This window comes from Amblyraja radiata, chromosome 11, assembly GCF_010909765.2.
Source record: "Amblyraja radiata isolate CabotCenter1 chromosome 11, sAmbRad1.1.pri, whole genome shotgun sequence".
In the NCBI taxonomy this organism is placed as follows: Eukaryota; Metazoa; Chordata; class Chondrichthyes; order Rajiformes; family Rajidae; genus Amblyraja; species Amblyraja radiata.
In genome coordinates, this window is record NC_045966.1 from 16310745 (window position 1) to 16454923 (window position 144179).

Sequence of the window (144179 nt, forward strand, 5' to 3'; positions counted from 1 at the left end):
TGGCGGAGGAGGGGAACAATGGCCAGGAGATCCCAACTGCCTCCCCTTTTGGCGGCAGCACTTGGCGGTGGACAGGGACGGCCACGGCAGCGGGGTGATGATGCCGGTGATGTCCAAGGAACGGTGACCTTCCTTCCTCCCCACCTCCCCCCTCTCTCTCTTGTACGCCCTCCTCCACCCCCCTTATCCTGGGACCCCTCCACCATCCCACACTATCCCCATTCCCGCCTCTATTCAGTCCTCAGACATCCCCTGTGCCCCCTCCCCATCAAAACCCCCCCCCCCATCTATTCATCCTGCACTAATCTCCCTATCCACCTCGCATTGATTCTCCTGCCACCGTCCCATCCATCCTGCACTGCTCCTCCCATTTATCCTGTACTGAACCACCCATTCATCCCGTACTGACCCCCCCTCCATTTATCCTGCACCGATCCCCCCATCCATCCTGTAGTGATCTCCCCATTCATCTTTTACTGATCCCCCCATTCATCCTGTTATGATCCCCATTCATCCTACACTGATCCCCCGATCCATCCTGTACTGACCCCCCCCCCCATTTATTCTACACCGATCCCCTCCATCCATCCTGCAGTGATGTACCCATTCATCTTTTACTAATCCCCCCCATTCACCCTGCACTGATCCTCCCATCCATCTTGCACTGATCCTCCATCCATCCTGTAGTAAACCACCCTTTCATCCTGCACAGACCCCCCGATCCACACTGTACTAACCCCCCAGTCATCCTGCGCTGATCCACCCCATCCATCCTGTACTGATCCCCCCATCAAGAAGAATGTGGGATCAGTCTGAAGTCTCAACCCAAAACGTTTCCTTCGCTCCATAGATGCTGCCTCACCCGCTGAGTTTCTCCAGCATTTTTGTCTACCCCCATTGATCCTGTACTGATCCACCCATTCATCCTGCACTGATCCCCCCCATCCATCCTGTACTGATCCCCCCCATCCATCCCATACTGATTCCCCCATTCAACCCCCACTGACATCCCCTGCGCTCTCCCCTCACAATTTTACCTACTCCAACCTGCACTAATTCCCCTGCCTCAATCCATCCATTCTGCACCGATTGCCTTCTAAACACCCCCCACCTCCCGCCATCTCTCCATCCCGCACTGATTCACACACCCCCCCACCCCCTCACCCCCCATTGACCCTACTGTGTTGGAAATGTCTTCAGAGCGAACATTGACTATGTTTGATAACGGGATGCAATCAAATGTGCTTTAATTCCCAATGTTATTTGTTTTAATCCATAAAGATGAACTAATTAAATTGTGAACGTATGAAACATTAAAACCGCAGTGTTCGATTGTCACTACTACCGTTGACACGTTATTACAGAATTTATTTTAACGGCAAATCAATGCTCTTAATATTGAGTATCAGTACTGCATTATTTAATGAGCACCATTCACAACTATACCAGTCTGAAGAAGGGTTTCGGCCCGAAACTTTGCTTTTTTCCTTCGCTCCATAGATGCTGCTGCACCCGCTGAGTTTCTCCAGCATTTTTGTCCACATTTACAACTATACGTTGGATTTATCCAGGCTTTACTTCTAGTCAGTCATATACATCACAAATTTGGTCAGGAGATATTTCAGTTGAATTTTTAACGTTAATTCTGAAGTGGGAAACAGCGTTTATCAATATATTTTTTTAAATCTGGTGCGTACAAACTGAGTATCTTCATTGCTGTTCACAACACATACATGTAATCTGAATGTCCGGTAATGTGGCATTTTGACACCTTTAAACATATTGCCAAAAGAACATTTGCTGCAGTTGTGTCCTTTGGCCATCTCTTGTCAGTTAGTGTAATGTTTAACTTGTCAGATGGGTATAGTCGGTTTTAACAGCTACTAGACTAAGTGGGACCCATTGGGTCTCAGCATCACACAGGAGGGCTGGTCATCCAACGCAATATTCCACCTCTCCACCAATTCTAATATTGGTGGCCAGTTGGGGGGGGGGGGGGGGGGCTTTCTGGAGCGCTAGTATGGGTGTTGTGGGCTGAAGAGACTGGTTTCCAGAGGGCTAGTATGCAAATTGTGCGCCAAATGGATTCTTGGGCTGGCGTCTCAGTCAATCAAGCCTGTTGTGCTGGCAACTCACTCACTCACGGCTGGTGGGCTGGTAGTTGACTCACGGCTAATCCTTGAAATTCTATTTCAAGCAGGGTATAAGGCCACCAAATTCAAGACCAGTTTCTTACCACTTCTAGCAGGGTGCAAGGCCACCAAATTCAAGTGCAGTTTCATACCATTTGAAGTAGGGTGCAAAGCCACTAAAGACAGCGAGTCATGACCTCTCCCTCCTCCATCTTGCAGAGACTGAGCCACATCCAAATTTCCGGGTTTTATAACCCCTCCCCCCCCCCCACCGGAAAAGGTGTGGCTTTCATGGAGTGATTGACAGGAGAGAGATTCTCAACATTTAAAAAAAAATAATAACACTTTTATTTTTCATTGATGGGAAGAATTCTCTGCATCTGCTCAGCGGAGGGGGACTGAGTAAGATGGCCACAAATCACAGCCATAAGTGGTAGCGTTTTATCTAAAATCAATATACAGTGCAAACAGGAAGTAAGTGCATTTACAGTAGTGCCTTTTAACTTCAAGCCAAAGCACCCAAGCCACCATTTGCAGTAAGTAGTGCCTTTCAACTTCAAGCCAATGCACCCACGCCACCATTTGCAGTAAGTGGTGGCTTTCAACTTCAAACCACACCCAAGCCACCATTAGCAGTAAGAGGTGCCTTTCAATTTCAAGCCACACCCAAGTCACACCCGCCACCATTTGCAGTAAGTAGTGCCTTTCAACTCCAAGCCAAAGCAACCAAGCCACCATTTGCAGTAAGTAGTGCCTTTCAACTTCAAGCCAAAGCAACCAAGCCACCATTTGCAGTAATAGTGCCTTTCAACTTCAAGCCAAAGCTCCCAAGCTACCATTTGCAGTAAGTAGTGCCTTTCAACTTCAAGCCAAAGCAACCAATCCACTATTTGCAGTAAGTAGTGCCTTTCAACTTCATGCCACCATTTGCAGTAAGTGGTGTCTTTCAACTTCAACCCACACCCAAGCCACCATTTGCAGTAAGTAGTGCCTTTCAACTTCAAGCCAAAGCAACCAAGCCACCATTTGCAGTAAGAAGTGCCTTTCAACTTCAAGCCAAAGCAAGCTTTAGAACCAATAGACACTTTTTGCAAGCTTTAGAACCAATAGACATTGTTTTTGCAAGCTTTAGAACCAATAGAGACATCTTTTGCAAGCTTTAGAACCAATAGACATTTTTTTGCAAGCTTGAGAACCAATAGACAATTTTTTGCAAGCTTTAGAACCAATAGACACTTTTTTTGCAAGATTTAGAACCAATAGACACATTCTGCAAGCATTTTAAAACCACTAAGGGCACTTACATTTGAGTATACATGTGTTCAGTGTTATTCACAGCTCAGAGAAACGTGACCCTCTGCCTTCCTCCATCTTGAAGAGACTGTGTGGCACACCACTTCCTGGTTTTATAGTCCCTCCCCCCTGCCGCCAGCGGGGGCAGCAGAGAGAATGGGGAATTTTTGTAAAAACATTAATATCTCTGTCATTTTCATTCGACGGGAAAAATCCTCGGCACACATGCGGCGGAGGGGGGCTCTGAGCAAGGTGGCCAAAAATGACGGCCGTAGGTGGTGGCGTTCTCTCGGAAATCGCAGCACAGATGGCCAAAACCGGTCAAGAACAGACTTTTAGTAATATATATATAGATATATATATAGATAGATTATCATAAAATGCCTTTAGAAATTTCCTTGCAACCTGTATATTTTGTTATGGATAAATTATGTGGGAAGCGAGAGTGTATCTGTACCAATAGCAATAATGACACATGCTATGGCCATGTCATGATAATTTTCGGACCTTCACAGAAAACATGCTTGCATCAATCTGTAGTGTGCATGGTTAAACATATATGTTACCATGGTCCAGGATTTATTGACACAGGTTGATCATACGATGAATAATCCAACCACATTTTTGTTGGGAAGTGGTAAGAAATAATAGAAATTGCATTAATTGCATTGTGTAAAAAGAGTTGAGATACTGTATTATAATTTTGCTGCATGTCATTGTGGTATATATCATGTCTTGATTGGTGAATATGTTTAGTTTGTGACTTTATTTGAAGCAGAAATAATATGTGAATGCTTCATTGAGCATAATTCCGACTGGTAACTACGCACTTCGTCCGAGCACATTATCGCACGCGTCATGCAAGCCGTCTTAAACGACCACCTAAACTGTCATTTGGCAACCTAAAAAGCTGCCTAGGTTGCCCGGCTGGCAACAGGGAAAAAAGTTAAGTGAGAGCCCTGTTATCATTAAATCTAATTTGTTAAAGAAACACAAAGTTGTAGTGATGAAACATACAACAGTGGATAAGAGTTCCAGTCAATAGCTAATTTTTTTGGTATTTAAATTGAGGGCATGAATCCCTAGTTTGATCTTCCATCTCCAACAAGTGCTCCATTTCTCATGGCACTTTCCCATGCTACTGTGGGAGATGCAGTATCTACTTTTACAGTTTAAGGAGCTGCACTTCACAATGCTCATAATGTGGACTTTCCTACATCGGAGAAACCATTTGCGGAATGCATTATTGCTTTGCAGAACATCTCTGTTCAGTCTTTAATTTAGTTCCATTGGATTTAAATATTTTCATCTAGTCATTATCTCTTCCCTCATGCCTCTTTGTCCATTTCCTCTCCCCTCCCATTCAGCAATGTGGCAAATTACTGACCACCTCCCTCTTCCCTTTCCTCCAAGTGCCCATCTCCCATCCCTTGCTTCCCTACCTCTTGGCCACTGCCTATTATGCTTTTTGGCACCTTCCCCCTCTTTGTAGTATAATTTGCAGTTTCATGCCTCATCCTACTTGCTCTGCTAGCCTGTCTTTGAGGGCAAAAGGTCTGGTCAGCTCTAACATGAACCTATGTCTTAGTTGTGGCTTTTTCCAATCAGTTAAAAATCTTAGATTTATGTTCCAATTATTTTACTGTTATCAATAGCACGATCTTTTACCTTTAATGCAGTAAATCATCTCAAGATGTTTTACGGTTTGGGCGTTTGAAAGCGAATGAAGTAATATAAGTAGCGACACAGGGGGAGAGAATGGCTGAATGGAAGCAGTTCCAGATTATCAGGCTGAGTTGATATCAGCAAAGTTGAAGCATAAAGTACTGATTGCAGGACTGAAGGATGGAGTAAAGGATACAACATTTCAAGAGATTGCAGATTGTTTTGGAGGATACAACACCTGACACATCTTAGCTATTTTACCCAATGTCATTTCTTATCAGGTTTCGTGATTACAATCCAGAACGACAAGAGATATGGAGGCTCTGGTCGAGAAAAGTAAGGAGCCATATGTTAGGTATTGGTAGATGGTGTCAAGGTGTCAAGGTATTACACCGAGGCGGTCGTGACCCTCTTTTGTTTGCAGACAGACTACTTGTCCCTTGGCTAGTGGTGGAAGTGGTCTGCTCATTTTGTCATATCAACTTTTTTGAATGTCGCGTTTTTGTTGTTGCTTGGACTGGATTTTAGATGGTGTGCGAACATATGGCTCTAATGTCTGTTTTGCCACGGGTAGTGTGGCTCGGGTCTGTCTTGACACCAGGCGCTGGGCGGGTGAACCCAGTACAGGATCACGGGAGATCCTGAATCCTGAATCCTTTATTTATTTGTCATTCAGACCTTTCGGTCTGAACGAAATGCTGTTGCCTGCAGCCATACATGTAATAATAACAAAACACAATAAACACAAATTAACATCCACCACAGTGAGTTCACCAAACACCTCCTCACTGTGATGGAGGCAAAAGTCTTAGAGTTACTGTCTCTTCCCTCCTCTTCTCCCTCTGCGCCGAGGCGATACCCCACCGGGCGATGGCATCAGTCCCGCGGTTCAAACTCCGCGGCCCGGGGGTGGTCGAAGCTGCCCGCAGCTGTTGCAACGGGTGCTCCGGAAAACAGGCACCAGCCTGTGACCTGCGAGCTCCCGACATTGTCCTCCACTGGCCCGCGGCCGAGCCCCGGATCCAGGTCGCCGCCGCCAGAATGCCGCCTCAGCCGCTGTAGCACCGTCTCCGCCCCGCACCGGGCCGCCCACAAGGCAGCGTCTCAGCCCCGCACCGGGCTGCCCCCACGGGAGCGCCTTCCAGCCGTAGCCGTGCCGCTCACACAGGAGTGTCTCAGCCCCGCGCCGTCCGCCCTCACCGGAGCGCCGAGTCGTGCCGCTGCCCGGACGTCGCCGCAGCTCGAAGTCGGCCAGCCTCGCGTTGGTGAGTCCTGGCTGGCTCTACCTCCGGACCCTCGAGGTCGGTCGCAGGTTGGAGGCCGCCAGCTCCGCCATTAGGCCTCAGCGCAGACGGGGGAAGAGAAGGGGGATACGACAAAAAGTCGCATTCCCCCGAAGGGAGAGACAGAAAGCTCTGTTACACCCTCCCCCCACACACATAACACCACCTAATACCCAAAAAAATTACTAAACTAGACAAAAAAAACAACACAAAAAGTAAAAACAGACAGACTGCAGGCGAGCCGCAGCTGTATCACAGCGCCGCCACTTCCGGTTGTTCGATGTTGCGCAGGTTGAGCAAGTCTAGGAAAATGTCAGATCCTACTCTGTGGGATTGTTCCATTACTTGTTTGGCACTCCTGACAGCACATTCAGCCAGCCCGTTTGTTTGTGGGTATTCGGGGTTACTGGTGATATGATGAAAGTCCCAGCGTGTAGCAAAATCTTTGAAGTACTGGCTGGTAAATTGACTGCCGTTGTCGGAAAGTAGTTGATAGGGAGCCCCGTGGACAGAGAAGAGGTGTGCCAGCTTCTGGACTACCAATGCGGAGGTGGGGCTATGGAATAGATCAATTTCAATCCATCCGGAGTACAAGTCGACTAAGACCAGGTATTGTTTGCCATGCCAATCAAAAATGTCAGTTCCCATAGTGGACCGTGGGAGGTCAGGAACCGGGTGTGAGAGAAGTGGCTGCTTTGGTTGGTGTGGTGCCAAGCTGTTGCACACTGCACAGGACTCTACCTTCTTACGTATATAATCAGTCATTCCAGGCCAGAAAAACATGCTTTTCACTCTTGCCTATACAAATTCAAGTTCAAGTGTTCAAGTGAGTTTATTGTCATGTGTCCATGTATAGGACAATGAAATTCTTGCTTTGCTTAAGCACACAGAAAATAGTAGGCATTTACTACAAAACAGATAAATGTGTCCATATACCATGATATAAATATATACACACATGAATAAATAAACTGATAAAGTGCAAATAACAGAAAGTGGTTGGTAATAATCAGAGTTTTGTCCGAGCCAGGTTTAATAGCCTGATGGCTGAGGGGAAGTAACTATTCCTGAACCTGGTTGTTGCAGTCTTCAGGCTCCTGTACCTTCTACCTGAAGGTAGCAGGGAGATGAGTGTGTGGCCAGGATGGTGTGGGTCTTTGATGATCCTGCCAGCCTTTTTGAGGCAGCGACTGCGATAAATCCCCTCGATGGAAGGAAGGTCAGAGCCGATGATGGACTGGGCAGTGTTTACTACTTTTTGTAGTCTTTTCCTTTCCAGGGCGCTCAAATTGCCGAACCAAGCCACGATGCAACCGGTCAGCATGCTCTCGACTGTGCACCTGTAGAAGTTAGAGAGAGTCTTCCTTGACAATCCGACTCTCCGTAATCTTCTCAGGAAGTAGAGGCGCTGATGTGCTTTTTTGATGATTGCATTAGTGTTCTCGGACCAGGAAAGATCTTCAGAGATGTGCACGCCCAGGAATTTGAAGCTCTTGACCCTTTCAACCATCGACCCGTTGATATAAATGGGGCTGTGGGTCCCCCTCCTACTCCTTCCAAAGTCCACAATCAGTTCCTTGGTTTTGCTGGTGTTGAGGGCCAGGTTATTGCGCTGGCACCATATGGACAGTTGCTCGATCTCTCTTCTGTACTCTGACTCATCCCCATCAGTGATACGCCCCACAATAGTGGTGTCGTCAGCGAACTTGATGATGGAGTTCGCACTGTGGTTCGCTACGCAGTCATGGGTATAGAGTGAGTACAGCAGGGGGCTGAGCACGCAGCCTTGAGGTGCTCCCGTGCTGATTGTTATTGAGGCTGACACATTTCCACCAATACGAACAGACTGTGGTCTGTGGACGAGGAAGTCAAGGATCCAGTTGCAGAGGGATGCGCAGAGACCCAGTTCTGCGAGTTTGGTAACCAGTTTGGAGGGGATGATTGTGTTAAATGCCGAGCTGTAATCAATGAATAACAGCCTGACATATGAGTTTTTGTTGTCCAAGTGGTCCAGTGCGGAGTGGAGGGCCAGCGAGATCGCATCCACCGTTGATCTGTTGTGGCGGTACGCGAACTGCAGTGGGTCCAGGTTTTTGTCGATGTAGGAGTTGATTTGCTCCATGATCAACCTCTCAAAGCACTTCATCACCACCGGATGATACAGTGGCCTACATGAAGACCAGATACGACCTTGGTAAGGCCATCAAAAAGGCCAAAAGGGACTTCTGCTCCAAACTGGAGGACGAGACAGATGTTCGGCATGCCTGGGTTTGAATCCCACTTCTGATACCATGTTGTGTAATGAGACCCATACACAGGAGTAACAACTCATAGCCTTTATTGTAACACAAGCGGAGGAAGCATTACATGCTATTGTCTCCGTAGTCAACATCAAGTCTGACTGTGAGATGGTGAAGTGCTGTTATCAATAGTCTGGGGTAGGGATGAAGATCCGGACTGGACTACATATGGTATGTGCAGCATGCATATTATGTATGGTGATAGATATAGTAAAGGCAGACTAATATGGTTAATCTACACCCCCACCACCGTATTTCACAGATGAAGTGGTATGCTTTGGATCTTGGGCAGTTCCTTCTCTCCTCTATACTTTGCTCTTGCCATCACTCTGATATGTTAATCTTCGACTCTTCTGTCCACAAGACCTTTTTCCAGAACTGTGGTTGCTCTTTTAAGTACTTCTTGGCAAACTGTAACCTGGCCATCCTATTTTTGCGGCTAACCAGTGGTTTGCATCTTGCAGTATAGCCCCTTATTTCTGTTCATGAAGTCTTCTGTGGATAGTAGTCATTGACAAATCCACACTTGACTCCAGAAGAGTGTTTCTGATTTGATGGACAGGTGTTTGGGGATTTTTCTTTATTATACAAAGAATTATTCTGTCATCACCTGTGGAGGTCTTCCTTGGCCTGCCAGTCCTTTTGCGATTAGTAAGCTCACTTTCCTCTTCCCGCCCCCCGCCCCCACATCAGTCTGAAGAAGGGTCTCAACCCAAAACATCACCTATTCCTTCGCTCCATAGATGCTGCCTCACCCGCTGAGTTTCTCCAACATCTTTGTCTACCTTCGATTTTTCCAGCATCTGCAGTTCTTTCTTAAACAGTCAGCTCTCTTTCTTAATTATGTTCCGAACAGTTTGATTTTCAGCCTACTTAACCTTTCCTCATATGTCAATCCCCTCATTGCAGGAATTAATCTTGTAAACCTTCGCTGCACTGCCTCCAGGGCTAGTACATCCTTTCTTAAGTATGGACCCCAGAACTGTACACAGTATTCCAAATGTGGTCTCACTAATACTGTGTACAGCTGCAGCAAGACCTCCGTGTTTTTATACTCAATCCCTCTAGCAATAAAGGCCAAAACTCCATTGGCCTTCCTGATTGCTTGCTGCACCTGCATACTAACTTTTAGTGATTCATGTACTAATACCCCTAGATCCCTTTGCGTTGCATTACAACGCAGCTCCTCCTCATTTAGAAAATAACTTGCCCTATCATTTTTTTTCCCAAAGTGAATGACTTCACATTTATTAGTATTAAATTTCATCTGCCAAGTTGTTGCCCACTCACCTAGCTTATCTATATCCTTTTGCAGACTCTTCCTATCCTCCTCATCCCCTACTTTTCCTCCCATTTTTGTATCGTCCGCAAATTTTGATATATTACACTTGGTTCCCTCCTCCAAATCATTTATATAAATTGTGAACAACTGGGGTCCCAGCACCGACCCTTGCGGAACCCCGCTAGTTACCGGTTGCCATCCCGAGTAGGAACCATTTATCCCCACTCTCTGCTTCCTATTTGTTAGCCAATCCTCTACCCATGCTAATATATTACTCTTCAGATTTACCGAAGTGAGGGCGAGGGATAGAGCGTCAGGCGTTCTTAATGGTGGTGTAGCAGGGGTCGAGGGTATTTGGCCCTCTGATGCAGCAGGAGACATGTTGGTGGAAGTTTGGGAGCGATTTCTTCAGGTTGGCTTTATTGAAGACCCCAGCTATGGTGGTGAACGCCTCGGGGTGAGATGTCTGGTGCTTGTTGACCACGGCGTGCAGCTCCTCCAGTGCCAGACGGACGTCTGCCTGGGGTGGGATGTAGACCGCGGTCAGGATGATGGAGGCGAATTCCCTTGGTAGGTAGAAGGGGTGGCACTTCACCGCCAGATGTTCTAGGTGTGGAGTGCAGGAGTTGGACAGGACTGCCACGTCTGAGCACCACGCAGAGATGACCATGTGGCAGACGCCCCCTCCTCTCCCTTTTCCACATGCCAGTGTATGGTCCATACGGTGGATGGACAACCCCTCAGGCTGGACCACTGAGTCTGGGAGATGGGGGTGAGCCATGTCTCTGTGAAACAGAACACAGAGCATTCCCTCAGCTCCCTTTGATAATGCAGCCTTGCCCTTAAGTCTTCCACTTTATTTTCAAGGGACTGTACATTGGCCAGTAGAATAGTAGGGAGAGGGAGCCGAAGTCCCCAGCGCTTCAGTTTGACCTGATGTCCTGCCCGTCGGCCACGTTTCCGGACACAATGGAGGCTTCCCCTTTGTTTCCAGGTACTGTGTTTACTGTACTTGCTGTTTCTGCAAACCTGCACTGGAACGGGATTCCTTCGTAGTCGGCAGCTCCAGCTCCGTAATGAACGGGGATACCCTCAAAGTCGGCAGCTCCAGCTCCGTTGTTCCTGGAAGATCCAGCTCGTCGGCTCTGGAGGTCATCCCGAAGTTTCCAGGTATAGTACCTGCGTTCCTCCATCGGGTCGGGTGTTTTCCCGCGTGCGTGGGAAAGTTTAAAGTCCAGGGCTCCGCAGCTGCGGGAGATCGCGAAATTGCAAGAGCCTTCAGGTCACTGAAAGTAAGCATGCAGGTGAAGCAGGCAGTGAAGAAAGCTAATGGCATGTTGGCCTTCATTGCGAGAGGATTTGAGTTTAGGAGCAAGGAGGTTCTGCTGCAGTTGTATAGGGCCCTGTTGAGACCACACCTGGAGTATTGTGTGCAGTTTTGATCTCCTAATTTGAGGAAGGACGTTATTGGTATTGAGGGAGTGCTGCGTAGGTTCACCAGGTTAATTCCCGGGATGGCGGAACTGACATATGATGAAAGAATGGGTCGACATGGCTTGTATTCACTGGAATTTAGAAGGATGAGAGGGCATCTCATAGAAACGTATACAATTCTTAAAGGATTGGGCAGGCTAGTTGCAGTAAAAATGTTCCCGATGTTCGGGGTGTCCAGAACCAGGGGTCACAGTTAGGCCATTTAGGACTGAGATGAAGGAAAACTTCTTCACCCAGAGAGTTGTGAATCTGTGGAATTCTCTGCCACAGAAGGCAGAGGAGGCCAATTCATTGGATGTTTTGTTAAGAGAGAGTAAGATTTAGCTCTTTGGGCTCAAGGGATATGGGGAAAAAGCAGGAACGGGGTACTGATTTTGGATGATCAGCCATGATCATATTGAATGGTGTTGCTGGCTCAATGGGCCGAATGGCCTACTCCTGCACCTATTTTCTATGTTTCTATGAGACATTGGACATGTCAGGACTTGATTCCTTGTAGAGGTGTGTAAAATCATGATTGGGAGGGAGGGAAGGAGGCACACCACTAGTCACAGCCCCAGTCCACAAAACAACCGACCACCACCACCCTCATGAATGGAATTGTTAGAGATGTATAAAATCTTGAGGGAAATTGAAAGGGTGAATGAACATGTTTAAGAAAGAACTGCAGATGCTAGAAAAATCGAAGGTAGACAAAAATAATGGAGAAACTCAGCGGGTGAGGCAGCATCTATGGAGAAAAGGAATAGGCAACGTTTCGGGTCGAGACCCTTTTACCCAGGGGAGGGGAATTAAGAACTAGAGGACATAGTTTTAAAGTAAGAGGTGGAAGATTTAATAGGAACCTGAGGGGCAACTTATTCACTCAGAGGTAGGTGGATATATGGAATGAACTACAGGAGGAGACAGTTGAGGCAGGTACAATAACACCATTTAAAAGACACCTGGACAGGTACATGGATAGAAAAGGTTTTGAGGGATGTTGATCAAATGCAGGCAAATGGAACTAGCTAAAATGAGGCATTTTGATCAGAATGGACAAGTTGGGCCGAAGTGCCTATGCTTGCTGTATGGCTTTATGAATATTCAAAACTTGGTACAATTTGCCCGGCAGTGCAAAAATATTTGACAAATATCATCAATATCTCCTTCCCATCCTCTCACCCCCTCCCCCATCAAGTCTTCCCTCCCCTATCACTCCTTCCCCCCGCTGTCTCTCCCATCACATCGTCTCTCCCGTCACTCCACTCCTCCCTCCCGTCATTCCTCTCCTCCCTTCCAGTAACTCTGTTCCCTCCCCAACATTCCTCTCCTCCCGTCACTTATCTTCTCCCTCCCTCCCTCCCTCAGCACTTTCCTTCCCCACCTCTCCTGTCACTCCTACCCTCCCTCCCCTACTTCCTCCACTCACTACTTGCCTCCCTCTCCTGTCACTCCTTCCTTCGCTCCCCACTCCACTCCTCCCGTCACTCCCTCTCCTCACCTTCTCTCCCTCCCACCCTCCGCCATCACTCTGTCCTTCCTCCCTCATTACTCCCTTCCTCCCTCATCACTGTCCTTCCTTCCCTCATCACTCCTCTCCTCCCTCCCATCATTCCATTCCTCCCCCCATTCCCTCCTCATCATCATTCCACTCCTCCCTCCGTCACTTATCTTCTCCCTCCTCTCATCACTCATTACCTCCCTCTGCACTCCTTCCTTCTTGTCCTCTCCTGTCACTCCCACCCTCCCTACCGTCACGACTTGCCCCCCTCTCTGTCACCCCTTCCCTTGCTCCCCACTCCACTCCTCCCTTGTCACTCCCTCTCCTCATCTTCCCGTCACTCCCTTCTCTCCCTCCTTCATCATTCCCATCCACCATCGTCATTTGGTCCTTTCGTCCCTCCCTCGTCACTGTGTCCTTCCTTCCCTCGTCACTCCTCGCCCTTCCTCGCTTATCACTCCCTCCCTCCCTCATAACTCCCTTCCTTCCCCATCACTGCTTCCCTTCCTTCATCACTCGGTCCTCCCTTCCTTCATCACTCGGTCCTTCCTTCATCACTCGGTCCTTCCTTCCCTCCGTCTCTCTCGTCATTCTGTCCTTCCCTCCCTCCCTGTCGGTCGGTTACTTGAGCCGGACCACGCGCCGCCAACAGCCACGCCTCCCGCCGCCGCGCGCTCGCGCTCGCGCTCGCCCTCCCTCCGTTTGTTGTTGTTCTCCGCGCGAGGCCCAATGGTACGGTCCGCGCGCGCGGCCAATCAGCGCGCCTCGAGGTGGGGGAAAGTCTCCGGGAAATAATGGAAAGCGGGCGCCATGATGATTGTTTGCTTTTAGATCGGGCTCGCTGGCTTTATAGGCGAAAGCAAGAAAGCTCTAGAACTTTTGTTATGTGTTCGCAGGTACAAAAAATAATGTTTTCTCACTTCCAGCCTATTGGGTTAAGGTCTCATTAATTCCCCGCTTTGCTTAATCAGACGGTATTTATTGTAAGACGTGTAAACAAATGAGCTCTGGACCGAGCGGGGTTTATATATTTAAATTCAGAACTTCCAACTCAAGTTTTTTTTAAAAGATAACTTAGCTCTCTTTTTCAAGCTCGTCGTCATCATTCGTTTTTTGAGAGTGTTATGTTTCTTTAAAAGTCTACGTGGTCTGGGTTGAATGGAAAAACTAAGTCGCTTCTTTTATGTAGTAAACGTGAGGCCTACACGTTGTTGGTACTGGGGGGGGGGGGGGCTTTTATTTGAACGACAGAGTGACCTAGCTTTATGGCGGAAGTGTGTGGTTCGTTTGATTGACAGGCGGGCTTGCCATTCAAAGGCAGCGGCGGGGATTTTCCGACCAATGGGCGCTGCGTTGAGGCGGGACATCCGCAATGAAGGTAGGTTGATTTAGAACGTAGTTTTTTGTTGCGTCCCAGTTTAATAATGGTAGTACTAGGGATGCGAGATTTGGAGGCAATCAGCCAGCTAGCAAATTACACTATCTTTTTGTCTATTGTATTGCATTTGATATCCTCGGTTGGTAAGTGAATGCAATTAGACTGTTAGAAACGAAAGGGAAATGAAAATGATTGTATCTGGTTGGAAAAATAATAGTTTTCCTGTGCAATTCTCCAGCCTTTGACTTTGGCACCACGTTTTCATTATATTGCATTTATTTTAACTTGATCTGATATTACAGTTAAGTTTTCAAGACTACGTGTCCGCTCCATTGATGCGGGCTTCGAATTAGATAAACAACAGAAAGAAGAACTCTAGCATCTTGCAGTCATACATTTTAATTGTAATTCACAATAGTCCCAAGGAACATATACCTCCCCCAATGTTTATTTACCACGTGTAGTTGCTCAATATTCTTTTGAGCCACACTCACAATGTGAATTACAGGTGGAAACAATGCTTTAAACATTAAGAATTCTACTGTGCAGGAACCCGATGAGGTGTAAATATAAAGTTACATATTTTTAAGTTGTTATGTCTGAAGAAGAGTCTCGACCCGAAACGTCACCCATTCCTTCTCTCCAGAGATGCTGCCTGCCCCACTGAGTTACCCTATCATTTTCAGGGATTTGCTTTATAGACTGAACATTTTAGTGAAATGTTTTCTACTTCCCCATATGTGTTTATATAAGTTAAAGCTTGTAGTCTGAAGTGTAGGATTTTTCACCAATCATTATGACATTTGAGTTGTGCCTTCTCGCATTTAAGGCATTTTATCTCCAAGGCCCAAGAAATTTACTATGACACTTGTGGTTGGAGGGGAGGAGGAATTTTTCTTCATGTATTGTTTTATATATATATATTTTAGCATTATTGTTCTAGTTTGCAAAGAGGCTATTTTCTTTCATTTCCAGTGCATCACTTTGCAACTATGTAAATTTATCTGTGCATTTTTTGCTATCTTTATTTTATTGGGAAATATTCCTTATTTATGAAACAGCAAATTTTGTAATATGGCTGATAGAATAAATGTCAATGTTATGCTTCCATGGTCTCAATAACATGTTTGTTGGAAAGCAGAAAACTACAGATACAGGACAGCTAGATTCACAACCAAATAGGAAATTCTAGAGGGACAAGACCAGGAGAGAATTATAAAATCATATTTAGTTTATCCAGTATTCTGCCAGTATAGGGATGATGGGGCTTGGTGTGATTTAGGAAACAAGTAGTAGTGTATTTGACAAATTTCTGTTTACCGATGGTGAAATGAGAGTCGGTGAATCAAATGAGTTCTATCCACAGCTTAATAGAGTTGATTGGAAAAGTGGTAGAGTTGGTTAAAGATCAGAATTTATGACCGATGTAGAAGGTGAGATCTATAATCACAATATATAATGAGTTTATCCAGTGCTTGATTTTTGGAGAAATGTTCCAGCAATTTTGGGGTATTGCAAATGGTAGAGCTAAGTGTCGTTGGTGTACATATGGAAATGGAAATTGTATTTTTTTTTGGATAACTGCTCATGGATGAGAAATTGGGAGCAAGGATAAATCAGGGGAGAGGGATTATTGGATGTAACAAGTGTGAGAAGAGAACCCATTGGCTGTACCTGGCGACTTGTATACTGTCTCAATGTTCTACTATACACTTGTACTGTATCTCAGATGCTTATCTATGATGTATCTAAGTGATTATGTATTTTTGTGCTTGTACTGAGCTATCCAAAAAAGTGAATTTCACTGTACCTCTACATGTGACTATAAATAATCATTTATTACACAAATAATATATTGGCTTTTTTTGCATAAATAAGAGTGGATCCAGATGAAGTGTTTCACCCAATAAGATGATAGCAGTGAGGTGATGCAGGATGTCGGTGTGATCAAACAAATCATAAGTTACAGACAAATCATGATTGAGAATTTGTAACCTTTTCTACACTTGAAATAGGATCAAATTAGTAATTCTAAACACGATTTCAAAAGCAAAATGTGTTTGGATGCTGAAACTATGAAATAAACTTTTAGCAATTTCTTCTTTTAAGAGCTTCGTTAGTATTATGAACACAGGACTAAAAATAAGTGATTATTCAGAAATAGACACAAAATGCTGGAGTAACTCAATAACAGGCAGCATCTCTGGAAAGAAGCAATGGGTGGCGATTTGGGTTGAGACTGTTCTTTAGACTCTTATTAAGGTTATTCCTCACCTCTTAGAGGTTATACCTGATCTGCTTCGACACTACTTTCCTGCATTTAACCATTTCTTGATTCCTTTAAAACTAATTGGTGGCCAAATAAATTTGAGGCTGGAATATGATGATTGGTTGTTTGCAAGTATGGAGGTATATTTGGGGTTGTGATGGTAAAAAGAGTTAATGCTGTCTGTTAAGGTGTAAACATGGAAGGGCAGTTGTGGTTAACATGTTGGTGCATAAAGGGCCAAAATCTCGGCAACCAGATGAGATGTGTGAGTGTTTCAAAGAAAACAGTAAGAACTTGTGCCAATGTTGGGATGAAGGGGTTGTAAAGGCCTTCTGATATCATGAGCTCCTTGGACTACTTGATGTTGGGTTTGTTATTATCCTGTATTGAGATATAGTGAAAAGCTTTAATTTGCATGCTTTCTGGGCATATACCATACATTACATTAAGTTCTGCTAAAGAGAAGATAAACAGAATATGGTCTATAAGTGTTATAGCTGCCGAGAAAGTGCAGATTGTGTTTTTAAAAGTGCAAGGGCTACAACAAGGTTGATTGTAAAATCGGAAATTCATCCTAGCATATAAGAGGTCCATTCAAGAATGTGGTAACACAGGGAAGAAACTGTTCTTGAATCTGGTGGTACGTGCTTTGAAGCTTTTGTATCTGTCACTGATTGAAATGGGGAGAAGAGAGAATGACTGGGATGTGAGGTGTCCTTGGCTATATTAGTTGATTTCCCAAGGCAGCGCCAGGTTTAGATGGAGTGGCGGGGGAGACTTTTTGTTTGAAGGCATGGGTTATGTTCACAGCTCTGCAATCTTGCAATCTTGGACAGTGGAGTTGCTGGATATATCTGAATATACTTTCAGTGGTGCAACAGTAGAAATTTGTAAGAGGCATTGGACTGCTGCTGAATTTCTTTAGCCTTCTGAAGAAGTCGAGGCATTGGTGTGCTTTTTGTTAGCCATATCATCAAAGGGTTGGACTGTCAAATTGTTGGTGATAATTAAATTTTGAAACTCCTGACAATCTCCCTTTCCCTGTTTGCTTTAGTGCAGTTATATTTTGAAATTTTGGTTGTGAATGCAGCAATTTTATTTTCTCTCACTTTTTTTTCCTTTCTCATTCCTTTTCCTTTCATCTCGCCCCCCCAACTGTATGTTGTCTCCAACCGGCTTCCTTTGTGTTTCTTGAAGATGCTGCAAATTAGTCTTTATGAGAAAATCTTCTGTAAAGCTGCATATTCACTTCAACATAGTTCTGACGTGAAATTTCAGCGATTTAATTGACTGAACCTCAAGGCAGGTCTGCCTTTCGATTCTGGAGAATCGGCATTCCAGGTGTGGTTTTCACAAAGCCCTGTACAAATACAGAAATGCTATCTTGCTCAGATCACTTGAAATAAAGCCTAAGGTATTATTTAGCATCCTACTAGTTTGCCATTCTCATGCTAATTAAACTGAACACCATTTTGTTTCTTGCTATTTAAAAATACTTTTTCCTATCCTTTCTAATAAAGTAAATAGTGTCACATTTTCCTATTATGCTCCAACCGCCATCACTTGTCATGGTTTGGACTGTCTGCTACTATTTATGCCTCTCACAATTTTATGTTATTGGGTCACCCTCGACCTCCATGTTCCAAGAAACTATACTTGTGCTTTATTAATTTCCTCTCAAATTATATATCATGAATAGATGATTCTTGTCACCTTTTAGTTGACTTGCATTTCTTTGGGGGTCTCAGTAGCTCCCATTCTGCATCTTTGCTTTGAGCCACTGCATAACTCTTGCCGCTGACTTGACTACATTCATCAGATTATTTTGGATAACCCATCCTTGTTGCACGGCTTTTCTTTATCCTACTGTGGCCTGGCTCAATGAAGCAGAATCAATATCTTTTTAACTCTTGGAACTTGCCATGTTTTCTAATTTCTCAAATTTGATCATTTGAATCACTTGTCTTAGATTTCATCCGTCCACCTTCATATTTAATAATTTTTGAACTTTTTGATTGTTGATGTTGCTTCCAAGGTGTTTGGTGATCTTCTCCCCTTGTGCCAAAAACTTAGTTTTCTTCAGACTCAACTTGATAAAGAACAGTTTTTAATCCAACATTTGATTAATAATGACTGCTGCAAAGTTTCTTCCAAAATCTAATTTATATTTCTGGCCAGTAAATTATGCATAATTCAAATAATGTGTTAACTTTATAATGTTAGGCCTTGATTCATCATTTTCATTACTTTGTCCTGTGTTCTGTATCAGTTGTATTATCAGAAGATTTAAGGCAGTTAAGGACATGGTATGTGTGAAGACCTTTATCTTTCTTGCAAACCTTAATATTTTTGGAATGTTATTTGCATATCTTTGGACATAGAAAAAGCATGTATCCAATTTACTACCATTTTGTTGTTTACATATATTGTTTACATATATGTTGTACTGCTGCAAGTGAGATTTTCATTGTTTTGATTTCTGACATGAACATAAAACTCTTGACTCTATTTGATGGCCTTCCAGGCTACAGCACCACAATTTCAAAATTACCATTCTTGTCCTCATATCCCTCTGCTTTGTTGGCCTCTGTCGCTGTAACTTCCTTCAGTCTTTTGAACATTGGTGTTTCCCATTACCAGTGCTGTCAAGACCAGATTCTACCTGTTTCTCAACTTCTCTCTTGTGCATCTTCCCTGTTTCTCTAGCTGAGCCATCAGCTCCATTGGCTCTGGAATTTCTCACTCTTCAACTCATTCCTCTTTTTAAGATACTCCATAAAACTTATTTTTCTCACTGTATTTGTGGTCATTTGTCCTAATGTTGCTACATTTTGTTGCCTGAGAACTTCTGAGTCACTAGTCTTTACTCTTTATCTCTGATCAATTTGACTCTCCTGGTATTACCATCCTAATATCTGCTATGTGCTCAACTTTCTTTCTAACTTTTTTCTTTTCCTAGACCATCCAGATGCTCTCATTTTGAATCATCATTCCTTACTCCCTTGTGAGAATGTATCTAGGCTGTATGTGAATCTTCTCCTTAAAAGGCCTCCCATTTTCAATGAGTTTTATCTGCCAATTGTTATCTCTATTTTACCTGTCCAGATCCGTCATCCAGTTAGTTTTTTAACCATAGCTGTTGAAACGCTGTGTTGATTTCAGTGTGGCGATTAAAGGATATCCTGGGTTCAGTGATTCCACCCGAGACCATTGGCATGTCAGAAAACTATCAAGAATCCATGATTTTGCTGGAAATGAATTCTAAAACTTGACTGTAAAATAGCTGAGTGTAAAGCATTTCTCCCCATGGAAATTATCAATTTACTCTGATGACACTTGTCAATTCTTTTTCACAGTTGAAGAGAAAACATAATGTTCCTATGGTTGACTTCTCACCTGGAAGTATTTTATCTGCTGATGACCAATGACAACTTTCTCTTGGCATGGGTGCCAAAATGTCATCATTTTAACTTGGCTTTTCTATTAGATTATTTTCCCAGCAAACTATTTTATGTGTACAAGGCTTTACTTTGTACATGCATTCTTACAAATATTGATGGATAATTTGTAAATTGGACGAACAGAATTGGCGATAATCTGTCTCAAACTGTGGGGTTGTGAAAGCAGTGGAATCAGGGAAAATTAGAGTACATGAGATTGGAGATATTGTACTGGCATTGTTTGAGGTTTTACTGGCATTATTTCCATCCATTGCTTCATGGATGGAAAAGAATAAGAATGAACACGTTTTCTGATTAGTGGGTGCCACGTGGATCAGTCCATGTGATCAGCTTAAATGATTTGGACAAAGAGACCAAGTATGACATATCCAAGTTTGGCTATGGTACAACGATGAGTGGCAGTGTGGATTAGGAGGAGAATGCACAGAGGCTTTAAGGAATCTACAGCTATGTGAATGGGCAAGGACATGGCAGACTGAATGTAGTGTGGAATGTGGTAAAGTGAAGGAATTATATTTGTGCCTCTCCCCCAAAATACTAACTTTCTACATTTTTCCAATTTAATGTATAATCTTTATAATTATACAGATTATACACCGAGTTAGAAAAAAATAGTAGAAAGTCAGTATTTTGGGGTAGTGGCACCAACATAATACAGTACATGTCTAGGCGGTTATAGATTTGATAATGTTGATGGTTGAAAAAATAATGGAATCCTTCTTAAAGAGAAATTAAAGAATACCAAGAAAGGAATAATATTGTAGGCAATGTAGGCAAAACCTTGCTTGACCAATTTTGGACTTTTGAAGAGGGAACAGAAAGAGCAGACAGCATGGATGTCGTTTAAATATGCAGGGAGGAACTGCAGATGCTGATTTAAACCAAAGACAGATACAAAAGGATGGTAGACAAAAAATGCTGGAGAAACTCAGTGGGTGAGGCAGCATCTATGGAGAGAACGAATAGGCGACGTTTCGGGTCGAGACCCTTCTTCAGACTGATGGGGGGGGGGGGGGAATAAAGAAAGGGGGAGACAATAGGCTTTGTGGGAGAACTGGAAGGAGGGAGAAAGCAAGGGCTATCTAAAATTAGAGAAATCAATGTTCATACCGCTGGGGTCTTCTTCTTATCGAGTCCACGCACAAGATTAGAAGTTGTTCAGCCAGAGCTGAACACACTTCTCGGCATCTGCATACAATGGTGCCTGTCTTGTCGCTTCTTGTGCGTGGTGGTGGAAAGATTGGTGGAAACAGGGCTGTGGCGTGAACGCTCTTTCCTTGACCCCACCGCTGGGGTGTAAGCTACCTAAGTGAAATATGATGTGCTGCTCCTCCAATTTGCACTTCGCCTCACTCTGGCAATGGAGGAGGCCCAGGACAGAAAGGTCAGATTGGGAATGGGAGGGGGAATTGAAATGCTGAGCAACCAGGAGATCAGGCTGGTTAGTACGAACTGAGCGGAGGTGTTGGGCGAAGCGATTGCCGAGCCTGCTCTTGGTCTTGCCGACGTAGAGAAGTTGACACCTGGAACAATGGATGCAGTCGATGAGGTTGGAGGAGGTGCAGGTGAACCTCCGCCTCACCTGGAAAGACTGATTGGGTCCTTGGATGGAGTCGAGGGGGGAGGTAAAGCAAGTGTAGCATTTCCTGAGAGTGCAAGGGAAAGTACTCGGGGAGGGGGCGTTTTGGGTTTGGAAGGGACAAATTGACCAGGAAATTACGGAGGGAACGGTCTCTGCGGAAAGCAGAAAGGTGAGGAGATGGGAAGATGTGGCCAGTGATAGGATCCCGTTGGAGGTGGCGCAGATGTCAGAGGATTATATGTTTTAAACGACGGCTGATGGGGTGGAAGGCGAGGACAAGGGACTTTGTCCTTGTTACGAATAGGGGGGGGGAAGTAAGTGCGGAGCTGCAGGATATAGAGGTGAGAGCCTCATTTATAATATGAGGGGAACCCCCTTTCCCTAAAGAATGAGGACATCGCCAATGCCCTGGTATGGAACACCTCATCCCGGGTGCAGATACGGCGGAGACGGAGGAATTGGGAGCAGGGGATTCCTTACAGGAAGCAGGGTGGGAAGAAGTGTAGTCAAGAGCCTGGAGTAACTTAGCAGGTCAGGCAGCATCTCTAGAAACATAGAAATTAGGTGCAGGAGTAGGCCATTCGGCCCTTCGAGCCTGCACCGCCATTCAATATGATCATGGCTGATCATCCAACTCAGTATCCCGTACCTGCCTTCTCTCCATACCCTCTGATCCCCTTAGCCACAAGGGCCACATCTAACTCCCTCTTATATATAGCCAATGAACTGGCCTTGACTACCCTCTGTGGCAGAGAGTTCCAGAGATTCACCACTCTCTGTGTGAAAAAAGTTCTTCTCATCTCGGTTTTAAAGGATTTCCCCCTTATCCTTAAGCTGTGACCCCTTGTCCTGGACTTCCCCAACATCGGGAGCAATCTTCCTGCATCTAGCCTGTCCAACCCCTTAAGAATTTTATAAGTTTCTATAAGATCCCCTCTCAATCTCCTAAATTCTAGAGAGTATAAACCAAGTCTATCCAGTCTTTCTTCATAAGACAGTCCTGACATCCCAGGAATCAGTCTGGTGAACCTTCTCTGCACTCCCTCTATGGCAATAATGTCCTTCCTCAGATTTGGAGACCAAAACTGTACGCAATACTCCAGGTGCGGTCTCACCAAGACCCTGTACAACTGCAGTAGAACCTCCCTGCTCCTATACTCAAATCCTTTTGCTATGAAAGCTAACATACCATTCGCTTTCTTCACTGCCTGCTGCACCTGCATGCCTACTTTCAATGACTGGTGTAACATGACACCCAGGTCTCGCTGCATCTCCCCTTTGCTTAGTCGGCCACCATTTAGATAATAGTCTGCTTTCCTGTTTTTGCCACCAAAATGGATAACCTCACATTTATCCACATTATACTGCCCACTCACCCAGCCTATCCAAGTCACCTTGCAGTCTCCTAGCATCCTCCTCACAGCTAACACTGCCCTCCAGCTTAGTGTCATCCGCAAACTTGGAGATATTGCCTTCAATTCCCTCATCCAGATCATTAATATATATTGTAAATAGCTGGGGTCCCAGCACTGAGCCTTGCGGTACCCCACTAGTCACTGCCTGCCATTGTGAAAAGGATCCGTTTACTCCTACTCTTTGCTTCCTGTTTGCCAGCCAGTTCTCTATCCACATCAATACTGAACCCCCAATGCCGTGTGCTTTAAGTTTGTATACTAATCTCTTATGTGGGACCTTGTCGAAAGCCTTCTGGAAGTCCAGATACACCACATCCACTGGTTCTCCCCTATCCACGCTACTAGTTACATCCTCGAAAAATTCTATAAGATTCGTCAGACATGATTTACCTTTCGTAAATCCATGCTGACTTTGTCCAATGATTTCACCACTTTCCAAATGTGCTGCTATCCCATCTTTAATAACTGACTCTAGCAGTTTCCCCACTACCGATGTTAGACTAACTGGTCTGTAATTCCCCGTTTTCTCTCTCACTCCCTTCTTAAAAAGTGGGGTTACGTTTGCTACCTGCCAATCCTCAGGAACTACTCCAGAATCTAAAGAGTTTTGAAAGATTATTACTAATGCATCCAGTATTTCTGGAGCTACTTCCTTAAGTACTCTGGGATGCAGCCTATCTGGCCCTGGGGATTTATCGGCCTTTAATCCATTCAAGTTACCCAACACCACTTCCCGGCTACCCTGGATTTCACTCAATTCCTCCAACTCCTTTGTCCCGCGGTCCCCTGCTATTTCCGGCAGATTATTTATGTCTTCCTTAGTGAAGACGGAACCAAAGTAGTTATTCAATTGATCCGCCATATCCTTGTTCCCCATGATCAACTCACCTGTTTCTGACTGCAAGGGACCTGCATTTGTTTTAACTAATCTCTTTCTTTTCACATATCTATAAACACGTTTGCAGTCAGTTTTTATGTTCCCTGCCAGTTTTCTTTCATAATCTATTTTTCCTTTCCTAATTAAGCCCTTTGTCCTCCTCTGCTGGTCTCTGAATTTCTCCCAGTCCTCCGGTATGCTGCTTTTTCTGGCTAATTTGTACGCATCATCCTTCGCTTTGATACTATCCCTGATTTCCCTTGTTATCCACGGATGCACTACCTTCCCTGATTTATTCTTTTGCCAAACTGGGATGAACAATTTTTGTAGTTCATCCATGCAGTCTTTAAATGTCTTCCATTGCATATCCACCGTCAACCCTTTTAGAATTAATTGCCAGTCAATCTTGGCCAATTCACGTCTCATACCCTCAAAGTTACCTTTCTTTAAGTTCAGAACCATTGTTTCTGAATTAACAATGTCACTCTCCATCCTAATGAAGAACTCAACCATATTATGGTCACTCTTGCCCAAGGGGGCACGTACAACAAGACTGCTAACTAACCCTTCCTCATTACTCAATACCCAGTCTAAAATAGCCTGCTCTCTCGTTGGTTCCTCTACATGTTGATTTAGATAACTATCCCGCATACATTCCAAGAAATCCTCTTCCTCAGCACCCCTGCCAATTTGATTCACCCAATCTATATGTTGATTGAAGTCACCCATTATAACAGTTTTGCCTTTGTCGCACGCATTTCTAATTTCCTGTTTGATACCATCTCCAACTTCACTACTACTGTTAGGTGGCCTGTACACAACACCCACCAGCGTTTTCTGCCCCTTAGTGTTTCGCAGCTCTACCCATACCGATTCCACATCCTCCAAACTAATTTCCTTCCTTTCCATTGCGTTAATCTCCTCTCTAATCAGCAACGCTACCCCACCTCCTTTTCCTTTCTGTCTATCCCTCCTGAATATTGAATATCCCTGGATGTTCAGCTCCCAGTCTTGGTCACCCTGGAGCCATGTCTCCGTGATCCCAACTATATCATAGTCATTAATAGCTATCTGCACATTCAACTCATCCACCTTATTACGAATGCTCCTTGCATTGAGACACAAAGCCTTCAGGCTTGTTTTTACAACACTCTTACCCCATATACTATTATGCTGAAAAGTGGCCCTTTTTGATTTTTGCCCTGGTTTTGTCTGCCTGCCACTTTTACTTTTCACCTTGTTACCTATTGCTTCTACCCTCATTTTACACCCCTCTGTCTCTACGCTCACACATTTAAGAAACCCTTTCCCTTTAACTCCATCCTCCACTATCCCATTCGACACCCCACCCCCCTTATTCAGTTTAAAACCACCCGTGTAGCAGTGGCAAACCTGCCTGCCAGAATGCTGGTCCCACACCTGTTAAGATGCAATCCATCCCTTTTGTACAGTTCCCCCTTACCCCAAAACAGATCCCAGTGATCTAAGAATCTAAATCCGTGCACCAGTTCCTCAGCCACACGTTCAGGTCCCGTATCTCCCTGTTCCTGCTCTCGCCAGCACGAGGAACTGGAAGCAAACCGGAGATAACCGGAAGCAAACCTGGAGGTCCTGCTTTTCAGCATTTTTCCGAGCTCTCTAAAGTCACGCAGCAGAATATTCATCCCCTTCTTTCCGACATCGTTTGTGCTGACATGCACTACCACTTCCGGATGTTCACCTTCGCCCTTGAGGATTTTCTGCACTCTGTCCGTGACATCCTGGATCCTGGCACCAGGAAGGCAGCACACCATCCTCGCATCCCGTCTGTTGCCGCAGAAACACCTGTCCGTACCTCTCACAGTGGAGTCTCCCACTACAATGGCGTTGCCTGCCTTAGGCCTTTTTGGTTTTGGCTCAACAGCCCTATTCGCATCACAAGCCAGTCCGCCGCCCAGTGTAAACACCTCTTCTGTCCCGACAGCTTCTAAGTGGGTGAACCTGTTCACAAGAGGTACAACACCCGGGGACGTTGGCATTCCATGCTTCCCTCCCGTTCTCACTGTCTCCCACCTTCTCTCTTCCAGTACCTTAGGTGTAACAATCGTACTGTAAGACTTGTCGAGGAACGACTCCGTTTCTCGGACGAACCGGAGGTCATCCACTTGCTTCTCCAGTTCCCCAACACAGCCCTTCAGGAGCTCTACCTGGATGCACTTCTCGCATTTGTAGCAGCCAGAGGCACCAGCGGTGTCCTTGACCTCCCACATACTGCAAGCATCGCACTGAATCAGATTGCCTGACATCTCCTTCTTTCGTCTATACCTCTCAAGCGTATTGCGTGGTCTCCTCGCCGAAGACTCTCGAGCCAATGACTCACACTTTTCTCACAAGGCCGCTCACTCACTGCCGCTCGCTAAGAGCCGTCTTGCTTAAATTGACTGATAAATTGCCTGATTTACCAATTTACAAACCAAATTCCTCAGTTTTCAACTGTTTTCCCGGCACTGACTCACTTCTCTCCTCCCACTTGGGCTAGAGCCAATCAGTCGTATCTCTTGCTAAGCTCTTGCTGCTGTTGCTCCCAAATCTACAGCAGTTCTGAGTAAAGTCTGCCTGTCCTTGGCCTCTACTTTAACTGTTTTCACTTCTCTCCTCCCACTTGGGCTAGAGCCAATCAGCCGTATCTCTTGCTAAACTCCTGCTGCTGTTGCTCCCAAAACTACAGCAGTTCTGAGTAAAGTCTGCCTGTCCTTGGCCTCTACTTTAACTGTTTTCACTTCTCTCCTCCCACTTGGGCTAGAGCCAATCAGTCGTATCTCTTGCTAGCCTCCTGCTGCTGTTGCTCCCAAAACTACAGCAGTTCTGAGAAATGGAATAGGTGAACCAAGTTTTCATAAATGACACAATGACAAACTAATTAATTAGCCGGGGAATGTAAAGTAAGGGACAAGTAGCAGAAGGGATTTCTGATGACCAGGGCAGAGGGAAGAGTATGAGAAGAAAACATAGTTATTTCTAGTGGAAGAAATTGAGTATTGGTTACAACCGTCGATTGTAATGGCGATTGTGAGAGTGGAAGACACACACTCACACACTGCGAAAGCATTAAGAGGCAACCCACTAGGACCTCCTGGTGACCCACCTACGGCACGAGATTGGTCCTGGAGGCGCTGCGATCGGCTGCTCTGCCAGTAGCGTGTTCGTTATTTCGACTTTTTTGTTTTTTTTCGTATGTCTAAATGTTAGTTTAGTTGTCTCTTGATGTGTCTAGTGTGGGAGGTGGTTGGGGGGGGAAAGGGGGAAACTACTTTCGGTTGCCTCCTCGACAGAGGCGGCTTTTTCTATGTCGCCTCCCTCGCGGCCTAACAACATGGATTGGAGCGGCCTTTTACCGGACGCAGAGCTTCAGCAGCGTGGACTTTTCCATCGGGGTGCGGGGTCGAACCCTTGCCAGGGGACGCCAGAGAGAAGAGCTCCGATCGCTGGCCTGGTGACGTTGGCATTATGGGACTGTGGTCTGCGGAGCTTCTAGCTGTGGGCGAGGCGTGAACTTACCATCTGGGATCCCTTGCCGGGGATCGCTGGAGAAGAGCTCCGACCGCCGGCCTGTGGCCTATAACATCCTGAAGCCGCAGTCTCCGGTAGGAAAGTGCTGATTCGGACGCTCCAAGCCGCGGAGTGTGTTTGACCGACCCGACGTCAGAGTTTTGATCATTGTGACGAGAGGGCCTGTGCATCGGGCTGTCTGTAGTGGCGACCACGGAGGGTTCATGGCCCCGACCACAGATGAACAAAGGAGGAGGACTGACTGAACTTTGTTGCCTTCCACCACAGTGAAGAATGCTGTGGCGGATGTTTGTTAAATTCTCTTGTGTATTGTGTGTTCTTTTTTTAAAGTGTATCGCTGCTGGCAAATTCATTTCACTGCACCTTCGGGTGCATGTGATGAATAAATTTGCATTTGACTTCTCGCTACTCCAGGGCTCTCACTTAGAATTCTAGCTACTCCAGGGCTCTCACTTAACTTTTTTTCGCTGTTGCCAGCCGGGCAACCTAGGTAGCTTTTTAGGTTGCCGAATGACAGTTTAGGTGGTCATTTAAGACGGCTTGCATGACGCGTGTGATAATGTGCTCCGACAAAGTGCGTAGTTACATGTCGGAATTATGCTCAATGAAGCATTCACATATTATTTCTGCTTCAAAAAAGTCACAAACTAAACATATTCACCAATCAAGACATGATATATACCACAATGACATGCAGCAAAATTACAATACAGTATCTCATCTCCTTTTACACGTTGCAATGAATGCAATTTCTATTATTTCTTTCCACTTCCAAACAAAATTCTGGTTGGAATAATCAGCGTATGATCAACCTCAGTGAGACCAAGTGCAGGCTTGGCGATCGCTTTGCACAGCACCTACGCTCAGTTCGCAATAACCAAACTGATCTCCCGGTGGCTCAGCACTTCAACTCCCCCTCCCATTCCGAATCCGACCTTTCTGTCCTGGGCGTCCTCCATGGTCAGAGTGAGGCCCACTGCAAATTGGAGGAACAGGACCTCATATTTGCTTGGGTAGTTTAAAGCCCAGCGGTATGAACATTGGCTTCTCCAAATTCAGGTAGTCCTTGCTTTCTCCCCCTTCCCTCCCATTCCCAGCTCTCCCACAGCCTACTGTCTCCGCCTCTTCCTTTCTTCTTCCCCGACCCCCCCCCCCCCCCGACATCAGTCTGAAGAAGGGTCTCGATCCGAATTCGATCGGAAACGTCGCCTATTCCTTCACTCCATAGATGCTGCCTCACCCGCTGATTTTCGCCAGCTTTGTCTACCAACGGGATCCCACCACTGGCCACATCTTCCCATCTCCTCCCCTGTCTGCTTTCCGCAGAGACCGCTCCTTCCGTAACTCCCTGTTCATTTCGTCCCTTTCCACCCAAACCATCCCCTCTCCTGGCACTTTCCCTTGCAACCGCAAGAAATGCTACACTTGTCGCTTTACCTCCCCCCTTGACTCCATTCAAGGACCCAAGCCGTCTTTCCAGGTGCGGCAGAGATTCACGTGCACCTCCTCCAACCTCGTCTATTGCATCCGCTGCTCTAGTTGTCAGCTACTCTACATCGGTGAGACCAAGCATTGGCTTGGTGATCGCTTTGCCCAATACCTCCGCTCGGTTCGCAATAACCAACCTGATCTCCCGGTGGCTCAGCACTTCAACTCCCCCTCCCATTCCGAATCTGCCCTTTCTGTCCTGAGCCTCCTCCATGGCCAGAGTGAGGCCCACCATAAATTGGAGGAGCAGCACGTCATATTTTGCTTGGGCAGTTTACACCCCAGCGGTATGAAAATTGACCTCCAATTTCAGGTCGTCCCTGCTATCTCCTCCGCTTCCCAGCTCTCCCTCAGCCCACTGTCTCCGACTCATCCTTTCTTCCTACCCCCTGCACCCTCGCATCAGTTTGAAGAACGTCAAAACGTCGCCTATTTCCTTCACTCCATAGATGCTGCCTCACCCGCTGAGTTTCTCCAGCATTTTTGTCTTCCCATTCACACAAGTTCGGTTATCCCACTTTCCAAACCCACTCCCTACACAATAGAGGCAATTTTACAGAGACAAGTTAACCTACAAAGCCAATGCATCTTTGGGATGTGGGAGGAAACCTACATGCTTGCAGGGAGAATGTGCAAATTCAACACAGACAGTGCCTGAGGACAGGATCGATCACAGACCCCTGGCGTGTGAGGCAGCAAGTCCACCAGCTTTGCCACTATATTTTATTTTCCAACACACAAAAAATTATACGCTGATAACTTTGGTTACTAAAAAAAAAAAAGAAACTATCCATTTTCAGTCTTAAATCTCTAAGTGATGCTATGTCCCCCTTTACAGCTACTGTCTGTTTTAATTCGGTTCAAGACTATGGGGCAGTACATTGGCCATAAAGTTGCTGCCTAAAATTGCCAGAGACCCAGAATTGATCCTGAATATGGGTGCTCTGTATGGAGTTTGCTCCTTTTCCCTTTGATCGCATGGGTTTTCTCCATGTGCTCTTGTTTCCTTCCACATTCCAAAGGTGTGCAGGAACCTTTTTCAGACCCAACCCAAAACGTAATATTTTCCTTTTGTCCAGAGATTCTGTCTGACCTGTTGAGTTACTCCAGCTTTTTGTGTCTATCTTCAGATTAAACCAGCATCTGCAGCTCTTTCCTACACACACGATACCATACGATAGAACTTTATTAATCCCAGGAGGGAAATTGTGTGTGTGTGTGTATAGTTATATATTCATATATAAATATACACATATACACTGTTTTGTTTTCTCGTTTGTAACATTGTTCATCAGCGCCTCTACTTCCTGAGAAGATTACGGAGAGTCGGTTTGTCAAGGAAGACTCTCTCTAACTTCTACAGGTGCACAGTAGAGAGCAAGCTGACCGGTTGCATCGTGGCTTGGTTCGGCAATTTGAGCGCCCTGGAGAGGAAAAGACTATAAAAAGTAGTAAACACTGCCCAGTCCATCATCGGCTCTGACCTTCCTTCCATCGAGGGGATTTATCGCAGTCGCTGCCTCAAAAAGGCTGGCAGTATCATCAAAGACCCATACCATCCTGGCCACACACTCATCTCCCTGCTACCTTCAGGTAGAAGGTACAGGAGCCTGAAGACTGCAACAACCAGGTTCAGGAATAGCTACTTCCCCACAGCCATCAGGCTATTAAACCTGGCTCGGACAAAACTCTGATTATTAATAACCACTTTCTGCTATTTGCACTTTATCAGTTTATTTATTCATGTGTGTATATATTTATATCATGGTATATGGACACATTTATCTGTTTTGTAGTAAATGCCTACTATTTTCTGTGTGCTTAAGCAAAGCAAGAATTTCATTGTCCTATACAGGGACACATGACAATAAACTCACTTGAACTTAGAGTACTATGTTTACATATTCTGTTGTGCTGCTGCAAGTGAGGATTTCAATGGGACATGAGAGAATAAAACACTCTTGACTCTTGACTTGCATCTCTAATGTGTGGGATAGAACTAGTGTACGGGTGATCGGTGGTCGGTGTGTACCCGGTGGGCCGAAGGGCCTGTTTCCACGCTGTATCTTTAAATTAAACTAAAATACTAAAACCAGAGAAAAGAAAGGTCTCTACACGAAATGTCATCCAATTTCTCCTATCCAGAGATGTTGACTGCTCCATGGAGTTCCGCCGCACAATTAAAGCATGGAATAGTCTTCACCCTACTATAGGTACCCAACCAGAAGCAATTAAATTTAAGGGAGCTCTTTTTTCCCCCCAAGAAACCTTTTTTGTATAAATCCGAGTCAAGAGAGTTTTATTGTCATGTGTCCCAGATAGGACAATGAAATTCATGCTTGCTGCAGCACAACAGAATATGTAAACATAATACAGAACAGGAGTAAAAGTTCACTGTGTCTGTATACCATAGAATATATATATATATATATATATATATTATATATATATATAATAAATAAACAGATAAAATGCAACAGGCTGTTATTTTTCAGAGTTTGGTGGTGGTGTTTAAATTCTGTTTAAATTCCATTTCGAATATTTTTGGAGGACCAGGAAACCAAGAAGCAAGAGTTACTCTAGGAAGTTGCTCCAGCGAGTGATTCTGCGTTGGTTTTCAGCGGTCGCGGCCAGATCTCCCACCATGCAAAGGGAGGGAGAAAGTGGCCGACGCCGACCAGTTGCAGTGGCAGTGCCCATGTGCAGGGTGATACATGCGCACAACCACAGCCGATGATGTGCTGGCCAAAGATCCTCGCTATAGGATTTTTGGTGCTGACCGTGGTTGTGCGCATGTGAAAGGCGGCCAGCCTTACACAGAGCGGGCCGAGACACGGACACGGATAGCGGATGGAGACGGAGAGAGAGAAAGATAGAGAGTGGGCCCGCTCAGGTGTCCCGAGTGCTTACCAAGCTGGGCAAAATGGCATGGCTTTTAGGTTGCCTGGTGGGACTGTGGGTTGCCATTGGCAATCGCTAATTTCGAGCACTGCAAGCCGGGCAAAATGACTCGCCGTTTAGGTTGCCCGGCGGCACTTTGGGTGGTCAGTGGCACCCGGGCAACCGCTAATTTCAAGCCCTGGCCTGTCCCACTTGGACTACATTTTCGGTGACACCCTGAAAAGAGGTTGTCACGTCGTGGTCGGGTCGTGACGCGTGGGTGACGCGCGGTGTCTCCCTGTCGACCTAGGATTTGGGAATGTTCAAAATCCAGGGGCGACATTTGGGTGTCACATCATGTCGTGTGCCTTGTCACACGCTGACGTATGCTGTCCTGTGGGTGACGCCCGGTTAGGGTTGGGGTTTGGGACCACAGATGGGCTGTAAAATATTCTTCCTTCAATGCATGGATTTTAAACATTAATATATTAAAATTAATACAATAAAATCAATTGTGAAAATGAAAAGATGTCTGAATCGTTCAATTTTATTTTGTATTGGTCCGCTTTCAGATCCAAATCACCGTCTCTAACTTTTCTCAGGGATGGATTCAATGAGTCTTCTCCCTCCCGCCCCATCCCTCCTTCTCCATTCCCCCCAACCTTTCTCCCTTCCCCTCTCCACCCCTTATTCCCTTTCCCCCTCTTCCTTCTCCCAGCTCCACTCTTCTCCCCCTTCTCCATGCCACCCCCCCTCCCCTCGCATCCCCTTCTCCCATTTTCCAACCCCCCCCTCCCATTTTCCCTGACACCCCCCATTTGTGGATATATGTGAGGTTATCCACTTTGGTATCAAAAACAGGAAGGCAGATTATTATCTAAATGGGGTCAAGTTGGGAAAAGGGGAAGTACAACGGGATCTGGGGGTCCTTGTTATCAGTCTATGAAAGTAAGCATGCAGGTACAGCAGGCAGTGAAGAATGTGAATGGCATGATGGCCTTTAAAGGGCCTGTCCCACCTGCATGCGATTCCAATCGCGGAGGCGTAAGGAGTTGTGCGGGGCTGGTCCCGACATCATACTCACCAATCAACTGGGCAGGAGGCAGGCTGACTGAATTTGGATGTCGCAAGGCGTCACGCGGTGACGGCACCACGCAACGGCACGCGCTAGGCGTACGCCGTACAGACGCTGCGTACGACATCAAGAAGCTGCGTACGCCCGTCGAGGCGCTGCATACGGCCTCAATGCGGCTGCGGGCCGACAGGCTGTTGTCGCGCGGGATTTTCGGACAGTGCAAGATTTTTGGAGCCCCGCGCGATGTTGGGACCAGCCCCGCACAACTCCATACGCCTCCACCGATCGAAGTGGGACTGGCCCCGCGAGGCCGTACGCCTCAAGCGACCACGTTTGGTCGTGCTATCGCATGCTGGTGGGACAGGCCCTTAAGAGCCCTATCTAGCTCTCTCTTGAAAGTATCCAGAGAATCGGCCTCCACCGCCCTCTGAGGCAGAGAATTCCACAGACTCATAACCTGCGTACAGTTTTGGTCTCCTAATCTGAGGAAAGACATTCTTACCATAGAGGGAGTACAAAGAAGGTTCACCAGACTGATTCCTGGGATGGCAGGACTTTCATATGAAGAAAGACTGGATAGACTCGGGCTTGTACTCGCTGGAATTTAGAAGATTGAGGGGGGATCTTATAGAAACTTACAAAATTCTTAAGGGATTGGACAGGCTAGATGCAGGAAGATTGTTCCCGATGTTGGGGAAGTCCAGAACAAGGGGTCACAGTTTAAGGATAAGGGGGAAGTCTTTTAGGACCGAGATGAGAATTTTTTTAAATTCCACACAGAGTGGTGAATCTGTGGAATTCTCTGCCACAGAAAGTAGTTGAGGCCAGTTCATTGGCTATATTTAAGAGGGAGTTAGATGTGGCCCTTGTGGCTAAAGGAATCAGGGGTTATGGAGAGAAGGCAGGTACAGGATACTGAGTTGGATGATCAGCCATGATCATATTGAATGGCGGTGCAGGCTCGAAGGGCCAAATGGCCTACTCCCGCACCTATTTTCTTTGTTTCTATGTATATAACAAGAGGAGTCGAATGTAGGAGCAAAGAGGTCCTTCTGCAGTTGTACAGAGCCCGAGTGCTACCACACCTGGAGTATTGTGTGCAGTTTTGGTCCCCTAATTTGAGGAAGGACATTCTTGCTATTGAGGGAGTGCAGCGTAGGTTTACAAGGTTAATTCCCGGGATGGCGGGACTGTCATATGCTGAGAGAATGGAGCGGCTGGGCTTGTACACTCTGGAGTTTAGAAGGATGAGAGGGAATCTTATTGAAGCATATAAGATTGTTTAGGGTTTGGACACGCTCGAGACGGGAAACATGTTCCCGATGTTGGGGGAGTCCGGAATTAGGGGCCACAGTTTAAGAATAAGCGGTAAGCCATTTAGAACGGAGACGAGGAAACCCTTTTTCTCACAGAGTCTGTAGAATTCTCTGCCTCAGAAGGCGGTGGAGGCCGATTCTCTGGATACTTTCAAGAGAGCTAGATAGGACTCTTAAAGATGGCGGAGTCAGGGGATATGGTGAGAAGGCAGGAACGGGGTACTGATTGTGGATGATCAGCCATGATCACATTCAGTGGCTTGAAGGGCCGAATGGCCTACTCCTGCACCTATTGTCTATTGGGAAGAAGAGGGGGGAAGGGAAGAAGCGGCTCAGGCACTCGACACCGCTGCAAATTGTTCTGTTGCTGTTGTTCCCTTAAAGGGCCTGTCCCACTTTGCGATTTTTTTTCGTGACTGCGGAGCGTCAGTGACTGATGCCCTTTAAAACCGTCACTGACGCTCCGCTATCGCCGAAAAAAAATCACAAAGTGGGGCAGGCCCTTTAAGGGAACAACAGCAACTGAACAATTTGCAGCGGTGTCGAGCGCCAATCTGCTGCCTGAGCCGCTGGTTCACAAACAAGCAGCTCCACAGGGCAAGGCAGGGAACAAGGATAAGGCAGGAGCTCTCTGAGAAACGCCGGCACAGTTTGCATCAGGCCGTCCGCTGTCCACATCAGCCAAGCTTTCCTTTGCTTGCCAAGCCAGGCAAAATGACACGGCTTTTAGGTTGCCCTGCGGGGCTTTAGGTGGCCATTGGCACCCGGGCAACCGTTAATTTAGAGCCCTGTACTCTCCATGGTGGCTTCATTCTGGTCGCTGCTAATTTTAAAAATATGTTGAAAAAATTGCGCCGACCATAATGAGGCCGCAACTAGTACCCAGAATGTGGGAACTCCTCACGACCATGAAGGCAACTCCCCGGCAACCACCTGCGAACATGTGGCGACCGCATAGTCTCCTGCATTCGCCTAAGTGGGACAGGCCAATTGAAATACTGATCAATTTCTTTAGCTGCTCACAATAGGATAAAAAGCACCACATGTTTCGTGCTAATAAATATCCACGCCATTGCAGGGCTCGAAATTAACGGTTGCCCGGGTGCCACTGACCACTCAAAGTGCCGCCGGGCAACCTAAACGGCGAGTCATTTTGCCCGGCTTGGCAACTTTGTTTATTCCGTAGACCGAAGTGTGGTGTGACGGAGGGTCGGAGCGAATGACGGGCCCCGCGCAGCAACAGCGGCCGCGGCTCCATCTCCTCTCCCTCCTGCACCCCGCCCGGCATGATAATGGCCGCTGCTACCACTCTGCTTTCAAAGCAAACCCTTGGAGGAGGGAGGTGTCGGTCAGAGGGGGGGGGGGTGGGGGCTGAGGATAGAGCGCGGTGATTGGAGGAGGGAGATGTGCCAAAACACTCTCGGCAGCCCTGCACCGCAGCCAGGACCGATCCGGCGCTGCAATCGCTGCCGAACCGCCATTGGACCATCCTCGTCCCCTCGCCCGCGGGTGGCCAGAGGCGTCGGGAGGCAGAAGGGAGCGGTGCCCCGAGGCCCACAGCCAGCGCAGAGAAGCAGTGCTAAACCAAGCTCAACTGTGCCTGTCCCGCCAGCTTAATTTACAGCCCTGTCTGGATTGAGACAGGGCTGTAGGCGAGACAGGCAGAGTTCAGCTGCATTTAGCGCTGGATTGAGCTGAAATCACCGTTCACGGGGCCTCCGAATCCTCGCGCGCGTGTGTGAGTGTGCGCATGCGCGCGCGGCCGCCGAGATATTCTGTCCCCGGTCCCCTCTATATTTTGATAGCCATTTCTGTGCCTGACAGATGCTGTCCGAGGAGCGCTGCCCTACCCCCCTCCCCCTCCCCCTCCCCCTCCCCCTCCCCCTCTCTCTCCCCCCTCTCTCTCCCTCTCCCCCCCTCTCTCTCTCCCCACCCTCTCTCTCCCTCTCTCTCCCTCTCTCTCCCCCCTCTCTCTCCCTCTCCCCCCCCTCTCCTCCCTCTCCCCCCCCCTCCCCCCCCTCCTCCCCCCCCCTCTCTCTCCCTCTCCTTCCCCCCCCCCCCCTCTCCCTCTCTCTCCCCCTCTCTCTCCCCCTCTCTCTCTCCCTCTCTCTCTCTACCCCTCTCTACCTCTCTCTCCCTCCCCCTCTCTCTCTCTCTCTTCCCCCTCTCTCTCGTCCCCCTCTCTCTCTCTCTCTTCCCTCTCTCTCTCTCTCTCCCTCTTCCCCCTCTCTCTCCCCCCCCCCCCCCCCCCCCCCCTTCTCCCCCCCTCTCCCCCCCCCCCTCTCTCTCCCCCCCTCTCTCTCTCCCCCCCCCCCCCCCCTCTCTCTTTCCCCCCCCCCCCCTATAGTGTTGGAAAAGACGACGAAAGTGGATATGCAGGGCAGTGTTTCCATCATATCTTCAAAGAGAATGATTGAATCTATCACACAGGCCATTCAACCCATTTAGTTCATTGTGGCTTTTTGTACAAACATATAACCATATAACTATTACAGCACGGAAACAGGCCATCTCGGCCCTACAACTTTTTACCCTTAGTCCCACCTGCCTGCACTCATACCATAACCCTCCATTCCCTTCTCTTCCATATGCCTATCCAATTTATTTTTAAATGATACCAACGAACCTACCTCCACCACTTCCACTGGAAGCTCATTCAACACCGCTACCACTCTCTGAGTAAAGAAGTTCCCCCTCATGTTACCCCTAAACTTCTGACCCTTAATTCTGAAGTCATGTCCTCTTGTTTGAATCTTCCCTATTCTCAAAGGGAAAAGCTGGTCCACATCAACTCTGTCTATCCCTCTCATCGTTTTAAAGACCTCTATCAAATCCACCCTTAACCTTCTGCGCTCCAGAGAATAAAGACCTAACTTATTCAACCTTTCTCTGTAACTTAGTTGTTGAAACCCAGGCAACATTCTAGTAAATCTCCTCTGTACTCTCTCTATTTTGTTGACATCCTTCCTATAATTGGGCGACCAAAATTGTACACCATACTCCAGATTTGGTCTCACCAATGCCTTGTACAATTTTAACATTACATCCCAGCTTCTATACTCAATGCTCTGATTTATAAAGGCTAGCATACCAAAAGCTTTCTTTACCACCCTATCTATATGAGATTCCACCTTCAAGGAACTATGCACGGTTATTCCCAGATCCCTCTGTTCAACTGTATTCTTCAATTCCCTACCATTTACCATGTACGTCCTATTTTGATTTGTCCTGCCAAGGTGTAGCACCTCACATTTATCAACATTAAACTCCATCTGCCATCTTTCAGCCCATTCTTCCAAATGGCCTAAATCACTCTGTAGACTTTGGAAATCCTCTTCATTATCCACAACACCCCCTATCTTGGTATCATCTGCATACTTACTAATCCAATTTACCACACCTTCATCCAGATCATTGATGTACATGACAAACAACAAAGGACCCAACACCGATCCCTGAGGCACCCCACTAGTCACCTGCCTCCAACCCGACAAACAACCATCCACCATTACCCTCTGGCTTCTCCCATTCAGCCACTGTTGAATCCATCTTGCTACTCCTGCATTTATACCCAACAGTTGAACCTTCTTAACCAACCTCCCATGAGGAACCTTGTCAAAGGCCTTACTAAAGTCCATATAGACAACATCCACTGCTTTACCCTCGTCAATTTCCCTAGTAACCTCTTCAAAAAATTCAAGAAGATTAGTCAAACATGACCTTCCAGGCACAAATCCATGCTGACTGTTCCTAATCAGACCCTGTTTATCCAGATGCTTATATATATTATCTCTAAGTATCTTTTCCATTAATTTGCCCACCACTGAAGTCAAACTAACAGGCCTATAATTGCTAGGTTTACTCTTAGAACCCTTTTAAACAATGGAACAACATGCGCAGTACGCCAATCCTCGGGGACTATTCCCGTTTCTAATGACATTTGAAATATTTCTGTCATAGCCCCGGCTATTTCTACACTAACTTCCCTCAATGTCCTAGGGAATATCCTGTCAGGACTTGGAGACTTATCCACTTTTATATTTTTCAAAAGTGTCAGTACTTCTTTTACTTTGAAACTCATAGTATCCATAGCTACTCTACTAGTTTCCCTTACCTCACATAATTCAATATCCTTCTCCTTGGTGAATACCGAAGAAAAGAAATTGTTCAATATCTCCCCCATCTCTTTTGGCTCTGCAGATAGCTGTCCACTCTGTCTCTCCAATGGACCAATTTTATCCCTCGTTATCCTTTTACTATTAATATAGCTGTAGAAACCCTTTGGATTTACTTTCACCTTACTTGCCAAAGCAATCTCATGTCTTTTAGCTTTTCTAATTTCTTTCTTAAGATTCTTTTTAATAATAATAATAATAATAATATATCTTTTATTGTCATTGCACGTCAGTGCAACGAGATTTAGTGTGCAGCTCCACTGATGTCCAGGAAAGGTAAATAAATACAATACATAAATAAACAAGCTGAATTGATTGACGTGACCATCTGAGGGAGACTGTCCAAAGGGGGCGGGTGGGGGGGCACTCATTAGGGCCGGTTCAGAGCCGCTATAGCTCTTGGGATGAAACTGTTCCTGAGTCTGGAGGTTCGGGCGTAGAAGGCCTTGTAACGTCTGCCGGAGGGAAGTAGTTGAAACAGACCGTGGCAGGGGTGTGATGAGTCCTTATGGATGCTGAGGGCCTTCCTGAGGCACCGCGTGTGGTAGATGCCCTCCAAGGCTGGTAGCTCTGTCCCGATGATCCTCTGCGCTCTGTTGACGACGCGCTGAAGAGCTCTCCTCTCCGCCTCCGTGCAGCTGAGATACCACACAGAGATGCCATACGTTACTATGCTCTCTGTGGTGCAGCGGTAGAACGTTGTCAGCAGCTGTTGGGGCAGACCAGTCTTTTTTAATGTCCTCAGGAAGAACAGTCGTTGCTGTGCCTTCTTGACCAGCGCGGCGGTGTTTGTGGACCATGTGAGGTCTTCTGAAATGTGAGTGCCCAGAAACTTAAAGCTGGACACTCTCTCCACACTTTCCCCATAAATGGAGATTGGGTCGTATTCTCCAGAATACATTCCTTATACTCCTCAAGCACCTCATTTACTCCATGCTGCCTATAATTATTGTAGATTTCCCTCTTTTTCCGAACAAGATGTCCAATTTCCCTTGAAAACCAGGGCTCTTTCCAATTTTTACTGTTTCCTTTCAACCGAACAGGAACATAAAGATTCTGTACTCTTAAAATTTCCCCTTTAAATGTCCACCATTTCTCTTCTACATCTTTCCCATAAAACAAAATGTCCCAGTCCACTCCTTTTAAATCATTTCGCATCTCATCAAAGTTAGCCTTTCTCCAATCAAAAATCTCAACCCTAGGTCCAGGTCTGACCCTATCCATAATTATATTGAAACTAATGGTATTGTGATCGCTGGACCCGAAGTACTCCCCAACGCATACCTCCGCCACCTGTCCCGTCTCATTTCCTAACAGGAGGTCCAACACTGCCCCACCTCTAGTAGGTACCTCTATATATTGCTGCAAAAAACTATCCTGCACACATTTTACAAACTCTAAACCATCCAGCCCATTTACCGAATGTGTTTCCCAGTCTATGTGTGGAAAGTTGAAATCTCCCACAATCACTACCTTGTGCTTACTACTAATATCTGCTATCTCCTTACATATTTGCTCTTCCAATTCTCGATCCCCATTTGGCGGTCTATAATACACCCCTATAAGTGTTGCTACACCTTTCCCACTTCTCAGTTCCACCCAAATAGCCTCCCTAGATGAGCCCTCCAATCTATCCTGCCAAAGCACTGCTGTAATATCTTCCCTGACTAGCAAAGCAACCTCCACCTCTTGCCCCTCCAATTCTATCACACCTGAAGCAACGAAATCCTGGAATATTTAGTTTCCAATCACAGCCCTCCTGCAACCATGTTTCACTGATCGCCACAACATCATACTTCCAGGTGTCTATCCAGACTCTAAGCTCATCCACCTTTCTTACAATGCTCCTAGCATTAAAATATGCACATTTAAGAAACCCCCTGCCTCTTATTCTCTGTTTATTTCCTTTTTTTTCCTTTCTCCTCTTGTGTCCGAGTGCTTCCCTTTTCTGCTTCCTGCCTCCCATTCTGTCTACTAGCTTTCTCTATTTGAGTCCCTCGCCCTAACCATTCTAGTTTAAAGTCTCCCCAGTAGCCTTTGCAAATTTCCCCGCCAGGATATTGGTCCCCCTCGGGTTCAAGTGCAACCCATCCTTTCTGTACAGGTCCCACCTTCCCCAAAAGAAGTCCCAATGATCCAGAAACTTGAATCCCTGCCCTCTGCACCAGTCTTTCAGCCACGCATTTATCCTCCACCTCGCTCCATTCCTACTCTCACTGTCGCGTGGCACAGGCAGTAATCCTGAGATTGTTACCTTTTTGGTCCTTTTCCTTAACTCTCCTCCCAACTCCCTAAATCCTCCCTTCAGGACCTCTTCCCTTTTTTTACCTATGTCATTGGTACCTATATGTACCATGCCCTCAGGCTCCTCTCCCTCTGATTTCAGGATATCTTGGACGCGTTGAGACGCGTCCGAGACCTTGGCACCAGGGAGGCAGACCACCATCCTGGTCTCCTGACTGCGTCCACAGAATCGCCTATCCGACCCCCTAACAATAGAGTCCCCAATTACTATTGCCCTCTTCTTTTTGTCCCTACCATCAGGAGTAATAGGGCCGGTCTCTGTGCTGGAGGCCCGTCCGCTCTCGCTACCCCCGGGCAGGCTGTCACCCCCATCCGTACTCAAACAGGAGTACTTATTTGCAAGGTGTACCGACATTGGAGTACTCACTCGTCCCTGCCTCTGCCTCTTGCCCTTCCTTAGCGTGACCCACATGTCTCTCTCCCGTGGTTTTGGAGTGACCGCCTCCCTATAACTCCCCTCTATGACCTCCTCACTCTCCCTGACCAGACAGAGGTCATCGAGCTGCTGCTCCAGGATCCTAATACGGTCCCTTAGGAGCCCCATCTTGCTGCACCTGGTGCAGATGTGGACGTCTGGAGGGCCATCCGACACCATGACCTCCCACATCTGACATCCCGAACAGTACACTGCTCTGGCTGTCATTCTCCCGCCTTACCCTGGATCTGATACAAGTACAATACAATAGAAACTGCTGGGAGAAATCAGCAGGTATCTGACTCACAACAGCTGCTCCCTCTTGACCTTTAAACTGCACCTTTATTATATAAACAAAAAGCACTGTACTTTTAGCCCACTGTACCTTTACTAAAGCACTGTACCTTTAACCAGAAAGCAGAAATGCTAACCTGAGGTTGCACCCAATCAGCTGCTTCCTCTAGTCTGCTTCCACCAATCAGCGGCTTCCACCAGAACCCTCCCTATGAAGTGTGGAACGTTACAGACTTTGGTAAGCCCTGACCCTCCTCCACTCACTCCAACGGTCCCGGGCCTCTGTAAAAGCAAGCCCCGCGCTCGATTTATATACTCACCTCCCTGACCCTCCTCCACTCTCTCCAACGGTCCCGGGCCTCTGTAAAAGCAAGCCCCGCGCTCGATTTATATACTCACCGCCCTGACCCTCCTCCACTCTCTCCAAAGGTCCCGGGCCTCTGTAAAAGCAAGCCCCGCGCTCGATTTATATACTCACCGCCCTGACCCTCCTCCACTCTCTCCAACGGTCCCGGGCCTCTGTAAAAGCAAGCCCCGCGCTCGATTTATATACTCACCGCCCTGACCCTCCTCCACTCTCTCCAACGGTCCCGGGCCTCTGTAAAAGCAAGCCCCGCGCTCGATTTATATACTCGGGACCCACTGGAACCCACTGTCATCCCCGCGCTCTCCCCTCACAATTTTACCTACTCCAAACAACACGCACTAATTCCCCAACCTCAATCCATCCAATCCACACCGATTGCCTTCTCAAGCCCCCCCCCCACCACCATCTATCCATTTCTGCACTGATTCACACACACCCCCCCCCCCCCCCGACCCTATTTGTCTGGAAATGTCTTCAGAGCTAACATTGACTATGTTTGATAACGGAATGCGATCAAATATGTTTTAATTCCCAATGTTTTTATTTGTTTTAATCCATAAAGATGGATTAATTAAAGTGTGAACACGTGAAACATTAAAACCGCAGTGTTCGATTGTCACTGCTACCGTTGACACGTTATTAATGAATTCATTTTAATGGCGAATCAATGCTCTTAATATGGATTATCAGCACTGTAGTTATTTAATGAGCAACATTCACAACTATACGTTGGATTTATCCAGGTTTTACTTCTACAGTCAGTCATATACATCACAAATTTGGTCAGGAGATATTTCAGTAGAAATGTTAAAGTTAGTTCTGAAGTGGGAATGATGGGAAAAGCATTTATCAACAATTTTTTTTTAAATTTGTTGCTTACAAACTGGGTATCTTCATTGCTGTTCACAACACATACATCTAATCTGAATGTCTGGTAATGTGGCGTCTTGACACCTTTAAATATATTACCAAAAGAACATTTGCTGCATTTATGTCCTTTGGCCATCTCTTGTTAGTTAGTGTAATGTTTAACCTGTCAGATGGGTATAGTCAGTTTTAACAGCTATTATCATAAAATGCCTTTAGAAAATTCCTTGCAACCTGTATAGAAACATAGAAACATAGAAATTAGGTGCAGGAGTAGGCCATTCGGCCCTTCGAGCCTGCACCGCCATTCAATATGATCATGGCTGATCATCCAACTCAGTATCCCGTACCTGCCTTCTCTCCATACCCTCTGACCCCCTTAGCCACAAGGGCCACATCTAACTCCCTCTTAAATATAGCCAATGAACTGGCCTCGACTACCCTCTGTGGCAGGGAGTTCCAGAGATTCACCGCTCTCTGTGTGAAAAAAGTTCTTCTCATCTCGGTTTTAAAGGATTTCCCCCTTATCCTTAAGCTGTGACCCCTTGTCCTGGACTTCCCCAACATCGGGAGCAATCTTCCTGCATCTAGCCTGTCCAACCCCTTAAGAATTTTGTAAGTTTCTATAAGATCCCCTCTCAATCTCCTAAATTCTAGAGAGTATAAACCAAGTCTATCCAGTCTTTCTGCATAAGACAGTCCTGACATCCCAGGAATCAGTCTGGTGAACCTTCTCTGCACTCCCTCTATGGTAATAATGTCCTTCCTCAGATTTGGAGACCAAAACTGTACGCAATACTCCAGGTGTGGTCTCACCAAGACCCTGTACAACTGCAGTAGAACCTCCCTGCTCCTATACTCAAATCCTTTTGCTATGAAAGCTAACATACCATTCGCTTTCTTCACTGCCTGCTGCACCTGCATGCCCACTTTCAATGACTGGTGTACCATGACACCCAGGTCTCGCTGCATCTCCCCTTTTCCTAGTCGGCCACCATTTAGATAATAGTCTGTTGTGGATAAATTATGTGGGAAGCAAGAGTATTTCTGTACCAATTGCAATACAATACAATACAATACAATACAATTCAATTTATTGTCATTTGGACCCCTTGAGGTCCAAACGAAATGTCGTTTCTGCAGCCATACATTACAAACAAATAGACGTAAGACACAACATAATTTACATAAACATCCATCACATTGCTGTGATGGAAGGCCAAAAAAACTTATCTCTCCACTGCACTCTACCCCCCGATGTCAGAGTCAAAGTCAAAGCCCCCGGCGGGCGATGGCGATTGTCCCGCGGCCATTAAAGCCACGTCGGGTGATGCAAGGTCGCACACCGGGTTCTTGATGTTAGAGCCCCCGGCGTGTGCTCGCAGAGTCCCGCGGCCATTCCAAGCCGCGCGGGGCGATGGTGTAAGGCCCCGCTCCAGGAGCTCTTCAACCCCGCAACTCGGGCGGGAGAAGTCGCCGTTGCGGGAGCCCCGAAAAGCGGTCTCCCAGCAGGGACCCGCGGGCTCCCGGTGCCGCCGTCCGCCAAACCCGCAGTTGCAGCCACCGAATCTCCGGAGGTCGGGCCGCAGCAGCGTCCACCACAGCTCCACCCGCTCTGGACTCGGCCAGCTCCGCGACGGTGAGAAGTCGGCACCACAGCCCCCGGTCTTCCTGTTGGAGGCCGCTCCTCGTTGCAGCCCCAACGACAACGGAGACCGGACAAAGAAAAGGTCGGGTCTCCCGTGCAGGGAGAGATTTAAAAGTTACCCCCACCCCCCCCACACCACCCCCACCCCCCCACACACATACCCCAACAAAAAATAACAAAAACTACATAAAAACATAGACATAAAATAATAAAAACGCAGACGGACTGCAGAGGCCGCTGCTGACGAGAGTCGCGCCGCCCACCGACATGTGGCTCTGTCAGCCCGATTCCAATAACGACCCATGCTATGGCTATGTCAAGATAATTTTCGGTCCTTCACACAAAACATGCTTGCATCAATCTGTAGTGTGCATAGTTAAGCATATATGTTATCAAGGTCCAGGATTTATTGACACGGGTTGATCATACGCTGAATAATCCAACCACATTTTTGTTTGGAAGTGGAAAGAAATAATAAAAATTGCATTAATTGCAATGTGTAAAAAGAGTTGAGATACTGCATTATAATTTTGCTGCATGTCATTGTGGTATATATCATGTCTTGATTGGTGAATTTGTTAGTTTGTGACTTTATTTGAAGCAGAAATAATATGTGAATGCTTAATTGAGCATAATTCCGACTGGTAACTACGCACTTCGTCCGAGCACGCTTCATGCAAGCCATCTTAAATGACCACCTAAACTGTCATTTGGCAACCTAAAAAGCTGCCAAGGTTGCCCGGCTGGCAACAGGGAAAAAAAGTTAAGCTAGAGCCCTGCATTGCGATATTTTCTGCATCAATATTTTTATATCTTTGATTGCTGCACAATTTCTGCAAGGGATGTTGCTGAAATGTCTTCCTCATTCAAGTTATTATCTTTGCTTATCTGGAGAGGTTCTGGTCGTTAATCTGGTCAGCAAGAATGATTTCACTACATTTCAGTATTCTGGCCAGTTCAGAAACTGCTTTCAAACACATTTCAAATCTATTTCTAAGCGTGTTTTTGTAGCAATCTAGACAGGTAATCTCTTTTAATTTCATTCCATAGATTGGATTACAGAAGTCACATATGGTGAATAAATATTTAACAAATTTATTATTGTCTCTTAATGTGAGAAGGCATTTGTGAAGACAGTTTGTACAGATGTACCATAAAAAGCATCCTATTGGGATGCATCACAGCTTTGATTGCCAACAGCTCTTAAGTTTGCAAGAAAATGCAGAGTTGTTGCCCAGTCCATCATACACCAGGCCCTCCGCCCTTCCCATCTAGTCCATCTATACACCATATTGCCTTAGAAATGTAGCCAACATAATCAAGGAGAATTTGCATGCTGGTCATGCCCTCTTTTGAAGGCACATACCATCAGAATTTGGAACAACTTCTCTGCTGCATCTTCAGTATCTGTTAACATACTACTGAACCGTCCTCTCAAGCTGGGTATAGTCCCAGCCTCCCTACCAGCCTCATTGCAGACTTACACTATTTTTAATCTACACTTTCTCTAAATGTAATAACACTGTAACAGTGAAGTCTGCGCTCTATTTGTCTTTGTGTATTACCTGTTGTACTTGTGTATGGATTGATTGTACTCAGGATTAGTATAATTTGAATGGATAGCATGCAAAACAGGTTGCTACTGTATCTCGGTACATGAGATAACAATAAACCAATAACAAGACGACCATTCCTTGCAAGCCTTGCAATTTGTACATAAGGTACAATTTTGTTAAAACATGTTAAACCTCTATTTTCGATGGGCTGCTCTATTTTCAATTGTTATTTGTGTCAGTCTATTGCCACGTTCGTAATTTCTGTTAATTTTATGTTTAATTTTTACTTTGGCAATTTTACCAATTTTGGGCTTTAGTAAGCTGCGTCTGTAAGTATAGCACATGAGCTTTGGCCTTCGTTTGCTACTCCTGCAGCTTGGAGCGTGTTGTATGGTATCGGATATCAAAATCTTTGTCAGTAAGCATTTCTAGTAAAGTCCGATGTAGAGAACTTGGCCTGTTTAGCACTATTAAGTCAGAGATATGGTGCACTTTTACATCATCTGTAATTGCACCATTCCCACTTTGCACTATCCAGATCCTCCTGTATATGGTCTAATGTGTTTATTTTCTAATAGACACACCATTTAAAGTGTAAATATAGAAATTATTAGCTCCTTATTTAAATCAAATCTGATTCCATATTCCATTAAGAATTGTTTTGGTAGTACCTTCCAATCCTCTCCAGTTCTTTTCAATGCTCAAAGCCATGTACTGTACGTTTAATAAAACATGCTTCCGTTATATTGCAGTTTCTGCGGGCATTGTCACGTTTCACAGAAGGATATTGGGTAAATATTTGTTTCACCTACAGACCAGGTGATTGAGCATAACTAACATGCTATCTTGAGATGGTTGTCAAAAATGCTGGAGAAACTCAGCGTGTGAGGCAGCGTGTGATGGAGTGAAGGAAATGGGCGATGTTTCGGGTTGAGACCCTTCTTCAGACTGATGTGCGGTGGGTCGGGAAGAAGAAAGGAAGAGGCAGAGACAGGGCTGTGGGAGAGCTGGGTAGGGGGAAAGAAGGAGAAAGCCACGACTACCTGAAATTGGAGAAGTCAATGTTCATACCGCTGGGGTGTAAACTACCCAAGTGAAATATGAGGTGCTGCTCCTCCAATTTACGGTGGGCCTCACTCTGGCCATGGAGGAGGCCCAGGACAGAAAGGTCGGATTCGGAATGGGAGGGGGAGTTGAGATGCTCAGCCACCGGGAGATCAGGTTAGTTATTGCGAACCGAGCGGAGGTGTTGGGCGAAGCGATCGCCAAGCCTACCCTTGATCTCACCGACACTTAGAGCAGCGGATGTACCAGATGAGGTTGGAGGAGGTGCAGGTAAACCTCTGCCGCACCTGGAAAGACTGATTGGGTCCTTGGATGAAGTCAAGGGGGGAGGTAAAGCGACAAGTGTAGCATTTCCTGCGGTTGCAAGGGAAAGTACCAGGAGAGGGTGTGGTTTGGGTGGCCACCCCCCCCCCCTCTCTGCCCCACTCTCTGCCCCCGCCCATCTCTCTGCCCCCCCCTTTCTCTGGGCCCCACCCCCCCTTCTCTGGGCCCCACCCCCCTTCTCTGGGTCCCACCCCCCACTCTGGGCCCCACCCCCCTCTCTTCCCCCCCCCCTCTCTGCCCCCCCCCTCTCTGCCCCCCCCCCCTCTCTGTCCCCCCCTCTCTGCCTCCCCCTCTCTGCCTCCCCCTCTCTGCCTCCCCCTCTCTGCCTCCCCCTCTCTGCCTCCCCCTCTCTGCCCCCCCCCCCCCTCTGCCCCCCCCCTCCCTGCCGCCCCCCCCCTCTCTGCCCCCCCCCCCCTCGGGGGATGTCAGTGGGGTTGAATGAGGGGGATCAGTACGGGATGGACGGGGGGCGATCTGTGCAGGATTGATGAGGGGATCTGTGCAGGATTGATGGGGGAATCAGAGCAGGATGAATGGGGGGGGGGGGGGGATGAGCACAGGATGGATGGGGTGGGGAGCAGTATAGGATGAATGGGGGAGCAGTGCAGGATGGATGGGAAGGGGGGTCAGTACGGGATGAATTGGGGGACCAGTATAGGATGGATGGGAAGGTGGGTCAGTACAGGATGAATTGGGGAACCAGTGTAGGATGGATGTGGGGTGGCAGGAGAATCAATGCGAGGTGGATAGGGTGATCAGTGCAGGAGGAATAGATGGGGGGTGTGGTAGATGGGGAGGGGAGCACAGGGGATGTCAGTGAGGACTGAATAGAGGCAGGAGTGGGGATCAGTGTGGGATGGAGAGGAGGGGTCCCAGGATAAGGGGGCGGAGGGGGGAGTACGAGAGAGAGGGAGGGGGGGTGGGGGGGGGAGGTGAGGAGGAAGGAAGGTCAGCGCTCCTTGGACAACACCGGCATCATCGCCCCACTGCCTTGGCCATCCCTGTCCGCCAAGTGCCGCCGCCAAAGGGGGAGGCAGTTGGGATCTCCTCACCTCCGCTTCTCCGCCAGCCAACAGGAAGGTGTGGGGCCAAGCAGTGCAGGTGCTTCAGACGGCGGAAGGGGGCCTTGCCCTTCCTCCCTCCCTCCCTCTCTTCCTCCCGGCCTCGCTGTGCGTGAGGGTTTGTTTTGAAAGTGGTTATCGCCGTTGGCGGCATGGCAAGCAGCGGGCAGGGTGCGGGAGAAGGCGGTGGAGCCGCTGTGCGGGGCCCGTCATTCGCTCCGACCCTCCGTCACACCGCACCTAATTTCTTTGCCCCGCACTGCAGTCGCCGCCGCCGACACAAAACGTTGCGTTCCTTTTCTCCAGAGATGATGCCTAACGTGCTGAGTTACTCCAGTTTTTTTGTGTCTAGCTTCGGTATAAACCAGTAGCTGCAGTGCCAAGCCGGGCAAAATAACTCTGCATTTAGGTTGCCCGCGGCACTATAGGTGGTCATTGGCACCCGGGCACCCGCTAATTTCAAGCCCTGTGTAGTGAGAAGTGCATTCAGTTTAGAGGTTGGTTCAGAATCAAACAGGTTTTGGATGTTCTGGTGCTGCCTCAACATGTCTGTGTACTTTGGAGTAGGGGGCAGAAGATCAATGGCTTTGGATATCCTGGTGATTTAATTTTGAAGACTTTTTTTAGATATTAGTATACACTGCAATTATTTGGCTATTGTATAGGATTTTGATTCGCAACTGTATGTGTATTTGTCAGAATTTATTTGCGTTGTTGTTTCAGTGTAACCGGAATGCCCAAGGAAAAATATGATCCACCTGATCCACGGAGAATGTATACAATTATGTCTACAGAAGAAGCAGCAAATGGAAAGAAGTCGTACTGGGCAGAGTTGGAGATTAGTGGTAAGTAAAGTGCTTGAAACTAAAAATAATTAGAATGCTAGTGCTTCTGCTTTTGAAATTGCATCAAAACGATTAATATATCATATCTATATACTTTTAAAACTCGTGTGTGTGTGTGATTTAGCCTTTGAAACGTATTTCCTCGAAAACCAGACGCAAAAGCGCGGAGACCTTTACATTTTTTCGGTAGGGACTTAACTTATGATTTCAGAAATCCACTCCTCTCTAAATTTGCTCAATTATGTCCCCAGATTTTGAATAAAATTGTTCACAAAACACACTTCAAAAAAAAAATCACCGCTTGCCAGCTGCTGACGTCACGATGCCCACATGCCCTCCAATGAAGGCCCACCTCTCCATCTCTCCCCTTCTCTCTACCCCCCTTTCCCCTTCTCTCTACCCCCTTCTCTCTACCCCCCCTCCCTCTCCTTCTCTCTACCCCCATCCCATAGAAACATAGAAAATAGGTGCTGGAGTAGGCCAATCGGCCCTTCGAGCCTGCACCGGGCCATTCAATATGATCATGGCTGATCATCTAACTCAGTGTCCTGTACCTGCCTTCTCTCCATACCCCCTGATCCCTTTACCCACAAGGGCCACATCTAACTCCCTCTTAAATATAGCCAATGAACTGGCCTCAACTACTTTCTGGGACGGGGAATTCAACAGATTCACCACTCTGTGTGAAAAATGTTTTTCTCATCTCGGTCCTAAAAGACTTCCCCCCTATCCTTATACTGTGACCCCTTGTTCTGGACTTCCCCAACATCGGGAATAATCTTCTTGCATCTAACCTGTCCAACCCCTTAAGAATTTTATAAGTTTCTATAAGATCCCCCCTCAATCATCTAAATTCTAGCGATTACAAGCTGAGTTTATCCAGTCTTTCTTCATATGAAAGTCCTGCCATCCCAGGAATCAGTCTGGTGAACCTTCTCTGTACTCCCTCTATGGCAAGAATGTCTTTCCTCAGATTAGGAGACCAAAACTGTACGCAATACTCCAGGTGTGGTCTCACCAAGGCCCTGTACAACTGCAGTAGAACCTCCCAGCTCCTATACTCAAATCCCTTTGCTATGAATGCTAACATACCATTCGCTTTCTTCACTGCCTGCTGCACCTGCATGCCTACTTTCAATGACTGGTGTGCCATGACACCCAGGTCTCGTTGCATCTCCCCTTTTCCGAATCGGCCATCATTCAGATAAAAGTCTACTTTCCTGTTCTTGCCACCAAAGTGGATAACCTCACATTTATCCACATTATACTGCACCTGCCATGCATTTGCCCACTCACCCAACCTATGCAAGTCACCTTGCAGCCTCCTAGCATCCTCCTCACAGCTTCGTATCATCCGCAAACTTGGAGATGTTGTATTCAATTCCCTCGTCCAAATCATTAATATACATTGTAAATTGCTGGGGTCCCAGCACCGAGCCTTGCGATACCCCACTAGTCACTGCCTGCCATTCTGAAAAGGACCCGTTTACTTCTACTCTTTGGTTCCTGTCTGCCAGCCAGTTCTCTATGCACATCAATACTGAACAGAGTGCTTTAAGTTTGTGTACTAATCTCTTATGTGGGACCTTGCCGAAAGCCTTCTGAAAGTCCAGATATAACACATCCACTGGTTTTCCTTGTCCACTCTACTAGTTACATCCTCGAAAAATTCTATACGGTTCGTCAGACATGATTTACCTTTCATAAATCCATGTTGACTTTGTCCAATGATTTCACCACTTTCTTGAAAAATTATCACCAATGCATCCACTATTTCTGGGGCTACTTCCTTAAGCACTCTAGGATGCAGCCTATCTGGCCCTGGGGATTTATCGGCCTTTAATCCATTCAATTTACCTAACACCACTTCCCGACTAACCTGGATTCACTCGGTTCCTCCATCTCATTTGACTCCTGGTCCCCTGCTATTTCCGGCAGACTATTTATGTCTTCCTTAGTGAAGACAGAACCAAAGTAGTTATTCAATTGGTCTGCCATGTCCTTGTTCCCCATGATCGATTCGCCTGTTGCTCACTGCAAGGGACCTAGATTTGTTTTAACTAATCTTTTTTTTCTTCACATATATATATAAAAGCTTTTGCAGTCAGTTTAGCAGTCCCTGCTAGTTTTCTTTCATAATCTGTTTTCCCTTTCCTAATTAAGCCCTTTGTCCTCCTCTGCTGGACTGAATTTCTCCCAGTCCTCTGGTAGGCTGCCTTTTCTGGATAATTTGTATGCTTCATCTTTTGTTTTGATACTATCCCTGATTTCCCTTGTTATCCACGGAGGCACTACCTTCCCTGATTTATTATTTTGCCAAACTGGGATGAATAATTGTTGTAGTTCATCCATGCGGTCTTTAAATGCCTTCCATTGCATATCCACCGTCAACGCTTTAAGAATCAATTGACAGTCTATCTTGGCAAATTCACGTCTCATACCCTCAAAGTCACCGTTCTTCCTTGGTTCTGAACTTAAACTTAATCTCCCCCCCGTCCCCCCATCTCTCCCCCGTCCCCCCATCTCTCCCCCGCCCCCCCATCTCTCCCCCGCCCCCCCTCTCTCTCCCCCGCCCCCCTCTCTCCCCCCCCTCCCCCTCTCCCCCCCCCCTCTCCCCCTCTCCCTCTCCCTCCCCCTCTCCCCCCCCCTCTCCCTCCCTCCCTCTCTCTCCCCCCCTCTCCCTCTCTCCCTCCCTCTCCCTCTCTCTCTCTCTCTCCCCCCCTCCTCTCCCTCTCTCCCCCCCTCTCCCTCTCTCTCCCTCTCCCTCTCTCTCCCTCTCTCCGCCCCCCCTCTCCCTCTCCTCCCTCCCCTCTCCCTCCTCACAGCTCTCCCCCCCTCCCCCTCTCTCTCTCTCTCTCTCCCTCTCTCCCCCCTCTCCCTCTCCCTCTCCCTCTCTCTCTCTCCCCCCCTCCCCCTCCCTCTCTCCCCCCCCCTCTCCCTCCCCCTCTCCCCCCTCCCTCTCTCTCCCCCCCCTCTCTCCCCCCCCCCTCTCTCCCCCCCCCCCCCCCCCCTCTCTCCCCCCCCTCTCTCCCCCCTCTCCCCCCCCCTCCCCCCCCTCTCTCCCCCCCCCTCTCCTCCCCCCCCCCTCTCTCCCCCCCCCCTCTCTCCCCCCCCTCTCCTCTCCCCCCCCTCCCCCCCCCCCTCCTCTCTCCCCCCCCCTCTCTCCCCCCCTCTCTCCCCCCCCCTCTCTCTCCCCCCCTCTCTCTTCTCTCTCTCTCCCCCTCCCTCTCTCTCTCTCCCCCCCCCCCCCCCCCCCCTCCCCCCCCCCCCCCTCTCCCCCCCCTCTCTCCTCCCCCCCTCTCTCTCCCCCCCCCTCTCTCCCCCCCTCTCTCTCTCCCCCCCTCTCTCCTCTCTCCCCCGCCCTCATCGTCCCCCCCCCGCTCTCTCGCCCCCCCCTCATCATCCACCCCCCCTCTCTATACTCTCTCGTCCCCCCCCCTCTCTCCCGCCCCTCCGCTCTTCTCTCCCCCCCCTCTCTCTCCCACCTCTCTCCCTTCCCTCCTCTCCCTCTCCCCCCCTCTCTCACTCTCTCTCCCCTCCCTCCCCCCTCCCTCCCCCTCCCCCCCCCCCCCCTCCTCCTCATTTTTGTCTACCTTTGACAAATCCATGATTCCTTGCATTTTTCGGAATACGAAACTCGCTTATTCATGGAAGATTTCATTTGGACTGACTGAAAGATATTCCCGACAATGAAACATTAAAAATTGTGTTGCAGACTCCAACAAATGGAGAAGCATCCGTTCTATTTTGCTTTTTTATTTGCTTTATTAATTAATTTTTATGTTTGATAACCTTGACTCTGTCTTGATGTAATTTTGATCAAGTTAAATGTCAGGAAATCTGATGTCCTGTACCTTTCACTTATGGTTTCACTTGAATGCTCTGTGAAATATTTTTTAAATAAATAATTGAGCTTGAGCTGCTTTGTTGCCTTGAAATAAAATAAGTGTAATTATAAACAATGGATTTATTGATTCAAAATATTGATTACAATCCTGGAATCACTTGTAATAAAATTTTATCTTCAGTAACTGTAAAGGAATAATCCTAATAATTGATCGTTAATTATGAGATGCCTCACGTTTGACCCTGCTGTTTTGTTTTGAATGGGGTGTTAATTCAAAGCCTTTTCTATTCCCTCAATCATAAAGTCTCCCAATAGTTTTCAAAGAAGAACATGGATATTCTTGACACAAAAATCTAGAGGGGGTGATGTTATGTTCTCAAAAAATTATGATTTGGAATGCATGCTTGAGAAGATGGTAAAAGCCATGATTGCATGAATGCGCTTTGGGATCGTTGAATTTATGAAAGATGCTACATCAAGACATGTGCCTGGTGTATGCAGTCAAAATAATCAGATTAATCTGTCCAATGTTGAACAGGGTCAGAAATGATTGAGTTTGCTTAATTGGTATAGCTAGATTTCATATGCACTCCTTCCATTGCTAGCAGCCTTTGGTGGCAATATATAACATTTAAAAGATGCACTGGAGTAGATTACCACAATTTTGTGATAGTCCTTTTCTGTGATTGCAATGGATTGAGTTAAGTAAAATAGTGCTCTGCTATCTGGAACCACTGTTTATAGGCTTCTTAAAACAATATCCAAGTTCAGCTCCATCTTCCTCTGTCTATTAACTCAGGTTCATCTTAAACCGTGCCTGTAACTTAATTCACACTACCTTTCACTAGTTCTATGTTATTCCATCTCTGCCTACTGACATTCTGTGGATGCTGGTTTCCAAAAAACACTATATTCTTATTATATTCAATTCCTCCATGGCCTACTTTTATAATTCCATTCATAATTTATGCATTCCTACAGTTCTGGCCTTCATTGCGACTTTGAAATCCTAAAGGATTGGATGCAGAACTACCAATGCTTTTAAAATTATTTCTTGATGTTTTTATTTTCTGTTTATGGCACATGGTCTAGATTTTATTTTAAATCAAATATTGTTTGATTACAACAGTGTGAACCACCTGGCTAATTTCACAAAATCGAGTGCATTATTTTAGCTTGACGATTCCTGTTTTTTTGGGTAATTATCAACACAGACAAATGCGCTTCACTGTCTAATTCATAAATGAAGATCTTGTTTTCAAATTCATGATTTTTTTTGCGGTGGGTGTATATTGCCATCATTTGAATTAGTTAAGGATAATTGTTGTGCAGTTAAGTATTGCATATAGTGTATGATAGCGACAGAATTAAATGTTTATCAAGTTAGTTATATCTTGCATTTCTTTTGAGGACAGGAGAAAATTGGTATTTAGTTTTAACATTCCTTTATTTGTGTGCAGGGAGAGTTCGAAGTTTGAGTTCATCCTTGTGGTCACTAACGCACTTGACAGCCTTGCATCTTGGTGACAATTCCCTTTCACGTATTCCTCCTGATATCGCCAAACTGCATAATTTGGTTTACTTGGACCTATCCTGTAACAAAATACGGAGTTTACCGTCAGAGCTTGGAAATGTCGTATCACTCAGGTAGATGTTCATTTGAGGATTTTGTTCATTTTGTTAATAAAAAATTGCATGTATACAAGTGCTTCGTAATTTAAGGATATAATAAGAATATTTTTTTTTTTTTTAAAAGACACAAAATGGCAGATTAATTCTGCAGCTGAGGCAGCATGCCCAGAGAACACGGATATCTCACATTTGGGTCGGGACTATTCTTCAGACTGATTGTAGGAGAGCAAACTAGAAGTGAGGTGGGGCAGGACAAAGAAGGGTCCCTACCCAAAATGTCACCCATCCATGTTGCCTGACCTGCTGAGTTACTCTAGCACTCTTTCTTTGTAAACCAGCATCTGCAGTTCCTTGCTGCTTCAAATAAAAATAATTTGATTATGTTCATGGTTTGGTTCAACTTCAGCCCTCTTTATTATGATTAAGAATATAATTAGTCTCAATCTTAATGCTACTTTAGATAATATGGTTCGATAATATTCTACTTGGGTCTAACAAATGTTTTTTTGAGCTTGGCTGCTTGATATGTCATGGAAAACCTGATCTTTTGACATAAAATTCCTGTAATGTAGTAGGCTAAAACTTAGTTATGCTTTTAGAATGCATTCTCAGCTGTTTTTACAATTTGGAAGATGTGGGTTCCATTTTTAATACCACTTCCATCTTTAATAAGTTATTTTTCAGATTTAAATCATGATGGCGGGTGACATTAAAAGTAAATGAAAATCTACAGATTCTGGAAACCTGGCAAACAAAGGAAATGGAAGAAATGTTCAGTAGGTTAGCAGGTCATTAGGCAGCATCTGTGGAGAGAAACAATCAACATTTTTAAGTGAAAATTCCTTTGCCAGAACTGGGGAAGAGAGAAGGCTTAAATTAATTTAAAGTTGTGGAGAGTGGATAGGGCAAAGAGAAACTTGCTGGTAAGTTGAGGCAAGGGTTTGCTTGGGGATAAGTTGTAGGGGATGTCTGGTTAATGGTTTACATGGGGTGTCTTGAGATAGAGATAAAAATATCGATGAAAGCAAGGAAATTTGGACAGGATTGTAAAAGTTGTGAAATTTTGAGACCAGTTTCAAAAAAAATATTTTTTTCCTCCTTTGGTGGGGGGTGGGTGGGGGGGAGAGGGTAAGCATCCCCAGAGAACATGGATATCTGACATAGTTCCTGAAAAAGCAGTATTTGCTAATTGCAAATATTTATTTATTTATTTTTTTTTAATATATTTTTTTTTTTATTAGAAGTACGGTAAATTACAATAACACACAACACATATATCTTAATACATTTTTTGTACCGCTTCATTTTTTTTTTTTTTTAAAGCTTTAAGAAAAAGATAGAAGTAAGGAAAGTAAAGAAGGTGCGCAAGAGTTGTGAAGTGCAGAAGAGTGTTGGGAAAAGAAAGCCCCTTAGAAAAGAAGTTAGAGAAGGAAGTAAAGTAAGAAAGTAGACCCTAGAAAAGAAAGAAAAAGAAAGTAAGGACAATCGCTCTATTATAACATTAAACTCCGCAGAAAGACTACCAACCAAGTCTGTTTTTGTTGTTTTATCTCCCAATGCCAGGTCCTGATACCATTTATTTATTTATTTATTTATTTTAATTACTATTGCACCTCATGCTTGTAATAGGTCCATAAACGTAGACCACGTCTTTTGGAATTGGTTTGCTTTATCTGCTAAGAGGAATCTCATCTCTTCCAGATGTAATGTTTCAAACATATTTGATATCCACATTTTTATTGTTGGTGTGGGCGCATTTTTCCAGAATTTAAGTATGAGCTTTTTTCCCATTATTAGCCCGTAATTGAGTAAATTCTTCTGATACACGTTTAATTCAGGGATACCTTCCGATATCCCAAAAATGATCCATTCTGGTTTTGGTACCAGTTTTATTTTAATTAATTTTGAAAAAATATCAAATATTCCATGCCAGAATTTTTGGATTTTTGTACAAAAAACAAAAGAATGCGCTATGGTAGCTTCTTGACACAGACATTTATCACAGATTGGTGAAACATTGGGAAAGATTTTATTTAATTTAGTTTTTGAATAGTATAGTCTATGTAATGTTTTGAATTGGATAAGCGTATGTCGTACATTGATCGAGCATTTATGCACCTGTAGTAAATGTTTATCCCAGCTCTCTTTTGAAATTTTTATAGCTAATTCTTGTTCCCAGTCTCTTCTAATTCCATCTGTTGTGGGTATTTCTATGTTTAAAATAATATTATATAAGTACGATATTAAGTTAGCTGATTCCGCCTTTGTCTTCATTGCTTCATCCAGTAAGTCGGAAGGCATATTATGATAGTCTTTTGTGTATTTTTTCAAATAATCACAAATTTGAAGATATTTAAAATATTGGTTATTTTTCAAATTATATTTCAGTTGTAGTTGTTGAAATGATAGTAATTTTCCCACTTCATACAGATAATTGCAAATATTTAAAGCAAGCATTTGTTAAAGAATAGAATCCGGCATTAAATTACATTATATTTTAAATAGCAAAGCATCCAAAGTGTTGTACTCTAATTGGCAATTTGATTCATTGGATCGTTCTGTGGTTATGGAGGGATTAGATTATGCGTAGGCAGATAAGATTTGTTTGCATCATGTTTGGCACATACATTGTGGACCTGTTCCTGCACTGTGTTCTATGTTTAAAAATATTTGGGTACATGACTGTAAATGATTGGCTCTTATATTTAAATGTTCATTGTTTTCCTCAGACCTATATATTCCTCAGAAAAAATTGTACCTTTTTACTTGCCCTTCCTGAAGCACCCGTGGAAAATGTGGTAGTGAGTCATATTCTGGGACCACTGCTGCCCTGGGGAATATTGTCAGGTAGAAAGGTAGAAATCCAGGATTTAAACCCAACAGCAATGAAGGAACAGCATACATGACAAAAATTTACTTGGATTTCATCCTGCACTCAAATTTTCTTGGACCATCTCAGAGACAGAGCCCCCCCCCCCTCCCCCAGTCCTTACTTTCCACCCCATCAGCCGTCGCATACAACACATAATCCTCCGAAATTTCCGCCACCTCCAACGGGATCTCACTTATAGTCACATTTTCCCACCTCCACCCGTTTCTGCAACTCCCTGGTTAACTCATCCCTTCCCACCCAAACCACCCCCTCCCCTGGTACCTCCCCCTGCAACCGCAGAAGATGCAACACCTGTTGCTACACTTCCTCCCTTGACTCTGTCCAGGGACATCGACAATCCTTTCAGGTTAGGCAGAGGTTCACTTGCATCTCCTCCAACCTCATCTACTGTATCCGTTGTTCAAGATGTGGGCTCTTATACATCGGTGAGACCAAACGCAGACTGGGCGATTGTTTTGCGGAACACCTTCGCTCAGCCCCGCTTGAACCTACCTGATCTCCCGGTTGCTGGACGCTTTAATTCTCATTCCTATTCCTCCACAGACCTTTTGGCCTTGGTCCCCTCCATTGTCAGATTGAGGCTAAACGCAAATTGGAGGACCAGCATCTCATATTTCGGTTGGGCAGCTAACAGCCCAGTGGTATATTTCTTTCACTTCAGGTAGCCCTGGCATTCCCTCTCTCTTTCTATCTCTCCCCCACCCAAGTCACACTTTATCATTTTCCCGTACAAACAGCTAGCAATGCCCTGTTTCCTTTATCATTGTTAGTTTTTTGCATATCTTTCATTTATTGTTCTTTATCTCCGTATATCCCTCGTTTCTCTTATCCCTAGCCAGTCTGAAGTAGAGTCTCGACCCGAAACATCACCCATTCCTTCTCTCCAGAGATGCTGCCTGTTACTTTGAGCTGAGTTACTCCAGCTTTTTGTATCTATCTTTGATGTTGTCATGAACCTGTCCCCATTGTCGACAGGTTCTTGTTAGTATAGGTCACAGGTTTGATGGATGCTGCTGCAGTAACCTCGTCAAAAGCATAGATTGTATACCCTGCAGGCATGGAGGTTCTATGTTGAAATAATGCATTTGGCTAAAAGCTATTTTCATAGTTGTAATGCAACAGCTTGACTGGAAGTTGTGGTTACTTCGTGACCATAGGTTTTTACTGCTGTAATCTGAATGCTGTCTGGTCTTAAAACCTTTGCCTAGTACTCTTAACTTTTATTTTATATCACCTGTAGTGAATTGAATTAGCTGCAGACTGACTTCCATGATGGTGGAGATAGAGAGGAAGCCAAGGTGGTTTTATTAGCAAAGTGCATCTGGTTTAAAATAGTGAATGTTACAGCCTTGTCTTTAACACCCTCAATTTGGAACCAGCCAGTGTTAAGATGAAGATGTTTGTTGAACCTGCTTGTTTAATTATGTGTCACCTGGGGCTGGAGGAGATGGTGACTTGTGGATCAAATTGTCTAGAGGTAGGGAGCGTATGGAAGAATTTTGAAATGAATGAATTAAAACAAACGTAATAGAGCCAATATCGATCGGTGAGTTACGATTCATAGTTTAGATGAGGGTTCTTAACATTTTAGTCATGAGCAAATGTTCTCTGTTTCAAGTTTTGCAAAAATTGATATCATCATTCATATTTCAATGTTTCACTCAACTTCTTCCTGACCTCCATTGAATGTTAATGGAAATGTTGTCTAAAATCATGCTGCTTTAACTATGTCATGTACTTTCCAAATGGATTGATAATCAAACAAAATATTGATTTACACTGTCTGCTTCCAGTTAGCAGATTGAAAATCCATGTCTGTGTCTCTTGTTTCCCCCCCCCCCCCCTTCTGTACACCCCATCTTGTCTTTCTTTTTTGGCGATTTCAATTGCTTTCTTGAAACTGAAGAAATACATGGTCAAGGATACATCTCTCTTGCTATTTTGATGAGCCCAATGGCAGCCTTCTATTTCTGGTGCTGTTCTGCATAATTATTGGCAAGTTTTTGGGGTTGTTTCTTCACTGTGCAGGCAGTATGAAACAGGTGATTGTTGCATTTCATATTCGCCTTTTCAGCAAGGAGCAACTGAGGATTGCAACTTGAACACCATGTAGTAATTGTTATTTGTATAAACTTGCTCAATAATGACTGAACAGCGGTAGCATTTTCTTCAATGATTTAAATTGAGTTGATTGTTTGTTTGCCGACAATTGCTGCCAAAACTGAAGGTACAGGCATCTAATATATTGGGAAAATGTTGGAATTGAATGAAAATAGAAAACACTAGACTAAGTGGAACCCGTTGTGTCCCATGTTCACACGGGAAGGCTGGTCCCCCGACGCAATATTCCACCTCTCCACCAATTCCAATATTGGTGGCCAGTGGGGGGGCTTTCTGGAGTGCTGGTATGGGTTCTTGGGGGTGGCAGCTCAGTCCTTCAAGCCTGATCTGCTGGCAGCTCATTCACGGCTGGTAGGCTGGCAGTTGACTCATGACTATTCCTTGAAATTCCATTTCAAGCAGGGTGCAAGGCCACCAAATTCAAGTGCAGTTTCATAACACTTCAAGCAGGATGCAAGGCCGCCAAATTCAAGTACAGTTTTATTCCACTTCAAGCAGGGTGCAAGGCCACCAAATTCAAATGCAGCTTCATGCCATTTCATGCAGGGTGAAACCACCATAAAATCACACAAAACACCAAACCCACAGTTCAGTAGACATTCAGTGTGTTCAGTTGATTTACAGCTCAGACAGAGTCATGACCTCTCCCTCCCCCATCATGCAGACACTGAGCCACACCCACACTTCCGGGTGTTATAACCCCTCCCCCTCCCACTGGAAAAGGTGTGGCTTTCAGGGCGTGATTGACAGGATAGAGATTCTCAACATTTGTTAAACACTAATAACACTTATTTTTCACTGATGGGAAGAATTCTCTGCACCTGCTCAGCGGAGGGGGGACTGAGTAAGGGCCAAAAATCACTGCCGAAAGTGGTAGCGTTTTATCTAAAATCAATATACAGTGCAAACAGGAAGAAAGTGCATTTGCAGTAGTGCCTTTTAACTTCAAGATAAAGCACCCAAGCTGCCATTTGCAGTAAGTAGTGCCTTTCAACTTCAAGCCAAAGCACCCAAGCCATCATTCGCAGTAAGTAGTGCCTTTCAACCTCAAGCCAAAGCACCCAAGCCATCATTCGCAGTAAGTAGTGCCTTTCAATTTCAAGCAAAGCACCCAAGCCACCATTTGCAGTAAGTAGTGCCTTTCAACTTCAAGCCAAACCACCCAAGCCACCATTTGCAGTAAGTAGTGCCTTTCAACTTCAAGCCAAGGCACCCAAGCCACCATTTGCAGTCAGTAGTGCCTTTCAACTTTAAACCAAAGCTCCCAAGCCACCATTTGCAGTAAGTAGTGCCTGTCAACTTTAAACCAAAGCTCCCAAGCCACCATTTGCAGTCAGTAGTGCCTTTCAACCTCAAGCCAAAGAACCCAAGCCACCATTTGCAGTAAGTAGTGACTTTCAAGCCAAAGCAGCCAAGCCACCATTTGCAGTAAGTAGTGCCTTTCAACTTCAAGCCAAAGCACCCAAGCCACCATGTGCAGTAGGTAGTGCCTTACAACTTCAAGCAAAACACCCAAGCCACCATTTGCAGTAAGTAGTGCCTTTCAACTTTAATCCAAAGTTCCCAAGCCACCATTTGCAGTAAATAGTGCATTTCAACTTCAAGCCAAAGCACCCAAGCCACCATTTGCAGTAAGTAGTGCTTCAACTTGATGCCACCATTTGCAGTAAGTAGAGCCTTTCAACTTCAAGCCAAATCACCCAAGCCATCATTTGCAGTAAGTAGTGCCTTTCAACTTCAAGCCAAGGCACCCAAGCCACCATTTGCAGTCAGTTGTGCCTTTCAACTTTAAACCAAAGCTCCCAAGCCACCATTTGCAGTAAGTAGTTCCTGTCAACTTTAAACCAAAGCTCCCAAGCCACCATTTGCAGTAAGTAGTTCCTGTCAACTTTAAACCAAAGCTCCCAAGCCACCATTTGCAGTAAGTAGTGCCTTTCAACTTCAAGCCAAAGCACCCAAGCCACCATTTGCAGTAGGTAGTGCCTTTCAACTTCAAGCCAAAGCACCCAAACAACCATTTGTAGGCAGTGCCTTTTTACTTCAAACAAACCATATTTTCATTTTCCAACCACATTAAGGGTACTCACAGTTGTGTATACATTTGTTCAGTGTTATTCAGAGCTCAGAGAGACGTGAGCCTTGGCTTCATTCATCTGGCAGACACTGAGTGAGGCACACCACTTCCTGGTTTTATAGTCCCTCCCCCTCCCTCCAGCAGGTGCAGCAGAGAGAATGGTGATTTTCTTTAAACTTCAAGCCAAAGCTCCCAAGCCACCATTTGCAGTAAATAGTGCATTTCAACTTCAAGCCAAAGCACCCAAGCCACCATTTGCAGTAAGTAGTGCCTTTCAACTTCATGCCACCATTTGCAGTAAGTAGTGCCTTTCAACTTCAAGCCAAGGCACCCAAGCCACCATTTGCAGTAAGTAGTGCCTTTCAACCTCAAACCAAAGCACACAAGCCACCATTTGCAGTAAGTAGTGCCTTTCAACTTCAAGTAAAACACCCAAGCCACCGTTTGCAGTAAGTAGTGCCTTTCAACTTCAAGTCAAACCTCCCAAGCTATCATTTGCAGTAAGTAGTGCCTTTCAACTTCAAGCCAAAGCACCCAAACAACCATTTGCAGGCAGTGCCTTTTTACTTCAAACCACATTAAGGGTACTCACAGTTGTGTAGACATTTGTTCAGTTTTATTCAGAGCTCAGAGAGACGTGACCCTTGGCTTCATCCATCTTGCAGAGTGTGAGTGAGGCACACCACTTCCTGGTTTTATAGTCCCTCCCCCTCCCTCCAGTATGGGCAGCAGGGAGAATTGTGATTTTTTACAAACATTAATATCTCTCTGATTTGTCATCGATGGGGAAAATCCTCCGCACCCGTAAGGCGGAGGGGGGCTCTGAGCGAGGTGGCCAAAAATGACGGCCTTAGGTGGCGGCGTTCTGTCAGAAATCGCAGCACAGTGGGCCAAAAGCGGTCAAGGTCAGAGATTTAGTAATATAGATATGAAACAGCCATTTACGTAATGACAGGCACTGAGTTGAGGAAAAAGCTCTGGTGAAATATTATTGTTCTGAAACCACATGTTTTTCTTTCCATGAATGTGGTCTGTATATTTTCTGTTTTTCTCCATCTCCAAATCTATAATTTGTTTTTCTGGGAAAATAGATTATAGAAAAATGAGTGGAAAACTGGGATTGCTTAGAGCGGGCGGACGAGATGGGCCAAATGACCACTACTTCTGCAAGAAGAAAATATGAAGTTGTAAATAAAGTTTGAGAGAATCAGAAGTTCAATGGAGGTGTAATTTGGTGTAATGATGAAGAATGAAAGATTGGATTGGACTAAAGTACAAGAGAGCAAAAATACATTTAAACTCTTGAGAAAAATTAAAAATGTTAAATAGTTCTGGCTAAATGCTGAAATAAGACATGAACAGTTCAATTTGTTGCCTTTTGAGGCCAGGAAGATTGCTTGGCATGGGCTTAACAATTATATAGTTTTTTTAAAAGGTATTACTGATTTTAATTTATTTTTTATTAGAAGTACAGTAAATTACAGTAATAAACATCACATATATCTTATTACATTTGTTGTACCACTTCGTTTTTCGAGCTTTAAAAAAGGTAGAAATAAAAGAAGTAAGGAAAGTGAGCAAGAGTCGTGAAGGTGCAGGAAAGTGTTGGGAAAAGAAAGCCCCTTAGAGAAGAAGTTAGAGAAGGAAGTAAAGAAAGGAAATAGACCCTAGAAAGAAAAGGAAAAAAAGGAGAAACAATCGCTCTATTATAACACAAAACTCCACAAAAAAGGATATACCAACCGTGTTTTAAAAACCATTTATTTTTTTAGATTACTATTGCACCTTATGCTTGTAATAGTTCCATAAATGCAGACCACGTCTTTTGGAAGTGGTCTGCTTTGCCTGCTAGGAGGAGTCTCATCTCTTCCAGGTGTAATGTTTCTAAGGTATTACTGATTTAAATTACTGACTAACCTTTTGTGATAATATTCGGGGGTGATTATTATGCAACTCCGGGAAATTCTCAATTGAGGATGGGGCTGTTTCTGAAGGGAAGTAAATTGTCCTAGTCCTAGATATTTGCCATGCAATAGCATATTTTGATTCTATGTACTGTGATTTGTACATTTAATAACTATGTGCCACTTCTCCAATCTGTTATGCAAAATTATTATGCTTTTAACTCTCAGTAATCTGGTGCCCTTGGCACATTCAGAAACTGTCAGCAACAGATGTTTTCCTTCCACAAGTAGATGAGAAATAGCTTTCATAAAATCTTTTGTTGTACACGTATTGAACTGTTTTAATCCTCTTTATTAATTCAGGGAACTGCTTTTGAACAATAACCTGTTACGGGTTCTACCATTTGAACTTGGAAAGTTGTTTCAATTACAGACCCTGGGTTTGAAAGGTAAGATATCCATCATGAAATTAATTCGATTTTATCCTCTTCATAAATACATTTTTGTTTATTGTATTACAATATATTTGTTTTCTTTTCTTCATTCTGGATATCATCGATTACCAGTGAAGTATAATTTTACTATTGTTATTTGGCTTCTGGAATTTGTGAAATGGTTGCTTTGAAAGTGTGAGCAGTATGGTTGTTGGTAGGCTACTTGATTGTATGTGTGGGTGGACATGATGGAGTGGCAGGAAAAGGCTGCCAAACCCGTTCTTGTAATCGTAGAAATATAAGCACCTACCCACAGACCTACATAGTTTAATAGATTGTAAATTGAAGCTATACCCTACCGGTTTCTATGACTCTACAACTTGATGACTTAATTGATAATTAAGTATTCATCTCACTTTTAAAACTCTTTTTCTATGTTTGTAAATTCTCTCAAGTAGTTTGTTTGTAAGATTGCTGTTGTTGTTTGTCACCTGTTGACTAGTAAGATCAAGCCTTCTAGTTTAGTGTGATGCACGATTGCTAATTATAGAAGTGATATCAAATAAGGGAACAGACCTTGGAGGTAATGACTTTTAGATTGGAAGGAGATGAGAAACTGTATTTACCGCTGATTGTTAAAGATGGTAGTTATAACATAATATAAGCAGAATACTGAGCAGCACACATACATGGGAAATGAATTGCCCGATTGTATTTGAATGCATAGCTTAGAGGGATAATGACTAAGAAAATTGTGCTGTATTCATTACATTGAATAAATTCCCAGTTAATAAAGATTTGGGAAATTAATTGATGCTGATCAGTTAAAGTTTGAAAGGAGATTTGATAGAAGTTTGCAAGATTATGATCGGTTTAGATAAGTTAAATAGAGAAGTTTTTCAACAGTCTTATATTAATCCTATTAACAAATGGTTCAAGGACTTGGAGGCACAGTGCAACTAAGCTTGCCTATTGCCCTATAGTCTAAAATATAATCTGCTATCATTCTTAGCTATTATTCAATCTGATCTAAAACGACCATATTAGTGAAGACACACAAGGATGGAGTAAATCAGCGGGTCAGGCAGCACTCCTGGGGAACATGGATAGATGACATTTCGGGTCGGGACTCATCTTCGATATTTCTTGCTATTCCAGCTGTTTTTAAACAACTTCTGCATACATTTACTTGAATCTGCTTTTAAAAGTCAGTAGCAACATTGTAAAAGATCGCAGTTAGACTTCCTCATACACTGAGGATGGAATCTGTAGGCAAGAGATTGGTTTCTTTTTTAGGTTGAGAAACAAAAAACGTAAATACCATGCTAAAAAGTTAATCTTGTGAATGAATGAAATCTCAAATGACATCAGACTTGCAATGTGAAGGGTTCCATATGCTTCAATCTTCCAAAATGTTATGAAGTCATATTTTGGGGAAACTGTTTAATCCTGAGAAAATTGCAAGATTGTCATAATTTGTTACTCGAGTCCAATCCTGACATCAGCTCGGAGTGAATGTTAATTGTTAGGATCCTTCAAGTTCCACCCCACATTTTATCAAATAAATTTGCTTTAAATTGTTGTTTAAACTTTAGCCTAATAATCCTTAAAACACGGGCCTTCAAATTGTTTCACTGATATTCCTATGTTTTTATTAGATGAGTACAATAGCGCTCCAATACATGGTTCTTCAGACCACCGAGTTAATTAATTACTGAGAGAGTTTTTAAGTTTAAGTTACTTTTAAGTCTGAGTGCTTACATTTACCACACGTCTTTTAATTATTAGGGGCTATTTGGAACCATGATAGATTTGATGAAATAGAAATAAAGTAAAAGGTGTTGTGGTTGCCTGAACTAAAGTAGCACATTGATTAAATATGTATGATCAAGTGAAGAGCCTGCAAGTATATGAGGTTAAAATATTATTTGTAATCATAGCAAATAAAGTTGCTGTCCACAATTGATTTGCAAACTGGTTAGCTGAAACTTTAATATGATTTGTAGGCAACCCTCTGGCACAAGAAATCCTTAGTCTCCATCAGGAACCAGATGGAACACGTAGGCTGCTGAATTACCTGCTTGATAATTTGGCAGGTACTTCAAAAAGAAGTAAGTAACACAACCTACAGTTTTTATTTAATTGTACAAATTATATTGAATTAATGTTTGGTTTTTGTTAATAGTTCAGCAAGACCAGCCACCACCTCGATCATGGGTTGTCGTACAAGAACCAGAGAAGGCACATCCCTCAGGTGAAGTAAATTGTCTTGATTGATGTAAAATGTTGAATTTCAGTGCAGCAAAAACTAGCAATTGCAATACAATTAGAAGCTTTTCAAAGTGGATCTTGAGATCAGAAGGTCATGAATTTAATCCTCTATTTTAGTAATTAGTAAAATAAAACACACACACGCACACGCACACACACACACACTTCCCATTGCCTTCTATTTTGCAAGCCAAAAATCTGCATTGAATCCGGTTTTCTTTCACCTTGAGATCTGGCGAGTCACTGGCGAGACTAGTATGTATTGCCTTTCAGAAGGTGGTGATTAACTACCACCTTGAACTGCAGCAGTGCTTCTGGCGGAGTAACTCCCACTGTTCCTCTGGGTAGCGTTTCTAGGACTTGGACTCAACAAAGATGAAGCATTATGATGAAGCATTAACAATGTATTTTGTTAGAATTATGTACAACTTGGAGGGGATGTGCAGGTGGTGGTATTCATGTACCCCACCTGCACTTGGCCATCTTGAAGTTATGTTGCAATTTATGGAAATACTGTTGTAATCCAGGTAAATAACTGCAGTGCGTGTTGTGAATCGTACACATTGTCGGCGTTAAGTACCAATTGTGAAGGTATACCAGTTGAGTGTGCTGCATTGTCCTGATTGGCGATGAGCTTCTTGAGTTGGTGAGCTGCACCCTTCCAGGTTATGGGGAAGACAGACAGGTGGGCAGAGGGGGTGGGGTAGCTCTGTTGGTAAGGAATGAAATTCAGTCCATTGCAAGGGGTGACATTGAAACAGGAGCTGTGGAGTCAGTATGGATAGAACTAAGGAATTGTAAGGGTAAAATGACCCTAATGGGACATCTACAGGCCCCCAAACACACACCTGGATATGGGGTGCAAGTTGAATCCAGAGTTAAAATTGGCAAGTCATAAAGGTAATGCTACAGTTGTTATGTGAGATTTCAAGTAGACTAGGAAATTTCAAGTAGACTAGAGCAAGTAGACTAGGAAAATCAGGTTGGTACTGGACCCCAAGAAAGGGAGTTTGTGGAGGGCCTTTATGATGGATTCTTAGAGCAGCTTGTACTGGAGCCTGGAGCCTACCAGGTAGAAGGCAATTCTGGATTTAGTGTTGTGCAATGAACCGGATTTGATAAGGGAACTTGAGGTTAAGGAGCCATTAGGAGGTAGTGACCATAATACGGTAAGTTTTAATCTACAATTTGAGAGGGAGAAGGATGAATCGGAGGTGTCCATGTTATAGTTAAACAAAGGGGACTATGGAGCCATGAGGGAGGAGTTGGCCAAAGTTAACTGGAAAGATACCCTAGCAGGGATGACACTGGAACAACAATGGCAGATATTTTTGGGAATAATACAGAAGGTGCAGGATCAGTTCATTCCAAAGAGGAAGAAAGATTCCAAGGGAGGTAAGGGATGACTGTGGCTGACAAGGGAAGTATTAAAAATACTTCTCTTTTATTTTTATTAAAAATAAAAGAGAAGAAGTACAGCATAGCAAAGATGAGTGGGAAGCAAGAGGATTGGGTACTGTTTAAAGAACAGAAGATAACTGAAAAGGCAATATGGGGAGAAAAGATGAGGTACAAAGGTAAGCTAGCCAAGAATATAAAGGAGGATAGTAAAAACTTCTTTAGGTATGTGAAGAGGAAAACATGAGTTAAGACCAAAGTAGGACCCTTGAAGACTGAAAAAGGTGTATTTATTATGGGGACAAGGAAATAGCAGACGAGTTGAACAGGTACTTTGGATCCGTCTTCACTAAATAGGACACAAACAATCTTCCTGATGTACTACTAGTGGCCAGAGGATCTGGGGTGACAGAGGAATTGAAGGAAATCCACATTCGGCAGGAAATGGTGTTGGGTAGACTGATGGGACTGAAGGCAGATAAATCCCCAGGGCCTGATGGTCTGCATCCCACGGTACTTAAGGAAATGGCTCTAGAAATCGTGGAAGCATTGGTGATAATTTTCCAATATTCTTTTTATTCAGGATCTGTTTCTGTGGATTGGAGGGTAACTAATGTTATTCCACTTCTTAAGAAAGGCAGGAGAGAGAAAACTGAATTATAGACCCGTTAGCCTGACATCGGTGGTGGGGAAGATGCTGGAGTCAATCATAAAAGATGAAATAGTGAATTTACGAAGGGGAAATCATTCTTGATGTCTTCTGGAATTTTTTGAGGATGTAACTGGGAAATTGGACAAGGGGGAGCTAGTGGATGTAGTGCACCTGGACTTTCTGAAAGCATTTGATAAGGTCCCACATGGGAGATTACTGGGCAAATTTAGGCACATGGTATTGGGGGTAGAGTGTTGACATGGATAGAAAATTGGTTGGCAGACAGGAAGCAAAGAGTAGGGATTAACGGGTCCCTTTCAGAATGGCAGGCAGTGACTAGTGGGGTACCGCAAGGTTTGGTGCTGGGACCGCAGCTATTTACAATATACTTCAATGAATTAGATGAAGGGATGCAAAGTAACATTAGCAAATTTGCAGATGACACAAAGCTGGGTGGCAGTGTGAACTGTGAGGAGGATGCTATGAGAATGCAGGGTGACTTGGACAGGTTGGGTGAGTGGGCAGATGCATGGCAGATGCAGTTTAATGTGGATAAATGTGATTCACTTTGGTAGCAAAAAACAGGAAGGCAGATTATCTAAATAGTGTCGTTGGGAAAAGAGGAAGTACAATGGGATCTGAGGGTCCTTGTTCATCAGTCTATGAAAGTAAGCATGCAGGTACAGCAGGTAGTGAAGAAAGCGAATGGCATGTCAAGTCAAGAATTTATTGTCATGTGTCCCAGATAGGACAATGAAATTCTTGCTTGCTGCAGCACAGCATAATATTGTAAGCAAAAATACAGAACCATTCAGTTCAATATACACATAAATAAGCAGATATTATGCAATAGTCTGTTACAGTTCAGAGTCTGTTTGTTGGTGAGTTTAATAGCCTGATGGCTGTGGGGAAGAAGCTGTTCCTGAACCTGGATGTAATAGATCTCGGGCTCCTGTACCTTCTGCCCGATGGTAGCAGAGAGATGAGTGCGTGGCCAGGATGGTGTGGGCCGTTGATGATGTTGGCTGCCTTTTTGAGGCAGCGACTGCGATAGATCCCTTCGATGGTGGGGAGGTCAGAGCCGATGATGGACTGGGCAGTGGTCACAACTTTCTGCATCCTTTTCCGCTCCTGGACGCTCAAGTTGCCGAACCAAGCCACGATGCAACTGTGCACCTGTAGAAATTCGAGAGAGTCCTCATACTGACTCTCCGTAGTCTTCTCAGGAAGTAGAGACACTGATGTGCTTTCTTTATGATTGCATCAGTGTGCTGGGACCAGGAAAGATATTCGGAAATGTGCACGCCCAGGAATTTGAAGTTCTTGACCCTTTCCACCATCGGGATATAAACGGGATTGTGTGTCCGTATCCTACCCATTCCAAAGACCACCATCAGTTCCTTGGTTTTGCTAGTGTTGAGAGCCAGGTTATTGTGCTGGCACCATTTGGTCAATCGGTCTATCTCACTTCTATACTCTGACTCGTTCCCATCAGTGATTCGTCCCACAACAGTGGTGTCATCGGCGAACTTGATGAAGGAGTTTGCACTATGTCTGGCTACGCAGTCATGAGTATAGAGTGAGTAAAGCTGAGGGCTGAGCACGCAGCCTTGCTGATTGTTGGCGCTCCCGTGCTGATTGTTATCGAGGATGACACATTTCCACCAATACGGACAGATTGTGGTCTGTGGATGAGGAAGTCGAGGATCCAATTGCAGAGGGATGCGCGGAGACTGAGAGCTTGGTAACCAGCTTGGAGGGGATGTTTGTATTAAATGCCGAGCCGTAGTCAATGAATAACAGCCTGACATATGAATTTTTGTTGTCCAAGTGGTCCATAGCAGAGTGGAGAGCCCGTGAGATCGCATCCACCGTTGATCTGTTATGGCAGTAAGCGAACTGCGGTGGGTCGAGGTTGTTGTCGAGGTAGGAGTTGAGATGCGCCATAATCAACCACTCAAAGCACTTCATCACCACAAACGTTAGTGCCACTGGTCAATAGTCATTGAGTCATGTCACCTTGCTCTTCTTGGGCACCGGTATAATTGATGCCTTTTTAAAGCAGGTGGGAACCTCAGACCTCAGAAGTGAGAGGTTGAGAGGTCTGTAAAAACTCCACAGCCAGTTGGTCCGCACAGGTTTTTAGAACAGGACAGGTTATGCCATCAGGTCCAGGCGCTTTCCGAGGGTTCAACATCTTGTTGAATCTTCAGGGGGAAGGATGTTCTGACGTCGGCCTCTGTGACTGTGACGGAAATATCATCACGGCGAATTGGGGCTCGGGAAGGCACATCAGTGTTCTCCTTATCAAAGCATGCGTAAAACGCATTGAGCTCATCAGGGAGTGATGTTTCACTGACATTTGAGCTGCCTCCTGATTTCACCTTATAGGAGGTGATGGCATTCAAGCCCTGCCACAGTTGCCGAACATCCGTCTCATCCTCCAGCTTGGAGCAGGTCCCTTTTGGCCTTTTTGATGGCCTTACCTAGGTCATATCTGAACATCTTATAGGCCTCTGTATCTTCCGACCTGAATGCCCGTGATCTGGACTTCAGAAGAGTGCGGATCTCATGGTTCATCCAAGGCTTCTTGTTGGGATGCAGTCCTCCACACATTTCTTTATGAAGTCTGTAACGACTGTGGCATATTCGTTCAGGTCCATTGCCAAGTCCCTGAACATTGCCCAGTCTACAGACTCCAAACAGTCCTGGAGTTGTTCCTCTGCCCTGCCCCCGCCCCCCCTCTTGTGCCTTTCATCCGCAGCACTTGCAACCCGCGGAGGTCTGTTGGGTTTTGGCGGGTTTTTCAAATAGTAATGACAAGGGCATATATAAAAAAGAGATCCAAGCCAACTTGGAACAAAGAATGAGATTAAGGAAATTGTTAAGGGATATGGAAATGGCATAGAAGTTTCGAATCAGTCTTTACTAAAGATCATAGAGGGGCGCAAGATAGGCCACTCATGCAAAATCCAATGGACTGACGTGTAGTACGCTACGGAGCGTACCGTCCGCCATTTCAGTAAACCCGACCAGACTTCAGTTATGCCTCTCACAGTGTAATCAGCGTTGCGGGGGAACAGTTTGTGTGTTTTTAAATGGTTTTTTTAATTTTCCTTTTAATGGCTAGTGTTTGAATTGATTTTTGTATTAAACTTGCTGTCATCAGCGTTGCGGGGAAACAGTTTATGTGTTTTTAAATGTTTTTTTATATAATATAAACACACGCATACACACACACATATATATATATCAGGCACGTGCCTGACGAACCATTATGAAATGGTAATCGTTAAATATAAATGTAAATAGTAAAGGCATGGGAGAATTATGCCTATCGAAGAGATCGATCTCTTAGGTAGGCATAATTCTCCGTGCCTTTCATCCGCAGCACTTGCAACACGCGAAGGTCTGTGCAGCCCACGTGCCGTCAGCGCTGCTTCAAGCTGTCAATTACAAGCGGGGCTGAAGGCAGCTGAAATTCTGCCATTGCAGTACTGCACATGCGCAGCAGCCTTCTGCGCATGCGCAGCTGAAGCTCCTTGGCGGGTTTTTCAAATATGGATTGTCATTATTTTAAGAGTATCTTAGGAAACAAAGAGAGAAGAATGGAGTTCGTGCACCAATAATGTGGTAAGTACATTTCTTGGTGCTATATGTTTTAAAATACCGTATTTCCCAGTGTGGGGGGGGAGAGCTCCTTTCACAGCATTTGGGGAGTCTGGCCCGGGGTATAGTTGCGGGGAGGGAAGGAGCGTAGTGTAGGAGGGGGTCAGGGATCAGGCCAGTAACCCACTTGCAACGCTCCGGGCACAGAGCCACCGCATTGTGGCCGAGGGGAGAGTAGCTCGGGTGGCTGCGTGCGGCCGCCGGGACCAGACAGCCCCTTCTGCCGGCCCCCGCTCACCTCTGACAGTGCTCTCCGACTGAATATCTCTCACCTGCCGCTCACCGGCTTCGTTCATGTCAGCCGCTTCCCGCAAATCCTTAAATTCCCACAGCCAAGTAACCTCAATTGGTCCCTTGAACCCGCTGTCGGAGTTTAAGGATTTGCGGGAAGCGGCTGACATGAGTGAGCATGTCAGCCAGCGGGCAAGAGAGAGGTTTTTAGACGGAGAGCACTTAAGTGTGCTCTTGTAATTTTGTTCAGATTAAAAGGAGGTGCCAGACAAATCAGTGTCGATTCTGTATTTGGACTTCCTGGAGGCTTTCAACATCAGAAAAGGTTAGGTTTCAAGAGCCCTTTTGTTGAAGGTAATATTGTATCGACAGAGGATATCAGTGAGTTGAGACAAAAGTGCTTTTTTCAGCTTGCCAATCAGAGGTTGGCTCAGCGATCATTATTGAGAAAACGACTGCTTAGGCACATTCTTTAGAAAATGAAACAAAATGTCACACGCGTGACCAGATGTCATCACAAAGTAATACATTAAAAAATACTCTTAAAAAATAATGACAATCCATATTTGAAAAACCCGCCAAGGAGCTTCAGCTGCGCATGCGCAGAAGGCTGCTGTGCATGCGCAGTACTGCAAAGGCAGAATTTCAGCTGCCTTCAGCCCCGCTTGTAATTGACGACTTGAAGCAGCGCTGACGGCACGTGGGCTGCACAGACCTTTGTGTGTTGCAAGTGCTATGTATGTATATGTATGTGTATGTAGCGTACTACACATCAGTCCATTGGATTTTGCATAGTGGTCTATCTTGCGCCCCCCTATGATCTTTAGTAAAAACTGATTCGAAACTTCTATGCCATTTCCATATCCCTTAACAATTTCCTTAATCTCATTCTTTGTTCCAAGTTGGCTTGGATCTCTTTTTTATATATGCCCTTGTCATTACTGTTTACATTTCTTACTAGTTTGCTCTCAGTTTTGCTGCTTCAATTATCTTTTGTGTTTAGATTCTGATTTTTTTTTCCTGTTTAACTGCCACTAACTTTACCCTCCATTTTGAATTATTTGATACTCTCCATGGTTGGTCATAGTCGGCTTCTCAGAGTCAGCATACTAAATTGCACCATATTAAATTATATCATGTTATGATCTCTACTTCCTGGTAGATCTTTTACTCTGCAGTAAATTAATAAACATGCCTCATTAGCCACGCCCAGATCCAAGCTGTCGTGTTTCCTGGTTGATCTCATGATATAGTGCCTTCCATAATGTTTGGGACAAAGACCCATCATTATTTTATTTGCCTCTGTACTCCACAATTTGAGATTTGTAATAGAAAAAAAATCACATGTTAAAGTGCACATTGTCAGATTTTATTAAAGGGTATTTTTACACATTTTGATTTCACCATGTAGAAATTACAGCTGTGTTTATACATAGTCCCCCCATTTCAGGGCACCTTTATGCAGGTACATGAGAGCTCTCAGCACCTAGCCTTTCCATCACCTTTGGAAACTTTTATTGGTGTTTATCAACATGAGGACCAATGTTGTGCCAATGAAAGTCAAAGAAGCCATTATGAGACTGAGAAACAAGAATAAAACTGTTAGACATCAGCCAAACCTTAGGCTTACCAAAATCAACTGTTTGGAACTAGTTACTAATCGCAAAGGGACTGGCAGGCCAAGGAAGACCTCCACAGCTGATGACAGAACAGAAACACCCTTCGGGAGTCAGGCGTGGATTTGTCAATGACCACTGTCCACAGAAGACTTCATGAACAGAAATACAGAGGCCACACTGCAAGATGCAAACCACTGGTTAGCCGCAAAAATAGCATGGCCGGGTTACAGTTTGCCAAGAAATACTTTAAAGCGCAACCACAGTTCTGGAAAAAGGTCTTGTGGACAGATGAGATGAAGATTAATTTATATCAGATTGATTGATGGTAAGAGCAAAGTATGGAGGAGTGAAGGAACTGCCCAAGATCCAAAGCATACCACCTCATCTGTGAAACACAGTGGTGGGGGTGTTATGGCCTGGGCATGTATGGCTGCTGAAGGTACTGGCTCACTTATCCTCATTGATGATACAACTGCTGATGGTAGTAGCATAATGAATTCTGAAGTGTATAGACACATCCTATCTGCTCAAGTTCAAACAAATGTCTCAAAACTCATTGGCTGGCGGTTCATTCTACAGCAAGACAATGATCCCAAACATACTGCTAAAGCAACAGGAGTTTTTCAAAGCTAAAAAATGGTCAATTCTTGAGTGGCCAAGTCAATCACACGATCTGAACCCAATTGAGCATGCTTTTTATATGCTGAAGAGAAAACTGAAGGGGACAAGCTCCAAAACAAGCATAGGCTAAAGATGGTTGTGATACATGCCTAACAGAGCATCACCGGAGAAGACACCCAGCAACTGGTGCTGTCCATGAATCGCAGACTTCAAGCAGTCATTGCATGCAAAGGATATGCTACAAAATACTAAGCACGACTACTTTCATTTACATGACATTGCTGTGTCCCAAACATTATGGTGCCCTGAAATGGTGGGGACTATGTATAAACTGCTGTGATTTCTACATGGTGAAACCAAAATGTATAAAAATGGTCTTTATTAAAATCTTTCATTCTTTTAAAATCTTTTTATTAGTTTCTTTCCAAAAAACAAAAACAAAACAAAAAGAATAATATAACCATATAACATATAACAATTACAGCACGGAAACAGGCCATCTCGACCCTTCTAGTCCGTGCCAAACACGTATTCTCCCCTAGTCCCATATACCTGCGCTCAGACCATAACCCTCCATTCCTTTCCCATCCATATAACTATCCAATTTATTTTTAAATGATAAAAACGAACCTGCCTCCACCACCTTCACTGGAAGCTCATTCCACCACAGCCACCACCAATGATAATCATAACAAGGATATTGATACATAGGGATCAGGGTTACATTAATAACAGGTATAACCTAAATATGAGTCCAGTGTCAAAATACACATTGAATATAGACCTCACGGTCTCTATGTAAATATAGTTAAATGTTTAAAAGAAAACATATGTAGAAAATAACACAAAGATAAAAAGAAGGAAAAAAAAGGAAAAAAGGAAGAAACAAAACCCCCCTAAACTAAAGGGAAAAAAAGCAAAACAGAATCTGAGCTGAAAATTTCAACAATTTAAGCCTGTTTGTCGTCAAGTCCGTTCCACCATATAGAGGTAAAATAATTTTTATAACGGTTAGAGAGGGAGCAATTTATGTTGTGTGAAAGTGTTGAATAAATTTTCCCCAAGTCTTATCAAATTTAACCAAGGGTTCAACAATGTCACTCTTGATTTTTTCTAAATTTAAACATGATATCGTTTCAGAGTACCAATGGAGTGTGGTCGGAGGGTTGGAGTCTTTCCATTTAAATAAAATAGATCTTCTGGCGATTAATGTGGTAAAAGCAATCATCCGATGGGCGGAATGGGACAAATGAATTGAATCTAACATTGGTAGCCCAAAAATTGCAGTAATAGGATGAGGTTGTAAATCAATACCTAAAACTACAGAAACAGTATCAAAAATTTATTTCCAATATTTTAGTAGAGTTTGTCAAGAAGAAAAATGCAATCTGATCTTTAATAAAATTAACAAAATTTAAATCTTGAAGCAAAGTAGCATTAAATCGCCATTGTTTAGCACTAAACTTGGAACAGGTAGTTTGATTGATAGTTTCAATGGTGCGTGATCAGAAATACCAATTGCATCATACTCGCATGCAGTGATCGATGAAGCTAGCCGAGAATCTATTATAAAGTAGTCAATCCTAGAATAACTGATATACATGAGGGAAAAAAAGAAAATTATTTTGTCATTTGGGTGTAAGAATCTTCAAACTTCTAACATTCCAGAGTCAAGTAAAAAAGAATTGATAAAACTAGCTGATTTATTTGGAAGCACGTGATCAGATGTAGATCTGTCAATCAAGGGGTTCAGACATCAGTTGAAATCTCCACCCATTATTAAAAAGTGTTCATTTAAATTAGAAAAGGATGCAATTAACTGTTTAAAAAAAACTCAGGGTGATCAATATTTGGTGCATAAACATTCACCATAGCAACATTTTGGTTATAAAGAACACCAGTAATCACCAAAAATTAACCATATGGATCAGAAATTGTTTCATAATGAACAAACGGAATTAAGGAGTCAATAAAAATAGAGACTCCTTTCACCTTAGCCCGTGTATTTGAATGAAACTGCTGTCCAAAACTTGAAAAATCGTTGATTGTCATCTTGCCTTACACGAGTTTCCTGAACAAAAATAATCTGAGCATTTGGTCTGCGAAGAACTTTAAAAATTGTTTTCCACTTAATGGGATGGTTTAAGCCATTCACATTCCATGAAAGGAAGTTAATAACTTTATCAATATTGTTTGTAAAAATCATGTGGGATGTAAAGGGTTAATTTCTTAAAGCCTAATAGTTCATGATACTGGAAGAAGAAAAATCTAGGGCGGAGCCAGAAGTGACGACATTTCTGACATTTTTGTAGTTCTGATTTTGCACAAATGAAAAACACTAAGTAAGAAACAAAAGACCCCTCTCAATTTGGAATTGCTTAAATCAAAACTGAAAACTGGAGGAAACAATAACTTGAGAAATTAGAGTGGGTGGAGCTTTAACTTTGAGAAATGAGAGTGTGTGGAGCTCCCTGAGAGAATGTCTACAATAGAAATACACTTGGTTCTGTATATAGGTTAATAGTCAGAATATCGAGTAGTGATGGTACTGGCAGAATGGATGTGATGAAGGCCAGACTGGAATTCTCTGCCTCAGAGGGCGGTGGAGGCGGGTTCTCTGGATGCTTTCAAGAGAGCTAGAGAGGGCTCTTAAAAATAGCGGAGTCAGGGGATATGGGGAGAAGGCACTGATTGGGGATGATCAGCCATGATCACATTGAATGGCTGGCTCGAAGGGCCGAATGGCCTACTCCTGCACCTATTGTCTATTGTTATCAAAGCTGTTCTGTCTGGATATAAATAAAGATATGAAAGAGAATAGAGAGAGAAGGATGAGAAAAACCAGGTTGGAACTGTGAGATATAAAAAGGCACAATTGTTAGAAATATGACATAATGGTGTGCTCTAATGTCCACCCTGGTCAAGCAGCATCTGTGGAGTGGAAATTGAGGTTGTTGACTTTTCACTCAAGCCAGCCTGTTCTGACAAAGACTGGTTAACGGAAGTTGAATGCATTGTTGAATCTTGGGGTTATAAAGTTGTAAGATGAGATCCTGTTCTAGGATGGTCTGTTGCCTCCCTGGTGCCAGGGTTAAAGATATCACAGACCGACTTCAGAACATCCTCGAGGGGGAAGTTGAACAGCCGGCAGTAGTTGTGCACGTGGGCACGAATGACATCGGGAAGAAGAGGAAGGAGGTTCTGCAATATGAATTTAGAGAGTTAGGAAGAAGACTGAAAAGCAGGACTGCTAGGGTGGTCATCTCTGGATTGCTTCCAGTACCTCGTGCTAGTGAGGGCAGGAGCAGGGAGTTGTGGGATCTAAATGTGTGGCTGGGGGGCTGGTGCAGGGAGCAAGGATTTAGCTTTATAGACCACTGGGATCTCTGGTAGGGGTGACCTGTACAAAAGGGACGGGTTACACCTTAACTGTAGGGGACCGATGTTCTGGCAGGCCAGTTTGCTAGGGCTACACGTGTGGGTTTATAGAGCTGCCAAGTAGTACGGATTTCCCCTATTTTGTACGGAAATGCAATCAGAATACGGATGTACGGATTTGCTTTGTAAAATATGAATTTTTTAAAAACCAGCCCGACTTCCTGTTTCATCTTGCTGCTTAAAAAATGCAAGGTTATAAAAAGTCATACTGTACCTCTAAAATTTATAGCAGATGAAATCTATTAGTATTTTAAATTTCAAGATCTGGATTATTTTTGTGGGCTTTGATCTGCCTGTCCCGCTACAGGTTTAAACAGCGCTGTCAGTTTAACGCGTGGGAATAGAACAGCGCAATAGGTTCTAAAAATAGAGCTCCCAGCTGGAGCGCTATTGCCTTTAACATAGCGCTTTGGGCTTTACACATAACGCTATGGCCACAGCGCTATGGATCACAGACTGTTAAGAGAGGGAGAAGGGGAGAGAGAGTGGGAGGGAGGGAGAAAAAAAGGAAGGAGAGAGGGAGAGTGGGGGATGGAAAAAGGGAGGGAGAGGGAGGGAGGGAGAGAGAGGGGAGAGAGAGAGTGGAAGAGGGAGGCTTCCAAAATGGTTTCTGCATCATCATCATCTGGTGCTAAAAGGAGGAAGCAGCCGTTCAAACAGCAGTATACAAAGAGATGGCAATGAATGCATTGTCAAGTAAGGTGTGTAGAAGACATGTCAATTGGTAACAAAGTTATGCATTCTTGTACTCTTACATGGTTATGACCGCACATAAAAAAACACTTTTTTCAGCAAAATGGCACCGCGTAAAAATACTGATTTTCAGGTACTAGAATGCTGAAATGCTCTGACAAAACTTGGCAGCTCTGGGTTTAAACTAATTAGTGGGGGGGGGGGGGGTGAGGGATTGACAAATTGGGAGTATAAGGATGGAGTTAAAGGGGAAGTGTTTACAGGAAAAGTTACATAAGACTCCCGAATTAATGGGAAGGAATGTTCGAGAAGGGATAAGAGAGACAGGGCAAATAATGAGCGGTGTGAGAGGGGAGGTGAATACCGAAGTCAGAGTGTTGTATATGAATGCGCGAAGTATAAGAAATGAAGTAGACGAGCTTGAGGTTCAGTTAGAAATTAGCAATTATGATGTTGTGGGAATTACAGAGACATGGCTGCAAGAGGGCCAGGGCTGGGAACTGAATATTCAAGAGTATACCTCCTATCGAAAATACAGACAGGTGAGCAGAGGGGGTGGGGTAGCTCTGTTGGTGAGGAATGAAATTCAGTCCCTTGCAAGGGGTGACATTGAAACAGGAGATGCGGAGTCAGTATGGATAGAACTAAGGAATTGTAAGGCTAAAAAGACCCTAATAGGACTTATCTACAGGCCCCACAAACAGTAGCCTGGATAAAGTGTGTAAGTTGAATCAAGAGTTAAAATTGGCACTTCGTAAAGATAATGCTACGGTTGTTATGGGAGATTTCAACATGCAGGTAGACTGGGAAAATCAGGTTGGTACTGGACCCCAAGAAAGGGATTTTGTGGAGTGCCTTGGTGATGGATTCTTAGAGCAGCTTGTATTGGAGCCTACCAGGGAGAAGGCAATTCTGGATTTAGTGTTATGCAATGAACCGGTTTTGATAAGGGAACTTGAGGTTAAGGAGCCATTAGGAGGTAGTGACCATAATATGGTAAGTTTTAATCTCCAATTTGAGAGTGAGAAGGGTAAATCGGAGGTGTCAGTATTAAAGTTGAACAAAGGGGACTATGGAGCCATGAGGGAGGAGCTGGCCAAAGTAGACTGGAAAGATACCACAGCAGGGATGACTATGGAACAACAATGGCAGGTGTTTCTGGGAATAATACAGAAGGTGCAGGATCAGTTCATTCCAAAGAGGAAGAAAGATTCGAAGGGGAGTAAGGGGCAACCGTGGCTGACAAGAGACGTCAGGGACAGTAAAATTAAAAGAGAAGTACAACATAGCAAAGATGAGCGGGAAGCCAAGGAATTGGGTGGCGTTTAAAGAGCAACAGAAGATAACTAAAAAGGTAATACAGGGAGAAAAGATGAGGTAAGAAGGTAAGCTAGTCAAGAATGTAAAGGAGGATAGTAAAAGCTTCTTTAGGTATGTGAAGAGGAAAAAATGAGTTAAAACCAAAGTTGGACCCTTGAAGACTGAAAAAGGTGAATTTATTTTGGGGAACAAGGAGATGGCAGATGAGTTGAATAAGTACTTTATGTCCTTCTTCACTAAGGAGGACACAAACAATCTTCCTGATGTACTAGTGGCCAGAGGATCTGGGGTGACGGAGGAACTGAAGGAAATCCACATTAGGCAGGAAATGGTGTTGGGTAGACTGTTGGGACTGAAGGCTGACAAATCCCCAGGGCCTGATGGTCTGCATCCCAGTGTACTTAAGGAGGTGGCTCTAGAAATTGTGGACGCATTGGTGATAATTTTCCTATGTTCTATAGATTCAGGGTCTGTTCCTGTGGATTGGAGTGTAGCTAACGTTATCCCACTTTTTAAGAAAGGCGGGAGAGAGAAAACAGGGAATTATAGACCAGTTAGCCTGACATCGGTGGTGGGGAAGATGCTGGTCAATCATAAAAGATGAAATGACATTTGGACAGCAGTAACAGGATCGGTCTGATTTACGAAGGGGAAATCATGCTTGACTAGTCTTCTGGAATTCATTGAGAATGTAACTAGGAAAATGGACAAGGGAGAGTCAATAGATGTAGTGTACCTGGGCTTTCTGAAAGCATTTGATAAGGTCCCACATGGGAGATTAGTGGGCAAAATTAGGGCACATGGCATTGGGGGTAGAGTTCTGACATGGATAGAAAATTGGTTGGCAGACAGGAAATAAAGAGTAGGGATTAACGGGTCCCTTTCAGAATGGCAGGCAGTGACTAGTGGGGTACCGCAAGGCTCGGTGCTGGGAACGCAGCTATTTACAATATACATCAATGATTAAGATGAAGGGATGCAAAGTAACATTAGCAAATTTGCAGATGACACAAAGCTGGGTGGCAGTGTGAACTGTGAGGAGGATGCTATGAGAATGCAGGGTGACTTGGACAGGTTGGGTGAGTGGGCAGATGCATGGCAGATGCAGTTTAATGTGGATAAATGTGAGGTTATCCACTTTGGTAGCAAAAAAACAGGAAGGCAGATTTTTATCTAAATGGTGTCAAGTTGGGAAAAGAGGAAGTACAATGGGATCTGAGGGGTCCTTGTTCATCAGTCAATGAAAGTAAGCATGCAGGTACAGCAGGCAGTGAAGAAAGCGAATGGCATGTTGGCTTTCATAACAAGAAGAGTTGTGTATAGGAGCAAAGAGGTCCTTCTGCAGTTTTACAGTGCCCTAGTGAGGCCACACCTGGAGTATTGTGTGTAGTTTTGGTCCCCAAATTTGAGGAAGGACATTCTTGCTATTGAGGGAGTGCAGCGTAGGTTCACGAAGTTAATTTCTGGGATGACAGGACTGTCATATGTTGATAGAATGGAGCGGCTGGGCTTGTAGTTTAGAATTTAGAATCTCTGGAATTTGTATTTTAGAATTTAGAATCTCTGGAATTTAGGATGAGAGGGGATCTTTTTGAAATATGTAAGATTATTAAGGGTTTGTGGACTTGAGTGTGGAATTCTCTGCCTCAGAGGGCGGCGGAGGCTGGTTCTCTGGATACTTTCAAGAGAGAGCTAGATAGGGCTCTTAAAGATAGCGGAGTCAGGGGATATGGGGAGAAGGCAGGAATGGGGTACTGATTGTGGATGATCAGCCATGAATGATCACATTGAATGGCGGTGCTGGCTCGAAGGGCCAAATGGCCTACTCCTGCACCTATTGTGTATTGTCTGTTCCTCAAGCTTATGTTAATTTTTTTTTAATTGGAAAAATGTAAGAATTAAACTAGTGTGCTTAATTGAAAGGAGAGGTTACTGGAAACCCCGCTGGTGGACTGAAGAGCTCTCGTGCAGTTGGCATATGATTTCCCCGTTTGCAATGGGAATCACATTATGAGCATCGAATACAATAAAAATTGAAAGACATCCTTTATCTAGAAGGAATGTTTGGGTCCATGAAAGATGTGTTGGGAAGATGTAAAAGGGCAGGTTTAGCATCTTCTGCATTTACCCAGGAAGTAGAGTAAGTTTTGCTCGAGAAAGAATAAATCAGAGAATCGGGGGACAGATGCCGCCTGACCTGTGTGTTTCCAGCGCGCTTTAAAAAAAATTCCGGCGTCTGTAATGTTTTGTATCCCGCAGCGTCAGCCATGTTTTTTGTTTTCATTCATCACCCATTTGTATCTCTGAACAAATTATTTTAATTAACAGGTCTTTCCCCTCTCTCTGGTTTCATCATCACTTTATTTCAGTTTCTCGCCAACCCTCTCTCTGGAATTAAAACCTGTGATTTTGTACTTTTCAACAGATGTTGCCACATAGGCTGAGTTATTCTAGCCCTTTTTTAAAAATATGCATTTTTTTCTTTGAAATTATTGAATGGTTCATTGTTTTTGCAGCTTTATTCTCAGTCATGTGCTACAACGTGTTATGTGACAAGTATGCCACAAGGCAGCTGTATGGATACTGTCCAGCATGGGCGTTGAACTGGGAATATAGGAAAAAATCTATTATGCAAGAAATTTTGAACTGCAATGCAGATATCATCAGTCTTCAGGTGAGGCACTTTATGGCAAAAGCTTATGATATTAAAGTTGCAAATACTTTATTTGTAAATGAGTACCATGTTCGCTAAACCTCTTTATTTAAAAAAAATCTGCGTGATCAATATATTTCCTTCATTTTGTTTTTTTCCAAATTTGCAGATGCATTGAGATTGAATGGGATTTAAATTACGTTAATTTCCTCGGAATTGGTGGTATAGTGATTGTGGAATCATTTCCATACAAATTTTACCGGCCATCTGCCGCAAGGCACTAACGTTGGGACAGAGGAGGCAGATGGGGCAGCTTTCTTGTAGTTCCATTGACTGGTTTAATTTTAACATTCAATGTGATCTATGTGGACTTTGCATCTAATCCCTTTATCTATCTTCCCTGACTGTATCCACATCCTTCCACGTCCCAAATATGTGCTGGTTGTTAGGTGAATTGGGGTACTGTAAATTACTCCTAATAAGGAGGGGAGTGTGGGGAAATTATGTGGAAAGAGGGGGTGGGAATGTAAATCAGCTTGTAAGAGAATAAGTTGCAGGGAATCTGGTGGAGGAATGAGATGCACATGATTGCTCCGAGATAGTATACAGTATATTCAATGGGCTGCATGTCCATTTCCTTTGTCATAAGGAAAATTGGGGGGAAAAAAAACAAAAGACTTGTTATCTCAATCCCTTTGTGTTTATGTGCAGGAGGTTGAGACTGAACAGTACTTTGCCTTTTTCCTGGTTGAACTTAAAACGCATGGATACGAAGGTTTCTTCAGTCCTAAATCTAGAGCTAGGACAATGTCAGAATCTGATCGGAAGCATGTAGATGGTTGTGCAATATTCTATAAGACTGAAAAGTAAGTTGGCTAAAGACATTTTTATAGCTTTCTAATTTTTTATCGTAATAAACCAGTTCTAGAAAAGTTTGAACCAGTTAAAGTAACCTAAGTACATTTTGAGATGGACTAAAATAGTCAGAATTTGATTATATAGAAGACATTTAGTGATATTGTCTAGCCAGGCTAATCCAGCTTTACTTTAATGTTTAAAAAAAGACAAAGTACTAGCGTAACTCAGCAGGTCAGGCAGCATCTCTGGAGAACTTGGATAGATGACGTTTTGGGTCGAGACTGAAGAAAGGTCCCAACCCAAAATGTCACCACCGATTCATGTTCTCCAGAGATGCTGCTTGATCTACCGAGTTACTTACTATAGCACCTATTGTCTGTTTGTGTAAACTAGCATCAGCAGTTCCTTGTTTCTTCTTCACTGCAATGTTACTTGTCAAGTGATGATCTAATTTTTTTTAAATTTCTGAAAACAATCTTTTGTAGTATTCCATGTTGTCCTTGTCATAGATGAAGAGTCTTTCTAAATTATTCATTTTGTAGTTGAATGTAAATCTGTGGATTGTTAATTCCAATTTGATGCCGAAGGATTACAATGAAATCATCCATTCTTTGACTTGCTGCTGTAGGAAGTTGGTTATTTGGGATAGTCTTTTTCTTCCTATAAAAAATATTTTTACTGTATTGTATTATTTCTGTTTTAGATTTACTCTGATTCAGAACCATACAGTTGAATTCAACCAGTTGGCCATGGCAAACTCTGATGGCTCAGAAGCTATGTTGAACAGAGTTATGACAAAAGACAATATTGGCGTTGCTGTACTCTTGGAGTTACAGAAGGATTCTTTTGAACTAGCTCGTAAGTATTTCTCTCAAGTCTAATTATTGTGTGTTTCTATAGTAACTTCTGAAATATTATTTTAGTTCTTCCTCCTCTCCAACGCATTTAAATTATTTCCCCCATGAGGATGCAGAATCAGGATTCCTCAAGCATTCTCTTATTTAAAAAATACGTGCTGTTTTGTCTCGTTCTTCACTTTCCGTTTATGTTGCTTTTACTTTGCTGTGTTATCGAGCCTTTACACTTGCCTACTTTTACTCCTTCCTCAAACATTGATTTTCTATCAGATCTGAAAATGACTGTATTGTGGTTGGGGGTTTTTGACAGTTAATTAATTATATGTATTTTCTTTGAAAGTACATTTTTGTCCCCTTCATGCAGCTTTGATTCTAATGGAACAGAACTCTTGTACACTTGAAATAATTGGTTGCAATGATAGTACAGGTACTTTAAAAAAAGAATGTTTTTGAATCAAATGAGGTATCACTATCCTTGAAGAATGAACGATAACATTAACTAAATGTTAAAGGAATGGCGTGAATGCAGGGATTACTTGTTACATGTACAAGCCATTGCGTCTTACTGCCTCTGAATTTGAATGAGGATTTGTGGTAGCCCAGTTATCTGATTCGATCTTTCCTGTATTAATTTGTTCTGTGTACAGTGCTTATAAATGTATGCTGAAGCACTGCATGTCAAAAGTTTAAACTTGCTATTGTAGTGCCTTGTTGAGATTCCTGGCTGCATGAACAGAGAGTGGTACAGCATAGATACAGGTCCCATAGCCCAAGTTGTCCATGCTGACCCATATAACTAGTTATGCTAATCCTGTTTTTCGGCTTTGGCCCAAATTTCTGCTATCGCAATTTATTTGATATACAACTGAGTAACATAAAATTAAGCTAATGGGCCTGTCCCACTTAGGTGATTTTTCAGGCGACTGAAGCCAGAGATACACGGCTGTGAAGCTCGGCGGATATTTAACATTACCGGTCGGTTATCCATGGTTCTGAAAACTACTGCTATTTTTTTTTCCCCCCCAATGAGCCAATGAAATTCACCGGTCACCACCGTCCACAATCTACAAGAACCTTCGACCTCCTGGCAACCCACTAGGACCTCCTGGCGAACCACCTATGGCACGAGAATTCTCGCTACTCTCCATGGCGGCATCATTCTGGTTGCCGCTAATTTTTTGACATATTGAAAAATTCATGCCGACCATAATGAGGCTGCGACTAGTTCCCAGAATGCGGGAACTCCTCACGACCATGAAGGCAACTCCCCGGCAACCCCTGCATATTCTCCTGCAGTCGCCTAAGTGGGACAGGTGATGCTTCACCACTGTTTTTGGTGGAGCTTGAGTGTACATTGAGATAAAATTGGTTTATCATACACTAGGGGCAATTTACAATTTTACCCAAGTCAATTAACCTACAAACCTGTACATCTTTAGAGTGTGGGAGGAAACTGAAACACCCGGCGAAACCGCATACTTCATGGGGAGAACGTACAAACTCCGTACAGACAGCTCCCATAGGCAGGATCAAACTCGGGTGTCTGGTGCTTTAAGGCAGTAACTCTACTGCTGTGTTACTGTGCCACCCTTCAAATTGGCCAAGCTAAACAGAAAAGTGGTAATAGGCTTTTGTCAACTGGAAAAGTGCAGATGTAACACCTCTGCATTCCAGATATCCAAATCTGAGAAATCCATCAATTTGATATACCTCAAATAAATTTTTACTTTTTTTGATTTAGATATATCCTGAAAGTGTGCTATTATTTTTGAATCATAGCAGGGAAGTCATTTCATGGGATGGAAAAGCAGCTCATTCTTGTTGCAAATGCACATATGCATTGGGATCCTGAGTATTCTGATGTGAAGCTGATACAAACCATGATGTTCCTGTCTGAAGTGAAGAACATAATTGACAAGGCTTCTCGAACACTCAGACCAGGTGCTGTCTCAGGAGAACTTAATGTCATTCCACTTGTACTTTGTGCAGATCTCAATTCACTGCCAGATTCGGGTAAGAATTGGTTATCTACTTATTAGTTTTAATATACTTTCCCCTCTAATACTATGTGCTTTAATTAAAAACAGGATATTTCTCAACCTGGAATTTTAAACTTTGTGAATTCATCATGAAAGTAATTTGAAATTATAGTTTAGTGTTGTTAAATTCAAGGCCACAGTAGTAAATCTGAAAGTGTGGCTTCAAGTGTGTAGTAAACCCAAATCATATTATTTTTAAAGGAAATGGTTTGACAAAAGAACTTCTGTTTAATGTGTTTAAGAAGGAACTGCAGATGCTTTAAAATCGAAGGTAGGCAAAAATGCTGGAGAAACTCAGCGGGTGAGGCAGCATCTGAAGAAGGGTCTCGGCCCGAAACGTTGCCTATTTCCTTCGCTCCATAGATGCTGCCTCACCCGCTGAGTTTCTCCAGCATTTTTATCTACCTTCTGTTTAATATGTTACTGCCTTAACCTACTTGTACGGAAAATTTAAGGTGGTATTTTCAAGCTGCCTAGTAGTTGTTAATGAAAGAATCTTCTAGCCAATGGAGGATCCTCCTTTCTCTAATTTATATAAAAAACTGTTGTTAATGTTCTTTAATGTCTCATATTCTGGATCAATTATTTCTGTGTATACTTTTATTGGAAATAAACTTGGCAATTCTGTAGATCTTCCACATTGGTAGGCAAATTCAGGCTACTGGGGCATATGCTAGCAATCTGTGAACAAATACTAGTTAAACGTAATGGCACATTCTTTTTTAACAGCAAGAAGCAGTTTTGCTTCATCAAATGATACTTGTCTGTTTAGAGTGGGCATATCAATGCGCCCTGAAGGAATTTAATGATCAAACTATAAAGCTAATCCTTTATTTTAATTTCCATTAATTGCTTACTTAATGCAATTTGTTAAGTAACATTTTTTTTTTTTTTAAGCCAATTAAAAAAAAAAATTTAAATTAAAAAAAAAATTCAAGAGGTGTCAACTTAAGAATTCAAAAGGTGTCACTGTAGTGGGAAAAGCAATTACAGCTTTCAAATTTTGAAACCACATTGTCAATGGGCTCAGTGATTGCAGGGCTCTCGCTTAACTTTGTTTCCCTGTTGCCAGCCGGGCAACCTTGGCAGCTTTTTAGGTTGCCAAATGACATTTTAGGTGGTCATTTAAGATGGCTTGCATGACGCGTGCTCGGACGAAGTGCGCAGTTACCAGTCGGAATTATGCATTCACATATTATTGCTGCTTCAAATAAAGTCACAAACTAACATATTCACCAATCAAGACATGATATATACCACAATGACATGTAGCAAAATTATAATACGGTATCTCAACTCTTTTTACACATTGCAATTAATGCAATTTTTATTATTTCTTTTCACTTCCAAACAAAAATGTGGTTGGATTATTCAGCGTATGATCAACCTGTGTCCTGGACCTTGATAACATATATGCTTAACCATGCACACTACAAGCATGTTTTCTGTGAAGGACCGAACATTATCATGACATGGCCATAGCATGGGTCGTTATTGCTATTGGTACAGAAATACTCTCGCTTCCCACACAATTTTTCACAACAAAATATACAGGTTGCAAGGAATTTTCTAAAGGCATTTTATGTTAATAACTGACAAAACTGACTATACCCATCTGACATTACACTAACTAACAAGAGATGGCCAAAGAACATAAATGCAGCAAATGTTTGGTAATTAATTTAAAGGTGTCAAGACGCCACATTACCAGACATTCAGATTAGATGTATGTGGCAATGAAGATACCCAGTTTGTAAGCACCATTTAAAAAAATTTGTTGATAAATGCTTTTTCCATCAGTCCCACTTCAGAATTAACGTTAAAATTTCAACTGAAATATCCCGACCAAATTTGTGATGTATATGACTGACTGTAGAAGTAAAACCTGGATAAATCCAACGTATAGTTGTGAATGTTGCTCATTAAATAACTACAGTAATGATACTCCATATTAACAGCATTGATTTGCCATTAAAATGAATTCTGTAATAACGTGTCAGTGACAATCGAACACTGCGGTTTTAATGTTTCGTGTGTTCAAAATTTAATTAATCCATCTTTATGGATTAAAACAAATAATAACATTGGGAATTAAAACATATTTGATTGCATTCCGTTATCAAACATAGTCAATGTTAGCTCTGAAGACATTTCCAGCACAATAGGGTCGGGGGGGTGTATGAATCGGTGTGGATTGGATGGATTGAAGCAGGGGAATTAGTGAGTGTTGGTTGGAGTAGGTAAAATTATGAGGGGAGAGCGCGGGGGATGTCAGTGGGGTTGAATGGGGGGGATCTGTGCAGGATGGATGGGGGGAGCAGTGCAGGATGAATGGGTGAGCAGTGCAGGATGGATGGGAAGGGGGTCAGTACAGGATGAATTGGGGGACCAGTGTAGGATTGATGGGGAGTGGCAGGAGAATCAATGCGAGGTGGCTAGGGAGATCAGTGCATGATAAATAGATGGGATGGGGGGGGGGGGGGGGGGGAAAGCACAGGGGATGTCAGTGAGGACTGAATAGAGACAGGAATGGGGATCAGTGCGGGATGAAGAGGAGGGCTCTCAGGATAAGGGGAGTGGAGGGGGGCGTATGAGAGAGAGAGAGAGAGAGGAAGGGGCAGAGGAGGTGGGAAGGAAGGCCAGCGCTCCTTGTACAACACATGTCAGGCACAGAAATCGCAACCAAAATATGGAGGGGACCGCGGACAGAATATCTTGGCGGCCGCGCGCGCATGCGCACACTCACACACACGAGGCTTCGGAGGCTTCTGTGAACGGTAATTTCAGCTCAATCCAGCGCTAAATGCAGCTCAGCTGCCTGTCTCGCCTACAGCCCCGTCTCAATCCAGACATGGCTGCTGGTTAACCTGGCGGGACAGGCAGAGCTGAGATGGGTTTTGCGCTGGCTGGGGGCGCCGCGCCCGTCTGACTCCCGGAGGCTCTCGGGTGGGGACGGGGATGGTCCAGCGATTGCAGCGCCGGAGACCGGGATCGATCCTGGCTGCGGTGCAGGTCTGTCGAGAGTGTTTTGGTTTGTCTCCCTCCTCCAATCACCCCCCCCCCCCCTCCCTACCCCTACTCTACTTCCGCCTCTGACCGACACCTCCCTCCTCCAAGGGTCTGTTTTGAAAGAGCCATTGGCGGAGTGGCAGCAGCTGCCGCTAATACGCCGGGCGGGGCGGGGTGCGGGAGGAGGAGATGGAGCCGTCGCCGCTGCTGCCCGTCTTTAGCTCCGACCCTCCGTCACGCCACACTTAGCATCTTTCCCACAACCGTCGCCGACACAAAACGTCACGTTCCTTTTCTCCAGAGATGCTGCCGGACCCGCGGAGTTACTCCAGTTTTTGTGTGTGTATCTTCGGTATAAACCAAGTTGCCAAGCCGGGCAAAATGACTCGCCGATTAGGTTGCCTGGCGGCAGTTTGAGTGGTCATTGGCACCCGGGCAACCGTGAATTTCGAGCCCTGGATTGTATCATTTTATAAAGTGAGCTGTTGAGCAGAGAAAATTGTAGTACTATCTCAAATACAATCAATTGTTCTTTTGAGACAGACATGTCTCTTTGAGGACAGAAAGGGAAATTTAAATTATTATTGTTGTTAGGTACAAGAAAGATAATTTTGGAAATTTACATTTTTCCAAAGTGGTGCCTCTTGCCAGGTTTTTTGACACTTAATGGTATGATTTGATTTGATTTTGGTATAAAATGGTAATGGTTTCAGTATAATTTGTTTTTTTGTCAGGTGTTGTGGAATACTTGGCCACTGGAGGAGTTGATACAAACCACAAGGATTTCAAGGAGCTGCGATATAGTGAATGCCTAATGAAATTCAGTAATATTGGAAAAAATGGAACTCCAAACGCAAGGATCACTCATGGCTTTAACCTGAAGAGTGCCTATGAGAATGGTCTGATGCCTTATACAAACTACACCTTTGATTTCAAAGTATGTATGCTAATGTTAAATGTTTAACTATGCCATCAAGGAATTTGTTGTTTATTATTCAAATATCTATTAAAAATTAATATTGTATTCACTTGATAGTTCAGGGGGCAATTCTTTTAGTTTATCTATGTGAAACAAATTGCTATTTCAGTTGTTTCACACTTTTAATTATATCTTTTAAACTGTTGGTTTAAAAGGGGTTTTTTTCCTGGCCCTGCATGTAAATGTTATTCTGCTGATTTTTGTTTTGCAATAATGTATATCCTAGCTTTTGTATTAGATTTTGAAGACCTGGACTTCTTTTTGCTTTCCATAATTAACATTTACAGATGAGAAATGTTCAGTTTAATTGGGAGGAAATTGGTCTACTGCTTCTATGCCGACTATCATGCCTACCTATACTAATCTTACTACCTTCTATTAATTTGTTCCCATCAATGCCCTACTTGTTCAATTGCTTATCCAGATTCCTTTTAAATATTCCTACTGCTCTCTTTCACCACCATCTCTGGCAGCTCAAGTTTACCGCTTGGATCTACTTTGAACCTTCTCCCTCTTGCCATAAACATATATGTCCTATAGTTTTATACATCCTTATAATGGGTAAACAGACATTGGTTTTCAACGTTATATATTCCATAATTTTCTATACCTTTTTGTGTCACTTTTCGATCGCCCGAAAAAACAGTTCTAACCTAACCAATCTCTTCTGATAACTCGAGTAACTATAAACTTCACCCCAAGTTCTCTCTGAGCAACATCCTCAATGCCCTGCCATTTAATATGTATGTCTTGCCCTGGTAATGTCTCAAAATGCATCATTTTGTATTTGTAAAAGTTAAATTCCGCCAACCTTTCCCTTGTGTACTTTCCCAGTTAATTTAGATCCTGGTGTAAACTTAGACAACCTTCACTGCCCATCATACCACAATTTTGGTTCCTCTGCAAGCTTACCCATCATGCCACCTGCGTTTTCAGCCAAATCATTAATGCCTGTGACAAACGACAAAGGATCCTTCGCTACAACCTTCTTCCTCCTATCACTAAGCCTATTTTGCAAGCAATTTGTTAACTTCTCCTGGATCCCCCATGCTCTTAATTTCTAAACCAGCCCACCATGTGGGACTTTGACAACGGCCTTGCTAAAGTCCCCGTAGACGATATTTACTGCTCTGCCCCTTGTCGATCCTCTTAGACACCTTTTTTTTAATTTTTATAAAGATCAATAAAATTCTTGGGATATAATTTCTCACACACAAAGCTATGCTGAGTATCATTAACCAGACCCTGCCTTTCCAAATGAAAATTAAAAATTTCTATCAAAATCCCTTCCAATAACATTCCCACCACTGATCATCACCCTGTGGTTTCATGGTTTATCCCTATTGACCTTCTTAAATAAAGGAACACAATTAACCACCCTCCAGTCCCTTACCTATAGTTAACAATAGTACAAAAATCTCTGCCAAAACCCAATAATCTTCTCTCACTTACCATTACATCCTAAGACGTACAGGGTCAGTGATCCACTCGGGTATTTATCGACATTTATGCCTACCGAGACTTCTAACTCTGCCTTCTTTTGTAGTGTTAATATGCCCCAGGATATCACTGTTCCCTTCACCAACCTCTCAAGCATCCATGTCCTTTGCAGATTAAAAATATTTTAAGACCTCGCTTATTTCATGGGGTTTAACACACAGATCACCCCACTGATCCATAAGGGGACCTACTATCTCCCTAGCTACGTAGATTCTTTTGGGGTTCTCCTTCCTTTATTTTGTCAGTCGGGGATATCTCATGGTGCCTTTTTTTGTCCTCTTAATGTCCATGATTATTTTGATAATATCTAAATCCATCTGAGCAAGATTAAATATTTCATTCACTTCCTAACAAAACCAGTAGCAATGGGAATTTTTAAGTCATCTCGCTACATTCTACGGCATATGTGGAAACTTTTTCTACCCTATTTCTTGCCTCTTTTTCTAGTACATTGACATGATGTTGCTTCCTCATCTCTCATTGTGTTAGAAAGTATCATCATCCTTCCTGTTGTCACCTTTATGTTCTACTTCCAATTCCCACTTTCCCTAACTTTACTTACTCAAGGTCCTGACCTCTATTTCAGACGAAAGATTAATAGCATGTATTGCCAGAGCAGTTTTGACTGCACTTCCTTTTGCCCTGCTTGCTGTATGCACTCAGTCATACAGCGTGGAGGCAGGCCCTTTGAACCAACTTGCCCATGCCAATCAACATGTCCCATCTACACTAGCCCCACCTGCCTGCATTTGGCCCATATCCTTCTAAACCTATTCTATCCATGTACCTGTCCAAATGTTTTTTCAACATTGTGATAGTACCTGCATCAACTATCACCTCTGGCAGCTTGTGCCATATACAGTGCATTCAAAAAAATTACAGACCCCTTCACTTTTTCCACATTTTGTTATGTTACAGCCTTATTTTAAAATGGATTCTTTTTTTTTATCATCAATCTACACACAATACCCCAGAATGAAGAAGCGAAAACAGGTGTTTAGAAATTTTTGCAAAGTAATTAAAATGAAATAACTGAAATATCACATTTACTTAAGTGTTCGGACCCTTTGCTATGACACTCAAAATTGAGCTTAGGTTCATCCTGTTTCCATTGATTATCCTTGAGGTATTTCTACAACTTGATTGGAGTCCACCAGTGGTAAATTAGATAGATTGGACATGATTTGGAAAGGCGCACACCTGTCTATATAAGTTCCCACGGTTGACAGTGCATGTCAGAGCAAAATCCAAGCCATGAAGATGAAGGAATTGTTCGTAGACCTCTGAGACAGGATTGGGTAAGATCTGGGTAAGGGTATAAAACAAATTCTGTAGCATTGCAAGTTTCGAAGAGCACAGTGGCCGCCGTCATTCTTAAATGGAAGAACTTTGGAACCACCAGGACTCTTTACAGAGCTGGCCGCCTGGCCAAACTGAGCAATTGGGGGAGAAGGGCCTTGGTCAGGGAGGTGATCAAGAACCCGATGGTCACTCTGACAGAGCTCCTGAGTTCCTTTGTGGAGATGGGAGAACCTTCCAGAAGGACAATTATATCTGCAGCACTCCACCAATCAGGCCTTTATGGTAGAGTGGCCAGATGGAAGCCACTCTGGCCACTCCTCAGTAAAAGGCACATGACAGCCCACTTGGAGTTTGCCAAATGCACCTAAAGGACTCTCAGACCATGAGAAACAAGATTCTCTGGTCTGATGAAACCAAGATTGAACTCTGGCCTGAATGCCAAGCGTCACGTCTGGAGGAAACCAGGCACCGCTCATCACCTGGCCCCATTACTATAGCTTCGGTGAAGCGTGGTGGCAGCATCATGCTGTGGGAATGTTTTTCAGCGGCAGGAACTGAGAGACTCGTGAGAATCAAGGGAAAGATCCTTGGTGAAAACCTGCTCCAGAGCTTTCTGGACCTCAGACTGGGGCGGAGATTCACCTTCCAACAGGACAACGACCCGAAGCACACAGCCAAGACAACGCAAGAGTGACTTCATAACAAGTGTAAATGTCTTTGAGTGGTCCAGCCAGAGCCCGGACCTGAACCCGATCGAACATCTCTGGAGGGACCTGAAAATAGCTGTGCATCGTCGCTCCCCATCCAACCTGACAGAGTTTGAGAGGATCTGCAGAGAACAATGGGAGAAATTACCCAAATACAGGTGTGACAAGCTTGTAGCGTCATACCCAAGAAGACTTGAGGCTGTAATCACTGCCAAAGGTGCTTCAACAAAGTACTGAGTAAAGGGTCTGAATACTTATGAAAATGTGACATTTCAGTTATTTATTTTTAATTACTTTGCAAAAAATTCTAAAAGCCTGTTTTCGCTTCTTCATTCTAGGGTATTGTTTGTAGATTGATGATTAAAAAAGAAAGAATTTAATCCATTTTAAAATAACGCTATCGCGTAACAAAATGTGGAAAAAGTAAAGGGGTCTGAATACTTTCTGAATGCACTGTACCCACTGTCCTCACTTTGCCCCTCGGTTTCCTATTAAATTTTTCCCCACTTGCCTTAAACCTATATCCTTTGCTTCTTGATTCCTCTACCCAGGGCAAATGCATAGAGTCTTTACCAAATTTATTTTTCTCATGATCTTATACACCTCTATTCACTTTATTCCTTCTGCGTTCCAAGGAATAAATTGGTAGCCTGCTCAACCTCTCCCTATGGCTCTGGCAACATTCCCGTAAATCTTTTCTGCACCCTTTTCCAGCTGAACATCTTTATTGCAAAACAATCTTCCACCATCACCCTCTGCTTCCTTTCATGAAGCCAAATCGCTTTTCAGTCAACTCGTTCGCCCCCTAGATTCCATGCGATCTAACCTTCCAGAGACAGCCTATCATGCAGAACGGAACCTTATCAAATACCTTGCTGAAGTCCATATACACAACGTCTATCGCTTTGCCCTCCTCAACTTTTTTTTATTTCCTCAAAACTCGTGTTACACGATCTCATGTACAAAACTGCTGATTATCCTTAATCAGCTCCTGTCTCCAAATGCTCATAAATCTTATCTCCCAACATACTCTCCAGTAACTTGCCAAACACAGATGTTAGGATCACTGGTCTTCATAGTTTTCCTTGCAACCATTGTAAATAGTGTCACGTTAGCCACCCTTCAGTCTATCAGCACATCATATTTAATGATGATTTGGATATGTCAGCCAGCGTGTCTGCAATTTCTTCCCATATGTCTGCTTTTAGCCCACATCTCTCTAAACCATTCCTATTGATATACCTGTCCAAGTGTATTTTTAAAGCTGTTATAGTACTTGCCTCAACTACCTCCTTTGGCAACTCATTCCATATACCCACCGCTCTCTGGGTGAGAAAATTGCCCCTAGGGTTACTATTAAATCTTGGACGTCTCACCTTAAACCTATGTTTTTTTTATTTCCCGGCCCGGTAAAAGACCGTGCATTCACCCTATCTCGTCCCCTCGTGATTTTGCACATAAATATAAAATCACCCCTCAGCATCCTGCGCTACAATGATTAAAGTCTTAGCCCGTCCAACTTCTTCCTCTCGCTCAGGCTCTTGAGACCTGGTACCAAGAGATAGAGGTCTTGTGCCTTTTAAATGCTGCCTTCTATCATGCAATACTTGCCTATCAAGATTTGTAGTCCAGGAGGTTCTCATCTGGGGATAAACTGGATCCAGAAAAGGGCATTTTCAGCTTGAATACACAATAATTATCACCTCCCACAATGAGATTTCTAGTTGGGTTATGACTTCATTATGATCCATTACTTTGATTCTCTAGTTGTAATGTCTAAAGTATGAGAAGAGTGTTAATTGTTTGCATGGATTGGTTCAATCAAGTCTTGGGTGGCAGAGTGAATGCTTTTTGCTCGGCAATTTGCTGTTTGCTCAGCAATTTTCCTAATTTCTATCTTGATGCATTAATAACTGAATAATTTAGCTGCAATTGCTATTGCTTCCATTTTGAAATTTAATTTGTGTGCAGTTGCTTCTAAGTGGTATCAGGGCTTAACATATGAAGCTGGTAATTTAGTGTATGCATTTATGGATAACTTTTAAGATTGAAAGTTCATTTTATTTTTTTCATTTGACTACAGGGTATTATTGACTACATCTTCTATTCGAAGCCTCACATTAACATACTGGGTATCCTTGGACCTTTGGATCCTAATTGGCTGTTAGAAAACCGTATACGTGGCTGCCCGCATCCACACATCCCATCAGACCATTTCTCACTTTTTGCACAACTAGAGCTTTTACTGCCTTTTGTGTCGCCAGTAAATGGTATCCATCTGCCAGGCAGAAGGTAGTTGTGTGTGTACTCTGGAGGGAAGCCTCTGAAACAATCTTGTAAAATTGTAAAATCGAAGTTCTGAGGAGTGAAGTATGGCCAATAGGATTGTTGTCAAAATTATGTTCTTAATCAGTTTTAAATTTGTTTCTTAGATAGCTTGTCTAATTAAAAAAAAACAATAGTAGTCTGGTGCTATTTACAATAATGAAATTGAGCCCTGTTTCCTACTTTGTATTCTGTAGACATGCTGAAAATAAGTCTCCTTACAAAGCCTGTACTGCTTTATGCTTCTGCATTTATAGTAGAAAATGAAGCAAAATTTCTGGTCTCTTATCATAAGTGTAAACAGTTGATTCCTTTTAGAATTGGAGTGTGGAGGAGGAGGTGAAAGTCACTGTTTTATTGTGTAGGAACATTCGCAGAACGGCAGCTCACACTTCAAAATCCAACAGTGCACTTTGAAATACAACCAAGAATTATACATTTCAGATTCGACTTTTTCTGACATAATGGGAAGTCTTTACAAGTAGCTACATAAGGTTAGAATGCAGTACAGATGGAAATCTGAAGGAGAGAATTAGAATCTGACCAAAATCATTTGAAGAACTAAAGGAATTTTCATTGATTATTTTGGCATATCAAATATAAATCAACAGGTTTCATTTCCACTTGCTCCCTGAATTTATTTTAAATATAGTTTGAAACTCATCTTGCAATATATAATGTTTTGATGTGTGTACAAAAATATTGATTCTTTCCCATCCCACTCCTTTGTTAAGAAACACATCTCTGCCTCGATGCCTGTAGCCTTCAATTATTTGCCCTTTCAGTAGCAACGAGAGCACGTCAAGCCAAAGTTAAAGAAAGATATTAGAATATGAAAATCCCTGGAAAACATCAAATTTTGGTGGTTCTGTGTAGTCTAACCCCAGAGTGTTTTACTGTATGTTCATTCAAAGCAAAATATACGTGCAAATAGGTTGTGCGTTTTAAAATTACCTACTTAACAAAACAAAATTTACTAAAGTGGAACCAACTGTGTATTGTTGCACAAAATATCTGTATAGCACTACCTTTTCAGGCCAGTAGTAGCCATTGAGGACCTTTTTTTCCATACTTCACTCCCAAACTTTTGAAGTGTTTGTATAAATTTGAATTTGAATTTAGCCTTTAATGATTGTATATGAACCATAGAAGACCTGATTTAAGGTGTTTTGTACTAAAAAGATTTAAAACAGATTTGGAAAAATGATTGTATTGTAAACTAAGGCTAAATTTTTATCTGTTTCATGCTTTAAAAAAACATTTGTAAAAAAAGAAGTTGCAACAGGTTTCCTCTGCTATTATTTGCACTGTTCTGGGTTTGTAACTCGTGTACTACTTTTACAGTTGAGGACACAGTTGATTTAAATTCAAGTATTTCACTCCTCAGGATTTGGTATCAACATTTGAACCTTACGATCTATGAATTACCCAATTTCCTCGGATTTATTTTTTTTTACATGATGTGCCTCATCGACTTTTTTATTTTTGAGGGGATTTTTGGAACCAGCACTGCCTGTGCACGCGGAGAAATCCTGAGCATCTTCTTTGAGATTTTTAAAAAAAAATAAAAACTGTTAAAGATTTGTGAGATTTTATGAAGACACTTTTGTATAAGCTCTGTGGCATTTTTTTCTTGTGGAGCAATGAACACCACATATGTTGATCAGGTTGGGTACAGTTGGGTACAAAGTGTGACTTTAACCCTTTGTATCCTGGCACTGCTTCTGTCTCTTTGCACAGTGCTACTTTTCACCAAGGAAAGCTGCATCATGAGAGACCAGACACCATTGATGTTGTGTGCTTTGATCTTGTAAAGAAGTAGCATTCCTTGGTAGGAATTTTAATGTTCTGAAGCAGTGTAAACTAGAACTGAGCTATGTTTTCCATGCAGGTCTTCCAGACAAAGTTTCAAATCCATTAATTTTTAAATGGTCATGGTTTTGTGTTTTTCAGCTGGACCAGTGCTATATCTCTCCTCTCTGTTCATTGTGCCATTGGTAGCATATTCTTAAAGCCAAGTGTGCAAGCTTTAGTAGGTTAGCTTTTGCTATGCTTTTGTTTAAGGTGTTAGGGGGAAGAAGGAGGAGCCTTTGGAATTAGCTTGTACTATATTATCCATTGAATGAGCCAGAGGTATAGTTTGATCTAGCGCTTTAGTTTCGACTGCAGGCAGGGAGACAAAAGAACACAACATGGCGCTCAAAAAATTGGACCAGTCTTCATTCCGGTTTACAGTTAATGTGGAATGCAGCTAAGTTGATTGTGACAAATTTTAACTCTTTTAAGACATTAATTAAAGACAAAGCACTTAATGAACAATTGGTGCAGACAAAACCACGATGCAATGCGCAATTTGAGGTCAACTTGGTAAGTTGAAAACTTAATAAACATCCATAATAAACTTATGATGAACCTTTGTCTGGGACCTGCAGTCATTTTTGTTTGTACTATTAGCAAACATGTCCGATTTATAATCAGTAAACTAATTATTGGTAGTATTGTTTGTAGTAGATTTAATGAGTAGCTTTTTGTAAAGTGTGAATAAAAGATGTTTGCTCATGTTTTCCTTGCTTTACCATTTTATTAATGTACATCATGAAACCCCAATCTAAAGTAAATTAGGCAAAAAGTGACCCTATCAGTATTGATCTCATTGTTTCAGCTTTGTGGTCACTTGGGATGGGTATATATATTACACAATTATAAGGGGCTGTTACTTCACAGACCAAATCCAAATGCTATTGTATACTTCATTTCTGTGATTAAAATGTGGTGTCTTATTTAAATGCTGTACTGAATTTACATTTTATCTCTTTGGTAGGATATTTGTAGGAATTTTTATATGCAGTAATTTTTTGCATAATCCTACAAATGTAGAAATGTTTGATTTTTACATAATGCAAAAAAGTGTACATTTTATGTAAGATTAAGATGCCCCTTTTTACATCTATTCAGGAAATTAATAAACCAGTTTACTTTCTGTGTACAGTCACATTCACTCCCCTGTCCAAATTGAGTGTATTCCAATGAGTCCTTGATGGTAACTTGTAGGCTACATGAATCTGAACCTTCTCCACATTTTCGCTAGTGATTACTACTCAGGATAGAAGGACATTTTCAGTTCTGTGCTAAACCTATTTCTACAGATTTTCATTATATAATGCACTGCAGCAACTCTTGTTTACCATTCTTCATGGGTGCACTGATCAAACCAGCAATTACATCTGCACTAAGTAATTACAAAAATAATTACAGCCACCTAGGCAGCTCTAAAGTTAAATTTGGGATGGTAAACGAGGGTTTTTTAATGTTATGTGAACTTTTTGGCTTGAATAGCAGTTGATAGCACGATGTATTTCCCATAAACAGGGTCTGCTTGTTCCCGTGCACAGGTGTATTTTTCCTACTCACAGCTTGGACAATAAATTGTATATCTATTTCAAACTTTGTTTGTATTTATTTATTCACTCTAGAAGTGTGGTGGCAACAGTCCTCGACTAAATGTGCACCACATCTGGAATTTTGAAACTTTTAGGGGTAGACAAAAAGTAGAGACAATTACATCAACATAGATTTCAAAAAAGATCCCCTTATCTACTGTATCTGTTGTTCAAGATGTGGACTCTTATACATCGGCGAGACCAAACGTAGACTGGGCGATTGTTTCGCTGAACACCTTTGCTCAGTCTGCCTGGACCTACTTGATCTCCCGGTTGCTAAACATTTTAATTCCCCTTCCCATTCCCACACTGACTTTTCTGTCTGTCCTATCCTCCTCCATTGTCAGAGTGAGGCTAAATACAGCATCTCATATTTCGCTTGGGCAGCTTACAACCCAGGGGATTGAATATTGATTTCTCCAACCAAGTAACCCCTGCATCCCTTCCCCACCCAAGTTACACCAGCTTTTTGTTCTCGCCTCGCAAGGACCTGCTTCCATTATCATCGGTTTTTTTGCATACCTTTCATTCCTTTGTTCTCTATCTCTCTACATCATTGTCTATATCTCTCGTTTCCCTTTCCAATGTCTTTCAGTCTGAAGAAGGATTTGTGTCTATCTTTGATTTAAACCAGCATCTATAGTTCCTTCCAACATGTAAAAATCATCTACCTCCATTTGTGAGATAAAAGGGACTGATTAGAGGCCATGCAGTGAGAAAGTGTTGATTAATAGTTCTTGAAGCTATCTTGTTTTATTAATTCCCATGATTTTGGTTTCCGCTTGAGATTTAAAATGGAAGAGTACAATAGCAGGGTATTGACCTGGTTACAGTTTATTCAAGAAGATGAATCGACGAGAACATAATAATTGAGTCTACGAACAACTTAAACTGTTTTATAAAAGTGGTTGCAACAAAAGCCGAGGCAAGTGAATGTTCATGATAATAGGATGGAGTAGTTTACGGTTAAATGTTGATTCTGGATCAAGTTTAACAATATTGCTAATGGTTTGGTCTTTGTGTAAGAACTATAGGGAAGGAAACAGATTTTTAGTCTCAATGTCTGCATAAAGATTAAGATAAACATTGAAAGGTAAAGTTATGCCACTACCATACCAGTGTTGTTGCCTTCAGATCAAATGTTAGATGCAATATGTGCACGAGTTCCCTGGATCTGGGTTCTGAGCATTGAAGGTTTACTGTATGATTATTTCTTCAGGTGCAACAAAAAGATAAGCATAAGTTTAATGTAGAACGCAAAGTGCTGGAGTAACTCAATGGGTCAGGAAGTCTGAAGAAGGGTTCTGACCCTGAATGTCGTGCTCTCTAACTGAGTTAGTTCAGCACTTTGTGTTCTACACAATTACAGCATCTGCAGTTCTTTGTATATCGTGTAAGTTTAATAAAGGGCCAAGTTAAGTTTTAGAAAAACTGGGAGGCAACATATCTGACAACATTGACAGAAAAAGTGATGTAGAGATTGCTTATTAATCTTTAAGGTTCAATCAAGCTAATTTATTACAAATTATTTATTGGCAGCATGGATGGTTTTAACAATGTACATAGGAATTTTTAATCGAAGACCAGGGAGAAAATCCTTTAGTTTACTCTGAAGGTGACAAGTTATGTATTACCATTTTCCTTTTTCCCCAAAATATCCTCTGCAATTGTATCTGCAAAATCTTATTTAACAGCTGGTTGGAAAGACCTATAGTAGTATCAGTGGTGATTTCATGTTGGTCCATAGTTTCTAGTCCAACTTTTGATCTGTTGCCATACATCAGCCGTGTGTGTCTGTACTGATGAGTATCACCAGGTTTGTCAGCTCAGGATGCAGAGCCAAGGTTGGAGTGCAGCTAGAAACCTCCAACAGAACTCTGCTAGCAAATCTGGGCTTCTATATCCATGTCCTAAAAATGCTGTCAAAGTCTCTATAAGCAAATCATTAGTGCTGGAGGAATTCCATGAGTTAGGCAGCATCTGTGGAGGGAATGGACAATGTTTAGAGTCTGGTCTCTTTCAGACTCCATTCTCCACTGCAGATGCTGACCTGCTGAGTTCCTCCAGGACTTTGTTTTTCTCAGGATAGCATCTTGCCCAGAATGGAGGAATCTGGTTTTCGGCAGACAGATAAAGGAGTCGGCATCATGTTCTGTTCCTGTGCGTACTGTTCTACGTTCTATTTATAAGGTGGACTTGGAGATTTACTTTTTTTTTAATAGATTTTCTTTGATGTTTGGAACAAAATAATTAAAACATTTGGCAAGTTAGAGGTTATCGTCTTAAGCTTTTGCAACATTGCAACAATTAAAAATCAAAATAAATACATTGGTAATCTCATGATAAAAACAGAAAATGCTACACATACTTATTTGTTCAGACAACATCTGCGGAGTGAGATAAAGTGTTCATGTTTCGGGATAATGATCTTCCTTAGAATTATGAAAATGTAAGGAAATGGGCATGTTTTTATTTAGAATGGGGGAGGGGGGAGGACACAAGGGTATGTCTGGTGAAGTTAAGTCCCAGAAAAAGGAATGTTGGCCAGAGGGTGGTGATGGGTTGTTAATGGCAGCCAATCTATTTCAGGAAATAGATAGAGGTGAAACAGAAGAAAGAAACAATCGCCATACGTACCATAACGGAACAATGAAATTCTTACTTGCAATCGCACAATCTGTTTGTAAACACGGTACTCAATACATCACATAATAAACAAATACAAAGTCCAATAAATTTATAAAAAATCTAAAATAAGTGCCAAATAAAACCGAGCCTGAACTCCTTAGTGCATCCTTGATAGTTTGTAATTCAAAAGGTTCAAAGGTCAGTTAATTGTCACATATACCAATTAAGGTACAGTGAAACTCGAATTACCATACAGCCATATTTAAAAAAAAAAAAAAGCAATGAGACATACAACTACATAAAAGTTAACATAAACATCCACCACCGCAGATTCCCCACATTCTTCACTGTGATGGAAGGCAATAAAGTCCAAACTTCTTCCTCTTTATTCTCCCATGGTCAGGGCAGTCGAACCACCCGCAGTCGGGGCGATTGAAGCTCCCTTTACTGGCAATTGAATCCCCCGCGTCGGGGCGATCGAAGCTCCTGCAGTTTGAGCTCCTAGAGTCAGTCTCTAACCAGGGACTGCGAGCACAACAATGTTAAAGTCCGCAGCTCCCTCGGATGGAGCTCCGAGGTCGATCCCTGGCAAAGGGATCGCCAGCTCCATGATGGTAAGTCCTGCAGGCTCCCGCAGTTGGAGCTCCTGAAGTAGATCTCTAGTAGAGTCCGCCAGCTCCTCGATGTTAGGCCGCAGTGCGGAAGGCGATACGATATGGATCTCCGTCGAGATAACAAATCAGAAAAAAGTTTCCCCCAAACTCCCCCCTACATAAAACAAGTTAAAGAACACTAAAACATACATTGAACACACTAAAAAAAACAACAAAGAAGGAAGGGACAGACAGACTTGGCGAGGCAGCTAACTCCAACTAGTTAAGTGTTTAGTTGGAGTTCCTACTATTGAATAACCTGATGGTGGTCGGGAATAAGCTGCTTCTGAGCCTGGACGTCTCAATTTTCAAATTCCTATACTTTCTTCCAAATGACAAGAGTGAAATGAGAGCATGGCCAGGGTGATGCGGGTCCTTACTGATGCTGGCTATCTTTTTGAGGCAACAGCTCCTAAAGATCTCCTCGATGATGAAGTCAGTAACTGTGATGGACTGGGCAGTGTTCTCCACTCTTTGAAATCGTCTTTGTTCCTGGGCACTCGAGTTGCCAAACCAGGCCGTTATACAATCAGTCAATATACTCTATCGTACACCTGTAGAAGTTCAAGAGAGAATTTGTCAACATAGCGAATCTCCTCAATCTTCTTAGGAAGTGGGCGCTTTGACTCGTCATTATCTGTAATTTGTCCAACAGTAGTAGTGTTGGCAAATTTGTAGACGAGTTGGAACTTTGTCCAGCTACACTCATGGGTATAGTGTGAGTGGAGCAGGAGACTGAGCACACAGCCTTGAGGTGCCCCTGTGCTGATTGTTATCGAAGAGAAGTGTAATTGCCAATTCGTACTGATTGTGTTCTGTTGTTGATACTGGAGATACAAAACGCTGCAGTTGAAGTGCATTACAGAACACCTGAAAATATGAAACAAAAGAATGCTGAAAGACCTGAGCTGAGGAGATCATGTCAGGTATTAATTGTTATGGGGGAACAATAATGTTAAAATCTCAGGTGGTTGGCCTTCCATTAGAATGGTCAGTTGTGACGAGCTGGAATAGGTGATGATCTGAAATAGTTTTGAATAGATTCTTAGTACATTCAGTGTTAACTAGCCTTCACTATGCTCTCAGCTGACATTAATCTGTGTCATCATCTTGACTTAATTTCCATTCTATACAAGCATCCCCTTTGTTCTACCCATCCTTTCCTGTAATCTGAAACTTTTCTGTTCTCTATTTCTAGTTATGGTAAAAGGTTATGAACCTTAAATGTTAACTCTGTTTTTGTCTCCGTAGAAAGTTGACCAGCTGAGTATTTCTAATGATTTCTGCTTTTATTTAAATTAACATGTTTATTGTGTTTTACCTGCAAGAACCTATGTGGCTTAAACCTTCTGGATGTCAGAGTAAACCATATAATTTAGCAACAGCACTATTTTTCCATTGAATAAAGTAATTGAATGAATTCCTTGAGCACTAATATCACATGATCACATACGCATGTTAATAATCCTATCTCTTGTACAGCAAGGAGCTCTTGTAAATTCTTCATATATTCACAACATGTAAACAAGCTATTCTTGACGATAATAAACTAAACTAAAACTAAACCAACTATGTGAAATTTATTATCCACACAAGCCTCCTCCAACTTTCTTTATTCAAATCCACCAACGTATTTTATCCTCCCTTGGCTTATGTAAATTCTAGCACAGTGAATCTAAAACAGAATGAACCAGTGTCAGTCAGCTCTCCGGGGTGGAAGATTGCAACCTTCACGTGGTCTGCCCTGTTTCGACTAATGCAATCAACTCGACGTGCACAAACAGAAGATCAAATAGAACAAGTTGTCCTACAACTTTAGGCTGTGCATGCCACACGAAAGAAGAGTCAGCTCTCCCAGGTGTTCTGGTGAATATTGGAAACTATATGGAATTTTTTGCATACTGGAAACTACAACAGATTATAATACTTAAGTTCTGGGCTCCATTTTATAGGAAATATGTTGTCAGTTCTGGGCACCATGTAATAGGACAGGTGTTAAGGTGGAATGGGTGCAGAAAAAAAATTACAAGGATATTGCCAGGACTCGAGGGCCTGAGCTGTCGGAGGAGGTTGAGCACGCTAGGATTCTATTCCTTGTGGCGCAGAAGGATGAGGGGTGATCTTATAGAGGTGTGTAAAATCATGAAGGGAATAGATTGTGTCCTCTGATTTTCTTCTCTGCCAGAATAAAAAAATTATGTAGTGATTACGAATACCAGCTTTTTGTAATTAATACATTATTAGAATAATATTATTTAACTTTCATTAAGTTTGCCAATACTGTCAAGTCAGAGACGAGCTAATTTCTTTCAACCTTTTGTAAAAATAATGTTACCATCTGCAAACTAGTCGAAAATGCTGTAGACAATTTAGCAGAAACAAAAAATTACCTTTTATAAAAGACCCTTATAGAAGCTTGGTATAATACTTGCCTCTCTGTTAAGTTAATATGCTTTCCAGTTTCCAACCTAGAGGTTCAAATACTTTCAATGATCACTTCACAAGGTGACACTGAAGTGAAGGAAAGTTGATGTTTCTTTCCATATTTCCTTATAACATAGAAGGAGGCCGCCTCAGCCGATCATTTGTAAACCAGTTCACAGAGCAATCCCAGTTCCCACTAATTATACCTATATACTTTCCTCTCTACATTGCCATTCACTCCCCCAAACTTCTTCTGCTCGTTGCACACAAAATCAAAATTAGCAATGTTGAAACAATCTTTGTGCAAATAGATAGATAGATAGATAGATAGATAGATATAATTTATTGCCACACAACCAGGGTTGGTGGAAATTTGGGTTGTCAGCAGCAGTACAATAATAAAGAACACACAATAAAACTAACACAAACATCCACCACAGCATTCATCACTGTGGTGGAAGGCACAAAAATTTGGCCAGTCCTCCATTTCCCCCCCGTGTACAGGACCAGAGTCCAGTCAGTCCAGGATCGGCTCTTCCTCACCAGAGACCGCGGCTTTAGATTGTTGTAGGCCGCAGGCCGGCGGTCGAGATTTAAAGTCCCCGCCAATGTCAAGATTATGTCAGTCACTGCATAATTTATTTGAGATAAAAGACACTGTGATGAATCTAGTGGAGCTATTGCAGCACAGTTCCAAATACACAGACTCAATTCTGACTTTGTGAAGGATTGAACCTGGGTTCTCTGCAACTGTGTTCAAAAAGGAACTGCAGATGCTGGAATATCGAAGGTACACAAAATTGCTGGAGAAACTCAGCGGGTGCAGCAGCATCTATGGAGCGAAGGAAATAGGTGACGTTTCGGGCCGAAACCCTTCTTCAGAACCGTATTCCCTTGGTGTTCAAACTTCAACTGTGATCTGTTCCAGAGTGCAATTCCTGTTTCCACATAAATTTGCATGTTCTCCCTATGACCACATGGATTTCAGATGCTCCAGTTTCCTCCCACATTCCAAAGAATGGGTTGGTAGTTTAATTACCCACTCTAAATCATCCCGAGTGTGTTGGTGAGGCCAAGAGGTTGCAGGGAAAATTAATGGAGTATTGGATTGCTCTGTCAGCCAGTGTATCCTCAGTGAGACAAAATGGCACCCTTCTCTATCAGAAGGAAATATTGGTGTATCAGATGTATTGTTATGTAGAGAATACAAATGCAAAAAATATTTGCAGATTAGTTATGAGCTTAGTTTATAAATGTATACATATGATATTCATAATAGATACATTTGATTTATAAACTATTCAAATGTCGCTTTAAGTTTATCATTATTTTGAAAATGTATTGCAAAGGAATATAATGTATATCTGCTGATTTAAGTTTCATTTTCTTTGAAAAGCAGTTTTGTACAAGATTTTGAACTAAAACACCAAATGCAGGATTTTAACCAAAAGGTGTATAACCCTAAATTGAAAGAACATTCCATACATTTTAAGATTTGCTGGATAATCGGTTAGCATTAAATTATTGGTTAATTGTTGATGTTGACAGCCAGGGGGCAATGGTGATCTGCTACACAGACTCATGGAGTTAAAACACCAAACTCAATACAATTGAACATTATTTTTATTGATTATATAAATGGTAGTAAAAATGATTTTCGGTTATATAAATTATAATGTATAAAATAAAAAAATAAGAACATTAAATGTTGAAATGCTGTTTAAGTATGTGCCTTAATATGTTATCTGATAGCTCTTTCCATACCCTCACCACTCTGAGTGAAAAAAGATGCCTGCCCTTGGGGGCGGCACAGTGGTGCAGCGCCAGTGACCTTGGTTCGATCTTGACTACGGATGCTGTCTGTATGGAGTTTGTACCTTCTCCCCGGGACCTGCGTGGGTTTTCATACTAATATATGTTTATATTAGTCCTATGATTATATTTAAATATATTACTGGGCAATTGGCTTTTCTAACGCGTACATTTCTCAGGGTAGGACCTGTGATAAGAACATAAGGAGCAAAAGGAGCAAGCTACATAGCCTCTTAAGAATGCTCCTCTGCGTTGCAATCATGATGGATCCCATGTCTCGGGTCCCCTTCCCATCCACCTCCGAACTGTCGTATTCCCTTGGTGTTCAAAAATCGTTCCATCTCAGTCATGAAATATGTGCAATGAACCCTCTGAAGAACCCTCTACAGCCCATTACACAATTAAATTTCCACTTACCTCAATTCCAAACAGCACTCGAGCAGTGAGCTTATAAACGTGTATAAAATCATGAGGGGAATAGAAAGGGTGAATGCACAGTCTTCTACCAAGGGAGGGAAATTAAAAAACAGAGGATATAGGTTTAAGGTGAGGCAAGATATAATACAAACCTGAGGGGTATCTTTTTTTACTCAGAGTGGTGGGTATTTGGAACAAGCTGCAAGAGGACATAGTTGATGCAAGCATTTAAACAACATTTCAAAAACACTTGGACAGGTAAATGGATACGGGGGGTTCAAGAGTCAAGAGTGTTTTATTGTCATGTCCCAAAATGGAACAATGAAGTATGAACTTCTTACTTGCAGCAACACAACAGATAACTTCTATACTATTACTAAAAGTCTGATCTTGACCACTTCCTGTCTACATTTTAAATACATTTTAGGAAAAACGCTACCCATATCGCCATGATTTTTTCCCGCCATCTTACTCACCGTCCTCCCCTCCAACCACCACAAGGTTTTTTCCGATCGGCGAAATAATAAAAAAGTTATGACTTTAAAAATTCGTGTGATCAGCAGATTGGCTGTCAGTCACCATAAAGGTAACGCACCTTCCGGCACCCGCGGAGAAAAAGTCTCGGAGGCGGGACTGAGTCTGTGAACTGCATGCGGGCAGAGAGCAAGTTGAACCGGAAGCCTCTGAGTGAAGTTGGAGTGGGACCGGGAGCTGTGCGTGAGGCTGAAGGTGCGGGGTGAATTGCGTTTGCTGTGACCACCACCACCCCCATCCCCATTCCCGCGTGTTCGCGGGCTTCTGTGTTCGCGGGCGGGGCCGGCGACCACCACGAAGAGCCAAGTGCAGCTGGGGCTGGGAGCCACTGAGTGCGACAGGCGCCGGGTCTTCGAGCCGATGATTGAGTCTGGAGCCAGGACCTGCAGCTGGTGAGTGCGGTCAGAGCTGGAGCCGCTGAGTCCACAGACCATCCTCCCCTACCCCTACCCCCACACACACACACCCCCTCCCCCCTCCCCCATACCCCCCTCCCCCACACACCCCTAACCCACAACATGCACTCCCCCACCCCCCCCACACTGCCCCCTCCCCACACACCACCCCCTCCCCCACAACCCCCCTTCTCCCACACCCCCTCGCCAGAGTGGTGGAACATTGCTTTGGGGGAACGGGTTGCATTGGGGGAACGGGTGAGTGGTGGAATATTGTGTTGGGGAATGGGTTGCGTTTGGGAGGACCAGGCCTCCCATGTGACTGGGACCCAACGGGTCCCACTTAGTCTAGTTTACACATAATACTCAGTCAACACTGTAATAAGAAGATATGCAGGCAAATGGGACTAGCTTAGAAGGGGTATCTTGGTCAGCATGGATGAGTTGGCAGAAGGGCCTGTTTCTGCGCTGGATGACTCTGACTCCTTATTTCTGTACTCTAGCCCAAAGAAATAGCCTTGTATTCTTGTCAATCCCTTTAGGAATTTTACGCGTCTCAAAATGTTCACCTCCTAAATTCCCAGTAAATTCAGGCTAAACTTACTCAGCCTCTTCCTGTATCATCATTGCAGAAATCAACTTTACGAATCCAGATTCCACTGACTCTCGCGGCAGAGGCTGCATACATTATTCATAATGAGGTATTGCTGACACTCTAATACAATCTCACTGAGCCTTACTATTGTAATCCAACACATTTGCATTAAAGGCTAACGTACCATCTGCCTTCCCAACATACTCCACAGATTAGTTGACAGTGATAAGGCCCTGCCACAGCTTGCATGTACTGTATGTGTCAAACCTGCTATCCTCATCTTTGGTCACCCAGGGGAGAGGGTGGAGCTGAAGATGTCCTGGTTGGATTGCTCCTAGTCCTGGCCAAGCTGGCTGCCTGTCCCTTTTCCGGGTATACATCTGCGCCCGGGTTGTTTTAGAAAGGGTCTACGCGTGGTCCAGGAGCATCCTGAGGGATTACCAGGATCTCTGGGCACCGCGGGAGTTTGAATCTATCCTTGACAAGGATTGTAACATAAATGTTTACTACTCAGTATATTTAAGAATATCTGATTTACTCTGTACTATGGTGGTGGATTTGTTGGTACTGTTTTTAATGTTCATATTATTCTTCTAATAATTGATTACATTTATTTTTGGTTAAAAAAATTTGCACAGAGCAAGCTTCACAAACAGCAGGGTGATAATAAACAAATGATTCGCTGATCTTGATTGAGGGATAGATATTGGACCCAACACCAGGTATAACTGCCTTATCCCTCTAGGAAATAGTGACACATGATCTTGTACCCCATTTTAGGTGCCAAAAGGCCTCAATTTAATGCTTTGCTAGGAAAATGTCATTTCTAGTAGTGAAACACTGGAAAATTAGCCTTTATTTTTACATTTGCATTAATTGGTCCGATTCACATTAATCCTTATGATATTCTTTGAATGCAACTTAGATCAATTCCGAAAGACTTTATTGGGATCCCATTTATCAAATCAGCCTTTTTAGTGAGGCTGCGATACTGATCACAATCAGCTATTACAGCTGAATTCTGTTTGGAACCTCTTATTTACTCATTTGTTTGCCATCACTGGAAACAATGTTTTATTGGCAATTTGTTTGTTGCCCCATAGTAGATTTTATTTCCTAAAACTCAATTGTAAAGGCCCTGTCCCACTTTCACGACCTAATTCACGACCTCTACCGAGTTTGCCCTTGACGCATACTCGCAGCATGGTCATCACAAGGTCGTAGGTAGGTCATAGCAGGCCATGATGCTAGTCGTAGGTAGTCAGGGCGTTTTTTCTAGCATGATGAAAAATGTCCACGAGTGAAAAAAGTTGTGAATTAGGTGGTGAAAGTGGGACACCCCCTTTACAATTGGAATTGAAATCTACCAGACCTTTCCATCGGTAATTTACAAGATCCCCCCCTTTAATCTATTTACTTATTGTGCTGGTTCAAATGAAGCCCAATATGTTCCGAAAAGAGCAAAACACAAAGTGCTTAAAAAACTCGGCAGGTTGGGCAGCGTCTGTGGAGTGAATGGACAAATGATATTTTCGTTTGGAATCCTCCAAAACTTTGTTTTGCTCAAGATTCCAGCATCTGCAGTTCCTTCTCTCTCCATTGAATTATAGAATCATAGTCATACAGTGTGGAAACAGGCCCTTCAGCCCAACTTGCCCACACCAACCAACATGTCCCATCTACACTAGTCCCACTTGCCTGCATTTGGCCCATATCCCTTTAAACCTATTCTATCCATGTACCTGTCTAATTGCTTCTACAGCATTGCGATAGTCACTGCCTGAACTCCCTCCTCTGGCAGCTCGTTCCATACACCCACTACTTTGTGTGAAAAAGTTACCCCTCAGATTCCTTAAAATCTTTCCCCCCGCCTCACCTTAAACCTATGCCCTCTGGTTCTTGATTCCCCTTCTCTGGGATATAGTCACATCATTCTATTTTAATTGAAAAGAACCTTAATGAATCCTGCACTTGTTAACTTTGGATGGTTGTGTACTTAATAAAAGAAGGCAACATAAACAATTAGCAATCTTGTAATTGCAGCTTTTAATACAAATAAACATTACAACAATTTTAAAATTTGCATGTCATAAGCTTACATAAATTCCAAGTGTAAGTGACGTAATATAAAAATATTACTGGTTTTCATGGACATTGAAATATAAAAGCAGAAACAAATCAAATTGATAGAAAATCAACAGTAAACTGAAAATTTTGTTGATTAGCCTTATAACAGGAATGTAATTTTATTGTATCTCATGATCAAAAATAGCTTATTTGCATTAGAATCAGTGTTGATTTAATTATGACACCAAAATGATAAATTAAAATAAATCAAGCATTGGGACATATGACTGGCTTAATATCCAGATAATCCTTATTACAATTACACGTAAAGAATACTAAGCTGACAGTATTTATGCCTGTTACAGACAGGTCACTTTATAAAATACATAAAGAAGAATTGAAAGCAGATATTGAAGCTTTGCTTCACCAAAGATCAAATGCTGTATTTTGCAGTTCTGTGAAACATAGTCCTGTTCAGACAGCAGGACAATCCATTGTTCAGTTCAACTGTTTGCTTAAGCCTTCATTTTCCTGTATTATTCCATATTCTGAGAAGAGGTAAAGCATTTTAGTGTCATTTACTTTTTAAATTATTAGTTCAGTTTATTTATTCATGTGTGTATTTACGTATATAATGGTATATGGACACACTGGACTGTTTTGTAGTCAATGCCTACTATGTTCTGTTGTGCTGAAGCAAAGCAAGAATTTCATTGTCCTGTCAGGGACACATGACAATAAACCTCTTGACTCTTGAAAGGATAGAGACAAGCAAATTTTACAACTGAAATTCCAATCTGTGAGTTACTCAATTTAAATCCCATCGAAATAGGCTTGATGAACTGGTTCTGTACCATTTCACAACGTAGCCATAGCCATTCAGCATGGGAACTGGCCATTCGGCCCTCTACATCTATTCCAACGAGTGGGTACCTAACCATATTAATCCCATTATCCAGCCTTTGGCCATAGCCCAGGCCATTCAAGTATTCTTCTTAAATGCTATCAGTGACAGCTTCCACCACTCTCTCTGACTGTGTTTAGTTTAGAGATATGCCATGGAAACAGGCCCTTCAACCCACTGAATCCATGCCGACCATCAATTACACGTTCACACCATTTTTTCTGTTATCCCACGTTCTCATCCTCTCGCTAAATGTTAGAGGGGAATTTAAAGAGGCAGCACTGTTCCACAAGAATAATGTGCCACTGTGCCACCCCTAGAATGTATTCCAGATGCTCATCGCTCTCTGAGTAAAACCCCTCCAAATCTTTATTTCTGTATGCTTTTTGATAAATGTCTAATGAGCATAAGCAAACCATTTTTATCAATGTGGCCTAATTTAAGTGAATGATGAACAGATGGAAATGGCTGTGGAAAACATGAACATGTTATAGGAATGTTAGGGTGGACAGTTCATAGATAAGTGAAGCATAGAGGCGCAAGGGTCTAATGCAGGCAAAATGGATTAGAGTAGATAGGTATTAAAGTTGGCATGCGTTGGGCTGAAAGGGCTTGTTTCTGTGCTGTACTATTCCATGATTCTATAATTGGTTCTGGAAGTAAATCACGTTAAAAATTACATGATCTTCTGTAGATGGACACAAAAAGCTTCAGTCTGAAGAAGGGTCTCGATCCAAAACGTCACCCATTCCTCCTCTACAGAGATGCTGCCTGTCACAATGAGTTTTTTGTGCTTTTTGTGTCTATCTTCGGTTTAAACCAGCATCTGCAGTTCCTTCCTAGACATATTCTCATTTATCATCGTTACTTATTTGCATATCTTTCATTCATTGTTCTTTATTTCTCCACATCACCGTCTATATCTCTCGTTTCCCTTATCCCTAACCAGTCTGAAGAAGGGTCTCGACCCGAAACGTCACCCATTCTTGCTCTCCAGAGATGCTGCCTGTCCCGCTGAATTATTCTAACTTTTTGTGTCTATCTTCGGTTTAAACCAGCATCTGCAGTTCCTTCCTACACATAATCTTCTGTGTTAGTTTAGCTTATTTCACCTAGATGGTTCCGACATAACCGATCTAAGGGTCCCCATTTTGTACGAAACCTTTGCATAGCAATGCTACTCTTCAAGTGTTTAACTTGGTGCATATTTACCTTTTTCATAGAAGCAATCAAATGTTTCCCTCTTGCTGCAGCAGGGTTCAAGCAAAGTTTTGTCCCATCTTTCAAGTTGACACTGAGGAAATGAAATACAATTAAAATCAAAGCTAACTTCACCTTAATCTACGATCAGAAATATTAAGATGTAATAGAAAGATTTTAACTTACATGATTTCATTTTTTGGACAATATGGTTGCTTGAAGAAAATTTTGATATTGCTGATTTTCATGCCTCGTTGCAATCTGTCTATTATGTCAGTACATTTGCAACGCTTTTGTGGAGTCAGGCGACTTAGAGCTGCAACTGGAAAGAATAATATGTCAATCTTCCAACAATAATGTAATAATTGATATTCAATTAAACAGCATCTGTATAATAGTCGATGTGATAGCATAGTTTGGGTTAAATAATAATAATAATAATAATAATTTTATTTATAGAGCACTTTAAAAACAATCATAGTTGCAACAAAGTGCTGTACATCACTAATCATTGACAAAAAAGTTAATACACACCAATAATAACAATTAAAAGATGGAGTAAGTAAAGATATTCAAAATAAAGAAATATGCAGGATGTTGAACATTAGAACAATGAAAAAAAGATCTTACCCTCTGTAAGTACAAGGCACAGAACAAAGACTGAGAAGACCGTGAGAGAACCTTTGCGAAACATTTTGCTATCAACGCTGTTACTTCCCCTTTGGTGTGAGATGCTTCTAATGTGTGGAAGCAAAATGCGAGAGAATTTATACAATGTGGCGAGGGGCTGTAGTGACATCAGAAAAATTCATGGGAGGAAATGGCTAAGGTTCTGACCATATTTTTCCATTTTCCTTTCAGCTGGTGCTCAGAGAAGATGTATTGTGAGTTGACCAGAACAATGACGATGAAAAAGTGGAAACTAAGATCTGCAGATGCAGGTTTATACTGAACACAGACACAAAATGCTGGAGTAGCACAGCAGGTCAGGCAACATCTCTGGAGAAAAAGGATGGGTGACTTTTCAGATGGTAAATTTTCTTCAAGAAAGGTCCCAACCTTAAACGTTACCCATCCATTTTGTCCACAGATGCTGCCTGACCCTCTGAGTTACTCCAGCACTTTGTGTCTATCTTTCACAATATATTTTTGTCAAAGATAAAATAAGTTGTATTTTAAGAGGCACGTTTTAGTCGGGGATAGTCAACATTCACTTCTTATGAATCATCATGTTTAATTTCCCTGAATGAAAAAAATTTGAGGAGGTAACAAGAATTAACAACAATAATATATTTGCTCTACCCTACTTGAAATTTAACAAAGCAAACCATGAAGTCTCTCATGACAGAAAAATAAAAATCGATGTGAAAATGATGATTAATTTAGTGCCAGAAAGCCAACAACAACAGTTAACAATGATTTTGTTATTGGAAAACTATTATCACCGGCCCTTTGGGACTTGGGGATAGTCATTGGTGGTGGATATAGTCATGATTTAGACTTTAATATAGCAACCATGTTTAAGATATTGAGGAAGAAATTGGAGGACTTTGGAATGATACTGATGTGCTGGCAGCTGGGCAGAAAAGTGACATTAGATGTGTGTTTGTTTCTACTGATTTCAGTGTGCTCCTCTAATCTGCTGTTTTTAAAATGGAACATCCCCAGGGATTCTTAACATTGCATCATCTACCATCTCTGGGAATTACATAGAAACATAGAAAATAGGTGCAGGAGTAGGCCATTCGGCCATTCGGCCCTTCGAGCCTGCACTGCCATTCAATATGATCATAGCTGATCATCCAACTCAGTATCCTGTACCTGCCTTCTCTCCATACCCCCTGATCCCTTTAGCCACAAGGGCCACATCTAACTCCCTCTTAAATACAGCCAATGAACTGGCCTCAACTACCTTCTGTGGCAGAGAGTTCCAGAGATTCACCCCTCTCTGTGTGAAAAATGTTTTTCTCATCTAGGTCCTAAAGGATTTCCCCTCTATCCTCAAACTGTGACCCCTTGTCCTGGACTTCCCCAACATCGGGAACAATCTTCCTGCATCTAGCCTGTCCAACCCCTTAAGAATTTTGTAAGTTTTTATAAGATCCTCCCTCAATCTCCTAAATTCTAGCGAGTACAAGCCGAGTCTATCCAGTCTTTCTTCATATGAAAGTCCTGACATCCCAGGAATCAGTCTGGTAGCACTGATTACAGAAGCTCTAATCTCATAAATGTGACATAAATAAAACTGTGGGTAAATATTTTCAGCAGCTTTAAGCATTTGAAAAGTCATGATTTGATGAATAAGTATTCAAGTCTACATTAACATGATATCACACAGTTGACTTTTGCCATTATGAAGATTCACAGAGACACAGAGTGTGACTGATCTAAAAAATAATAACCTCAAATAAACACCGTCACTTTTTTCTCCTCTCTCCCTCAATCATGGCAAATGTTTTTATAGGGTTTAAATAGCTTCTGATCCTTTAGATGTTTAAAAAACAATTCAAAGGTTGAAAGGTCAGATTACTCTCACATGTACCAATTAAGGTACAATGAAACATTTATACAGTATTCTAATGCATATGGTCTTGAACAAACAAATAAATTATGCCACATAAACAAGGGGTAATATTGACTCTGTCCAGAAAATACCCAAGTGCCTGCTATTACATTCAGTGATGCTTTCATGAGGAATCCTACATTATCAATATCTTTCATGTCATGCATCTACTTTCCCTCTCCCTGACTCTCAGTCTGATATAGGGTCTCGAACCAAAACATCATTTATTCCTTTTCTCCAGAGATGCTGCCTGACCCACTGAGTTACTCCAGCATTTTGTGTCTTATCTTTTATATCACCACAGGTCAGAATTTTGACCTGGACAAATAAATCGCCAAACATGACAACAGTACATAGGTTTAAGGTGAGAGAGTCAAGATTTAATAGGAACCTGAGGGTCCACATTTTCATCCAGTGGATGGTGGGTATATGGAACGAGCTGCCAATGAAGGTAGTTAAGCCAGGTACAATAACAACATTTAAGATACTTGGACATGAATATGGATAGGAACTGTTTAGAGGGATATGGGCCAAATCCGGGTAAATGGAGATCTTGGTTGGCATGGAAGAGTTGGGCAGAAGAGCCCGATTATGTGCTGTATGACTCTTTGACAACAAGAGTGACCTAGACTGAATACTCTGGCAAACAGCTCACCTCAAGTCTGAAGTGTGCAGAACATTTCCAAATGCAAAGTTTGGGTTCAGCTCTGACAACACACAGGAAGGTTGAAGTTAAATTTAAGCTAGACAAATGGAAAGCTAAATAATTTTGTTCAGATGTTGTGGTAAACATTACCATGGAACATGCATTCGTTGGTATCTAAGTATTTCCTTTTCTAGATGCCTTCTGCAAAAAAAGGTGTGAAAAGCTCTTTGGTATCTGTTGCTGCACATCACTGGCATTTTTTGAAAAAAAGACAATTTGGTTTAAAAAAAATTACATTTAAAAATTATTGCAATGAATGATGCTGGTCCAGAAATGTACTAATCAAACTGTACATGTGATATTATAAAAAATAATTTACATTGTGCAAGTGACTCTTTTGAAGCAAATGGGAGACAGTTTTTCAATATAACAAATACTGTAGCACAAACAATTGATAAATAAGACAGTTACAAAACCCCTGCTCTTCCTTTAGTTTGTGCGTGTCCTTGCAGTCATTTTGCTGAAAGAACCACCTTGTTACCCAGCCGCAAAAGGCTTCGTTAAATCACCACAACTCTATTTCTAAAGTTTTATTAAATGTATCATTTATGGAATGGGCCATGGTTTCAGAGTTAGCGATTTGTAGAATCATAGTCATACAGCTGGGAAACAGGCTCTTCAGTCTACTGAATTTGCACTAACAATCAGCCACCCGTTTACACTAATCCCACATTAATCCCACGTTTTATTCTTCCCGCACACTCATCAACCTCCCACAGATTCAACCATTAGCCGGTAGACTAGGTGCAATTTACAGTGGACAATTAACCTCCCAACCAATGTACCTTTGTGATGTGGAAGCAAACCAGAGTGCTCAGAGGAAACCTATACTTTTACAGTGAGAATGTGCAAACTCCACACATCCAGCACTGTGAATCCTGTGATTGGAGTCAGTGTATGTTACTAACTAGAAGAAATCTATACAAATAAAGGGGCTGTCCCACTTGGGCGACCTAATCCATGAGTTCTGGAGAGTTTGCCCTCGACTCATACTCTCAGCATGGTTTCTTCGAGGTCTTTGTAACTCTCTTTCATGCTCGAGAGTAGTCCCCTTGTATTTGAGGCCTCAGCTAGGTCGCAGCGTATTTTTCAACATGTTGAAAAATGCCCGCGAGTAAAAAAAGGTCATGGGGAAAAAAATCGATACTTTTTTTACTCGTAGGTTTAGTTGTAGTACGTCGTAGTAGGTCGGCATGTTAGTCGTAGGTAATCGAGGGTAGTCGAAGGTAGTCGAAGGAAGTCGTAGATAGTCTTCATCATAGTCGAAGGGAGATCGAAGGTGGTCATCTTCACTCTCCACTATTCAGTGTCTAATTTTCCCGAAGTTAGTCGTAGCTAGTTGAAGCCAGTCTTCAACATAGTCGAAGGAGGTCGAAGGAGGTCTTCTAAATAGTCAAAGGAGGTCTTCAACATGACATTTTTTCAAACTCTTCTAAACTTGCCAATTAGGTCGCCCAAGTGGGACAGCCCCTTAACCTGGAGGCTGAGTTCAAGTCCCATCACAGCAGATAGGGAAATTAAATTAATATAAGATTAAAATAAATCAAAAGATGCTTTTCATACTTCACAACGTGGACAGGATCTGGGATGAGAGATACTATTAATATTTCATCTTATTTCATCAGAAGTGTCAAATGTTAAAGGTATCATTCGTTTTATGGCGGAGAGAAAGGGGAGACTCTCAAAAAATATATCCAAACCTCCAAACTGCTGGTTCATTGGTCTACTAACCATCAATAAAACATTTCACAAGTGCTTTCAAGCACCATTTTGCCATGGCATAGCACTGTTGTAGAACAGAGGGATCTAGGAGTGCAGGTACACTGCATTCACCCTATCAATTCCCCACTTGAATTTAAACACCTCTATATGGTCACCCCTTGTGGTGATGGAATCATGGATTTGGGTGAGAAGCACAACCACATGAATCAAATTGATCAAAGATTCATGAGATTAACAATCTTCATCTAGGAAAGTGAAATTTGAAGGGTGAACTAAATATTATGTTAGGAATGGAAAGAAATAAGCCAATGAGGGAGAACATGGAAATAGACAAAAAGGAAATGATAAAAAAAGACATATTAACTTTATAAAAATATTTTTAACATCTCCACTATTAGAACTTAAGAAATCTAATCTCTCCTATTGCCAATAGGTTTACTATGTATTGATGAACACTTATCCTATAGTTAAAAAAGGTGCTTGGTCTAGTGTCAAAGTTGAACTTGCTATGAAAAGATAAGGCAGCTAAAAGGATACTTTAAACATAAACAATGCGTTGACCTGCTCCTACACCAATTATGTACAATATTGGTGAGAATTTTTAGTGATATGAATGATTTAGATTTCAGTGGTTTAGGAGCTCAGCCAAAATTAATGAATAATTACTGATGTGATTGTAAAAAAAAATAAGCTTCTATTTATTGTAAGATACGGTGCTATCACATGACATTATCTCAGTGTATGGGACAACTTTATCTGATCGACGATTAGAATATCTCTGTGTCATGATGCCGATCAAAGCTTGCTTTCTGTTTTATCTCACAGATTAAGAAATACTTAATTATTTCAACACATTATTTCTTTAAATCAAACCAATTTGCACAACCAATGTCAGTGCTTGTCCAACAATGTTTCAGTTCATGATTAATTCACGATCTGTTCTGTGAAAGACTAGGAGGTACAAGGCAATGCAGTTGCGAGAAGCACTCAGTTTCCCTGTTGTACCTCTCTATGTCTCTCTGACTCCACACTCCACCCTCCCCCCTCCCCCCTCCACCCTCCCCCCCGCCCCACACCCCCCAGCGCAATCACATTATTTTTGTTCTGTAGCAAGCTGATCTGAAATCTGATTTGCATTCACCCTATCCACCCCCCCCCCCCCCCCCCCATGATTTATACATCTCTATATGATCACCTCTTAGCCTTCTGCTCTCCAAGGAACAAACCTAACCTGGCCAGCATCTCCCTAAAGCTCAGGTCCTCGAGTCCTGAGAGCTTCTTGTATATCTTGAAATGGGAAGTGCTACCATCAACACAACCCAGTGGTCTGAATGTTGATTTCTCTAACTTCAAGTAGTCCCTGCGTTCCCTCTCTCTCCATCCCTCCCCCACCCAAGTCACACCAAGTTCTCGTTCTCCCCAGCAAACAGCTAACAATGGCATGTTTATCATCATAACGTTTCTTGCGTATCTTTCATTCATTTGTTTTATATCTCTCTACATCACCGTCTATATCTCTCGTTCCCCTTTCCCCTGACTAGTCTGAAGAAGTGTCTCAACGCGAAACATCACCCATTCCTTTTCTCCAGAGTTGCTGCCTGTCCCGCTGAGTTAGTCCTGCATTTTGTGTCTATCTCAGGTTTAAATCATTCTGCAGTTCCTTCCTACACACTGTAAGGAGTATAACAGTTTCAGTCAGAGCCAGGAATATGCAACGCTAATGCTGAGCTCTGGTTCTTGAACCTGGTAGTTTGTGTTAACAAAAGATTGCAAATTATCCTCTTCTTCAGATGCTCAATAGGATCATGGCAGTATTCCCAAAGCCAGCAGAGTTTCCAGTGGGAAGGATGAACTCAAATGTATTCCTCCACTCTTCCAGTTCCTGTGGAATTGATGCTGGATTGTAGCTTTAGGTATGAGTCCACCAATGCTGCAGATGCTTTTGCTGTGCTAAATAACGAGACTATCTTTATTACAATTTGCACACAGGACGGCATGGTGGCGCAGCGGTAGAGTTGCTGCCTTACAGCAGTTACAGCGCCAGAGACCCGGGTTCTTGTCTGTACAGAGTTTGTACGTTTTCCCTGTGACCTGCGTGGGTTTTCTCCAAGATCTTCATTTTCCTCACACACTCCAAAGATGTACAGGTTTGTAGGTTAATTGGCTTGGTATAAATGTAAATTGTCCCTTGTGTGTGTAGAACCGTTTCAATGTGCAGGGATCGCTGGACGGCACGGACTGGGTGGGCCGAAGGGCCTGTTTCCACGCTGTATCTCTAAACCTAAACTGAACTTAAACACATCACATTATTATAACTCTGTTTTGTTAAGTTTACAGCTACAATTCATATCTTCCCCCAGTGCAAAGGTCAACTTACAAAGCATGTTTATCTATTCTATAAACTGAAACTTAATCATATGGTATAACATGTGAGAAGTAGTTTTTAATTATATAAATAGGATATGTACCAGAAAATGAATTCAACGTCATCGTACACTGTTCTAATAATGGTCAGACGTTGTATTGAGCAGTACATTTTTGTGAGGAAATGGTTTACTGGCATTTCTAAAATGTTAAAAACTAGATTTTTCTTCAGGGCTCACTTCAGGGCTCACCACAGCACAGAGTCTGCCTTGTTGAAGGTGCATAATGACCTCCTGCTCACTGTTGACTCCGGCGACTGTGCAATCCTGCTCCTTCTCGACCAAAGTGCAGCATTTGATACTGTCGACCACACCATCCTAATTGACCGTCTCCGGTACGGGGTTGGTATTGAGGGCATTGCCCTGAGCCGGTTCATCTCCTACCTCAAAGGTAGGAGTTTCTCTACTAACATAGGCAACTCTTTCTCCTCCCCAGCTAGTCTCGGCTCTGTGGTTCCACAAGGTTCCACCCTTGGCCCCATTCTCTTCTCCCTGTATATGCTCCCCTTAGGCCAAGTCATTCAAAAGCACGGCATTTCCTTCCATTGCTACGCAGACGATACACAACTCTATCTCCCCCTGAAGCCCAAAAACCAATCAAATCTGCTTAACCTTACCCGCTGCCTCGAGGATATAAAGTGTTGGATGGCCCAGAAATTCCTCCAACTAAACAAGAATAAGTCTGAGGTCATCCTTCTCGGCCCCCGGACTCAATCAAAATGATAGCAGGCAGCCTTGGAGGCCTTACCCCACTACTCAAACCTCACGTCAAAAACCTTGGCATGATATTTGACTTATCACTGAAATTTGACAAACAAGTCAATGCCGTGGTAAAAGCTAGCTTCTTCCAGCTTCGGACGATAGCTAAAATAAAACAATTCCTCCACTTTGATGACCTCGAAAAGATCATCCACACATTTATCTCCTCCCGCCTAGATTACTGCAACTCCCTCTACACTGGCATCAGCCAATCTTCCCTGTCCCGCCTGCAACTGGTCCAAAACGCCGCAGCGAGACTCCTGACGGGCACCCGAAAAAGGGACCACATCACCCCGATCCTGGCCTCTCTCCACTGGCTCCCTGTGTGGTTCCAAATACATTTCAAGATCCTCCTTTATGTCCATGAAGCCCTCAATGGGCTTGCCCCCACCTACATTAAAAGTCTGCTCACCCACCACACCATCTCCAGGTCCCTCAGATCGGCCGACTTGGGGTTGCTGAATATCCCGCGGTCTAGGCATAAACTCAGGGGCGACTGCGCCTTTGCGGTTGCAGCTCCTAGACTGTGGAACAGCATCCCTCTTCCCATCAGAACTGCCCCCTCCATCGACTCCTTTAAGTCGAGACTAAAAACGTATCTGTTCTCCCAAGCCTTTCGTGACGTCCTCTGAGCGAGATCTATATGCATATATGTATGTAGTTTGTTTGTTTATAGTATTCTTATAATGAATGTAAAGCACTTTGGCCAACGAGAGTTGTTTTTTTAAATGTGCTATATAAATAAATGTGACTTGACTAGATTTTCAAAAAGGCAAGAATAGCTGTATATATATTGTGTACATGGATTTATTTTCGTCTGAAGCTTGTTCCAAGGAGCTGCTGATTCACAATTTCACTTTGAGTTTTGTTGCTGAATGCATTGACATTCTACATTGTGTTATTATGTATGAGCATTTTATTTATTTTTTAATCATAATTGCTTCAAAAATTGCCTGAAATTCCTATTTCCATCGCATTTCTTTTCTGTATAAACAAGTAAATAGTTCAAGCATGTAATTAACGACCTCAACCTATAAAAGTGACATTTGGTTTAAACGTTTGAAGTTCATGTAACAAAATTACGTATTTCCATAAAGTAACCAAATGACTGGCCAGAAATTACCATTGATGTTCCAAATTAGTAAAGTTCCCATCCCATTTCCAGCAGTGCCAAGAATGATAAAGTTCAGTTTACGATAGTTAACTTGCAATAAAACTGCTGGTAAAGGTTTGTGTAAGTGAGTGAAGACAAGCTGTCAGCTCTCTGTATTTACCACATCAATAGCCAACTGTAGATTGAAGGGGTTTAACTGACTCCCCGCAACTCAGATGGTCCAAGAACAAAAGAATAAGGAGAAAAGGAGCAGAGGTGACCCACCAGGCCACTCAAACTTGCCCACCATTCAATATGATCAGGGCTGATCGACACTGGCCTCACATCCTCTTATGCCAGCTCCCCGCAGTTCTCAAAAAATCTCGATCTTCTTATAGTTTTCTCTCCAGATTAAATATATCTAATGTTCTAACCTCCCCCACCTTTAGGGAAAGAGAATTCCAAAGATTAACCAATCTTAGTTTCAAATGACTAGTCTGGTATTTTGTGGCTGTGTTCTCCTGTCTGCTACACTCCCATTTGTGAAAACAGCGTTTCTCAGTCAAGCCCTCTGGGATGTTATATGCATAAATTAGGTCACCTCTCCTTCTTCTGAACACCAAGGAATACAAACAGTGCAGCCTCTCTTGATAGGAAAACCCTCATGTCCCAGAAATTAGCCTGGTTAACCTTCTTTGGACTGTCCCCAAAGCTACAATATCACTATTTTAGGTAAGAGGACCACACTGTGCAAAGTAGACCAGGTGTGGCCTTACCAACACACTGTACAACCGTGTCAAAATCACACTATTCTTAAACACCAACGACCCCTTTGAAATTACGTTCATAAGTTATAGGAGCAGAATTAGGCCATTCAGCCCATCAAGTCTAGTCTGCCATACAATCTCCCATAATCCCCACCCCCCTCTGACAAACTCAATTCCTCCTCATCTCCTTTCTAAAGGTGTGTCCCTTTATACTGAGGCTATGGACTCTGGTCCTAGATTCTCCATCCTCTCAACATCCACTCTATCCAGGCCTTTCACTATTCAGTAAGTTTCAATGAGGTCCCACATTTATCCTTCAAAACTCCAGTGAGTACTGGCCCAGTGCCATCAAACATTCATCATACGTTAACCCAATCATTCCTGGGATCATTCTTGTAAACCTCCTCTTTATCCTCTCCAACACTAACACATCCTTCCTCAGGGAGGGGGCCCAAAAGGCCAACATGCCATGTGCCTTCTTAACTACTTGTTGGACCTGCCCGCTAACGTTTTGTGATTCATGGACTTAAATACCGAGATCCCTCCGAACGTCACATCTTTTCTGGTCTCTCTCAAGTCAGATTAAAATCTGCCTCTATAGCTGGCTGACACGTTGAGTTACTCCATCACTTTGTGGTAGGGGTAGTGTTGCTTCCTTACAGCGCCAGAGACCCGAGTTTGATCCTGACTACGGGTGCTGTCTGTATAGAGTTTGTATGTTCTCATGTGACCGCATTGGTTTTCTCTGGCCACTCCTATTAACTCCCACATTCCAAAAGACGTCCTGGTTTTTAGGTTAATTGGCTTCTGTGAGTTGTCCCTAGGGTGAATGTTAGATGGGTGATTTTTGATTGGTGCGGTCTCAGTGGGCCGAAGGGCCTGTTTTCAAGCTGTATCTCTAAACTAAACTCAACTTTTGTAAACCACCATCAGCAGTTGCTGGTTTCCGCATTTGACTAGATTTGATTACATCCAGCTTCACTAAACGATTAGTTGTTTCCCTTTGGTTATTGACTCGAGCATCTTGCAAACAATAAAGGTTAAACTAAATCTTCTATGGTTCCCCACCTTCTGTCAGCCCCCATTTTTGAACAAGAAAGTCACATCGACTGTTCTCCTTCTGGTAACCTCCTGGAATTTAGTGAGTTTAGAAAAAAAATGAACCTATGCGTTTATTCTCTCAGCAGCCACTTCCTTTCGAACCCTTTAGTGCAGACCAAACAATCTGTCTGCTTTTAGCCCAGTGGTTTCTTTAATATTTTATCTCTTAGTTTAGTTTAGTTTAGAGATACTGCACGGAAGCCAGGCCTTCGACCCACCAAGTCCACGGTGACCATACAGTTAGCGATCACCCATACACTAATTCTATCCTACACAATAGTGATAAGTTTCAGAAGCCAATTGACCTGTGCACCTGCACGTCTTTGGAATATGGAAGGAAACCGGTGCACCCACAGAAAACCCACGCGGTCACAGGGAGATCAGGATCTAAATCGGGTCTCTGACGTTGTCTAGCTGTACCACGGTGCCACCCTTTTGATTAGGATTTTTTTTGTTTATGTCCTCTTTTTCATTTGAAATTAGCGCCTTTGATATCGTGGGGACTTTTGGATGTTTTGGACCCACTCCATTTTCCAGTCTTGTGAGTCATGCCCTATTCTGCCCATCTTTCTCAGCTATAGTCCTGTTTAGCAAGTGCTGCCTGGCAATAGATGAGTCCAATTAAAAAAAGTAATTTCAAAGAAATTAATTTTTACATATGTCAACGTCTGTGGTTTACAGCATTGTCTTATGGGTTCTCACCCCTTATGATTCACAAGGAACCTATCAACTTTGTACTGTAATCGGTTTTGAGCAATAATCGTTCTTAAGGCTGGTATTGGTTTCAGGCTTGTTACTCATGCCTAACTCTTCTCATGGCTGCACTAATGTTTATGGAATGTTTTAGAGAAGCATTGTGAAAATAAATTTGTAAGACACATAGAAAATAATATTAAGACTGACTAGAGATACATGCATTCATGAATGGGAACTCATATTTGACCAAACCATTCTTATGAATATTGGTTCAGATTCTGTTTCCTTTAGTTTTAGTCTTTAAATTTACAGCATGGAAAGTCTCTTTGGCCCATCGAATCAACACGCCGACCATCGATTACCCATTCACACTAGTTTTATGTAATCCCACTTTGGCATCCACTCCCTATACACAAGGGGCAATTTACAAAGGCCAATTAGCCTATAACCTGCAATCTTTTTGGGAGGAAACTGGAGCACCTGGAGAAAACCGACGTGCTCACAGGGAGAATGTGCAAACTCCACACAGACAGCACCCAAGGTCAGGATTGAGCCTCGGTCTCTGGCACTGTTAGGCAACGGCTCTTTCAGCTGTGCCACTTCTGTTTTCATTTGGACCATCAAAAACAATTGCTGTCTATGTTGGGTATTGCTCTTGTCAGCTGTCTGGGTTGCCATTACACTGCAATAGCATACCTGAGGTTACAATGACAGTATATTTTCCACCTTGTCTGGTAGCCCTGGCTACAATGCTGGTGTGTCATCATATGCTGCTTAAACCTCCAGCTTGTGCTATAAATTGCACACAATGACTGCAAGTGTGAAACTGTGGGAAGGTGCGTCTGCATTATTGTCGACGTTTTCCCCTGCCTGGACAGATTAGACTTCTTGGTTATATGAAACGAAAAAGGATCCAAACAAAAAAGTTCAAGTGTGGGTGGGGAAAGTAAGAGATGCATCTAATCTTACACCATCTGCAAATAGTCAATCATTGGTCTGAGGCAAGCTGGAATGTGAGGAAGGATTAGGCATTAGCATTCCATTGGATTCAATGTCTTCAGACTTGCCATTAGTCTTGGCTCCAACGACTGTCCCAGTGTTTGCCAGCACCATCTCCTCCCTGGCAGTTAGGCAAAGCACGTTTGCCTGTCCTCCTCTGATTATCTGTTACACCCAGTTCTCCAACACCTTGTCCTGCTAAGTGTGGAGTGTGCATCCTGTTTGAATAGCATATGCAGGCCGTGAGATTTGAGTGTGTGACTTAGGGAGGAGCTCAGTGCTTGAAGATGTGGTGGAGGACATGACTGGCAGGTATGCTGACTGTTAGTGTTTTCAGGGTGAATTTATGAACTGAGATGTTGCTAAAGTTGGTGGTACAGTTAGTTGAATATAACAATTGAACCTGGTTTTTACTAACCTTGCCACTTTGGTAAAATCATTGAATATTTTGCTTCATTGAATATTTGCATTTATCCTCCAGTTTGGACCTGGCATTGACTTTGAAAGACATCAACTCCCATTGAGTAGCACAGTTGCATAATGATAGAGTTGCTGCCTTACCAGAGTACCAGAGTACCCGGGTTCGATCCTGACTACTGGTGCTGTCTGTACGGAGTCTGTACGTCCTCCCACATTCCAAAAATGTGCAGGTGTGTAGGTCAATAGGCTTCTGTAAATTGTCCCTGTAAATTGCGTACAGTTTTGGTCTCCTAATCTGAGGAAAGACATTCTTGCCATAGAGGGAGTACAGAGAAGGTTCACCAGACTGATTCCTGGGATGGTAGGACTTTCATATGAAGAAAGACTGGATAGACTCGCCTTGTACTGGCTAGAATTTAGAAGATTGAGGGGGGATCTTATAGAAACTTATAAAATTCTTAAGGGGTTGGACAGGCTAGATGCAGGAAGATTGTTCCCGATGTTGGGGAAGTCCAGAACAAGGGGTCACAGTTTAAGGATAAGGGGGAAATCTTTTAGGACCGAGATGAGAAAAACATTTTTCATACAGAGAGTGGCGAATCTCTGGAACTCTCTGTCACAGAAGGTAGTTGAGGCCAGTTCATTGGCTGTATTTAAGAGGGAGTTAGATGTGGCCCATGTGGCTAAAGGGATCAGGGGGTATGGAGAGAAGGCAGGTACAGGATACTGAGTTGGATGATCAGCCATGATCATATTGAATGGCGGTGCAGGCTCAAAGGGCCGAATGGCCTACTCCTGCACCTATTTTCTATGTTTCTATGTTTCTATGTCCCTAGTGAGTAGAGAACTAGTAAACGGGGTGGACTCGGTGGGCTGAAGGGCCTGTTTCCAGGCTGTATCTTTACGAGAGTAAACTAAACTAAACATTGCCTTTTGACAGCGTACATGGAGGGTCTCCTGGATATATCTCCCCCCCCCTCTATCCCATCCAACATGGTGTTATATGAGAATGTTCCCGAACAGTCTGTGACCCATAACACTGTGGCCTTAGTTTAGAACCCATAGTACTGCAGCCGACAGCTCTTTGTTTAAATTCCCATGCATTAAGCCGACAGAGCTCTGTTTAAACCTTTGTGCACCAAACCGGTAGCGCTGTGTGTATTACCTTTACATGCTGAGTCTAGCGCAGTGTGTATTGATTTGTGCGTCAAGCCTGTAGCGCTGTGTATTGCTTTACACGCCAGTCTGCGGCTGACAGCGCTTTATTCCCAAAGTGAGGGGGAGGGGGGGGGGGGGCTTGCTGGGATGCAATCGCTTGCCATTGGTTATAGTTTGAATTTGGGAGCAGCGCTTTTGGCCATGACTTACTGTAGGTATGTTGCAAAGCCTACCTGAAGCGTCGCTGAAAATCTGTCGCTGCGGGTGTGCGCGATTTTGGCGCCGTTTAGAGGGGGGCGGGTTTAAAACGCGATTTTCTCTAGGCTGTTCAAATCGAAGATGTTCAGCCTAGTTAATTATTAACGGAAAATCGCTGGAAGACCCCGTCGCAAAAGCTATTATTAGTTTTAAAGGCCTCGTATAATAGTTATAGTAGTTTAAAAATCAATCTCTAAACCCGCGACCACCAGCAACCGCAGGGTCTCATAAAGCAAACAATTGAAGTTAGGCTGTATATTTTTACATTAAAAAGGGCTTCTTAAGATCCCTTTATACAAAGTTTAATATTGCGAGTAGCTCATTTTGGGCCCATTATATCCCGCAGTATTTTTCTCGGCATTTGGGGCACAAATCTACCGCAATGTGAACGTTCTAAACCAGCGCATTCCACAGGGACCCACTAGAAAGCTGATTTAAATGGGCATTTATTTACAGCAATTGAACACTGAATTCCTTCCATTTGGCCTATAAATTAATGTAAATGAGATTTAAAAATCATGTTTTATTGTGAATTATTTGTGAATATTATTTGGACATTTAGGCTATTTAAAAATGTTAATCATTTATTAAGAAATGGATAGATGTTTAGATCTAGTAATTGAAGTCTGAAATTAGCTACAATTAGGTAACTAACTAATTATATGCTTTAATTTCAGGTCATCCAAGTAAGATTATTTTATATTTGTTTCAGAATGCTTCAATCTATGATAACTGAAAATTTCATTCAGTTCTCTTAATTTTTAAGAAAGTTATGGGCTTTTGACTGTTCACGATCACAGCTTTTTTGTTATATCCATAGAAAATCAATAGGGAACAAGATGCTCATTTCCGAGTATGAAAATGGCCATAACTTTTTAAATACTTGAGATATGAAAGTGAATTAGGTGTCAAATTAAACTTATTTTTATGCTTTATCTGATGGGATAAATTGCAGACTTGATTTTTAAAATCTCAAAATTTTGTAAAATTGCTACTTACTGGGCAGTTATTTCGACACCTGATTTCTTACCTGTATTGAGGCAGGCGCCAGGAAGCCAGAAGTTAGTTCATGTACGATAGGGGTTCACCGACGGGCTGAGTCGCGATCAGAGCCGCAGATGGAGGGAGGGGAGAGAGGGAGAGGGAGGTGTTGCTGTGGAATTGGACACCGCGCATACGGAGACAAGTATTGTTTTTGTCCTCTCTTGCCAATAAAACTGATTTGCAACTGAACAGACGAGTGAGTCTTTTTCTGTCCTACTCGTCATATCCTTGAACCTGGTCCGTTGTAACACATGGATAGATGATGTTTCGGGTCGGGATCTTTCTTCTTGGCTCCTGACCCAAAACATCATTTCTGCATGAACTTTTATGCATGAACTATTGTTGCCTAATTGTTTTATTAGAATGGTTGGCAGTGTTTTCAGATGCCTAATGTGATTACAGCTTAATTTTCAGATCAAAGAAACTGCATTCTGCATTCTACAACAAATGTTTTACATGACTTCGCTATCTAAATTACAGCCCTTTTTTCCGTGACTGTGTTTTATCGTGAGAGGTTTAGATAGATAGATAGATAGATAGATAGATAGATAGATAGATAGATATAATTTATTGCCACACAACCAGGGTTGGTGGAAATTTGGGTTGTCAGCAGCAGTACAATAATAAAGAACACACAATAAAACTGTAACACAAGCATCCACCACAGCATTCATCACTGTGGTGGAAGGCACAAAAATTTGGCCAGTCCTCCTCCATTTCCCCCCCGTGTACAGGACCAGAGTCCAGAGTCAGTCCAGGATCGGCTCTTCCCCACCGGAGACCGCGGTTTTAGATTGTTGTAGGCCGCAGGCCGGCGGTCGAGATTTAAAGTCCCCGCCGCAGCCAGAAGCACCGTAGACTGCAGGGCCGGCGGTCGAAGCTCCCCTCCAGGGGTGATGGTAAGTCCATGCTGGACCCGCGGTAGAAGTTGGCCGCGGGCCGGCAGTGATGGCTTCTTCTACCCCCGGGTCCCCCACGAGGGACCCCGGGCTGTAGATGCCGCACCAGCTGGAGCTCTGCAGACCGCGGCTTCAGGCTGCCGGCTGCCCCGGGCCAGCGAAACGGAGCGCTCCCCTCCAGCGAGCCCCAGCGAGGGTCGCCCGCTCCACGCCGAGAGTCCACGCTGCGCCCGCCGCTGAAGTCCTGGGCGTGTCTCCGGGAAAGGCCGCGTCGATCCTTGATGTTAGGCCACGGGGGAGGCGACCTGGAAAAAGTCGCCTCTCCATGGAGGAGGCGACCGAAGCGGTTTCCCCCTTACCCCCCCACACCACCCCCCACACAAAACACACAAAAAAACATTAATTACACACTTTAAAACATACTAAAAAAAAAAAAAAAAAAAAAAGTAAGCAGCAAAGTAAGGCCAATCTCACCTTAAACAAGAAGCGACACATAATGCTGGTCATGGAGTCAGGCAGCATCTCTGGAGAATGTAGATACTGTAGGGGATGTTTCCAGTCGGGACTTCTTAAGACTTAAACAAGGGGAGTTTTGCCAGGGAGCCTGGATCCCTATCTAGGCAGCTCCTGAAGCCAAGTTAACAAAGTGAACATTAAAAAAAAAATCCTGCTGCCTAATAAATAACTCCTAAATCCCAACTGTCCAGGAGCTAATACCATGGGCAACCTGTGACCACAAGATATTTATAGATGATGTTGACCACCCGGCCCATCTTACTTCAACCCTCCAGATCTATCCTAACCTTATCCCTCCATCCCTACATCTAGTTTCTTAAAATTCCAGGAAAACCACCCCTTCCTCTCTCCCTGCAAGTCCGATCCCTCTGCATGTGGGGATGATCACCTGTGAGAGCGTTCTTGCCATGTTTCGATCTGAAGCAAGATTTTGTATTGGTGATATTGATGTTGTGTGCACATAGTCCATGTGCCCCCGGGCAGAAGATGATCTAATTCTTGTAAGGTCAATTTAGACAGTTAGTTTAGTATTGGTGTGACAAAATACACAAGTGCTGGTGTAACTCAGCGGGTCAGGCGGCATCTCTGGAGAACATGGATAAGTTACATGGATGGTGTTGGTGTAAACTGATCATAGTTAGAGCTGAATCCAGTTGAACAGGAAGTACGATGCCCTGGAGTAAGAATTCCATCACATGAGACACTATGTGGTGTAAATCTAATGGTGTTAAATGTGTTTACAGAATACTAAAGACATGTGGAAAGTCTTGAACATTCATTGAATATAACTAATATTTATGGGGCAGGCAGCATCTCTGGAGAAGGAATAGGTGACATTACAGGTTGAGACCCTTCTACTAGTCTGAAGAAAGGTCTCAACCTGAAACGTCACCTATTCCTTCTCTCCAGAGATCCTGCCTGTCCTGCTGAGTTACTCCAGCATTTTGTGTCTATCTTCAGTTTAAACCAGCATCTGCAGTTCCTTCCTACACTAATATTTATGGGTTCTCCAGTTCTAGCACCTGATCATTCTGCATTTAATTACTTCACCTTTGGTGGTTATGCATTCATCTGCCAAGCTCCAGTGCTCTGGAAATGTCCTCTACCTCACTATTCCCCTTCTCTTATGTTGACCTCACGTGAGTTTCCTCCAGATGCTCCGGTTTCCTCTCACATCCCAAAGACGTGTGGGTTTGTAGATTCATTGGCCTCTAGTAAATTGCCCTTAGTGTCTAGTGAGTGGATGAGAAAGTAGGATAGCATCAGAACTAGTGTGAATGGTTGATTGATGGACTCAGTGGGCCGAAGGGCCTGTTTCAATGCTGTATCTCTGAACCAAAATTAAAGACTCCCAAAAGTAGATCTCTTCAACTAAGTTTCTGTTGATTTTCACAATTAATTGGCTTGATGTTTAATTAAGTTTAAAACAAGCCTGTGAAGCACCCTGGGATGTTTTGCTGTTAACTATAGGTCTAAGGGAATCAAGGGATATGGGAAAAAAGCCTGATTTTAGATAAGTACCCCTCGAAGGGCCGAATGGCCTACACCTGCACCTAGTTTCTATGTTTCTATGTTTCTATATAAATACAGGCTGTGTAACTGTTGTGCATTGAAGTGTTTAGATGTGTAGATGGAATATTTACCACATAATATGTGAAAAATTGAGTGTCTGCTTGTGCTGGCTGTAACAATGTGTGGAGTTTTTAATGAGCTGCTCTCTTTGCTGATGCCTAAATAGATTCCAACAGAAAAATAATTCAGATCCTTTGACAAGTGTGGTTATACCTGTAATAAAAAGCAAAATTGCTCTAAGTACATGGTAGGTCAGGCAACATCTGTGGAGAGAGAAAGAGAATTAACTTTTCAAGTCGACCTTCGTACCTATTTATTTGTCCTCATCATAAGTGTTGCAGACATTGTGATAAGGAGACGTGTTCTGTCAACAGGAAACCACAAGGCCTGCCAAGACAAACACTAAAGCAGAGTGATACACATTGGATTTGGGCAAAGCTGAGGACCTTGGTGCAGTTTCACTATGACGTTCGAAAGACTCCATGTATGTGGTCAAGGTCAGAGAAAGCTTCTTCAAATGCCATTGTCATTGGCTGCACACCAGCCTCAGCAGCCGGTCGATGTACCACTACCCCCATGATTTACCCACCCACAATATCAACCAACTAATCCCATACCAAACACTCATACCTTCTGATACACACCGTGCACTGACATACCTCAGTCGGTATTTCATCCAAACACACACCAAACAAATTGGCACAGTGGCGCAGCGGTAGAGTTGCAGCTTTACAACGCCAGAGACCCGGGTTCGATCCTGACTATGAGTGCTGTCTCCATGGACTTTTTACCTTTTCCCCGTGACCTGCGTGGGTTTTTTCCAGGGGCTCCGGTTTCCTCCCGCACTCCAAAGACGTACAGGATTGAAGGTTAATTAGCTCAGTAAAATTGTAAATTGTCCCTAGTGCGTATAGGATAGTGTTAGGGTGCGGGGATCACTAGTCAGCATGGACTCGGTGGGCTGAAGGGCCTGTTTCCGTGCTGCATCTCCAAACTTTTCCAGCTCAGTGTTTTGTCAAAGCTTCCTATCTCTTGCAAGATAAAGCCCCTGTCCCATTTTCCCGAGTTACTCATGAATTCTCCCGAGTTTTCCCCTTGATTCAATCTCGGAGATGACAGCCGTAGGTACTCGGGGCTATTTTTTTTTACTCGTGGACATTTTTCAATATGCTGAAAAAAATCCCGACTTACCTGATGCCCCGAGTACCTATGGCTGGCATTACGAGCCACTACAAAATATCTACGGCCTCCTACAGACTCGCTACGGAATCGCTACGGACATTCTCCAAGTTTGAATCAAGGGGAAAACTCGGCAGTATTCGTGAATAACTCAGGAAAGTGGGACAGGGGCTTAAGGTGGACAGAACCTTAGAGGCAGAACCAGCCAACTGGTGAGAACAGATATGGTTACGCAATATCAGCCCTACGGAGAAGAAAGTATTCTGACCACCAGCATGGCTGACACAATGGAAGATGATTGTATCTCTGTAGATAATTCTCCCTTGCACTTTCCATGCCCTCTTCACACAGCCTCTTCTGATTTCAAGCTCCAGTGTAAACAAGTTAACACGAATTAGAACTAAATTTATTTTTAATCCTGCTGCCTAATAAATAACTCCTGACTCTGTCCAAGGGCTAATACTACCAGTAGCTACATGAGACTACAAGACATTTAGGTATGAGGTTGACTACCCTGGTCATTTTACTTCAACATTCCAGATCAGTCCTGGCATTATCCCTCCATTCCTGCATCTAGTCTGTTCTTAAAAATCCAAGAAATTCACCCGCTCCTCTCTCCCTGGGAGTCCAAACGCTCTGTGTGTGGGGAGCTTCAGCTCTGGATGCATTCCTGCCACAATTTTATCTGAAGCAAGATTTTGTTTACTTTAGAGATACTGTTCGGAAACGGGCCCTTTGGCTGCTGAGTCCACACCGACCAATGATCATCCTGTACACCAGCACTCTCTTTCACAATAGGGACAATTTTGCCAACATCAATTAACCTACAAACCAGTACATCTTTGGAGTGTGGGAGGAATCCGGAGCACCCGGAGAAAACCCACGTGGTCACAGGGAGAACGTACAAACTCTGTACATGCAGCACCCATAGTCGGGATCAAACCCGGGTCTCCGGCACTATAAGGCTGCCCGATTTTGTATTGGTGATATTGATGTTGTGTGCACATGGTCCATTTGCTCAGGCAGGAAATGATCCTGCCTGAACACTGATTCCTCTCAGGTTAATTTAGACCGAGAGTTTAGTGTTGTTGTAAACTGATCCCAGTATAAGCCAAGGTTCAAGCTGATTCAAGTTCAACAGGAAATAAGATGCCCTGGAGGAAGAATGACATCACATGTGACACCATGTGGAGTGATAATCTAATTGTGTTAAATATGCTTCTTAAATACCAAAGAGATGTTGAAAGTCCTGAACAGTCGTAACCTCTCATATGAAGTTTAAAACATTTTTTTTTTACTGAATATGTTTATTGGCCAAGTAGTCACATACAAGGAATTTGCCTTGGTGCTCCGCGCGCAAGTGACAGAATGACATACAGTGACAGTTAGGAATGACACATAAAACATTAATAATAAAACATTATTGATTAAACAAGTGGATTAAATAAAATACCAGAGCAAAAGGAGGCTGCAGATTTTTGGTTATTGAGTAGAGCTACTACTCGTGGAAAAAAGTTGTTTTTATGTCTGGCTTTGACAGTCCAGAGTTGCCTTCCAGAGGGAAGTGATTCGAATAGTTTGTAGTCAGGGTGAGAGGGCTCAGAGATGATCTTACCCGTTCACTTCCTGGCATTTGCAATGTACAGTTCGTCAATGGAGGGAAGGAATGAATATTTATGACCTCCAATTCTCGCACCTTATCATTCTGCATGTACGTTGTAGTTTCCACCATTTCTTCCCCACTGCCATCTCTTCCACAGCTCAGCTTTATGCTTTCCCCCTTTCAGATGGCCAAGGACTGAAACCTCTTGAGACACAAGACTACATTGAATTATTGTAGTTCCAACTATTATATGCTGTATCATCAAATAGCTTCGGTGAAACTTGGAAAGAACACATTGAATAATATTTTGAGAGCATCTCTTTAACGAATATAAGATAATATAAAAGTACATTTTTCTTTACATTTGTGTTGCTGGCTAATAGATTATTAAATTGGGACGAGACTAGATGTGGAATTGTTTGATTAGAGGGCATTACCTTTAAAGCGAGACATAGTATGCTGGAGTAACTCAGCGGGTCTGGCAGCACCTCTGGAGAAAAGGAATAGGCAAAGTTTCGAGTCTCATTCGGAAACGTCATCCATTCCTTTTTTTCAGCCGAGTTCCTTCAGCATTTTGTGTCTATTTTCAGTGTAAACCGGCATCTGCAGTTTCCTCCTACACCTTTAAAGAGAAGTTGGTGCACTTGGATTGTTTTCTCTGGAATGCTGGAAATTGAGGGGGAGACCTGATAGAACTAAATACAATTATGAGCAGCCTAGATAGGGTAGACAGTCAGAATCATTTTCCTAGGTTGGAAATGTCAAGGACTAGAGGGCATAGTTTTAAGGTGAGAGGGGCAAAGTTTAAAGGAAATGTGCAGGGCAATGGGGTGGGTGCATGGGGCATACTGTCAGGGGTGGTTAGGGAGGCAGATATGATAGTGGCATTTAGATAGGCCAAGTCAAGTCAATTTTATTCGTCACATACACATACGAGATGTGCAGTGAAATGAAAAGTGGCAATGCTCGCGGACTTTGTGCAAAAAGACAAACAAACAAACAACCAAACAAACTACAAACAGAATGGAACAGAATCACATATTATTTTACATATTAAATATTGTGGGCAGAAGGAAAAAGGGAAAAAAACAGCAATTTAAAAAAAAAAAAGAAAAAAAAAAGGCACATGGATATCAGGGAATTGACGGATGTCAATCATGTGCAGACAGAGGAGATCAGTTTAACTTCGGATCATGTTCAGCAGCACTTTGTGGAGTGAAGCGCCTGTTCCTGTGCTGTACTGTTCTATGTTCCAGAAATTCATTGATGTTGAGCAATGTTTCTTCAGCCAGTGATGTGAGGTGGCATAGTGCTTGTGCCAGGTTTGTGCTTGTTATTTGAAAGCACATTACTGTGAAACCCAGGTTTCCTATCCCCTATCTTCTTCCCCTCCCCCTCCCCACCCATTCTCTCCCCCTCCCCCTCTACCTCTCCTTCTCCCCCTCCCCCCCTTCCAAGGAAAACCGGTTGGAGTAGAGATATTATTTATTGTATATGAAGTTTTCAAGAAAATAATCCACATCATTTGTTCACCACAACAGAATTCATATTACATTTTTTTTTAAAATAATTGTATTTATTAGAAGTAGTGTACATTACAAAAATATAAGCCAAAAATAACATAATACATTTCCTGTACCACTTCATATTTTAAACTTTAAAAAGAAGAAAAGTAAAGAACGTGAGATAGGATAGTAAGTGTGTGAAAGAGTGATCAAAAAAAGACCCTTAGACACGAAAAATTCGAAAAAAAGTTAAGAAGTAAGCCATCGAAAAAGAAAAAGAGAAAAAGAAAACAGAAGATATATTCAAAGTTAAAAAAAGAGATAAAAGGGATATACCAACTCCGTATTTTTCCTCCCCCCCTCACCAGGTCCTGAAACCATTTCTTTTCAGAATTCTGTTGCACCTTATACTTGTAGTAAGTCGATAAATGGAGACCAAATCTTTTTGGAAATGGTCTGGTTTGCCTGCTAAAAAAAATCTCATATCTTCCAGGTGTAGCATTTCGGATATATTTGAAATCCACATATTTACAGTTGGTGTTGGGGCGTAGGTACCGAATGCAGAATTGATTATTTTTGGAACAAAGGAAGGCAGCCCTGAGCTAACTGCGTCCCAAAAGAACCTACTTAATTACGGTTTAATAATGGGAAAAAAACTCGTACGTAAATTCTGGAAAAACGCCTCGTATTACATTTTTAATGGACATTTTATGAAAATTATGGTAATTTATGGCAATTAAGCTTTTGGTACAATGACATTGTATCTCTTACTTGATCCACCAAAGCTGGTATGTATATCGCTCTCCTCACAATAGGCTGACTTTTACATGAAGGTAAAATTAATTACCTTCAGTGAGTGCTATTGAAAAATAATGTAGCCATCCAACTGGCAATCACACTTTTGGAATTAAATAGAGAAATTGTGGGATATCTGTTGGTTGTACCTCCAGATGTGTTGCTACAATGTTACCTCTGTGGCAATCTCAGCACTGAAATACAAAGGCGTGAACATGCTTCTTGTTCATGTGCTGCCCCAAAACACACCAGTAAAGGTTTGGCTTGTCCATTTCAGCTTAAGTCCAAACTGCTGCCAAGTAGCCTCTCTGGAATTAACATCTCGCTTTCCTAAGTGCGGAGTCTTGTTTCATCAAATTTTGATAGGCGGCACGGTGGAACAGCAGGATGGTTGCTGCCTCATAGCGTCAGAGACACTGGTTTGATCCTGATCATGGGTGCTGTTTGTATGGAGTTTGTACGTTCTCCCCGTGAACTGCGTGGGTTTTCTCCAGGAGCTCCAATTTCCTCCCACACTCCAAAGATGTACAGGTTTGTCGGTTAATTGGCTTGCTATAATTGTAAGTTGTCCCTAGTGTGTGTAGGATAGTGTAAGTGTTTGGTGATGGCTGGTCCATGCGGACGCTGGGCTGAAGGGCCTGTTTCTACACTATCTCTAAACTAAATTTTTTATTTCACTTTCTGAATTCCATTTTTCTTTTCCCTTTGTATTAATATGATCATGTCTTCTCTACGGTAAAGTAAAAGTAGTCAGGACCTGTAGTAATATAATTTCTGAGATCACGTCCTCAATATACGGTACGTCACATCTTTACTCAATTACCTATTTATTTCCCTTCCCAGCAGCATTCAAGGTGAACAAAAATAGAACCTCGTGTAAAGTCTGCCCACTCCAACTCCCACAATGACGTTTCGCTACTTTTTTTTGTTGATGTACTTTTTGTGACACTTTTCCTGTGTAATGCATCGCAGATTTTGCCACCAGAATAATTTAACCTGTTCTAAAACTCCTTCTAAATCAATGGCATCGTCTGCTTTTCCTTTGATATTTTCCCTTTTATCAGTGAATTCTGACCTGCTGTTGGCATCTATTCATATTAATTTGTCCAGAGGAAGTTTACAAGAATGATTTCAGGAAGGAGTGGGTTAGCATATGATGAGCAATTGATAGCACTGGGCCTCAACTCGGTGGAGTTTAGAAGGTTGAGGGGGGACCTGGTTGAAACTTACAGAATAATGAAAGGCACAGATAGAGTGGATGTGGAAAGGATATTTCCACTGGTGGGAGAGTCTAGGACCACAGGTCATAGCCTCAGAATTAAAGGGCGCTCTTTTAGAAAGGAGGTGAGGAGGAACTTCTTTAGTCAGAGGGTAGCTCATCTATGAAACTTATTGCCACAGAGGGCTGTGGAGGCCAAGTCAGTGGATATTTTAAAGGCAGAGATAGACAAATTCTTGATTATAATGAGTGTCAAGGTTTATGGGTGGTAGGCAGGAAAATGGGATTAGGAGGCAGAGATCAGCCATGATTGAATGGCAGAGTAGACTCGATGGGCCGAATGGCCTAATTCTACTCATAGGAACTTGTGAGCTTGTGAACTGATCACTTGCCTTACTCTGCCCCAAAACATTCACCATAGCAATGGGAAACAAAATATTATTTATATTTTAAATTTGTTCTTCAGGCAAAATCAAGTGATTTGGGGTATTGAACACTGAATATTTGTTTCTATTATTTGTTCCCGTAATTGAATTTAATCCAAGTATTGGGTGAAAGTTGTCAATTATTCATCAATCATTATGTTTCACAAAAAAATTGTATTAGAGTTTCAGTGACGACATTGCTGATGTTAAAGATGTAAACAAGTATTTTTTACGTTAATGGAACAGTTCTCAACATTTAAAAAATGCATCACGTACAGTACTTTTTTTATGACATTCCATTTTATTAAAAACACTGCAGTAAGTTTTTACAAATGATTTCTGCAAAGTTCCATTCAATGTAGATTCTAAACAGTTTAGTATATCCATCGTATAATAGATATATGGTCTGTAGGATAGATGTCCTCATAGATACACACCAGCAGTAGCAGATAAAGAAGTGTTGGAAAATGAACGTATCTGCTGAGCAACAAATGGTGGCATTCTGTGGTCAAATTTCAGCAATGGAGGGGAGGTGGCAGACTCTCTTTGGGATACCTCCCCAGCAACTCCTGAACTCAAACAAACTATTAGTGATCCAGAATCTTTTGTCTGCTGTACTATTTCTTTGGAAAATTGGTGGCTTTAAGACATCTTTATAATGGTCCAGAGACTGAAACTGTTTGATTACCACGTCTCCAGTTACCAAGGCTGATGATATGTGCAGCATTGTATTCAACTCTTGTAATCTGCAGTTTGGACTAATTTCCTTCAATGGCTGAGACCTGGTCTTATTGAGAATAAGAAAATCCTTTGTAGTGTTTGACATCCTCTTTGTTTCTGCTCTTGGATTAGTGTTTTGCTTTCTTGAGTTTGATTTGTGTATGCTAATATGTCTGTGGAATAAGTGCAGAGAGGAAACTTGTGGGTAACCATCCAACTTCATTGAGTGGTTTTCTTTCACCAATGTTTTCACATCTTAGGAATGCATTGGATGGTTGTTGCAACATTGTATCTTTGCTTTGCTGGAGATAGGAAGGATTTGTTTTGGAAATACTCGAAAAATCCCCTTCCCAAATTTCTTTCCAGCCATATAGATTTTCCTGTGGATCGGACTTGGCAAGAAAAGAGGTATTCCGTCTGTTTTTCAATTTGATGCTATCATTGCCTGAAGAAATTCTGTCAGCCGCACAATATTTTGTAGTATTCTTCAAATATATTTGGGAGTAGTGAATATCCTTTTGAGAAATCAGTCTTGGGTGTTGCTGGAGATTAGGTTTGGCCATGCAGTGGATTTTGTGTGACCAGTTCTGAGGTGCAAGAAAAGTTGGTTTTGCTAAGTGACAGATAGATTGCAGATAGACATCTACCGACATGGAATCAGAATTAGTATCGCGTTTGGCAGAACATTCAGTACTGGTATCCTGCGGCATTTCTTCACAGGCTTCGCTGATTGTTGGGAGCAGCTGTGCCGAAGTCAGCCGGGATCTCGCCCTCATGGCTGGGGACAAAAGCAAATTTGTTAATGTACGCACGCACACGTAAACACGCACACGCAAACACGTGCACACGCATGTGCACACACACACACGGAGTTAGAATTACAACATTCAAATAAGTCCATTTTGAATGAACATGGCAATCTTTCCTTTTCAGGTGGAAGGTTGTCTTTAGTTTGGTTTGGTTTAGAGACGCAGCGTGGGAACAGGCCCTTCGGTCCACCGATTCTGCGTCAACCAGCGATCCCCGTACAACACTATCCTACACACAATAGGGACAATCTACAATTTTACCAAGCCAATTAGCTCACAAACCTGTACGTCTTTGCAGTGTGTTAGGAAACTGGATCTCCCGGAGAAAACCCACGTAGGTCACGGGGAGAACGTACACACTTCGTACAGACAGCACCCGTAGTCAGGATTGAACCCGGGTCTCCGCCGCTGTAAGGCAGCAACTCTACCACTGCGCCACCGTGCCACCTCTGTTGCAATTATTTTTAATTTAGATACGTTTCTGTCAGCTTAATTCTTCCTACCCCCTCTTTAAAACATCCATTATTACAAACTTCTTTGTGGTTATGGTTGTGATTAACTGTATGTAGGAAACTCCAGCACCTGAGCAGTAGACTGTAGAAGGTGTCTTATGCATTGCTAAAAGTAACACAAGGAAAGATCTTTGTTTCTACTTTAGTCTGTAGCTTCACTTCACAGGAGATTTTGGAGTGTGCAAAATGGCAGCTGTCAAGATTAAAAGAGGTCTGTTGTAGATGCCACCAAGTAGTAAAGTGGTGAGCTTTGGTTATCGATGTGTGTGAATGATAGGCTTGTGAAATGCAGAGGGGCAGAAGACATGAGGAATTACAACCCCAGATCTAGATTCTACGGCCAAAAGAAATAGCTAGTATTTTACAAACTTAAAATCTTAAGGTAAAGCCATAATGGGGCTTAAAGTCACTTTAAAAGGAGCTTGTAAATGGCACAGTGGTAGAGTTGCTGTCTTACAATGCCTGAGACCCGGGTTTGATCCTGACTACGGGTGCTGTCTGTACGGAGTTTGTACGTTCTCCCCATGACCGCGTGGGTTATTCACGGGAGCCCCAGTTTCCTCTCGCACTCTGGACGTACAGGTTTGTAGGCTAATTGGCTTGGTAAAATTGTAAATTGTCACTGGTGTGTGTATGGTAGTGCTAGTGTGTGATGATCATTGGTTGGTGCGGACTCAGTGGGCCGAAGGGCCTGTTTCTGCGCTGTATCTCTAAACTAAGCTAAGTTATCATTTTGAATGGCTGCAAGATATTTTTTTCGTTTCATAAGTTTTGTCTTTACCCTGAAGTGTTTTTTAAAAATTAATACCTCCGTTTCATGACAGAGCTTTGCCTGCATCTGGTAACGTCGACTGGTTTTGTAGTTTCTCAGTAAACATTGATCCCTGAGGGACATTGATTTGGGAAGAACCTGAAACAAGACTTTGTTCAGTTGAGAAAAGCCTGCAGTGATTGTTGAAATTAAATGTCTTGCTGCTGCTAAATATAGATTTCTGCCTCTTCTGTTCTTATAGATCTTTGAAGAATGAGTTGTGGTGATGGTGAGAGATAACAAAAGCCAAATGTAGCATAATTTCATACATTGCTTGGTTCAGAAAAGGCAAAACGCTAGGAAAGGTTTATGTTTCCAAATACACAGGACAAGATGTTCAAAATCCAAAGTTCCATATGTCAACTTGTTCCCGGTGGTGATGGGAGCCTAAAGCCCCTGTCCCACTTACGTGTCCTTGGCACGCTAATTACGCAACCTCGTGGTTGCGTTGAGCCTCGACGGTCCCGCGAAGGTCGCGTACGACTTCATTCGACCGCACAGCCGTCTGGAGCATGTGACGTCATTTGAAGATGGACACAAAGCTGGAGTAACTCAGCGGGACCGGCAGCATCTCTGGAGAGAAGGAATGGGTGATGTTTCGTGTCGAGACTCTTCTTCAGTCTGAAAGAAGGGTCTTGACCCGAAACGTCACCCATTCCTTCTCTCCAGAGATGCTGCCGGTCCCGCTGTGTTACTCCAGCATTTTGTGTCTATCTTCAATTTTCTTGGCCCTGCTCTGGGAGTAGAAGTGGGGGCATTCCGGACCGCAACGGCCATGAGCCCCAGGCTGAGTTCAGCGATCGTTTGCCTGCTTTTGCTGCTATTGGAGGTGAGACGTTGCATCGCGCCAGGGTCTTGGGCCTGTCCCACTTTGTTCCGCGACAGGCCGTTGGCGCGTGAAGATTTCATTCGCTACAAATATTTCGGAGCCCCGCGCGATGTCGTGCACAACTACATACCCATCCACGTTTCCCAGTGGGACCAGCCTCGCGTGGCCATACGATGCCCGTGCTCCTCAACGTGACAACGAGGTCAGGTAATTTGCGTGCCAAGGACACGTAAGTGGGACAGGCCCTTTATGTACTCACCTATGCTCCTCCGATGTTGAGAAAGGCTAGGCAGACACGTCATTGGGGTTATCAAGTGGGCACCTACTTTAATCGACGTTTTGCTGATTGAACCCACGATGTCTCCAACAGGCTCAGCGGTGCTTTCTGGCGTCCCAGAAGCACCCCCCTCTGCATCTGTCTAGTCGGTTATTTGGGAGACCAAATGGAGTCTTTCCTCTTCAGCCAGAGTCACTCCGCTCTGCCACCCGTGATGTTTGTTTGATGGCCTGGCGTAGGGCTTGTCCGCTGATCTCCAAGTTCTTCATCAGTCTTACAGTTGATGTTGCCACGAATCCTCGACATCCAACTTCTGCCGGGCAGATCTTAACTCTCCAACCCCGCTGTTCTGCCTCCGCTGCAAGCTCTGTACAGTGGCTTGCAAAAGTATTCATACCCCTTGAACTTTTCCACATTTTGTCACGTTACAACCACAAACGTAAATGTATTTTATTGGGATAGACCAACACAAAGTGGCGCATAATTGTGAAGTGGAAGGAAAATGATACATGGTTTTCAAATTTTTTTACAAATAAAAAACTGAAAAGTGTGGCGTGCAAAAGTATTCAGCCCCCTTTATAACCATATAATAACCATATAACAATTACAGCACGGAAACAGGCCATCTCGACCCTTCTAGTCCGTGCCGAACACGTATTCTCCCCTAGTCCCATATACCTGCGCTCAGACCATAACCCTCCATTCCTTTCCCGTCCATATAACTATCCAATTTATTTTTAAATGATAAAATCGAACCTGCCTCCACCACCTTCCCTGGAAGCTCATTCCACACAGCCACCACTCTCTGAGTAAAGAAGTTCCCCCTCATGTTACCCCTAAACTTCTGTCCCTTAATTCTCAAGTCATGTCCCCTTGTTTGAATCTTCCCTACTCTCAGTGGGAAAAGCTTATCCACGTCAACTCTGTCTATCCCTCTCATCATTTTAAAGACCTCTATCAAGTCCCCCCTTAACCTTCTGCGCTCCAAAGAATAAAGCCCTAACTTGTTCAACCTTTCTCTGTAACTTAGTTGCTGAAACCCAGGCAACATTCTAGTAAATCTCCTCTGTACTCTCTCTATTTTGTTGACATCCTTCCTATAATTAGGCGACCAAAATTGTACCCCATACTCCAGAATTGGCCTCACCAATGCCTTGTACAATTTTAACATTACATCCCAACTTCTATACTCAATGCTCTGATTTATAAAGGCCAGCACACCAAAAGCTTTCTTTACCACACTATCTACATGAGATTCCACTTTCAGGGAACTGTGCACAGTTATTCCCAGATCCCTCTGTTCACCTGCATTCTTCAATTCCCTACCATTTACCATGTACGTCCTATTTTGATTTTACTCTGATACCCCTAAATAAAATCCAGTGCAACCAATTGCCTTCAGAAGTCACCTAATTAGTAAATAGAGTCCACTTGTGTGTAATTTAATCTCAGTATAAATACAGCTGTTCTGTGAAGGCCTCAGAGGTTTGTTAGAGAACATTAGTGAACAAACAGCATCATGAAGCCCAAGGGAACACGGG

General features: G+C 43.1%; 2 protein-coding genes across 7 annotated transcripts; one reads left to right on the forward strand and one right to left on the reverse strand.

Moving 5' to 3' along the window:
* The first annotated feature begins 13526 nt into the window (after positions 1-13526).
* Positions 13527-99633, forward strand: cnot6 (CCR4-NOT transcription complex subunit 6). 5 transcript variants are annotated; one of them, XM_033029414.1, is made up of 13 exons: positions 13527-13828; positions 14231-14310; positions 49022-49143; positions 54451-54637; positions 63978-64063; positions 66055-66159; positions 66234-66302; positions 82477-82634; positions 83325-83479; positions 84175-84329; positions 86108-86341; positions 90111-90313; positions 95948-99633. In XM_033029414.1, the coding sequence occupies exons 3-13, from the start codon at positions 49032-49034 to the stop codon at positions 96158-96160; spliced, it is 1677 nt and encodes a 558-aa protein (XP_032885305.1). In that variant the 5' UTR covers positions 13527-13828; positions 14231-14310; positions 49022-49031; the 3' UTR covers positions 96161-99633. The 5 variants fall into 5 exon arrangements, with proteins under 5 accessions (XP_032885305.1, XP_032885306.1, XP_032885304.1 ...); XM_033029415.1 differs by having other exon boundaries at positions 13646-13828; positions 14208-14310; XM_033029413.1 differs by lacking the exon at positions 14231-14310 and having other exon boundaries at positions 13647-13828.
* An 11485-nt stretch (positions 99634-111118) lies between these two features.
* On the reverse strand, positions 111119-113991 carry LOC116978743 (interleukin-8-like). 2 transcript variants are annotated; one of them, XM_033030051.1, is made up of 4 exons: positions 113889-113991; positions 113445-113580; positions 113274-113352; positions 111119-111687 (listed from the first exon to the last, which is right to left on the reverse strand). In XM_033030051.1, the coding sequence occupies exons 1-4, from the start codon at positions 113950-113952 to the stop codon at positions 111670-111672; spliced, it is 297 nt and encodes a 98-aa protein (XP_032885942.1). In that variant the 5' UTR covers positions 113953-113991; the 3' UTR covers positions 111119-111669. The 2 variants fall into 2 exon arrangements, with proteins under 2 accessions (XP_032885942.1, XP_032885941.1); XM_033030050.1 differs by having other exon boundaries at positions 111119-111685; positions 113271-113352.
* Positions 113992-144179: the final 30188 nt, after the last annotated feature.

Coding starts and splice junctions, on each gene's coding strand:
- cnot6 (XM_033029414.1), top strand. CDS start 49,032: ATGCCCAAGGAAAAATATGATCCACCTGATCCACGGAGAATGTATACA. Junction 54,638..63,977: donor GGAAATGTCGTATCACTCAG/GTAGATGTTCAT, acceptor TTATTAATTCAG/GGAACTGCTTTTGAACAATA. Junction 86,342..90,110: donor CAATTCACTGCCAGATTCGG/GTAAGAATTGGT, acceptor TTTTTTTGTCAG/GTGTTGTGGAATACTTGGCC.
- LOC116978743 (XM_033030050.1), bottom strand. CDS start 113,952: ATGTTTCGCAAAGGTTCTCTCACGGTCTTCTCAGTCTTTGTTCTGTGC. Junction 113,353..113,444: donor TGTCCAAAAAATGAAATCAT/GTAAGTTAAAAT, acceptor TCATTTCCTCAG/TGTCAACTTGAAAGATGGGA. Junction 111,686..113,270: donor TGATTGCTTCTATGAAAAAG/GTAAATATGCAC, acceptor GGAATAATACAG/GAAAATGAAGGCTTAAGCAA.